The sequence below is a fragment of the Brugia malayi genome (genome assembly GCF_000002995.4).
Source record: "Brugia malayi strain FR3 genome assembly, contig: Bm_v4_ChrX_scaffold_001, whole genome shotgun sequence".
NCBI lineage: Eukaryota > Metazoa > Nematoda > Chromadorea > Rhabditida > Onchocercidae > Brugia > Brugia malayi.
Window position 1 is genome coordinate 2,111,422 of NW_025062479.1, and position 141,420 is coordinate 2,252,841.

Sequence of the window (141,420 nt, forward strand, 5' to 3'; positions counted from 1 at the left end):
CTTTAAGTGATCGTTTTTCGATAAAACCGTTTTGTGCCACATTTGTTGATTTATTATTATCACTAACTTTATTAGGTGATAACTGTATTGATGCACCATCCTTTAACAATTTGAACATTTCGACCTGAGTTTGATAGTATGGCTTGCAAATACCGCATTGGCAAGATGGCACATGAAGAGCATTCAATAAAAGTGTAACCTGAAATAAACTGATAAAAATTTGCACAATGAAATAATTCATTTAATTCCTCAATCTCAATATTTTTTAAAGTTACAATCGGTCGTCTACATTAATTAATTAGAAAATAAAAAAAAAAGAACTGAAATAGCTGAAGAGATAGACCTCACCTGATGAGAGAGATATGTCATTTGTATAGCTAAATCGCTGACTTGTTGTTTTAATAAATCTTGACTTTGGTTATTTTTCTTATCTTGCCCTGATCGACCTTTAAAGCTTCGTTTTGTCATTTCTTCATCATCCATTTGTTCATCCTCATTCCCTCTGCAAATAAATTTATTGTAGTTGCAGAATAATTTGTGAATACAAATTGATTTTGATTATAACAATATTAAAATCTATTATTTATTACAAGAAAAAGAAAAAAAAACTCTTACTCTTACCAAATGTATTAATTTATGAAGTTCCGCCATCAAATTTGGTATAGTATTCGAGAAATGAAATTTCAACATTTCCCGCCTTTCCCTCCTCTATTATTATAATGCTTTTAATAACTACCTCAATTTTAAATAAGTACACTTCCTAATTTTATTAATGTTGCACTATTACTGAAAATATAATATAATTGGATACAGTACTTGTTTTAAATTGAAATAATTAGCAATAAATAGCTCAAAAACACAATCATTTCTTATCTCAAAATGATGTCTTTCTCAGAAGTCCATAAATTGTTATAGGAGGAAAAAAATTACAAAAAAAAAAAAAGAAAAAAAAAAACGAGTACAATAATCATGTCATACGAAAGAAACGAGGATTCGAATTTTTAACATTCATTTTATTAATTTTTCTTTTTTTTTTTTAAATTTTAAATTACATTTTTCAAAGAAAACAAAAGCAAAGAAAAAAAAAAGAACGAAAATTCAAATTGTCTTAAAAAATAATGATTGAAATATAATCTAGAAATAAATTTAAAGGATTTGTTTAATTTTTAATAGGATAAATAAATAAATTTAAAAATTAAACGAACGAGCATGATTGCATCGGTGATCCATTCCGTTGTTGAATTAGTAATGAATGAGTAACATCCTCACCGGAACAATCCTCATTCATCATCATCATTCCGCCACCATTACTCAATTCACCCATCAATATCACGCTTTATTGTATCGTTGTCGATCTATCTCTGTTGACTTATTGCTCCAACTAATGCAACAAATAAAATAATACTTGTATTGTGTACCACTTTGTCGTATGATTGTTTTTACGTAATTTACGCTTTCTCACTTTATAGAACTAAAAATATCATTAATTATAATTCGTTATATTTTAACATTTTGTATTATATCTGACGCTGCTAAATACATATATATATATATATATGATAAAATGTAAACATTCAGAAAATTTTATTAAAATTTTGAAGTTCATCTAACAATTTCTGGAAAACCAACACTTCCTAAATGCATTTTATGAATGGAATTAAAAAAAAAAAAAAGAAACCCCACTAGCATTAAATAAAATGATCCATTCATATATTCACATTTGATGCTGATGAAACAACAGAAGAGAAGAACATCAATTATCGTTATCCAAAAAGAATAGGTCAAATTTTCGAGTAAAAAAAAAAAAAAAAACAATTACCTGTCACAATATATTTACCTCCTTATGCAATAACTAAATTCTACATTCATTTAATATAAGTGCAAAATCTTAGTTTTTTTTCTCCTTTTTCTCTTATTTCATTTTAAAAAATTTCGCTTATTTGAAAAAATGAAAACGTTTTTTTTTTTTTTTTTTTTTTTCTTTTTCTTCCTTTGTTAATACTTTGGATTACTTTAGTGAGACGAAAGTTTGATTCAGAAAGGAAAAATTTTATTCGAAAATTTCTTTTCTTTGTCTAAATGAAAAATGGCGTAAATATTAGAAAAAAAGAAAAAATTTTTTTAAATAATGCAAAAATTCCGCTTAAAAATGAGTACTTTAATGGAAAAATAAAAGGAATTTTCTTTTTTTTTTTCACTTTAGAGGAAATGATTAACCAAAATATACATATAACATACACATACACACACACATACACACACTAAACTGAAGAATAAAAAAGATAAAACAATAATATTTCGTCTAGAGTTTTTAGATATATTTTAAATTAATCGAGTAAAAAAAAAATTCTCTCTTCTTTTTTGCTTTTTTTTTTCAATTTATAACTAGGGATTGTGATACGGTTGCTTGTTGAAAAATTATTTTTTTTTTCTTTTTTAAAGAATTGATATAAAGGAATTTAATAAAGAACTAAAAAATTTATAACGTTAAAAAAAATTAGATGACATAAATATGGTATCAATTTTTAGTGAAATAAAATGAAAAAATTTATAATAAAAATTATAAGATACTTTAAGTTACATTCATATTAGATTATTTTGTTAAAAGAGAAAAAAAGAGATTGAATATTGTATGTTGAATATATATATATATTTGTCGTAAAATTTTCAATTTTACATTTAACAGTAATGAAGCATTAGAAATTTGATGAAGAACATTTACAAAAATATTGATATGTTTTAGAAATGAGAAAAGAAGGTCGCTCACTAGTCATTATTCGGGAAAATTGATTTGTCACATTTAGTGACAAGAGAATCAATAAATGACAGGCATCATTTTATAATTTATCAATGACAATATTTTTCATTGATAAACTATTACAAATGTCATAAAATTTAAGCGATAATGGTAAAATCTTAAAATTATTAAAATAAATTAAAGAAAGAATTTTTGTTTGATAAATAAAAATTTTGATTAATAAAGAATTACACAATAAAAGAAAGAGAAAGAGAAAGACGAGAGGAGAGAGAGAGAGAGAGAAAAGATGTAGAAGAAGAGAGATTATGATTGGTATATGATAGATTGCATTTTGGTATAACATTGACAACATCGTGTTGAAAAGCCCAAATGATCCGGATAATTTGGCTTTTATACCAAATGGACTTTACGATGAACTTGACAAGAAGTTCCGCGAAATGAAAATCTTTTTGAATGTTTTCTCTAATCTCATCATCTTCTTTATCTTCTTTTCATTTCATTTCTTTCCTTTTTTTTTTCTTCCTCTCTCTCTCCCTTTCTGTAATTCTTTTTTGTATTTAAATTGAAATGAAAACGTTAGTGTAAAAAATAAAACTGATAAACAAAAATGAAAAGTTGGACTTAACAATTTTATTAAAATTGAAATTTTAGACGGCAAATATATTTTGTTGTAAAATGTAAATATTAGGCAAAAAATAAATAAAAAAAACAGGAATGGAATAATATTATATATATATATATATATATATATATATATATGTATATGTATATACACTTACTTGTTTATTTATTCATTAAAAAGAAATGGAAAAATGGCTTTGTGGAGAAGAGAGGAAAGAAATATATTCCTTAATAAGAAGAAGCAAAAAGAGGAAATGGACAAGTAGGAGGACTTAAAGGAGGTAGAGACAAAGAGAGAGAGAGAGACAGACAGGCAGACAAATGGAGAGACATCAAAAAAGGGGGTGTGGGTTAAAAGCGTATTTGATTTAAAGTATAATTGAAAATTGTTTGCATTCTCAACCAAAAAGGAATTAATATAAAAGGTACAATAAGTGTGGGCTTCGGAAACTTATTGATATATGATTAGATGAAGGAAGAGTGAATTATTTGTCGTTTCTATTTATTAATAAATCATTATAAATTCCGAGATGAATGGACAGTTGCACTGTTATCGATTTCAGCTCAAATAATCAACCATTGTTAATTTATTCTCAAACCACATTTGCATATTTATAATGCTTAATATATAAATTTAATTACTGATGATGGTAGTAGCATTTGGCTTAAAAGAGATAAACGTAATCGCTAGTTAATATCCGATTCTTTCGTCTTTTATTTAATATTTCCAACTCAATACTTATATATATATATATAAATCATTAAGTAATATATTTGCATACTTATTTTAATCTTATGTAAATTCTTACACAGTTTGTATAATCGTAAATTATGCAAAAAAAAAAAAAAAAAAAAAAAAAAATTGGAAAATGTTATCGATGATACGATCATTAATTACTTCACTTATAGCTGGATAATTTTTCTGATAATATTGACCAATTTACTGGTGAAAAACTAAAAAACTGAGAAGAAAACATTTCATAAAATTTTGATATAAATAAATTAAAAGTAATACAATATTCTATTGCATAATTTGACAATTGAAATCACAATAAATTTTAAATCAAAAGGATAAATGATTAAAATAAGTACTATATCATCATATATCATTTGCCGAATTTGCTATTGCCGAATCAAACATAACCACTCATTTAATCCATTTGACAAAGATCTGTTGCAATTGAAAATAAAAAGCATAACTAAACAATGAACTTCATTAAATCTTAGCAACAGAATGAAATAAATTGTAAATGAAAAAGTGAAAATTTTGGAGAAAAAGAAAAAAGGAAAAATCGACAGAAGGCAATAAAGAAGTTAGAAAAATTGAATGCTGGCGACTGGCAAAAATATAATATAATAGCTTTAGAAATATGACTTTTATTATCACTTTTACTCTTCGACAAAGGAAGAAAAAAATGATAAATATCTAATTAACATTTTAATCAAAATTAAACGGCTCACTCGTTGTATGTTCGCTTGACTAAAACGCAATCATTACATAGTTTTTTTTTTTATTTTTTTATTTTTTTCATTTTTTTAGATAGAAAAATCTCTTTTTTTTTGGTATGAAAAAAAAAAGAAAAAAAAAATTATGCCCGTTTATAAATAAAATAAAATGTATAGGAAGAGAAAGGAGAAAGAATTTAAAGAGAATTATTCCTTTTTTTTTTCCTATTTCTTTATGGCATAAAGAAAAAAGGAAGAGAGAAATATACTTGTATTTATAATATATATATAATTTAAATAAATAAATTACAAGATTGTTAAATAAACAAACTTGCAAATGATGAGAGATATAAATACGAAATGTAACGAGGAAGAAGAGAAAAAAAAAATCTTTAATCATTTTAGTATTCTTTTCCTTTTACTAGATTTTAATGGTAAATAAAAGATGAGAAGAAACAAAATGAGTAAATAAAATTTTTCTATAAAATTTAATTTCAAAAATTTCAAACTAATAACTTTGATATGATAACATCTACAGCAAATATTTCCTATCTTATCTATCTATTACATTCATTTAATTCATTCATTCCTCTAAAAATGCTCACTTTTAATAATATGAAAAGAAAAAAAAAACAGAAAAAAGGAAACGAAACGAAAAAAAAAAACCAGCAGAAATTTGCAATAAAATTAATAAACAAAATAAATTAGAAATTAAAAATAAATTTGATTGTTTGATTAATTTTTTTTTTTTTTTTAAATATATATAAACTTGTTTGTTTGGAATATATATATATATATATATGTATAAACTTGAAAATGATTCAAGAGAGGTGAAATAAAAAAAAAATACTTTCTAAAAATGAAAAAAAAAAGTTGATGTAATAAAATATGTTGCAATAATTTTAATCAATTTCTTTTTTTCTTTTCTTGTCCTCCCTTTTAATTCTATCTCAATCATAAAACGTATTTTCCTACTGCTATAATAATTAAATGTCGACAAATACACATGTTTATTATTTGTAATATTATAAAGCAACAACAAAAATTCATTTGTTTCTCGATTTTTGATTTCTGATGCAATTGACATTATAAAAGAAATCGATATTATATATATATAATATATAAACTAATATTATCGATATATGAAATGACTCATTTGCATCGTTAATAAATTAGAGGTAAAAGAAAATGGGAAAAAAGAGCTTTTCTAATTTTAATTACTAATAAAAGGTAACAGTTATTAAAAGAAATATTTTATTTTAAATATATTCAATAAAATAGGCCAAAAAAAAAAAAATTTATAAAGACTTTTTTCTTTTTCATCAAACATATGTATGTTTTTTTTTTTCTTTTTTCTCCTTCTTTTCTTTCTTTTGTACTTTTTTTTTTAAAATTTTATTTCTCCTGAAGTATTTCATTGTTAAATACATACATGGCGAAATGCTTTTAAAGAAAAAGAAAAACATCAAATCATTAAATAAAATTTTTTCGAGATAAGAACAGGGAAAAAAGGTTAATTGTGAAGTTGAAAGGTAATATTGAAAGTTGTTAATTTTGCAATAACAATTGTAACAAGGATGTGAAGAAAAACTAAAATATCTAAAGGAATAAATATATATATATATGTGAATGAAAATTTCATGAGTATTTGAGATATTTAAAGAGGAAAATAAATTAATTAATACCGGAAGGGTAATGCTTTAAAATTATATTGATTTTCCATCATATTGCAATAAACCTTTTCTTTTCTAATTTTTTCTCTTTTTTTTTTTTTTTATTTTATTTTGTTTTTATTTTTTCCTCTCTTCGTCTCCCTCTCTCCAACTTATTGACGACAATCATTCATTTATTAGTGACAATTTTTTGTTGCTGCGAAAATTTCTCCTCATTTATTAAAATAAAATAACATAAATATAAAATTTGTTCGCAATAATCAAAAAAAAAAAACAGAAATTTTTAGAATATTATCGGAAAATAAAAGAATTTGTCCAAATGAATGAAAATAAAATTTTTTAGAAAATCAACCGAAAAATATATTAATGTATCTATTTTATCTATCTATGTGTGCAGTTATATTATTTAGCTATTATGCACAACAATGATTGAATAAGTAAAGTATTTGATATATTTGATCGGATAGGTTAATGAATTGAAATATATAATAGAAATATTTTTCGTTTTCTGCATTTTTTCTTCCTTTATCTTTGTTTTTGTTTTTTTTTGTTTGGTTTTTTTAGTTTTTTTTTTTTTTTTTTTTTTTTTTTTTTTTTTTTTTTTTTTTTTTTTTTTACTATCGCTATGAAATTTGTGTATATATACAAAGAGGAAACTATTTACTGAAAGCGAAAAAAAAAAGCATCTTTTAAATATGGTAATACCTGTGGTACGATCATCTAAAACAACTCTTTTTACCCATTTTTGGTAAAATATCTTTTCATTTTAATATGAAAAAAAAGAGAAGAAAAAAATGAAAAAAGAGGAAAGGTAAAAGTACTTTGAGTTTTGTCGAATTATTATTACTTTCTCAAAACCAGTCATCCAAGAAAATCAAGGCTAGAAAGAAAAAGTAATCTAATGACATTAGGTCGTTTTTTTTTTAAAAAAAAAAAAGAAAAAAACTTAAAGAGTGATAAATGAAAATTTGTAAATAAATAACTAGTAAGTAAATAAATAAAATCAAATAAATAAATAAATTAGCTAAAAAAATAAATAAAATAAATGAAAAAAAAAAAAAAATTAACCTTATATTACAGTAACAACAATTACCAATCATTTCTTTCGTTTTTCGTTTTTCAAATTTTAATGGGATGAAAAATTACCAGAAGATTTCATCTAAAATAAAAACGAAAATTATCAAAATTAATTGAAATAATTTTGACCAAAAATTTCTTATTCTCAAATATCGTAACAAAAAATACAGCGACTATTTCTTTTCCTTCTTTTTTTTTTTCACCCTCCCTCTCTCTTTCTCTCTCCCTCCCTCTCCCTCTCTTTTTTTTTTTTTTTTTCATTCTTCTGTATTCCCGGAAGCAGACAAACATAAATGTAGAAAAATGTTTTCAAGGAAGTTTTTTTTTTCCTTTTTTTAATTTTAATTTTTTCTTTATTTTTTTCATTTTTTCCTTTCCAGGAAATATAATTTTCTGTAAAATGAAATATAAAACAGGCTGTAGTTTTAGCCTTGATGATGGCCTTGGGATGAACGGCCATATATACATATATATATATATCATACATCCTATTCGTATCCATCTCATACTATCATACTATATAGCATCATTAATAAAAGCACTTGCTATATAGCTTTTTGTAAAAAAAAAAAAAGAAATTATTTTGAATTAAAAAGACAGAAGCAGAAAAAAAAAAAAAAAGAAACAAAAAAACAAAAGAAAGAAAAAACCAGAAGGAACATGATGATGACCTCGCGTATAACTTCATATTTGATTTTTTTTTCTTTTTGAACTACCCATAATCAAGCATTTGTCGTAGTAGCAATTGTTGTTGTTGTAATAATAGCAAAAATAATAGTCAGTGATAGTAATGATAGTTAGAATGAATATAATATTATCAGTGGTATCAGTTAAAAAGTCAAAAGTGTAAATGAAAGTGATAAAGGAGGGAAAAAAAATTTTTTTTTTTTTTTTTGATAATAAACAAAGCAATATAATATTGTTAACGAATGATATATTTTCTACTCTCAACTATTCTGTTAATTAAAAATAAACCCATTCCATTTGTTGTCATTTGATAAATTGTTTTTCAAATATTATTTTCATCATATTTAAACTATTTCAAAGAATTTTTGGAAAAAAAAATTTTTGTTTTTTTTTCAATGACGAAATTAATTTAAATTAGTTGTAACAAAATTTTCAAAAATATATGACAGATGAAAATCATCGAAAAGAAGAAAAAATATGAAAAAAAAAGAGAGAGAGAGAGAGACAGAGAGAGAAGGTGCATTTATTTGACCGTATGAAGAAAGACATGTGATTGGAAAATGAATGGAATTTTCCAAAAGATATTAAATTTTTAAAATTTTAATAGAAAAAGAGAAAGGGAGAGAACAAAAAAAAAAATGAAGGGAGGAAAAAAAGGACGACTTCTTTCATTCTTTACCTTTTTGGCCTCAGTATAAGTCTTTTCATGCTATCAGTAACCTAATATTAGCATAATTTAATTGTTGATTTTAAAAAAATATTTAAGTATTTTTAAAGCTAACAGTAAAAACTCCCAAGTATTTCAAATATAAGCACAAAAAAACTAAAGTAAACAACACGATGAATATTGAAGGAAAAAAAGGACAAGCAAGCTAAATTTCTTTTCTTTGTTTCTTTACAATCTTGAAATTATTCCTACTTTCGTTATGCCAATCATAAACTTCCAATCTTCTAATTTTTTTTTCCATTTTTTTTTCTAAATTAGAAAGCAAAAATTATGATCAACAAACATTTCTTGCTAATTAATTATTTTAAATAGCTAAAATTTATTCATGTAAGATAAAGTAAAGAAGTGCTAAGATAAATTAATGATAACAAGATAAATTGAAAGTAATTAAGATAAAGAGGAGGTAAGAGAAATAAATGAAAGAAATTATGGAAAATTTTTTGGTGTTGAAACAAACATGTACTTTGGCTAATTTGAAAGAAAAAAATTGTATTTCTTGTCTTAAATTTTTTGAAGCAGTCAAAAATGTCACTCGTTTTTTTTTTTTTTCTTTTTTAAAATTGTAATATATAATTCTATTGAAATTTTTGCAAATAGTACGGAAACAATTAAATGCGTAAATCTCATCAATAATATAGGAAATGTATAAAATGACAATTATATGAATTTTAGGCATATTGTGACATTGTTAAAATTCGATGAGAATTTAAAGTAATTTGAAAGATTGCAAAATATTTTCGAAAATTACATATGATAAAGAAGAAAGTAAAAAGGAAGAAAAAATAGTCGATGGTTTTCAAAAATTTTTCTAAAAACTATAAATTTGTCAACTATTTAATTAGATAGCGCTTTCATTTGATCCAAGAATGATTAATAAAAAGTCTTTCGTTTCATTTGGTCATTTCTTATACAAACGGTCATAAATCCATTAATTCACATACATATAAATTAATCCAGAAATTTCAAAATTCATTAATCTAAGGAAATAAATGGACAAAAATAAAAATGGTAGAAAGAGGAGAGAGAAAGAGAAGATAAAGAGGGATGGTGAAATTAAAATGTTTATTAAAAGGGAAAATTTTTTTAGTAGTTAAAAGATTAAAAAAAAAAAAATCTCGTATATATAATTTTAAGAATATGAAAGAGTCAAGGGTCAGAGGAGAGGGGCAGAAGAGGGGAAAAATGGGGCGCTACAGGGTCAATAAGTTTAAAAAAGGAAAAAGACGAGGACAGGGGGTGGAGGAAGAGGGGAAAGAGGAGGAGGAGGAGGGGTAAGGGGAGGGGGCAGAGGGGGAAGAACGAATGAATAGATGGGTGGATAAAAGATAGAAGGGAGAAATGAGGGGGAGGTGTAGGTGTAGGTGGGGGTGGCGTGGGGGAGGGAAAGGAGGGGGGACAGTTGTCATCCAACAAACACTGCAACAAATATAATTGGTTAGTTAATAAGAGAAATTTTTGGGGAAAACTAGATCATCATTTTATTTGAGCAATCGATTTCATTTGTTGTTTCAAATAATTGGGTTGGCATGCATAAAACATACACATACACACAATACATATGGATATAAAATAAAAAAATGAACATTTTTACCAGTAAAAAAAAAAAAAACGAAAAAAGAAAAATAATTTTGAGAAACAGAGGAAAAAAAAACTTTATTGAAAAAAAGAGTGAAAAAAGTTTGCCGTAAAATTCAAAAAAACCAGTACTAATTTTTCTTTAGCTTCATTGTTTTTTTTTTTTTTTTTTTTTTTCTCTCTCCCTCTCTCCCTCTCTTTCCCTCTTTACCATAGAATGAAAAGAAAAGAAAATGAAAAAAAAAAAAAGAACGAAAAAGACAATTTATTCATTCAAAAAATTTTTTGTTGCATTTACAGGCAATATCAACTGATATATTTATATATAAGAGACTATTCCGTCTTCGATAAATTATTACCATTTCAAAAAAAAAAAGAAAAAAAGAGAAAAATGAAAACGAAAAATTTTTTTTTGCGCTTCTTCTTCTCCTCTTCATCTCTTCCTTTCCCGGTCTTTTTTTTTTCTTTTTTGTTTTTTCTCTTCTTAGTTAAAACTAAGAAAAGATAAAAATAAAATAAAAAGAAAAATCATTTAAGTGAGAATTTAAAAGAAATAGAAAAAAAATAAAAATTTCACAGAGTGATAAGGAAGGATCATTGACCATTTGAAGGGGTGCATTTTGAGAGAGAGAGTAATCATTGAGTGAGAGAAATATTTTCAAAAAAAAAAAAAAAAAATTGAATTTGAAAATGAATAGACAAAAAAAGGAAAAAATATTTCTGACAATTGTCAAAATATTAGCAATGCTTATATTGTTGATTCCTATAATTTTAGGCAGAAAACAAAAACAAAAAAAAAAAAAAAAAAACTAAAAATCATTTGGATATTGAAAAGTGTAGCAAAAATCATACATACACGTACATATATATTATAATAATATATATATATATATATATAATAATAATAATAAATATATATTTTCTCAATATTTGAATGTTAAATAAAATTGAAAGAAATAAAAACATTCAATTTTTTTTTTTCGTTATTAATAAAACTGAAAAAGAAGGAAATGAAATGAAAAAAAAAAAAAAAAAAGAATTAGGAAAGTACGATGAGAGTATCATCAAATAGATGAGAAGTAACGATAAAAATGAATGAATGGATATCAAATGACGATGACCTCAGTTAATAATTTTTCATTAAATACATATATATGAACCATCCAATATCTTTACCACTAATTACTAAATGACAAAAAAAAAAAAAAAAAAGAAAAGGAAAGAAAAAGACAAGAATAACTGTTTGTTAGATATACAAATCATTATAGGAATTATTATTAATGCAATAGTATATACATAGAATAACTTTAAAGGTCAACATTTCTCTTCAATAATTTAAAATATTTCGAGATTTTAATGACTTACTTTATTGTATAGTATGCAAAATCTCCTTTTATAACTCATATAAAGATATTATTTGTAATTTAACAGCATATCTTAGGAATTATATAATATATCTGTATAAATGTATCAATGAGTTACCCGTATATCTCGGGAATATCAGTTATGTTATAATCTTTATAAATTTATCAGTAACATAACTGTATGTCTTGGAAATTCTATATGATAATCTCATAAATATATCAATGATTTGATTGCATATTTCGAGAATCCCATAAATATTAATGCAAATGACACAAACATACACCCACATACACAAACACACACGCATATATATATGATATATACAGTTGTATGTTATTTATATATATTAAAATACACTGTTGATGTGGATGTGAAATTATTGTATGAAATGTATTTTCATTTTGTTTACAAAATTCGACGGAAAAAAAGCAAAGAAATAAAGACGTAGGAATGAAAAGCAAACGTCGAATATGAGATTTCTTTTTTTTTTTTTTTTTTCTTCTTTAAACTCAAATATTCATCGTCGCAAATAATAATAATAATGGAAAAATTTAAAACAATTTTTTTAAAAAAAAAAAATCAAGAATTTCGAAAGAAAAAAGTATGTGTATATATAATAATAGAAAAAAATGCCAATATCAAAACAAAGAGAAAGAATTTAGAAATACAGCGGTGTATATACCATTTTGGAGGGAGAGAGATGGAAAGGAGGGAAAAAGGGAGAGAGGAAGGAAGAGGAGAAAGGGGAGAAAGAGAGAAAGAGAGAGAGAGGTAATGAAGCAATGAGCAAAACGAGAAGTGACCAAATGTGAATTCAATAATTCGTTAGTGAGACAGAAATGAAATGAAATGAAAAAAAAAAAAGAAATGCCCTAATTTTAACGATTGTAAGAAGCATCAGGAAAGCAAAGAGAAGTAAAAATAAAAATTGGAAATAACTGAATAGAATTTATATGGCAAATTGTTATTTTTATGGACAGATTAACTGAGAATAAGGATAGAAATGTCTAAATGTGTTATCTGATATTGTTGTTGTTGTGACTGTTGTTCTTTTGTTATTGTTGTTGGTGGTCTTGTTGCTGCCGTTGTTGCTGTTGCTGTTGTTGTTGTTGCTGTTGTTGTTGTTGTTGTTGTTGTTGTTGTTGTTGTTGTTGTTGTTGTTGTTGTTGTTGTTGTTGTTGTTGTTGTTGTTGTTGCTGCTGCTGCTGCTGATGCTATTGCTACTGTTATTGTTGTCATTCTTGATTCGTTCCAATTCGTTTTTTGCAAAAACATCATCACCCGAGATAATTCTATTTTAAAAAAAGAAAAAAATATGAGTATGTCGGGAAATTTATGGGTTGATGGAGGTCCTTTTTTTTCAGTTCATCTTTCTTCATTCCTGTAAATTATATGCCGGGAAATGAAAGTGTTACTATTATCATCATAGCTATCGTTGTAGCTTTACGAGCATTTGTGTTTTTATTGTCATCGTTGTTGTTGTTATTGCTATTTTCACTATTTTTATTTGGTATCAAGACGAGGATGAGTATCAGGATGAGGACGGGGAAGTGGACAGAGATGAAGATGGGGACGAGGACGGGAACAGAGACAGGGACAGGGATAGGAACGGGGACGGGGACAGATAGGAGTGGAAGAAGAGGGAAGGACTATTATATATATAATAGTGTTAGATTGGTCCTTATATATATATGTAAATATATTGAAATGACCCCTTTGCTTAACCCTTCTATATTATTCTTTTCTTAACTAATCATAATCTCTAAATATATTTAATTATTACTTTCTTCTTTCTTTTTCCTTTTTCCTCTTTCTTTCTATTTTTTTACTCTTTTCTTTAATTCTTTTTTTTTTTTTTTTCATTTCTCTTCCTCCCATTCTTATTATCACTTATCATTTTCTTATATGTTTTTACCATTAACTTTAAAATTAATTACTTATTTATTATAATATAAATATCAAATTTTTATTTTCACTTCTGTTTCCATTCCATTCAAATGACTTTCCTTCACTAATAATTGCTCACTCATTATCTATTTATTTTAATTCTCAATGAAACATGTAGCATTTCAATTTATTTATCATCATTTACATTCCTCTTCAATTACTGTAATTGACCCATACACCTTCTACGCATGAGAGAGAGAGAAAAAAAAGAGGATATGAGAAACAGAGAGAGAGAGAAAGACACACGGATAGATAGACAGATGGACAGAGATAGGGAGAGAGAGAGAGAGAGAGAGAGATAGTGAACTACGGATAATAAAAAAGGCCGATATGATAGGTCGAAATGGCCAATATTAAATCAAAAGAGATAATTTAACAGGAAAAAAAAAAAAAAGAAAATATACTAAAAAGAATAAGAAGAATCTAAACATTGTAACGAATGTAAGACTACAAAGCAACAGAGAGTAAAGAATTCATCACAAATTTTATCTTTCATCCGAGGACATTCATTACTAGGCTTTATGAATTATGGTACATAATCGTCTACGTATCGCTTATTTTATTATATAGGTGTGTGTGTGTCTGTCTGTCTGTCTGTCTGTCCCTGTCTATGTGATTATTTGGTAAGGAAATAGTAATAATAAAAAAGGAAAAAAAAAGATTGACCTCGGAAAGCGCAATTAAAATTGGTACCCTTCCCTCATCAACCTCTTCTTTCATATCTTACCTCTCTCCATCCATATATGTCTATGCCTAACCTATTAGTTAGTCGAGAACATTGAATAGCTGATGCTGATGCTGTAGTAAATCGACACCACTACTATTTTATTGTTTCTTAAATTATTGATTAATATTTTTTGCATTATATATATTTATACAAATATATATATATATACACATACACATACACATACACATACACATACACAATACACACACACACACACATACATACACATATATATATTTATCAATTAATTCGTATATACATATGTATGTGGTACGTAAGTCATAGCCTCCTTAATCATTTCTTCATTGTATGAATCATAACTATAAGCATACTACAGTGTTATATAGTTGTGTGTGTGTATGTGTATTGTATTCATGCGTACCTGTATGTGTGTTTGTCAGTCTATGTGTAAGATATTAAATATTCCTATCTATCTATATATGTAAAGTAGCTTTTATTTAAATTTGACCTTTGAACCCTGACCTCTTATCGTTAATCATTATTTACATCCAATAATCCTTTTGTTATAAACATATGAATTTTCGTAATCCTTTTTTTTTTTTTTTTTTTTTTAATATTATCCTTTTCTTTCTCCTAAAAATGGCAAACAGCTTAATTAAGTATCCATAAATGAAATATTAGACGATAACATATGATTTGAAATTATATCATTATTTTATTATTTGCTAATCATTTCTTTTTGTGTGTGTGTGTGCGTGAATGGTGGGAAGGTGATGGATAAAAAATGAAAATTTAATTGGTTAAAAAATTCAGATGGTAGAAAAAAAAATATGAGATAGGAAGAGAAAAGAAAAAGGATGAACAGTATGAAATTATTGTATGGAAAATAATTTTAACATGAAAAAAAAAAAAAAAAATAAATAAAATTTCAAAAGGAGAAAATTAGCAAACTGATGGAATATATATTATTATTCATCAAAATGCATATATTTCAAAAGTTTCCGGATGATATAATATCTTTCCAAAAAATTAAACATTTTATCTTCAAGCTTATCAACATATCAATAAATTATATGTTAAAATATCACACTAACTGTAATAAAAATGTCAAGAATTTTAAAATTTACGTATGATTTATGAATTATTCAATGTTTAATGAATGGCGAAAAAAAAAAAGAAAAAGAAGGAATAGAAAAAGAAAATTTTGTAATTTTCAAAGTTAAACGAATTAAAAGTAAATTTTATTGTTATGATGAAACTTTTAGAAATTGCGTAACAAGTTTTAATCTTTAAAATATGATTAATGTATGCAACGATATATGCTATAAAAATTGAAGCAGTAACAAATATCTTTTACCAGTGATGTATTATATGATGTAAAAGGTCAGTTTAAAATAAAATAGTCCTTTCTTTCCATCATTTTTTTTTTTTTTTTTTTGAGTTTTTCTCAAAAGAGATTATCATTTTTCTAGAAATTGCGGTTAACTAATTTTTAATTTTCAATGTAAAATTCAATAACTTGTAAAAAATAATTTCTTTTTTTTTTTTTAAAAAAAAAGAAAAAAGTGCTAGGATACCATTCATTTTTTTCTATCAGTAACTTGAACTTTCTTCGTTTAAAGCTTATATTTAGATCATTTAGATCCTTATCATAATTTTCCCTTCCTTTTCCTCATTCTCCTATACCAGTTCTTGCTTTCAGATTTTTCTTCCTCTCTCTTTCTCTCTCTTTTTTCTTCTTTTTTGTTATTTTAAATCCTAAATTTCATTTCGTTGACATTTGTATTTGAATTTGAATTAGATAAATGTGAGAGAGAAAAGGAAATTTTTTGTAAATAAGTTCAATTTCTTTCATTCCGTTAAAAAGGTAATTTCTCATTGTGAGCTTTTCTCTTTTTCTTTCTTCCTCTAAAATCGATTGTAAATTAGGGAAAATATTTGTAAAAGTGATGAAATTTTGAAATAAAAGGAACTGTTTCACTTCATTGATGTTAAGGAAGAATAAATATTTCAAAATATTTCATAAAAAAAAAAAAAAAAAAAATAGAAAAGATACAAAGTGTTACAGTAAAAATTAATATTTCGCTTCATAATTTCACATAATTTATAAATCAAATCATATCAATATGCCATTCCTTTATCAGTCACTAATAAATGAAATGCTACAATTAAAAATTCAACAAATTCTAATTAATAGAAATGAAATAATTATTTAAGGTAGCAATATTTGATAATTATCAAATAATACCACAATATTTTCATTTATTCAAATTCTATCAATAAATTTTCAATCAACTTTAAAATAATAAAACTTTTTATGCAACAATAAAAAGCATTCTATTTAAGCTATTTTAAAACTTTCTAAATATTCCGCTTCATAGGACAAATAAATTATAACAAATTTTATAGTATCAAAATGATAAAACAATGCAGACTATTAATGATAAAAGTAGAAATGGTCCTGTAAAATGAGATGGATATGAGAGAAAGAGAAAAAGAAAGACACTCATACAAATTAATTTAATGCACTTATTTTAATTTTCATCTGCATGAAAATTAAAATTATAAATTGAAATTAAAGTGCTTGCTATTCTGTTCATTAGATTAATGAAAATAACACACTGATACAAACCGATAGATACACCGACATACATACACACACACACACACATACATATACATACACACATACATATGCATGGACATACCTACTTATATAACAAATATAAATGTGGAAATAAACATAAATACACAACGTAAATATAAATACGAATATAAATATAAATGTGAATATAAATATAAATATGAATACAAATATAAACATATAAATACAAATAATAAATATAAATATAAATATTAGATATAAACAATAATATAAACATAAATATAAATATATATGCAAAGATAGGATTTTCATATAAATACAGTGTTGATAAACTGGGAAAAAGGATAAATGTATACATAATAGAAAGGCAGCTGACTGCATTATAAATGCTGTCATTAAATAAATTTATGATGCTTCCTAAAATGTAAATAATATTAAATTCTCTCTCCTCAATGGCCAATAATAAACAACAAACATATGCCTGATGATATAATTTTTGGAATTCAATTTATTTCATTTATTTATTTATTTTTTTTTTTTTTGATTCAAATAAGAGTGTTAATTTAAGGCTTAATTTTTGCTAAAAAAGAAAAATATGATGATTTAATAAATGTTAGAAGGAGCAAAAAATGCTATTTACAACTTAAATTGTGTCATTATTTGTTGTTACTAAGATATTTAATCATGTAAATTACCTGTATAATGATGATAGCTTTTCAAATTCTATCAAAATGAAATGAAGAAAAAAAGAAAATGACGAGAAAAATTGAATGAATAATAATAGTACTTTCACCCATTACATGAATAAGATAAGGAGATGAATGAATAAATGAATGAATGAATGAATGAATGAATGAATGAATGAATGAATGAATGGTAGAGTGAATGTCCCAAATAACAATTATTGTTGTTAGTTTTAAATTTAGATTTAAATTTAAAATTTAAACATTTTCATGAATAATTTTGCATAAAATATGAGAAAATAATAGGAGAGAAGATCGAAAGAAAGAAAAAAAAGATATACAAACAGCACAGTTAGAATAACATTAGAAAAAGGAGGGTAAAATAGAAAGAACAAAAAAAGAGAGAGAGAGAGAGAAGAAAGAGATAAAGTAACAAATTTTAGTTTTTTTTTTTTCAAAAAAAAAACGAAATTATTTTATATCAATATCTTGTTCATTTTTAATAAAGCAAATTTAGAATTTAAACAATAATAGCACTAGTCGTAGTAGTGATAAATCAAAACTTATAATTTTTCTTTTTAAAGAACAATACTATAATGAATATTATAAGGAGGATTGTGTTGAAAATATAAAGTCCAATGTGCGCAACTGTTCAAAATGAAGGAGTAAAACTTGTTTTATAATTGCTAAAATATACATATGGATATATGTTCAAAGTCATAAACGATCATTTTAATTCATTCTAGATTATATTATATTATTAATAATATTTCATTTGAATAAATTGTAAAAGCGTATAATAAAAAGGATTTCAGAATTCTTAATGATAGTGTAATCAGTGTTTTTTTTTTTTTTTTTTTTTGTTTTTTTTATTTTTTTTTTTTTTTTTTTTTGAAAAAAAATAATGGAAAAGAAAAATGGAAACGAGAGGAAAAAAAAAATGTATTGCCTTTTTTGGATATTAAAAAAGATGAAAAAATGAAATATTTTCCTAGAATTCATCAATTTAAATTCTATCAAAATATTGACGGGTAATGAGTAAACCAAAACATTCATTTCAAAATTTTCGGGGATGTATTAAAATAAAAGAAAAAAAAATTTTTGAATAATAAATATTTCTTTGTAATTAAAATTTATAACAGAATGACTGGGAAAGAAGGGATGAGAAAGAAAAAATTAGAGGAGGAGAACGAGAAGAAAAAGGAAAACAAACTAAAACTTTAATTAAAATGATAAATTTGAACAAAATTAAAAAAAAAAGGTCATAATAATATCCATTCAGTATGAATATATATATATATATATATATATATATATATATATATATATATATTTGAAATAAACAATCTAAAATTAATCTTATCGGATGTGAAATATTAAATACATATTATTATCAGTAGGAAAGAAGAAACTGAAGAAGAAGAAGGAAAAAATCAATGAATTGCTAACTAAATTTTGAAAAAAAGTGGAAAACAGAAAGAAAAAAAAAGAGAAAGAAAACTGGAATAATTAAATAAAAAGGATAGGAAAAGAAAATAAATGAAAGAAAAAAAAAAAAATATATATATATATATATACATGCGATGAAATGCAACAAAAAAAAATTTTTTTTATTTTTATTTTTTGAACTAAATATGAAAAGGAAGAGGATGATGAAGGAGGAAGATAAAAGAAGGAGGAAAAAGAGAGGAAAAGATGAGAGAAGAGGAAAAAGAGAAGGATTGATTATAGGAAATTTCAGGAAAAATGAATGATTTATATGAAAAGTTTGGCAAAATGATGTATCCAATTTCATTTAACATATATATTAATGAAAGTCGTGTACGGTCTAATAAAAATATTTTTACATGAATAATTCCAGGTGTAGAAGCGGGGGAAAAAGGGGAGGGAGATGGGGAGGGGAGGGGAACAGGAGAGGAATAGGTGAAGGAGGGGTTTGGATAAATTGAGAGGTCTGAAAGGTGAGAAGAGCATGCGAAGCATCCAAGCATTCCTTCGTACATTCATTCCTCCTCCTCCTCTTCCTCTATTCCTAACCTATTCTCTTTAATTTCAGGTCAAAAATAAACAATACATTACTCATATTTGATATATATATATATATATATAATATCTATTTGTTTATTTATTTACACATATTTACATTCATATTTACACATAACATAAATATATAAATATGATTATATATAAATAATAACATGATGGAACATAGAAACACAAACATACTTTCTTTTCTCTTCAAATCTTTTAATCTTTTTTACTATTTTAGTTGTTTTGGAAATGCACATAAATAAAATATAGAAATCTCTTAGCACATCAAAATGTTTGATTTCACTGAAAAATAATCTCACGTGCATTCAATATTATAAATAAACATTTTAATTTTATCGTTTAGTTTGTTTATATTATTTCAGTGCATACCGATATATGCACAAAATAGTTCAAATAATATTTTAAAAAAAGAAGAAAAAAGAAAGAAAATGAATATAACACTTTTTTTTTGTTATTCATTCCAAGGATTATATATTTTTAATGATAGTTAATTAAAATTACAAAATGTTTAAATCATTGGTAAACCTAAAGAGATTATTTAGATATACATTTAAATATATATTATTGCTATAATAATATTGTTGATCATTTGCTGAAAGCTCATTTAACTAAGGATTAATGTAACTTGTTTGTTGTAATGATCGTATCAAGAAGTGTCATAGTCATAAACCAAAAATGGTGTATATTTCAATATCAAATATTTATAGATATCAATTTTCAAAATGTTATATCAACTTACAATTGAAAATTCCATTTAATTAATTTTTATGTGTGATGGGAATAGAAATACAATAAAAATGAATGATAATTGAAAATTTTACTACTGCTGAAGCATTAATTTTTATTCCAACTATTAATTAATGAGTTGATGAAAAAATTTTTAAAAAAAAAAAATTAAATGAAATATGGTCTAAATTCAAATATTTGACGAATTCTTCGTAAGAAAGCAAAAAAAAAAAAAAAAAAAGCCGTTCATGACATCCAGAAAAATGTTCATCTTAATTTTTCCTCCTCTTCCTCCTATCTCCTTTTCTTTTCCTTCCCTTTCTTTCCATCTCTATCTCTCTCCCTCCCTCCCTTTCTCTCTGTTCCTTTTTATTACTTTTTTTTTTTTAAACATCAATAAAGCAAACACTGAAAACTATGAAATGCATTTTTACAGAAATTAATTGAAAATGCCAACAAATGAGAAAAAAAAATTTTGCTATTTTTGCATTTAATTGAATATTTGAGAAAAATTTCCCGTTGCAATGGTTGGTACACTGTGAATAAAAATTTGAAAAAAAAAAAAAAAAAAAAGAGAGAGAGAGAGAGAGGGAAAAAAAAAAAGGAAAGAAAGAAATGAAAAGAAAAGCTAAGAAATTTACGATGAAAAATCACAAAATTAAATTAAATGAACAGCTGATCACTTTGGTGAATGACTGACATCCTGCGCGAATGAATAAAAATTCATAGCATTTAAATATGGTGGGGAATGATAGAAATTTGAAAATGGATTTATAGAAGAGGAAAAATTATGGAGAAAAAAAAAAAAAAAAAGAAGAAAAAGAGAAAGAAAGAAGAAGAGGAAAAAAGAAGGAATGGTTGACAGAATGGACTAGAAAGTTTGCAAGAAATCCACCTGATGAAGAAGCAATTGCTTAAAAGCTAATACAATCAACACATCGATAATGCAATTCACTATCATCCGATTTATTCAATCATTATTTTTGTTTTTTAATCAAAATAAATAAAAAAGCACGAGAGTAAAAGATCGATGAAGGTTATGAAGAATGGTAGAAAGGTCAATTTTACTACAATGATAACGAGAAAGGATGTTTTTTTTTTTTTTAAATAGTAAAACATTGTAACTTTTTAAATCTCAACCTTCTAATAACAATTAATATCTGTTTCAATCATATATTGGCAATTCATTGGCCTTATTATTATTGGTTGATGATGGTGGCGTTTTTTTTTTTCGTCGACATTTTAGGTTCCAATATATGTTGCACGATAAAATATTATTTGTAATTCTTAAAAAAAATTTTATTTCAACTTAATGATGTCAATCAGTATTAATTCTTAAAAGATTTATGAGAAAATTGGAATAAAAATATTGGTGTTGTTAAATTCAAGTAAAAATAGGCCGAATTATGCGATAAATATATCAAAATTGACAAGAGGATTGATTTTAAGTCAGTTTAAATTGATTTTAAAAATGATCCCCATTGGTCCACCCATGTTGGACTACTAAACGCTACATGATGATCACCACAGAAAGCTGCTGAATGAATCATCAATGTAATTAATTGAAGTTACAATAACAAATGTCGTTCCCTTATAGAATCAATTTTTTGTTGGAGAAATTAAACGGAGAAGGTGTGAAGAATCTTTGCGAAATCCAAACTAATACATTAGCAAATTTCATGGAAGTTAACTGTTATTCTGGATTTTCCGGCATCAACTGGTATAAATTGATAGAACAGCTAAAAGAGCTGATGGAAAAACTCACCGGATCCAACAAGAGAATTACTCTTCCAAATTTGAAATTCCCGAACATTCAATTAAACAAAACTTGTAACTTCAGATATTTCAAAGATTGAGGCTTTTATTCTTAACATTAACCCTCGACACTATTTCACCTTGGTATTCCTTGACATATTTACATAATTTATCGGATCATTTTCATTTTAATTATCATATTTCTCAACCCATACTTCTTTCATCTTATTTTTATCGTGCTAAATATTATCCCTTCCTTTCGTATATTTCCTGCTCGGAACTATTTAAAATTGAAAACTTAGAAGAAAACCATGACGCTACGACTCTTGAGCCATTTCGTTTAATCTGTCCCTTACAGACAATGCATGTTGCAAGACCACAAGTAAGGAGTTAGTTTAGCACATTTATTTCTTTTTTTTTTTCCAGCAATAAACAGTACATATTTATGTCTCCCCTACCGACAATTTGTAAAAAATTGAAAAAACATTCGCAGCAGTTGAAATTAGTAATTGTAAAGGAATATAAGTAATGCGATTTTGCATTGAAGCGCAAATCCTCCAACAAAACATTTCAAACTTTATTTACTTTTTTCTTGAAATTAGTAATTATGAATTTGCAAGGCAGCAGAAATCTCTTATTTACTAATCAATTTGGAGACCACGAAACCACAACCACAGAAAAAGTAATGTCACAATTCTTGCACCGGAATATGAATTCATATATAGAAATTATAAATTTATATAGAAATTCCAAATATATCAAATTTCTGAGAATGGTGCAATAATATCATACATTACAGCAATGTCAAAATACACACTTCTTCCTATTGAAAAAAGATGAAATACCATAAGAATTCCTAATACCCTGAAACGGAAAAAAAACCACATATCTAAGGAGATGAAAAATAACCTACTTTCTCAGAGAACCGACCATGTAACACAAATATCTAAAAAATAAAATAAAGACAAGAAAAAAAAAAAAAAACTTATCCTTACTTTAACAACTGTTTTTCTATGAAGTATATAGAACGACTTAGTTCTTGATTCCATCCTTGCTCTGTATTTCCATTCGTATAGTTTTTAAATCTTTGTATACATGAGGTAGATCTGTTAGAAAAGGAACCTGAAAATGATTTATTCTAGACAATGAAAGTTTCAGAATTTTCAAGCTTGGGTAGAATAACCAAATCGTTTGAGTCTTTCGGACCACACAATGAAGTCACTGCTGATGAGCAAAAATGTAGAAATGCATACTTGCAATGTATCGATCAAATAAAGCATTTGACGAGGATCATTAACCGTCCATGCAACCACCTGAATGTCCAAGTTCTTCATCCTATCTACCAGCCCGCTATAATTGTACGGATTTCTATTTATTTCGAAAAATTTGAGAAAAGAAAAAAAAAGACTTTATTCGTATGGTAAATCTCAAAGTGAACATCAGAAACTGCAAAATTTGGATGTAGAAAGGCAAATAAAAAATTTCATTAGCTAGTTAAATATATGCACACCACACCTAGATATTTCTTTCTCATAAAGGAGTAGCATTTCAACTCCCAGGAACTGTGGTAGAAAACTGTCCAATAGTTTCATGTTAATATAATCTAACAGCAATGCCAAAAAATGCTTCAGTCCAGAGAATCGTGGAATGCAACACTCCAAATCTTTATATGTTGCAAAATATGGACGCCATGTAACGCCTAAATATAAGCTGTAAAAGATATCATTATATGGTAACATTTTGGATAAAAATACAATTCCATCGTTAAACTAATAATTATAATTTATTTCAGCAATCATTACGATAAAACACAACGAACAGAATACTTATTTACTTTTCATATATATTCCTACAAAAGCAGCATCTTTTCAAATCATTTAAATAGTTAACAAAACCCACCAGTTAATATATTGGGATCAATTTTCTTGACAGCATATGGAACCCAAGGAAAAAACGAAGAAACGATCACATCACCGTACAAATTATTAGATGATATTATTGATACTATTTGAGAAACCATCTGAAATTAACTGGAAACTGAAACTGTTCATATGAAATTTATATGAAATACCATTCTGGATTACTGTGAACGATTTTTAAACTTTTTAAGTGCTTGAAACTAAGCAAATAACAAACTGTAAGTTATTTAACTGCAAATGACAAACAAAACTGTGAGTTAATTAGATCAGCAATCACAAAAACCAACGTATCCGAACATTAAAGACCTTTTATGTTGTGCCATTCCATGCTAAAAGATGGTTGGTATTTCAGTAAGCAAGTTACCTCGGAGCTGCTATCTTTCACATCGAATAGCATTTTTAAGTTGTTTTCTCGGCAATATTTCACGGTGGCCTCCAGAGTTGGTATATGATAAACTTTCGAAGCCGTTTGGCTATCAAATGAACTGCAAAAAATCATGCATAAAAGAAGTAGAAAGGAATAAAAAACAAGCACGAAAGAAGTCGAATCAACCCACTAAGCATTATGATTTCTGTCAACTTTTTAACGAAATACTGAAAGAGACTTGCGCGAAGGACAACGATAACCTTCTCATGTTTGCTAGGCAAAAATCCGACAGGATTACCCGTAAGTAATACCACTTACTATCAGTACAATCTGTTCCGTCAATCCGTCAATATAGCACTTAAACATCGAGTACGACTGTGCCCACCAACAGCAAAACCAGTCTACCTGCTTGTTGAACTGATGGTGTTGGGAATGAATTCTTAACTGACTTTCTAAATTGCTTCAAATTAATACTTGTTCTTCAAGTTAGCATGCATGACTAGATGTGAAAAGCCATTCATCAGCAGCAAGAAACAAAACAAATAACAAATTTCTTCTCTAACGAAGCAAACAAAAACACAAATCTATCAAAATATGGGCGACAAGGTATACCGATTTAAACTTACCCTAATGATTGGAACGTCTTCCCGGCATTTTTGTTTCCTAATTCTTCTAAAGTAAAGGATGCAATCAATCCTGGTTCACCACATGTCCTCATTAGATCGTCATCATGCATGATCACCACAATACCATTCTTCGTTAACGTTAAATCAAATTCTACCAAATCCATACCTGATAATTTTGCCTGAAATATTACTTATTAGAGGCATAGGAGCAGAGAAAAAAGGAAAATGGTCTGAAAGTAACAAAATTATGGTAATTATAAAAAAAATGGTGGTTGAACCTTTTCAAACGATTCAATCGTATTTTCAGGAGCAACTTTCGGTGCACCTCGATGTCCACCAACACGAAAACCTTTGAAGAACTCGCTAGCCTGAAAGTAAGGTGTATGATAAAAACACCATTAAGTTTTGAACAGACTTCAAAATCACTTAAATCACTTGCACTACTAGGAATTAAAATGAATTAACCAAAACTATGGATCATAATCTTCATGATTCATTGGCAGGGAAAGATAGGTAAAAAAAATCCCTATTAACACTTCAAATCTCAATTCCTAATTGTTTTAATTTTTACAATACATCGTCAACAACATACGGCAGGAACATTAGATGGAAGGCCAAACATACGTCGCAATACTTGGGCCATCAGTGTTAGTGTAATTAGTAGTAAGGATATTTTAAAAATTGGCTTCAACGATGGTACCAAAACCAATGCGCTAGCAATAGCTATAAATACAGCTAACACATAATGCTCAATATCCATACGTCATAGATGATCCTGGAAATTAATTTTTAAAAATTTTATTTCCAGCATGGCATATCCTTTTTCTTTTGTCAACCTACTCCCAATTGCTTTTCAAGCTAAATGAAATGAAAAATATGAACGATAAAAAAGAACTGATAATAGTACTATATAACAGAAGAGCTTAACCTTAGCGTTAACTTGAAACTGCAGGAAAAAATTAATATTAGAAAACTCCGTCTCTTTTTTCCCCCACCACCCAACTACTACAAACCACCTGTCATTGAATCCAAATCGCTCTATGCAGCAATGACAAGTCATATATGTGTCTGCAAGCGGAGCTACTATGAAAACTTACGTCGCGTCGTCTACATATTTTAGAGAAATTTATGCACACACGCATACACATACACATATACATATATACAACATACAAACATATATATGCACATACACGCATCCACATACACACGTATACATGCATACACACACACATACGCATAACAAACTACTCTCATTTCAATTGCTCTGTGCAAAAGACTTGAAAATATTTTAATAGGAATTAAATTCGTGTCATTTTCTTGTTTGGCGTAATGAATTTGCCACCTTTTTCTTATGGCAAAGAATTTCTTCTTTCCTCTTATAATTTTTACTTCTACTACTACTGTTACTAATTACTACTACTAGTAGTAGTAATTAGTAACACAAAATAGTAAATATAGCAGCTTTTCTCTCCCTCTCTCTCTCTTTCCTTCTCCGTCCCTTCTCTCTCTTTCTCTTTCACATAGTCAACAATATGAATTTATTTGATCACTTCAAAAAAAAAAAAAACGAAATGAACTTTTCTTTTTGTTCATCACAATTTTAATGTTTGGTGTGAGGGAGAAAAAGAAAAAAGCAGTGAAAGAGGAAAAAAGAAGAAAGAGTTAAATTTTAATGCAAAAAAATTAAATTCTTATTAGTTGGTGAAATGAAAAGAATTTATAAGTATAAGCTTATACTAAATATTTTTTGTTAGATCAGTTTTCAATACGGTCAGAAAACGGAGGAGAGAGAGAGAGAGAGAAAGATTATCGGGATGCAGAAGGAGTTTTTTCATCTTTTTTTTTCTCTTTTAAAATAGTTATGTTGAACCAGTAACTTTAAATATGAAATTATTATAACTTACCAGGTACAGTTATTTGGCATTGCAATCGGAATTAGTAAAATTTTAGAAATAGGCAAAGTTTATGTAAATTATAAATTTCCCTCTCTCAGTAGCCTTTGTTCCTAAGATGCTTTTATTTTGGGAACCAAATTTTGTGATAAGGACAGCATTATGATTTCTTTTTTTCTTTTTAAAGGTTCTGATTAAATGATTTTTATTCTTATCACTAATTGTTAGCACTTTAGATTTCGACATTTTATCCAAAAATTTCCTTATTTATGATTTGATGAGCAAGAAGCTATCAGTTTGATACGATTTCAGTATATCACATTAATTGTTCTATGTCTTTTCTTTCATGATAAAATTGCATATATGAGACCATGTTGTAAAAATTTTATTATTATTTTTTATTATTTATTATAATTAACTTAAATTTAGAAAGATTTTTTTTAGATTTGAAAAAGAAAATGAAGAGCTTTTTGAATTGTAGCATCCCGTAAAATATTATTTTAATGCTATAAAAATTATATTTGGTATAAATTATTATAGATGGCAAATGAAATGAATGAACATAAGGATAATGATCATTTGTTTGATTTGACAATTGTTGGATTAATAATGGTGATTGGGGTGGGTGAAAGGTTATTCGTAAGTGAAAGGTTATCAGTGACAGGTTGATACAATGATGATTACACTGCTACTGATGGATAATTATTGCTGTTTGCTGTAGGGTATGTGATTTACAATTTTTCAAACAGGCGGAATTCAATTATGCTGTAGTGGACATTGCTCCTCTTATCGTGGCATCATTCTTCTCTCTATATACCTTTCTCCATTCCATATCATAACGCATCAATGATTAAAGATATCAAAACATTCCTGTCCTTATCAGCATTTAATATCATTTCAGTATCTATTATAAAATTTTTATATTTATTAAAAAAAAAAAAGGAAAGAAAAAAAAATCGGCAAATCAGGAAGACGAATGTATTGAATATTTGGTCAGAAAAATGGATATAAAAGTTGAAAATGAAATGAGAATGATGAATGAATGATAGGATAAGAATGTTAAGAGTGTGACATTTTCATCGTTAAGGGTTTCAGAATTAATGGCTACTAAAACTATTATTTTTAACTTAAATTTCAGGAATAAATTTTAATATAGTCATATATTGCTGAATAAACTTTTGAATGAATTGTATACGATCAGAACTAGTCATGCATATAACCTGTTAAATCTTATGAAAATTTGTTATTTTGAAAGAAAAGAAGGAAAATACCAAAATAGAATGAAATGAGCGAAAGAGTTTTTCTTTTTTTTTTTCTTCTCCTTATTCTATTTCCTTAAAAAAAAAAAAAAAAGAGAAAAAAAAAACTCACTCAAAATGAAAGTAATGGTAAGAACAATTATGACATAATAGTTTTTTTAATGATAAATAAAAAAAAAAACACGTTAAATCATTCATTATAACTATGCTAGTGCTGTTAATACAGCTATCCATTAGGATCAAATGATTTAATTCTCGATGTTTCACACTTTATTTACTGAGCATTTTATGAATTTCAATAGATAATTTGATCAAATTATTTTCCATAAAAGTGACCAGAATAATCAATGTTTCATTAGAAATAAATGCATACTTAAGTGGCATTAAATTTAAAAAAAAAAATACTCCTTTAGATAAAATTTTTCAAAAAAAAAAAGCTAAAATAAAGATAATTCCCCCACCACTTCCTTTATTCTTCTCTTTCAATCTTTTATAAGTTAATTTCATATTTTTTTTTTCAGCAGCATTTATTCCAAATGTGCTTCTTAGCTAGTTCATTATTTACCTGCTTATTGATTTATTCCTCTAAATGGTTAATTATTATGATGAAAGGTTGAAAAATCAGGCTGGAAGTTTGTCGATCAATAAAGCAACACGATGCTATCCTTATTTAATATTTAAAGAATTGAAGAGAGAAATAGTTTAATCGGCGCAATAGCACTCCTCCATTTCACATCACCATCATCTTCTGTTTCTCTAAATTATCAAACTTTGAATGAAACGTTAATTTCAATGGTCAGTTATTTTGTCGCATGAATAGTTATTACTCATATTATCAATTATTTGTAAGAACAAAATTTGTTAGTGATATTATCAGTCAAATGAATAAAAATTTTTGTAATTCACCTGAATTCTTCTTATTGTATTGACAATTACAAAATTCGTTTTAAATAAAGGACAAGATAAATTTGATAAAAATTTTATCAATAAGAATAAAGAAAAAAGAAAATACTAAGCAGATGCTATGAATTTTCTTTTGTTTTTTATTAGTTGTTTTAACACAAAAAAAAGAAAGAAAGAAAAAAGTTTTATGCTTACTATTCGTTGAGGTGACATTAACATTTGCTCTACTGTTATGGCATGAAATTTCAGTGGTTAAAATGTTGGCTGCTTTTTTGTTTTTTTTCAAACTATTAATTCTCCGAATGCTTCTTGGATCATTCCTCATTAATCAATCAATGTTTCTCAAATAATTTGTCAATGAACATTTCATGGGAAAAAGGAGAAAAGTTTTTTTTTTTTTTTTTTTGTTTGACAAGCTTTATTGAATCCTTTCTAATGTATTCATTTTATTGTGTTGAAGCAAATGATCCAACTACAAATTACGACATATTTGCTTCCGAAAATTTTCTATCAAAAGTAAACAAAAAAAAAAAAAAAGAAAAAAAGAAAAAGAAAGGAGAAAGAAAGAGGACAAAAGAAAAAAGCTATTTCGATAAGCACCATAAAAATTTCCTGTTTTTTCCTTATGCTTTAAAAAAGAAAAAAAAAAAAAGAGAATTTTCAGACATTTGAAATAATAATCAATCTCCAATTGAAAAATTTTAAAAAAAAAACATAAAAAAAAAAGAACAAAAACAAAAGAAAATTCATAGTAACTTTATTAAATTAAGTTAAAGATATGAATTAAATGAAAAATTTTATGTAATTGTTTATTATCAATTCATATTTAAATTATCATCATTTTTTTTTTTAAAATATCATTCATTCATATATTATCCACTGCTATCATTTACATTTATATGAATTCAAATATATTTATTACTATTATTATATTGTGAAAAAATAATTCATTTCTTTTATTGTTTTTTATTTTTTGCTTGTTTTTTTTTTTCTTCTCTCCCTCTCTACTTTTTTTTTCTTTTTTATTTCATTTCTTTTATATCATTTTTAGCATTTATAATAAGCCAAAGGTTAGCTGTAGGGGAACAGCTACAACTATGTAAATTATCATTCATTCTGCTATCATCGATACAGTCATTTAGTGTTCCAACACGATACCAAATCATCGATATTATCATTCTTTCTACCAGAGAGATGGCATTTTGCACACATCACATCAGTAAACAAAGTTTTGAATAAAAATAACTTCTCTCTGTCTCTCTCTTTTCTTTTCATTCTTTCTTTCTCTCTCTCTCTCTTTTCTTCTCCTTCCGTTTCCCTCTGTATGTGTGTATTTCTTTCTTTCCTCGTTTTTTAAATGTAAAACGAAACGATAAATGTAAATTTTGTAAGAAATTCAATGAAGAGCGATAAGTGGAAAAAAAAAAAGGAGGGAGGAAGAGAGGAAGAAAAAAGAATGAAGAAGAGATGAATGATAGAAAAGTTTCCTTTTTGAAATTTAAAATTTTACAAATGAACATTTTTGTCCTTTTATTGATTTTATATAATTATGTTCTAACAGGTTTTTAATTTAATTTTTTTCTTTTTGTTTCAAAATTATGTAACTTCTTTTTTACTACTCTTACATTATCCTTATATTAATTTACAATAATTTCTAAATTGTTTTATTTTTATTATAAATTGAAATTATCAAACGTTCTGTTTCTGTTTTAATTGAGAAGAATTTTGTGTAATTAATATATCATTATAATTTTAGATATTTTTTTCATCTATAAATGAAATAATAATTATAGTTTATTTTTGCTTATTTTAATTTCTCTTCCTTTTCTTTTTTTCATTTCTTTTTTTTCATTTTTTTTTTTTGATGATTTTGTTTGGTATTTAATATTGATATAACTGGTTAACCTTTGTTAGATTCATTTCAAACATAAATGAAATCATTCAAACATCAATGTTAAATTTTGTTGTTGACCTCAGTGAATGATTTAACTAATAATAATTGTTTAGGAAATTTTTGATGAAATTTCATCTCATCAAATGATATTTCAATAGTTTGCATGATACGAAACATTTGCATGGCATTTCTGTTCAAATCATTTCATCAGTGGCAATCATAAATCGAGATGTGATCTTAAAATTTTTCCGCGGAAAATGTTTATGCAATCTGGTATTCAACTTCATTTCCCTGATTCTTGCTTGACAGATGAAATGATCGTCTGTAACAGGTTTCTTGATCGCCTAAATCCTTTATGACTGGATCATATTCATTTCCCTGCATTTACACTACTTTACGATTGCGGTAACTTCGTATGCGTCCTTGTTCTAACATAAAATTTAAAATAATAAGTAACTGAAATTAATAAGCAATGTAATATTTTTACCAGCTTAAACTTAATAAACAATAAAAATTCAACAAAAAGTTTTTTTTTTTTCTTTCTTTTCGTCATATTTTATAGGAATTTTTAATTTTTATTTTTAGATTTATGCTAATTGGGAAGATATTGCGCTAAACGTCTACTCGATACATCCAATGTATGCGTGTTACACGTATGTATGCGTTTATATACGTGTACAAAGAACGTAATGTATGCCTATACTTGCTGCACAATATGTAAGGCTAGCAATTTTAATTAGATAATTAAATGAAACGACCTTTTCGAAAATTTGTTCCCATCCTCTCAATACCAAAGGGATATGTCGTAAAACTTTCCCCTAATTCTATAAAATTTCAAATTAGATTTGATTAATTACAATTTCGTAAGCGATAAAAACATCGCCTCAAGTGCGACAGTTATTCATTTTGTTGCTGATCGATTAAGCTTTAATTTGAGATCGATTACATTTTGATCTAAGTACATTTAATGTTGCAACATTAATAATTTATATCCAATTGATTTTCCTCAGTTACTTTCTTTTTTTTTTTTTTTTTCTTCAATTTTCATGCATAATTTTCGAAAAGTTTTTTATCTTGGGAAAAAAAAAATTTTGTTTTTAGCAAATTATTTCATTTTCAGGTCATTTGACAATTTCCGTCCTACAGATTCGATGAATAAATCTTTCAAATCTTTCCATATAAGATATTTTAATAATTTAAACTAAAATTTCCAAAGAAAAAAGGGGAAAAAAATAGAAAATATCATAACTGTATTTAGCTTTCTCATATAAAAATTAAAAAAATGCCTCAAATTATCATTGCTTCAACTAAAAATTCAACATTTGGCCATTTTGAAATGACACAAGAATTCACAACAAATATGGTGGCTTTTAACTATGATACTTTGGGCGACTATATATTAATAAAATCAGAATACAGAATTCGGAAAAAATGATCAGTAAAAAAGTATTAATATCAGACAAAAAACAAAAAAAAAAAAAAAAATCGGAGTGAATAAGTGTGAAGACATTATGTGGGCAAAAAAAAAAAAAGTGAGATAAAGAGGGAAGCGTGAAGTTGGCTAAATTAGTGAAGCTGGGTAAATTAGTGAAGCCGGGTAAATTAGTATATATGCTAAAATTGAAAGAAATGAATAAAGCAAAAGCAGCAGCAGCACTTTACCCCACAAATTATTATTGTTATCTTTTCGTTGACCGAAATGTTTGGGTAAAAGCAAATCTATCGTGGCGTACATACATACAACTCACAGGCAACAACATACGCTCAGACAGACACTCACATATACTTCAACAGACACTTGGATCAGCCGATACACCACACATACACACACACACACACACACACACACACATACGTACATACATATATCTGGTTCTATTCAATTCTTCATTTCCAAACGTCTCTTATAACTTCATTTCTGCCTACCTCTATTCTTCCCTCTTTCAATACCCGCTTTTTCTCTTCCAATTTCTCCGATCGTTTTGCCTGCTTACTCATTCTAACCAACTAACCAATCAACTAATCAACCAAGCCAAACCGATCAACCAATATCAACCAAATCAACCGAAACCAATCAACCAACTAACTAACTAACTAAACGAAACGAAACGAAACTAACCACCAACCAATAGCAATAGCAGCAGCAATAAAGTCTAGCAATTTGAAAAGTTTTCGAATCTGCTAGAAATTCAACTCTCTTCTTATCGCCTTTTTTCTTTCTTCTTCCCCTCCCCTTCCCTCTTTTCCCCGCTTCCTCTTTTCAATATTCTCCGCCCTTCCTCTTGTTGAATTGCCTATGTTCCATTCATTTCTTGTTTTACCTTTCCTACACCTCTTCTTTCCATCTTCCAAATCAGCATCATTTTGTTCACGAATTCGGGTATACTTTGGTTTGTTTGGCAGTAGGAAAAGGATGAAGGAATTTATGGGTATTGGGTAGAAGACTGATGTTAGGTACTGCTAAGATTAGGTGGAAAAGAAATAATAATAATGGTAGATTAGAGTAGAGATGGGATAGGATAAGATGATAACAAAATGGAAGAATACGGGAAAAATGCCAGGTTAATTAAACACAATTTAGCTTCATTATTACGTCTACAATTTTTTTTTTCTCTCTTTTTTTTTTTTTTATCATTTATAAATTTAATTTCCGTAAACCCGTTACTTTGTTTCTTTTTTCTCTCTCTCTTCCTCTTTCAACCTTTCCTGAATTCACCAATTGAATGCATATGTTTATGGATTAGAGGAATGCGAAATTTACGAAGGTTACAACTTACGCATTTTCTATTATATATGTTACCTTTCTCTGTCAAAATTGTCAGATTTTGTTGAATTTGATGACATCAGAATAACCTGTATGATAGATACCTATTTTATATGATAATGCATAGGAAATATCAGCAATTGTTATTGAATAACATTGGTAAAATTTGTATTCTTAATAGATTGATCGATCGAGAATGTTAATCATTATTTGATTATTTTGTTAGCCTATTTTTCGTTTTTTTTTTTTTTTTTTTTTTTTTTTTTTTACATCCATCGATTGAAATTTTTAACATTTTTAGCAATCCATAAATTCATTGATTTATTTTATCTATCATTGTGAAATTATTGAATCTAATTTATAAAAATAAGTCGTACAATAAATCTATTTGTAATTTTTATCACTATAATATCATTAACAATAATTAGTTAAAATTCTACATTACGAGAGAGAGAGAGAGAGAGAAGAAGAAGAAAAAAAGCAAAAACTCCTATATTAGCATTCAAATGATCAGATATTTCTTGTATAATTAATAATTTCTTTTTCTATTAATTTTTCAAACTAAGCTAATGAATGGAATATTTTGATTAATTATCAAAATAAAAAAAAAAAAAGAGTGGTACCTTAACAAATTTAATAATTTTTAATACTTTTTGCATTATGGGGGATATATGTATGCGAATGAATGAATGAATGAATCAACATACTGATGACCAGTGGTGCTGGTAGTATGTTGTAAGCATGCAGTTTCACGGGATATATGTGTATGTGTGTGTGTGTGTGTATGTTGTGTGTGTGTGTGTATGTGTGTGTGTGTGTGTGTGTATGTGTGTGTGTGTGTGTGTGTGTGTGTGTGTATGTGTGTGTGTATGTGTGTGTATGTCTGTACATCACGTTTTATATGAGAAGAAACTTGAGCAAGTGAGAGGGAGAGAGAGAGGATATACAGCTGGTTAGGAGGAAAATTTTAAAGGAACTATTGAGGAGTTTGAGTGAAATAAATGCGGTATTGCAAGGATCACTTACAAACTAATTACCATTACTATTTGTATACGTATCCATCTATTTCGGTATGCATAATAAATTAGTTGGGATAAAGTATATATATATATAAAGTAATTAATTAATAAAATACAAATATAAATATTTACTTTGTTCATTATTTTTTATTTAATAATTTTAAAAGAAAAAAAAAGAAACTTATTATGTTTTGTTTTTTTTTTAAGTTGTCATTGTTTTCATTATCATTACATTATCATAATCAGAAATTACGATATTTTTTTTTTTTTACTTTTTTTATTTTTAGATTTCCCAGTCATTTTGTTTTAGTACTTGCAATCTTTCTTTTTTTCCTGTTCAATTTGTATTTTTTCTTACTAATGAAGTGATATTAAATTAACTGATAGTAATTTACAAGTATTACGATAATATGAATCCATTAATTTATCCACTGATTTTTTTCTTCCTTTTTTTTTTTCTTAAATTGTCATTTATGTACTTATTGATAATTTATAACATATAATTAGTAAAGATTAATTAAATCAAGAATAAGTATGCATTATTGTTATTTTTATTTATTTATTTTTTCTTTTTTTTTTTTTTTTTTTTTTTTGAGGTATTATTTCAGTTTGGTTACGATATGATAGCTATTAAATATTAATGTACGCCTGGAGGGGGCATATTTTCCGGAAGCTTCATCCTATTCAGTCAGCATAATTTTCTTTTCATATAATAAATGAAAATTTGAAAAATAGGTATTGTTTGATGTGTATGGGCAAGTATCGATCCATAGGGAAGGTTATTGAGGCGAAAAAGAGAGGAAATGGTGGTTTATGCCGGTCATTTGATGATTAAACATCATTCTTCCAAAATATTCGTAATTTTGCTGTTGATGTTATGCTATTGCTGCTATGCGCAGTTGAGTCATCGTCATTTGTCACTTTACGGAAAAATTGAATATCGATAAGATGGATTTTCATCTTGTAGCACGCTTTCTTAATATTTCGAATTTATTCATTTATAAGATTTTAGGCAAAAACCAGTTAAATTTTAATTTTCGCTCTCAAATCATTTAAATGTCGTTTGCTTTATCATTGTAGATGATTACTGGATTGTTGTTTAATATGATTGGTAATTTGTGAGAAAAAAAAAACTTTTCAGAATTGTAGGCTGAACATTACGTGATAAACAAGATAAATGTTATTTACTCTAGTTACCTTAAGTTGTATTTTTTTTTACAAACTTACCGGTTATTTGATCGCTCTATGACATCGTAAGTTGTCGTCAACATTACCACAACCAAAATCCCATGACGTGGTACTTCGGTATCCTACGGGGATCTTTGTAAAACTGCAAAATGGAGTAAATAACACAAGTAGATCAGTGGTGCTGTGGGTGTGACCATTATCAAAATCAACGACAATTCACCATCTGACCGATCAGAGTTGGCAGTTTAGTGTTTGAATCAGTGCACGTTATCGGTGATGCTGATCAGTGGGAGTTTAACAAGGAATCTTGTGCATGTTCCTTCTCTTCATTTTTGGTTATCTCCTGGTATGGGCATGTCTATCTGATTATCTTCTCAACTGTCATAATATTTTGAGTTTTGTGCTTTCAGTTTCTTGTCTTTTTATACTTAAAAAAAATTTTGGAATGTTTTTAAGACTTGTTTTATTTCACTTTTAATTGTTATTTACAATTTCCCTTCCTCATTTTTTTTTTCTTTTTTGTTTTTCGATACCATTCATATTTATAGCAGAGATATTGCACTGAAATAATAGACAATCATTTGTTTCCTCGTCATTATTATCACAATTGTTATGATCATAATTTATTGTAAACAATGATGTTCGTACAACTCTTTACCATATAGTAATCACTATGATAATGATGATCACGATGATGATGGTCGTCATCATCTTCATCATCATGATCGTTATCAACAGTTATCAGTGATTACTTAACAGCGGGATCATTTGAAGCATCAGAATTTGTGTTGAGGAGGAGATAGATATAGTGTTGATTAATGAATCTGAGATTTTTGCATTTCCATTTTCAAAATGTCTTCTCCTCCTTCCTCCTTTCCTCCCTTTTTCCTCCATTTGCCTTCATTTCATCCTTTCCCCTGTGTCCCTCTATCAACTGCAGCATTGAAAATGTAACAAACAGGCTGTGGTATCAGATCAAATTGTCGTTATAGATGATCGCTCTGATCGGTTTGTACAGAGAGAAGTGATACGAGGGAAGAGGGAATTATATGTAGACGGGGTAATAAGGGGACAGTAGGAAAAAGGGAGGTTTAGAATGGGATGGATGACAAGTAGATGAATGAATGAATGGATGGATGGTTGGATGGTTGGATGAATTTTGTACGATGATACATTGCAGTTAGTTATCTAGTACTAGTTATCATATCGTACCATATCATATCACATCACATCACATCACATATCGTATATGTACGATATTTCAACACTTTGCCTTTCTCAACATCTTTTACATTCTTATCTCATTTCGAAAAGTTTCATTTCACCTTATGCATTAAAGCAATATTAAGAAATTCAATTTCATTTCCACTCTATTTTCTTTCAGTTCTAAATTACATAATTGTCACCGTATTCAGTATGTATCACCATATTATTATCCTTAATCATCCAGCAGCTTATGGCATCATTTCATCCTTTATCACCCATTCATTTCATTTTTAAAATGATTGAACGATTGAGATTCTTTGTATTAACTTGCAAACGAATATTTTTCATTTTAAAATATGCTTTTATAATTTTATCACGATATCACGAGATAATATATGATATTACTCGTATTGCTACTTGCATTTTGATCACAAAAATGAAAAATCTATTAAATGAATATCGTGGTTTAATTTTTCATATTGCTAGCATTAAGTTAGTCTATTTAATTGATCATTTAAATTTGATGAAATCCATCAATTCTAACAAACAAATTTTCTTTTTTAACTGAGAAAAAAGTTTGTCGCTTTCATTAATTTTTACCTTAACAAAATGTGCTATAATTCACTGCTTTCAATGCACAATTTAATGAAATTATTCATGTCAAATTTAAATAAATTAACCTCAAAAAGATCGGTAAAATCCATTTCATAGTGACGGACAGACGGTATCGCAAATGTTTTATGAATGCTTTTTTTTTTTTCCTTTCCTATTGCAATGTGGTAGGAAAGAAAAGAAAAATAATCATTTTTTCTTTTTTTTTTTGAAGTAATTATTTTGAGCCGTAATTTGGTCATTTTTTCAAGTGATTGTTCTACAAAAATTTTTTTCCTCTAAAATTACTTTCAAGGTAATTCCTTCTAAAATTTATATCTCTTTAGGGAAGCACTTAATTAGAACTGAATCACTTCAGTTCGAAACTGTTGAAAATGATTCCACATCATTTTTATTTCAATTTCATTTGTTTTTTCAAAATAGCTGAAATATTAATGAAATTATAGCTGTAATTTTTGAGTTATCTATCTCTACTTCCAGCAATAAATTCATCATTTTTGTTATTCCTTTCCTAACGCATTTCAAATACTCTTGAGGGAACTGTTCAATTAAATTGATGTTACGAGATTCTTAATTCATATTCATTAAGCATTTAAATGCATGAATTTGCTTCATAATAGTATCTCATTAAAAAACTTCCTTCTTATAAGTTAAACCAAGATTTTTTTTTGCACTATCATTTCTACAAATTTAATGTAGTGAAAAATTTAGGAAAGAATTTTACAAAAAAAAAAAAAAAAAAAATCGGAATTATATTTTCAAATAATATTATGGCATTAATATGATAAGCATAATGAACCATAAATGTCCTGAAATGGCTTAAAATTTCATTGAATTACTTAAATTACTTACAATTACAATTAAGATTGATGAGACATCAATGCTACAAAAGGGAATTAATTACACACAAATAACAAGCGTATTTTTCAATTCCATAAAAAATTTTGGCAAGAAATACTAATAAGAAGCATAAATAAGAATGGAAAATGATGTTAAGATAAGTATTAAATATAAAAATGATAAAAAAAAAAGTTGCAGTTCTTAAGATTTGTTGTTATTGAAAATTTTCCATTTCTTTTTGTTTTAATGTTTAGAAACACTGATACATTAGCAAAACTAGGAATAGAAGGAGAGAAAAATTGTGATTTATAAAAAATTTGCAGGAATAATAAAAATTTTAATGAATATGATATAATATGAAGTATATTTGTATTATAAATATGATAAATAATGATATGTATTGTATTAATAATGAGTTGTGTTGTTGTTTAGGATAAAATTTGATATTAAAAAAAAAAAAAAAAAAAAAAAAAGTTTACTAAAAAAAACTTCAACATTAGATATTCAAGCTGTAACTTCAAAATTATTTCAAATTTTTAGGACCTATTAATAAATCACTATTATAAATATATGCATATGATATCGTAAAAGTTAATCTTGAAATTTTTCTTTTTTTTGTTTCAGTGCAAGGAAAAATAAAAATAATATTTCAGCTATCTTTTGTATTATTAAAGAAAAGAAAAAAAAAACTTATAAATGCTTCTTGTTGATTGGTTTAATTTTAATTAAAAGCTTATAAAAGCTTTTTTTTTTTCTTTTTTCAAGTGGAAGAGGAATATGAAAAAAGATGAGGGAAGCAATTTTATCTATTTTTTTACTTTTTTTTGCAAATTTTATTATTTATTTTACTTTATTCATAGCTAGCTAGTCCAGTATGTATCAAAAACATATATTTCTAGTTATCGGTCAATTACATTTCGTCTTTGGAATAGAAATTATTAATGAATATTCTCTTCCGTTCTTTTTTATTTATTTATTTTTTATTATCACCAATAGAGAAAAGATAAGGGATGTAAAAAAAGAAGGAGAGAGACAGAGGGAGAGGGAGAGAGAAGAAAAAAGTTTGCCAAATAAGCGAAAAGATGATTGAAAATTGATCATTGATCATTTCGATGATCATTTGACTAGGAACGAATCATCAATTTGGTTGATAATTTTGCATTAAATAATTCTTGTGATAGCATTTGATGAATTTTTTGCCCCACTAATCTTTAATAATACTTTAATTCTCTCAGAATTCTTACTTTTTACTTTTACCTTTGCCCTTTTTACCCTGCTGCTTCATCATATGCTGAAATGTTTGGGAAAGATAATCATCAGTATTAAAAAAGAAAATTTTAGGTATCTTGATAAATTAAGAAATTCAAGTACTGTTTTTTTTCATCCGATTATGCATTCTTTTTTAACTGCATTTACATAGATTTTTTCTTTCCTTTTTTTTTTTTTTTGTTAAATGCATTTTTCCGCTCCATTTTTTTTTTTCTTCAATTTGGCGCAAAGTTAAAATGAGGTAGAAAATGCTATATTAGATGCTGTAATAATTCTTCAACTTTCCCACTTATTTTTTGCTTTTGAAATGAATGTTGAATTTATATTGCAAAGAAAAGAAAAGAAAAAGAATAAAAAACATTTCAATTATATGAATTTGTGAGCTTTTGTAAACAACTAAAAAACCGAAATTAATTAAATCACTTTGTAAAATACATCTAAAAAAAATAATTCATGAAATATGATTGTCGTTTTTTTTCTCGTGTCATTTCTTAATTTCAGTCAAATAAATTACCTACAAAAAAAAAAAAAAAAAAAAAAAAAAAAAAAGAAAAAAAATTTGATAGGATGAAGTGAAAAAATTGCATTTTTTGATGATAATAATAGTAGTGATAAATAGAGATTGAATGTTTAATATTTAATTATCAAATTTAAATATCATTTATATATATATATATATATATAAACTCGGTATGTTCTAAATATTTGAGTTATTGGTTGAGGGTCGAGGGGCAGGCGCGTTTTAGCATAGAGTTATTGTGTTGACATTTCATCGGAATGGAGGAGCATAGCCCTACAATCATCATCATCATCATTATCATCATCATCTTCATCAGCTGAACCATCATCATCACTACCATCAGCAAATGCTACGATCATCACCAAACATTTACGAGAATTGAAGCGGCTGAAGTACACCAGCGTATCATCCTTCTTCTTCTACCACAAAGCTAACAAATGCCACCCCGGAAGAACGCCAGAAACATTAACGTCCATTCTTTACAAATGTACCTTTATGCGACAACACTTTTTTCAATTTTTTTGATTAGTTAAGATTTAATTAATAAACGATGATAGAAATGTGAAATATGTGAGTTAAGAAGGAGGGATATCAAGGTCATCTTGAATCATTTACATGATTTATTCATTCTACTAACTTATTTATTCATTTAATGTCATCTCTTTCTTTTTTTTTTTTTTTTTTTTTTTTTATCCATTTACTATCACTATTCACGAATATCATCTAATACTTACCTAAACTTCATCATATTGTATCTTTTTTTTTTTTTTTAAATTAATTTTCAAAAAAATATTGTTACTTTAAAAATAGCGAATTTTTTTTCATGATTTTTGATATTTCTACCAAATCACAAGTTATTTCATTTCATTTATTGTTAATTATGAAGAATTCTTGAGTTATTATGCTCTATTTTATAGCATGTAAACAAATTTTAATACTTGTTTGTAGCTGGTATTTATCAAAATGATTGCAGTGCTTGCAGTAACTAGCTTTTATCATTTTGTATTTATGCTACCGAATAGTATACCGCAAAAATTTTTTATTGTTAAATTCAATTTTAAATCGTCACAAAATGGATAATTTTTTTCTTTTGTCTTCCTCGTATACCACACACTTTTAAGATTGATTGATGGAAACTAATTAACTAATAGAATCAAACCTGATCATATTTTAAATTGTTTATATTTTAATAGGTTAATTTTGGAAATATTATGGAATCATTTTGGTAGCATACAACAGTTGGTATGAGAAAAAGGAATAAATGTGTTAACGTTTTAATAAGAGAAAAAAAAGATAAAATGAAAATTGAAAATTAGAACTTATTGTTTATAAAAGTGATGAAGAATTAATCTTTCTTTCTTTTTCTGTCTGTCTCTCTTTCTCTCTTTTTCAGAGAAAAATTCGTCGGTAGTTAATTTTAATTTGGCCATACCTATAATTGCTATTTTCTTCTTTTTTCTTGTTCTTATTTCTAGTTTCACTCTTATGTAATTTGAAATTTCTCGAAACGGATTTTTAAAAGTGTCCTCTATGTATAATGATTCATCGTTTGTCAGTTTAAAAACGTGCAAATGCAATGCATCAGTTTATGCAAATAAATTAGTGGACTTTTAAAAGCGAGCGGATAAAATTCGAATGCCTAGCACTACCATATAATTTTAAAAACCTAATATTCAAAGTTAAGTGATGTTAAGGGAATAGAAAAGTTCAATATTATAGCATCGTCAGTGTATGGTTAAAAAAATTTTGAATTTCAAATTAAATTTTTTTTGAAATTTGCAAAATAACCAAAAAATAATTGATTCATTCTATCAAATGGTAATGTATATTATACGTAATCTTTCTTTTCCTTTTTTTTTGGAATTTTACAAATTACAACCTTGAATTTTCTTTTTCATTTTTTTGTTCTTGAAAAATTCAAGGTTTGCGATTTGAGAAATTCAAAATTTTCTCCTCTTTTTTTCATCCTTCATTTTTTTTTTTTTCCTTTTGATTTTGATTTTTAATAAGTACTAAAAAAAGGCTGTTATTTTTATATTTTAAATTAACGCACAGTTTATTCATTATTAGTACTCAACTTGCCGTGAAGAAAAAAAAAAAAAAAAGATAAAAAGGGATGAAGAAAAAGTACTTTATTCGTTGCCACACTTTTTCTCGTGTTACTTCCTCGTAGTTCTTTTCATTTTAAATTATATTATCAACAGTTACTCTTCGTTCAATTTCATTCCTTTTTCCGTTTTCCTTGTTTTAAACATAACTTCCGTCTTTTCTTCCTTCTACAAACTGAAATGAATACTTCATTTTAATCTGTGCGATCGGTCCATTTTTTTTGTCCTGACAAAAATTCCCTTTTTTAAAGTATATGTACTGTGGTCTTTTTTCTCTTTTAAGAACGAACGAATATACATACATACTTGTTATTATACTAAATATATTAATATATTTCATATTTAAAATATAGGATATGTTAATATTTGCTATTCAAACATTTGAAAGAAAAATGAAAAAAAAGAAAGAAACTCAAAAATTAGCAAAAATATTTTAGCAAAAAAGAATATTTTTTAGAAGGGAAATTATCCTCTAACGAAATGATAAGTATTAATTGGTAGATTTGGAAACTGGAATGATAAATTGCTCTAATTACAGTAATTTTGGTATTAAATTTCGAATTGTTGTGACAGCGATAATTCAGAATTTTACACGGATATGCTAACGCGCATCATTGCTGGTGATTAAGCATTTATTAACCAAACATTTGAAATATTTAAGTATTAAGTATTAAAAATATAAAATTTCAAGTTTAAATAATTAGTAAATAATTATGCGAAGGTAGAATTTTGAGAAGTTAAAATTTTAGATGTTTTATAGTGGTAGCAACATTTTGTTCATTTTACTGTAACACTTATTTGTTGCTTCAAAAATTTTTTTAATATAAATTATGTGGCAAAGGAAGATTGGTTAGTACACTATTAAATGTTCCATATTTGAAATTACTTAGAATTACTTTACCATCAATAATGATAACACAACTATATAAACATTATTGATGTTTATTTGTTTAATTTCAATTGTTTTGTTACCCGAATATAAATTTTTCATACTATTTCCGGATACTGTTATTTCAGTACTAATAGTAATGATGTTGGTCCCTAAATGGGTAAGCAATCATAACATCGATTCTGATTAAAAGGGAAAGAAAGAAAAAAAAAAGTGCCAGAATCGATAGTGAAATGGGCCAAGGGATTTTGAAAACTACACCGGACAAAGATCAGTTGAGCGAAAAGTGTAAGTAGCACGACAAATTACGTCATAGGAATATCTTTTAAGTGAATTCAAAACATATTGTTTCTATAAAAATCATCAAATCAATCAATTGTTATCATTCGTTCATATATTTTTTTAAATTATCAAAAATATGTAAACTTCTTATCTTCGTATATATATATATCCTTGGTTTTAACAATAACTTTGTCAAATATGAATTATCAATGTTAATTTTTTTTTTTTAAAAGATGCATGGTATAGTTAAAATCAGACCTTGACAAATTAACTAATTTTAAATGTTAAGTGAAATTTAATCTTGTTAATTAAATTTATTTGTTCTTATCTCAATTTTAAGTGAAATATTAATTTTATCAAATTTAAAGTTTGATATATTAGCTTTTTTTTTTTTTTTTTTGTCTTTGATTAGAATTTGAATTAATTATTCATTTTGTGGATAAGTTTTTCGTCTTTTAAGAGTTTATTGATATGATTCTTTTATATTTTTCTTCTTCTCACTTATCATCATCATCATTATCATAAAATTGAGAATAATATGATAATTTTACTTTCAAAAAAAAAACTTTAAAATTCAATATTTGCAATTATTCGTTATAACATTTTTCTTCGTCTTCTTCTTCCTCCGCCTCCTTCTCCTCATTTCCCTGCTTCGTTTATACACGATTTTACCGATCATCATTTCTGTCTTATTCAAAAAAGAAAAAAAGTGGAAGATGTCATTGTAGTAAAATGAAAAAAATTGTGAAGAGGAAAAAGACAAAATAAAAAGCGAACATTTTTAGCTAACGAAATCCAAAAGAGAGTGGTAAATTTTATCTGCCACTAAAATGAAGGAAGTGAATAGAATGAAAGTGTTCGAAGAGAGAGGAATGACGTTTGTTTATGTTTGAACATTTTCATTTTCTTTTTTTGCTTTTTTTAATTCAAAAATTTTGTTATTATTATTTCACTTTTTCTTTATTTTTCTACAAATTCATTGAGAAATTGGTTTTTCATTTTCAATATTTGAATGATTGAAAACATTTGTTATTATATTTTAGATTTATCTCTTTATTTTATTTTAAATTATATTATGACATGTTTTTTTCCCCTTTTTTTTGCTTTGTTTTAATTTGTTTTTTCCTTTTTTTCCTTTTTTTTTTTTTTTTTTTTTTTTTTTTTTTTTTTTTTTTTTTTTTTACAATGCTATAAAACACGAGATTGATCATCACTTTCAACTTTAAATTATATAATTCAATTATTTTGATGCATTCATATTTAGATTACTAAATAGACTTTGTTGGATTTTTTTGATAATTTTATAAATTCAAAATGAAAGTTATTTTCATATTTGATGTAAACTTCTCCTACTTTTCCGTCCTGACTCTTTTGAACCACTTCAATGATACAGTAAGAATCATTTATTTAACTTCAACGATTACCTATTATTGTACCGAAATCCATGTAATAAACAAGTTCCCGTTGAATTGCGACCATATATGCGCATACGGCATTGAAGCGTTATCGCTTCATCGATGACCATCAATCAAATTAAGTGAAATGAACAAATCCAATGGTTTTCATTTCCATTCATGGCCAATGAATTTGACGGTGATGTCATGTGAAGAATGATGTGATTTCTGTGTTAGTATTGGTTGAACGAATCAAATAGCTGATTCGAATTATTAAGTACAGTTATTTTAGTATGCTATATTATCCCAATAGATTTAACTATTTCTGGTTTGTCACCTCGTTATTACCACCATTACCACAATAATGACTACCAACCCACCACTATCATTATTATTATTATTATTATTATCGCCAACAGCATGATCACTACCAGCACACTATCATCACCATTTATCAGTTCCACAATCATTAACGTTCACAGCAGGGAAAGAATATTGCTATTGCTTTCAAGAGTTTCCTCTATCCTGTTGTACTCACACCTGTCCACTATCATCCTAACTCCCATATATTTCGAAAATATTTGCCTCTTTCTCACCTTCATAATTTCTCTTCTCTTCTCCTTCTGTACTCTTCAATTCTTTTAATTCAATCGAAAACTTATTACATCCCACACATCACTCACTCCTTTACTATCAGGCAGCTGTATACTTCCGTGAATTTCCTTCCATTTATTTCCACAGAAATGGGCGTCATTTTATGCTTCAGCATTTCCGGTTCAGTACAAAAGAGATGAATAAATTAGAAATGAGATAATGGATTAATAATGAACGGATGGGTAACTAGTTATCATAACCAATTTAACGCTTGCTATTATCGCTCATTTCTGGCAATGAAGAAAGGATAGATTAAGTTATTACCTTGATAAATTTATCGATTAATTTACCATTTTCTGATGGATTAAATGAATGAAATTGTACATGCGACGGCATTCCATGAATTAAAAATATCATACTTACCCTCTATTTGTTATCACCGTTATCACTGTTGACAAATTCTTTTTGTCACTATTATCGTTAAAAATCAGCAACAACGTGCTATTTGTTAGTATTATCATCAGAGCTGATGAAAACAATGATACCATGATATCATGATATTAGGGAATATGATCACGACATTCCATTGATTACGTTAATCACATTCGTTTGATATTTGATATATTTCACTTAAATCTTTAAATGCTAAAAAAAAAAAAAAAAAAAAAAAATTAGCTATAATTTACGAATTTGAGATAATCCAGCGAATTACGTAACATTTCGTATAAATAAAAGCGTGTACGCAATAACAACAATTTAAATCCACATTCATACAAACAGAAAGTTTGAAATGGCTTACTCAAAACACGCTGAGGCTTTTTTGTTTATGCAATTAATAGTATGAGTTTCCATTTCACTGTTCATTTCTTTTTACTAATTTATAACTTAAATTTTACATTCATAAATTAGAAGTTACATTTATCTGAAATTAGAAAGCAGTGTTAGTTCTTAAGTAGTAGATGTGATTTCCTTGTAATTTATGTTACTTTTTTTCCTATGTTTTTCTAATAGTTAATTTCAAATTATAACATTTTTCTTTTTCCATTATAAAATAAAAAAAAAAAAATGTGAGTTCAGGTGATTAGATTGAAATGTAATTTGATGATTGATTAATTGATGACAGATGGTAACACAATAAAACATTAGTGTTAAGAATTGAATAATGAGACGGGTTGACGAAGCAATAGATATATGGAAGTGAATGAATGGATGGAATCGAAGAATGAAAGAAATAAAGCTGTATATAACCCGAAAAAAAAAAAAAAAGCTGTACATTTAGAGTCGAAATTGGTTTCAATATGAATATTTAATTAATTGTATTTCATTCCTCTGTTTTTACATTCATTCTAAAATTGTGCATTTTATATGATTCCTTCCTTGGCAATGTCCCTATCAACTTTTTCACTCAGTAAAATGTAATTCTTCCAATTTGACGTTACTCTGCTATTTAAGTTAAGAAGAGAGTGGGAAATGGTTAGAAAACTGATTTGAAGAGGAGTAGTAATGACGTAAAAGTAAGAGGAGTACTGGCTTGTGACATGTATTTCTTCTCCCTAATTTTGCAAAATTATCTTCCTAATAAAATGGCACCAGTCATCGTCATCAGCATCATTATTATTATTATTCTTGGGATAGTTCTAATTTATACCACTTATTTGCCATTAGCATTAGCGAATAGCAGTCATGATAGCTTATCAATGTACGCAAAGTGTGTAACATTTGCAGTTAAGTAATGTTGCAGTATTTACAAACAATAAGGTTTATTATTGTTGTTTGATTCAACAGATAATGTAAAATGTTGTGAAAGGAAGAGGAATACTTGCAGTATTTTTAAGTATTCAAATTATAATATTTCAATTTTAAATTCTAGATATTTAATGGAAGAACATATATTTATCATAATTGATCAAATTTAGAAAGTTTTATACACATGTTTTTCTCAAATGTGAATAAAATTCATTGTAATTAGATTATTGCGATTGCATATTGAAATGGTTTGCTGATAATTCATAACATTATAATTTGAAGGCTTAATTGTACTAGTATCCTAAGGTCACATTGTTGACAGCATATCGAGAACTGTCAATTTTAATTTTAACTTTTACCATTGATGACAAAATTGATCAGGAATACTTGCTACAATGTCCTTACTAGATTAGTGAAAGTTATTTTCATTCTTTTTTTTAAATAGATTTGAATTGTTTATCGTTATTACTAGGATTATAATCGTTTACAATTATAAATATACATACGTACCTGCGTTTAATTAGCTAATTTATAATTTATAATAAATTAAAAGATTTCAGGGAGGGAACGGTGCACCTGATTTTGGTGCCCTCAGATGTGTCTTCATCTAGTCAGAAATATCTCTGGAAATAAACTCTACTACTGCTACTTCTATTATTTGCTGGTACATATAGCAATTACTGCAAACTGTTGATATGTTTGACGCTTTAAAATCATATTTTTGAAATTTTATAAGAAATAAAAACGAGATGTCGGGTAGAGAAGTGGAATCTGCCCTTCATCTTGGTCTTGTCTTTCAACAAATCCCAGGTTTATTTTTTTTTCTACTTATATATTAACCTGTTGATTTATCTTTTACCTCCCCTGTAAAAACTGCCAATTAACTTGAAAAGCTGGAATTAAGCAAATTAGTACATGAAATATTTTAAAAAATTTGTGAGCTTTTCGTCATTATTTTTACTGAATGTATAATACGGGATGAATGAAATGCAGACATAAATTTAAAAATTTCACTTAGCACTCATGTTTTTGTTTTGCATTTTAAATTTAAAATTGGTCACTCTTATATATGTAGCTTTCTTTCTTTTTTTTTCTGTAAACTTTACACTTCCCAAAAAATTTCAAACATATAATGGTTAATTTGAAGTGCCACCTTCAATAAAATCATCCTTTGATGTGGCCGCTTTTATTGCTTCCATCGATGGATGAAAAATGAAGTACTAGTAAAAGTTATCGGCAAAATGAGCAAAAATAATGCATCAAAGAAATGTGGAAACTAGGATTGCATCAAAATATTTTGTTGCGGAAAAAAGCATCGAAAATTTTCTGCCAGAATTCTTTTCTGAATTTAGTACAAAAAAAAAGTTTCTATTCAATGATGAAAACTAAAATTTTATTAATTAGCATCATAGTTGACATTTATCATGATAATGAGATAATTAATCGTAATGTACTCATTAGTTGATAGATTTTAAATATAAAAGTTGAAGTTTTTTTTCGAAATTATCACTGCAAAAAGTTCTTCATTTGTTCCAAATTTGTAGAAACGTCAACGGTACCAGCAACATCTGGTGAGACATCACGTAAGCGTACGGCAGATGTGGAACCCGCTGCAGATGTTCCCTCGGCAAGTCGCCGTCGTCGTAATGCTAACACGGATGCATCGTCATATATTAGGCCAACATTTCCCAGTTGTTGCGTTAACGGTTCGCTATTCTATTATTATTTAACTTATTTTAATTATGTTTCTCGAAAAAAAAAAAAGTGAAATGATAAAAGAATTCAACATATCTAAATTATCTAACCTAAAATCATTAAATTATCTAACCTGAAATCATTATATATTTTTAGAAGAATTTTGAGTAAATCATAAAAATAGCTCAAAAGAAAAAAGAAAAAATTATTATATGAGTTCGATAATTTAGTGAAAATATAATATGATCTAAAAATTTCTAACCATTCACATGTTGAGGTTTATTTTTGCTAATAAATCACAAAACAAATAAGTATTAATTCAAATGAAATATTTGATAAATAATAAAGAAAAAGAAAAAGAAACGATGTGTTTTCGCAAAATAACCAACCAGAAAATTACCATATTTCTATGAGTTGTATTTAAATTTGCATATAATATATGCAAATATTGGTATTTGTACATGCATATATATACATATATATATTAGAATTTTCATTTTATTTTATTGATGTGGTTTGATCATTTTGGTAAACATATTTCTACATCTGTCTGCATTAATTGTGGTTTATTGCTGCTTTATTTATACATAGCGTTCATTAGAACCGGATTACGCTACCCTGTACATATGGAGAGGAGTTTGGATTCTTTCTTATTTTTCTCAACTATTATAACTTCTTTTTAATTCTTGATATCGTAGTGGAAATTAATAAAAATATTGATACCAATATCAATTTGAAATATTATTTCATAAAAAAAAAAAAGCAAATAGATGAACAAAAGTATTTCTTCATGAAATTAAAATTGAAATAAGAATTAACTTCGATATCTTCAACTATTTAAATGTTATCATTGTTTATTACATTAAAATAAAGCAGTTTATTATTTTTCCAGCTTAGAGAATTGATCATTTGTTGTTAGTGAAAATAATAATAATTTAACATCAAAGCATAATCATGAAAATAGTCTTTAATATCATATTTTTAGATCAAATTTAATATCAAAGCATAATCATGGAAATAATTATTAGAATATGTTTAGGAAAAGAAAAATTTTTTTTAATGAAATTTTAAAAATATTATTAGATAGAAAAAATTGTTAATTATAATTTTACCTATTATTTAGGTGTTGTTGAGCAAGCGTGCCTCATACCTTCATCTCCGGGTTATGATCCAATTGCTGCTGCTGCTCCACAAACACCTATAACGCCGATTTATGGACCTCAGGTAATCGCCCCTCAAATTCACGCTCAGCTGACTACTCTACCTAGCACTTCTATTGTACATAATGTGGTTTGTTTACTTTTTTTTTTCTCGATCTCCTTCTTTTTTTTCGTGTTTCTTATAGATGAACATGGAAAAGTCTTTTTTTTTTAATGTTACATCTAAGACAGTTACCGACCGCTTAGTATAATGTCTTAAGTATGAAATGTTCATAACTTGAGCTAATCGATATTAAATACGTCATAATTTGCAAATTTCCAGCAATTGTTTTACAGACTCCAATCGCTGTTCACCTTAACGGATCTCCATCCGTCACATCAAATTATGCATATTTTCTTCCGCATACGGTTGGTGATGTTTTTTTCTCCATTTCTTTCTACTTTTTTTTTTTTTTTTTTATGGATTAGAAATTTATTATGACATTTAGTTATGTTTAATATAGAATTATACTATATCATTATATAGCCATTGATGAATTTACGCTTGCCAACAGCACCAACACCATTACAATACGTGTCGCCGGATATTCCAATAGTGGAACAACCTTTCTTTCCAACAGTGATAGGTGATATGCCAGAGGAATATTCCAGCATTCAGCGTTCACTGGATGAACTACCTGTGTAAGTTAAAAAATTCTTCATTTTTCTTTTTGTGCACATTTTACTACAATTTACTTTAATAGTTCAATCCATTGGCTATTTTTTTTATAAGTTATAAGTGAGAAATGTTGTTTAATTAAATCAATTTATATTTATAAGAATGATCTCTTATCCAAGACTTTTATGATATAATGTTTTAGTTGGAAAATATTGATTATTCTTCTAGGAAGTACTGGTATAAGATGGATCATTTTTGCAGGTCACAACCTGCAATTTCATCTGTAGTGAATGGTGGCAACAGTTGGGATAACAGTGTAACAGTGAATTACCGTTCATATCCCACGTTTTCGTATTTTCCACGACCAATTAACACTCAAATGGATTCTGTAGTTTCCCGTGTTCGAATTGCTCAAGCAGCTGCTCAGGCTACCACTGATTCGGCTACCACGACACAGTTCCTTGCAAGTCGAGTTCGTAATCCTATTGATTTTTATACAGATGGCAACCATAATTCAATTCCTCTGGTATGTCTTTATTTTTATATCTTTTTTTTCATCTGTATATTCTTGTTCATATATAAGCAGTATTGCTGAATTTATGTTAAAATGGGAGATTAGATCATTAGCAATATAGAAATTAAGCAGGTATCCAGTGATATCAGAATATGTTGAATTCAGGTTGAGGGACCGGTTGCTGTTCCAACGTTGGCTGCGGAATGGATGCCACAACAAGCAGCATTTCAAAATACCATGGAAACTGTATCTGCAACCAATTACAATCAGCAACTGGAACGACTGGTGAATGGTGAGATTCCGTTCCGTGCATGGGAAGCAGCGGTCCTTCACATTTTTGATCGTATGGCACCTCAGATGAATGCCACCCGTTTACCACCTAAAGGAATGACAAAGTAAATTTTTATTTGTATGAGCTAAGATGTTTAAAAAAAATAATAATAATAATAATAATTTATGCTTTACTTTATTCAAAATTTGTGTTGAAAGTTTTTTTCTATCTTATTTTTTTTCTTTCTATATTTAATTGTTAATGTTGTTAGATGCTACAGTAAGTTGAATTATAATTCAAATTTGCAGGATTGAAATTGAGCAATTAAAATCATTCCGTATTTCTGATCCGGCGTTGTTAATGGAAAAAGTCTGTGTAATCTGTCAGTGTGATTTTGAAAAACGTGACATGGTTCGCATGTTACCGTGCGCACATCATTTTCATTTAAAATGCATTGATAAGTGGCTAAGAGGCAATCGTACATGTCCAATTTGTCGTCAGAATGTTGCATCGGATGATGATGATACTTTGGAAATGATACATACACGAGTTGGTCGAATGGCTGCTGCATCAGTTACGGGAACATCTGGAACATTTGGTGGAGTAGGAGCAGAAAATATTTCGGCAGATGAGAGTAGCGATCATGAAAATTCACGTGCAGCAACAGTACAGGTTATCGCACAAATGGATGCAACATTAGAATCGTCAGATGGACCACTTGATGATTAACGTTTTTAAAAATTGATCCAAGTGCCATTAATATTGTTCCCTTCTTTTCGGTCTAGGCATTTTACATGAACTAGAAATTTTTTTTTTTTTTTTTTTGAACTTAAATTGTAAAACAGACTTCTGTGATTTTAACATTGGTTTTGACTTTTTTTTTTTTTTGACAAATCAATTTTTTTTTCTTTGCACACTCCTATAGGTGGGTGGCTATCACAGAAGTTTCCTTTTAACTATACCTGCTTATTAGGCAACTTTTAGTGCTTAATTTCTTTCTGTTTTCTCTCATTTATATCAGGATCATCTTTTTTTTTTTTTTGTTTATCTCAATTATCGGGATAGTTTTAATGGAAACTCTTCTATATGCAGGCAAAATGGTTTCTCCGAGGTATTTTTTTTATTTCGACTTTTTCTTCCTTAGAAGATGCACAAACTTCATATTTTGACGAAACAATCTGAAGACAATCTTTTTTTTTTTTTTCTGAGGATTATCTTCAATTTTTAAAGTTAAATTCTCTTTAGAGAAGGTTGAATTTTTTATGTCTTTTTTTTCGGAAAGAAAAAACTCAGAATCTGGTTTTTCGTCTACTTTAATATTAATTTCCAATATTTTGATTCCAAAAATCAGAGAAAATTACTGCATGCAACAATTATTAATTAGGGAGGAATGAGAACATTTAAAAGCCCAGGTATAGAAGAGAAGGAAAATCGGTAAGGAGAGAGGGGAAGAAGGAGGAAAGGGGAGAAAGAAATTTGATTGAATTTGAATAATATAATAATTAGTGAAGCAGTTAAATGGGAGATTATAGGGTTTCTAAGGAATTTTGCTTAACAATATGCTAACTGAAATTATTTAGTGTTTTTCGCTTAAATTTCGAAAAATTCAAATAATTTCAGTCATTTTTGCCTTTCTCTCCACCCACGAGGATCTCAAATTCTCGGAGACGAGTGATAGCATTACCATATATTATTTTATTTCACATTTAAATTGTTTCACTGATATTCATTTTTTTCCCAGAAATTTTAATGGATCTGTTGATTTAATTGTCGTTCCTTTTTTTTCCTTTTTTAAGGAAAAAAGTATAAATTTACTGTGGATTTTTTCTAAATGGTAATTTGATATATGATTCTTTTTTTTTTTTTGTGCTGATAACAATACACTTTTCTATTATGGCTTAAACTGTGAATAATATTGCAGTATTTTTTTTTGTATTAATTCCTAGTCAACTATGACTTCATCGTGAATTTTTCCAACAAAATTGCAACAATGTAATATTGTTAGTTGATGTATCTTATCGAGTTGAGAATTGTTTAAATATAAAATAATGAGGCAAAAATTTTTAAAAAAAGAAAAAAAAATTAAATTGAAAAAAATAAATGAAAACTATAAAAATAAAAAAAAAAATTTTTTTAATAAAAAAAATATTTTCTTCATTAATTTCATTAAATCGTTTCTCACTCGGTGTCAAGCAAATTTTAATATAATTTCATTTTTAAGGACTGTTCTGTGTAAAATTGTGTTTTCTTTGATATTTCTTATCCTTGTGCTTCAACGTTACCGGTTTCTTTCCGTAACGCATTAATACTCATTTTTGCTTCAGTAATTCCTATAACCACTACCCGTCCGTCTTCCTTTTCCTATTCCTTTTCCCTTCCCGCTATTTTCCAAATGATGTAACTCATATACGATATTGCGGTAGATTCACATGACACTTTTTTACTGGTGGATTGCAAATGTTTCCTATCTCTTCATTTTCTTTCATCTCTTCTCGTATCTTCTGTATTCGTAATTATTAGTGAATTCCGTTAAATGCTCAAATGCCGGGGATTCCAATATCATTCTTTGTATCTTTTTCGTCAAATTGTAACTATGAATTCGGAATTATCAATGCATTAAAAGCGCTTATTATCAAATAGAGTAACTAACTGTAAAAAGACGATTACATTTATTTACACATATAATTTGAAAATTCTAGTGATTTACCGGCAAAGATTATTTTATTTTAACAACCGTTATGAAAATAATACATATGAAAATAATAGCAATTTTCATATAATGGGCTGATACTAACAGAATATATTTCAGAAAAATATTGGAAGAAAAGTATATTCATGTTTGACATACTATCATTTCAATAATTTGGAATTCTAAAATATATTTTTCTGAATGATTAAAAGAGAATCAAAAAGAAGAAAAAAAAGCAAAAGATATCATAATGTAAATAGTTGAAATAATAGTAATGTAATTTTCAAATACTAAAAGTGCTTATATAAAATTTTGTACAGTAACGTCGTTATCAAACGCACTTTTCAGAATATAATGAACAATCATTTCGAAACGTCATATTTCATCCATATTTACTTTTTTAATGAATATGGTTGCTTAAGTATATGTAAATGAACTGATAATCAACGAATTATCAATGCTAGTATAATAAATATCAAATCTCTAAACTTTAATTATTTATCAGTGGTAACATACATTATTAGCATGTAGATTAAATAATTTTTCATTCGTCAAAATTACGTTGTCTATGATACATAATAATAGTGTAATCAATGAATTTTACAAAAAAAAAAAAAAAGACTAAATATGTTGATGAAATTCCAGTTACAGACTCCAGTAATCCTTTTTTCCTTTTTCCTTTTTTTTTTTCTATTTTAAATGAAGTTATAATTGAAATAAAAAATTAGGATGACAACCGATAAACAGAAAAAGTTAATTAATCTTTCAATTTTAAAATTAATTACTTCGTTCAACATATGGAATGCATGTCATAATTATCATTTACCTATAGACGTCATCATTATTTCCCGTTTTTAAATTGTCTGTAATTGAAGTAATAAGAATTATGAAATTTAAAATAATTTAATAAAAATTTGACGTGTTGCTAAGAATTTAATACAATTTCAGTTTTACTGAAAAAAAAAAAAGAAAAAAAAAAGGTAAAATGAAATAAATAAAAAAATGAGAGGAAATAAATTTATAGTATTTCTAATTCTATCCGACTATACATTTTCAAAAAAGATCGGTCAGATCAAGTTCATAAAAACAGGTTTTTTTATCCGTTTATTTTAAATACCTTTTTTTCCTGTAACTTCTCAACACTAAATAAATAATCTCGTTTTTCTTTTTTTCTTTTTTGTTAACAAATACTGATTTTATCTATCTACTACTTTTTTCCCCAAAAATTTGTTTACAAAAAATTTTCATTTAAACTTTATTTATTTTATTGTAATTTAAAATTCTAATGTTAATGTTTTTTTTCGTTTCCTTTCTTCGTTGTATAAGTCGTATGTATAAAACAAAAGTAATAAAAACAAAGCAAAAGTTACATTCATTATTATTTTTTAAAGTCATTTATTGATTTTCTTTTTTGCTTTAATCTTCTTTTAATTTGGAAGTTGCAGTCTTATTCTTTTTAGTATTTGAATTTCGATATGACATGAATATCATAATATTGATTATTAAGTTAAAAAATAACATTCCTTTTGCAATCATTTTCCATCTTTACAGAAAATAATACAGGGAAGAGAATAAAATTGGATGGGATTAGTGTGTTTTTATCATCACCAATAAATGATTTATTTGTTAGATTAATCACTTTATTTATTTTTTATTCCTTTTTGATATTTTGAAAAATGAGTTCATTGAGTACCGGAAACGGAAACATCTGCAAATTTATCATTGTTAATTATAGTAACATCCGTATATGGGTACTGTTATTAACGAATGAATGGATTGTACTTGACAGTTTCATACATAAAATCAACAATGTTTAGAAAAATGGACCAATCTAAAATTTATAATTTTCTTTTTTCTAGTAGTAGCATATTTTTATCCAAATTAACTGATTTTTTTTTCTTATAAAAAATAAATTTTTAAAGTAATATGATCAAAAATTGATTATACTATTTTAAAAAACTTCATGCAAAGTTTGAATGAATAATACAACTAATACTATTATTACATAGCATATCATACAATGATAGCAAATATTTGTTGAAATGATATAAAAGATATTTTCATGTATATAAAATGTTTGAAATTGCTTTCAAAACAGCTAATAGTAAGGACATATATTTTTTGCTTAGAAATCATTTTAACAGTTTTGAGCATAAATAGCACAAGGTTTGATGTTTTTATTTTTACTTATATCGTAAAGATTACCGAAAGATAAAAAAAAAAACAAAGAAACAAACAAAAAAAAAAAAAAAAAAAGAAAACAGAAAAGAAAAAAGGTCATTTATTTGTTTCTTATGCTTATGAACCAGATTAATTTCCGCTTCAATAAAAACTCACAATAGAAAGTTATACTTGGAGTAATATAAAATCAGGAGAATGATGTTAGTGCAAATTTATATTTTATATGCATGCATCTCTGAATGCATAGAATTTAGTTGGTGTTTGCATGAATGATTAAATCTTGATAAAATATCTTGACAAAATCCATCATTAATTCTAAACAGAAAAATGGGGGCTTCATCACATAGATATCAGAATTTTTTTTTTTTTTTAGACAAAATTTAAAAAAGATTCGCATTAAAAACACTGCGATACCTACAAAATTCAAAAATAGACATATTTGTTTGTTGATATATCTGATATTCTTAGGATATGCGATTGCTCGGATGTCTTTAGAAAAGCATTATGTATTTTCAATGAAACGTTAAAAAACTACATAGCATCAACCAAATCAATAAATTTATATAATAAAAGCCATACAATAATCGTAAGCTACCATTGGATCAGCTAAGCCATCGTTTTTATAAAAAAACTCGATTATAGGAAATGCATAAAAGTTTCACTTGCCTACACAGAAGTTATTGAATATATCATCCAATACTTCTTCAACATTAATAATCAGCTATATGGTTTATCTAATTAACATTACGTTTCAAGTGAAACATAGTTGTAAATTTGTGAAACGAGAAAAAAATGACTTGAAAAAGAAGCAAAAATTCCAAATTCATATGGACAATAAAATGAAGAATTTCCTTTGCCTTTTGTTTTTTTTATTTGGTTTTTTTTTTTTTTTTGCATTTTAATCATCTTTCAATACCAATCTACCTGGAGCAATTAGCTAAATAAACCATCATTTGATAAATGATTAGATAAAACCAAAACAAATCAACTGATAATGAAATGGAACAATTAGCTAAACAAAATAAATCAACACTTCAATTACCCTTATGCTCTCAAAAATAGATTCAAGATTCAAAAAATGAAAAAATAAAATCACCAACAAAACCGTCGGATCATCTCAGTTTGAAAATGACCAGTAACTATTCTGTTGCTATTGTAATATCCTGCTAAAGTGATAAAACGAACTGCTTACTAATTTCGAACGTCTCATCATAAAAATTGAATGTATTCTCTGAATAGCAAATATAAACAATGCAAGCGAACTTCAATGGTGAGAATGGCTTGTGCAAAAGTAGCTATTAACAGGAATAGAAAGACAAGTTTCATTAGATGAACCAGAAAAAATGATCGCTGCTTGTGAGTACCACCGGGACCGGTTTAACTGATGAATACAAACACATACTTCATATCAGTGGAAAGAAGAAATTTTATGCGTTTTTTAATCTAGCTAGCATCTTATAGAAAGTCACTGTATTTTGTATTTCTCAATTCTTCTCTCATCATTCCAATCGACATTCTCTGAAGTTAACTAAATTAATTGAATGATTCCGTTATTCATCACCACAAAATGTGGCATTACTCCAATGTCAACAATGAGTAAAATGATTAAATTAAAATAACTGAGAATGAAAGAATTCGTTAAAATTTTCGAGTCACTGATGATGCAAGCAAGCAATTTTAGATCATCGGTTAGGAAGAATTTTATTTGTCTAAACATTATATGTGAGTGGTTTAGACTGCTGCACACTGGTAAATCATTCGGTACAAACCTGGAATTATCCCAATTATTTTTTATAACACCTTGAAATAAACCAAGTCTTTAAATTTCAATATAAAACAAAACGAACCGTTTTAAGTCACATACACTTTTTCTAAATAAACAGTAATGTTAAGCAAATATTTACAGTTCTTTTGCTAATATTTATGTAGGGCTTTTAAACACTTATCATATGGAAAAAAAATTATTCATCAACTTTGCAATTTTCTAACATAGACAAAAATAAGCAGTTGAAAAAACAAATAAACAACACGAAAATAATAACAAAGTCAGGTAATATTTGGTTCCATCTGTATGCATATAGCAAATGAATTCAAAAAAGCATTTTTTTTGCTTAAACGAAAGATACGAATATGCTAACCCTGTGAAGCGTAATACAATCTAAGAAACTTAATGAGCGGTTGAGAAACTGATAATGAATTGAGACTAAGGTGAATCAATATAAACTGCATAGATTTATGAATTAGAAGAACGTTGTATTAACCACGAGAAAAAAACACGGATATACAACAACCAAAGGTTGGATACTGACAAATTGATTTGTTGAGAATTGTAAATGATTCCCTTTTTTTTTTTTATATAATTTCAAAAAATTTCATCCATTGAAGTATTTCGAAGCTACAACGGCATGAAACTCTATAAAATTAAATGTTGCAAGTCACACAAATCATAAAGCCTAGTGCAATCATCTAAAATTTGTAAACCCCATTAATAAAATGAAATCCAGTGGAATGGAAACAAATAATTTATAGCAATTTCTGAAAGCTTCTCCTAAGTTTCAAAATCCGGTTGTATAGTTATCGGCGTAATACATTAAAATACTGACAGAAAATAAAGAGTTGCTCACTAAGTAAATCAGATACTAATTGCTTGAAGAGTATCCAAATTAAAACTTTTAATTTTCTCATAAATATCTGCTTCGCGACATTCCTTTCTTCGATTTCGATTTTCATAATCATTCCTAAAATTGCAAATTTCCCACACATGCAAAAAATTTGTGTTATTTCAAGTCTTGGAAAAGATGAGAAATACAAAATAAGAGAATTATACTCTAAAAATTAGTGCAGAATCATTACTGTTTACTTTCATAAAATACTTCATGGAACATTACTATAATTGATCACTTACAAAGTCTAACAAAAAAAAGTCATGATCGATCTTGAAGATATGCGGCTAAAAGAAGAGACACTAAAATCCAGCGTTCTTACATTTTTTTTTTTTTCAAAATTAATTTATATTTTACTACATGAAAATATAAAGAAGTGTTATGCTGATGCTTATACCTGTGATCGATGATCCTCGTAATGATTTGATCAGTGGACATATTACTACCCGAATCAATCAGTCGTAGCATATTCCTTTCCCTGGGCAATTTAAAAGGATCCGGTTCACCTGGCATTTGATGATCGGGAAGTCGTACCCCTTTCGCAACAATCTGAAATAACAATACATGAGACTACCTGAATATTGTTTTTCCTACAGCAAGGTCAGAGCAAAAAAAAAAGTGAAAAAAAAATGGATTTAAAAACTTGGATTCATTTTCAAGTCAGAAAACTTCTTATATATATATCTAAAGAAACACACCTGTATCTTGAACCGCTTTATTAAATCTTCAGTGACCAAATATGGTGCGCCGATCACTACCTCGGAAACAGGCTGAAAAATGTCATACAGCATATAAAACGACTTAGTCCACTTCTCAAATGTATATAATTTTCTCATATGGTTTATTTTCATGTAAATTACAAAGATTGTTAGTATTAAAATTTTCAGAGTGTCTTCCTTGTCAAATGGAAGCTCATTATCCGTTGCTTAATGGCTTTAATTTTTGTAATAATTCTGCACAAAATCTAAAGAATTTGATTATAGTGATCTAGGAATATATCAAATAAATAAGTATGCACGACTCAACCAATAAGAGTTAAGGATTAATTTCGCGCTTAAAGAAAATGCAAAATACATTTCATCTGGTTATATCTTATTACAAAAAATAACTAGTTTAAAATATGTAAAATATGCTAACTTTATAGGCTAGAACACTTAGCACACGTTCATGCAGCGACATTATTGGATGATTTCCACCTTTATAAGCATTCACCACCTAAAATAATGGCTTACATTAATCCTCTAGTTGTAAGAACAGTTTTTTCTACTATTCGAAGATTCATTTTTGAGACGCATAAACCTCGCTATTGAAAAGACTTTCTTTTCTTTACCTGATCATTGTGAATCCCGACAACGAGATAATCACCCAATTTCCGTGCTTCTTCCAAAAAGCATAAATGACCGATGTGAAATAAATCAAATGCGCCGGAAACATATACAACAACGTCGTCTTTTCCGGGCGAACGACCCTCTGCAAATTGCATGATTGTTCGAGTTGATGGCAAAAAACGAGACACTCTTGTCCAAGGCGATACAGCTTTTCGATCCTTGAAAAATAAAAACGTGAGTTTAGAGTAAATTTGAGCATAAGAAAACTACAAAATAAAACTTTTTGCAAAAATTACAAAACTTTTTAATTTAAGCAATTAAAAAGTCACGGATAGCAATTAGCTAAATTAATAATTTGTACAATAAAATGAAGAAGTGGACTGTGAATAGATGACTACATTTCTAACATATAACGTTCTTTAACAGAAAGAATGAATGGTGGAAACAAAAACAGTATCACAAGAATTACAACATTTGTGATAATCGATAGCTAAAGGATGTTCAAAAACCAACACAAACCATGGAGAGAAATCGAGCTCTCTCTTCATGCTTAGCAATATCATCTGCAAATGAATGATGAGTTTTTGTTAATAGTAACATACGTCCAACCAAATCCTGAAAATTCTCACTTATACATTTCCAACTTTTAGAGACAGATACATGTGGATAACAATTACATACTATAAGGGTACATATTTCTCTTACCGTTGTCGAAATTCCAGACGTCCGCATGCACTCACGATAACGTCCGCACTTTTTGACATCTGCATATGTATCAGTACCATCTGCAGATAACGTGATGTCGTCTGGAATACTATTATAAAAATAATACTCTTCTACTATTGGAATCGAAACAATAAACAATTCCCAACTATTAGCTATGAATGAGCAATGCGCTACTTTGATATTTCACACCTAAAAGCCTTCCCTACCACTCATTAAAATAATAAACACGGATAAACTGCTCTTTTATAATAAATCGTTAATTGAAATTAAATTTCGAAATCATAAATTATATTGTTCTTCAGATTATAGAGTTTTGGCAATAGAACCATTACACGATGCTTACCACCGTGAACACAAAAATCGCAGTTGTACTTATCGAGTGTTTCAACTGTCGTCACATAAGGTGCACCTTCAACGACCTGGAAATTACATCCAAATTATCGGAAGGAAAAATGTGTGACGAAACGTAAATAATGCACTGGAGTAAAACGAAATAAATTTAGGAAATTAATTAGAAGTGTAGCAAACCCACCTCATCAACCCATTTTATACCACGAACCATGCGATATCGTTCTTGTTCACTGAACACTGGTGGACCTTTATGCATTTCAATTTCTTCATCAGTGTGTACACCGACAATCAAATAACCACCAAGCTGTTTAGCCTGTCGTAACTGATTTGCATGTCCAAAATGCACCATATCATAGCTGCAAATAATGAATGATTTATTCAAATATCTCTGCTGCTTACTTATTTAATCACTTCTTTTTCTATTTATTTATATTCATTTATTATATTTAAATAAGAAAGTGAAACAAAAAGGATAAGTACCAACCATCCATCGCACCACACTCTTACACCTTTCGATGGATCACTACCAGCAGCTTTTGGAACTTCTTGATGAGACAAACTTTCTGCGGAATCACCATTTCCAACATTTCCACAGTCATTGGTCATTTAGATGAACTTATTTGCTGTAGTAGAAGTATTACACCTGCAAGAAGAAAGAAGTAAATTGCTTCTATTAACATTAAAATAGAAAACTTAATAAAACGATGGTTAATTCAAACAAAAATTAAAGCTTCATTGAAGCGTTTTACGCGCCCAACATATGACTTAGCAATAAAACAGATATAAAAGCAACACACATGATCTTTTAAAAAGATCAAATTAAAGCTTACATAATAGTTACTAGAATAAAATTAACCGGATTAAGAGCCTACTAATCCGCATTTGAAACTATAGAAGGCTATATTGGCATGAGAAAAAAAAGTAATATAAACAAGATACGACAGTTTTACAAATATTAAAGGCCTATGTAGTTCACGGAGATGAAGCACTCAGAAAAGACAAAATTAAATAATAAATGAGATAAGGTATTCTATTTAACGGTGTTAAAAAAGTTAAATAGATTTAAAATTTACAGAAATAAATAGCATGTTCAACATGTTAGGTAAGAAGTAAAATGTTAGTGTCGGTTGTTGAGGAAAAAAAACCGATTGAACGGCAACAAAAGAAATGATTACGAATGCTGAAGCAATTAAAATGAGCACATCTGGAGGTAAACATGCTGGTGTTTGCCTTCTTTTCATTTTTTTTTTGATTTTGCAAAAAAAGAAAAAAAATACATTGAATATTGGAAATTATAAATAGATACAAAAAAAAGGGAAAATATGAGTGATTAATCAAAATGATTACATCTTTTGAGGGTGAAATGCAATGCAATAATGAGGAGATTTGATAGGAGAAATGAGAGCTATGTCTGTCCGAAAAGAAGGACGCGAGGTTGACGAACTGTGACATAGTAATGATAATGGCAATAAAAGCCCAAACATTAATCCAATGTTTAATCAATGGCCACCACTCAAATACTTCAAGTTCTAGGAGTTTCCAGTGTAAGAAAGAAAGAATGGAATGTTTAAACAAATGATCGACACGATAACCAAAAAATGCTTATAACTCTTCCAATAATGCAAAAATTGTTTGCTATACTATCGCCTATCTCATTAATTCTTTCTCTTCACAGTCAATGCAAAATTCGTACTTTTTCTGGATACAAAAAAATTCTAACTTCCTCATTGTTGTAAAATTAAAAGTCATTCAAATCACATTTCGGGAAGTGCTTAATTTTGAACGTACCAGGAAGTAATAAATAGGTAGTAAAAAATGCAAGTGCAAAAATGATCAGTTTAGTTTTAAAATTAGGAAAAGGAGTTCCTGGTAGGTTATAACAAACAAACGTTTTGCGTGGAAGACACGTGAAAACACGCAAACGTAAATAATGCAAGCGAACTTCAATGGTGAGAATGGCTTGTGCAAAAGTAGCTATTAACAGGAATAGAAAGACAAGTTTCATTAGATGAACCAGAAAAAATGATCGCTGCTTGTGAGTACCACCGGGACCGGTTTAACTGATGAATACAAACACATACTTCATATCAGTGGAAAGAAGAAATTTTATGCGTTTTTTAATCTAGCTAGCATCTTACTATAGAAAGTCACTGTATTTTGTATTTCTCAATTCTTCTCTCATCATTCCAATCGACATTTCTCTGAAGTTAACTAAATTAATTGAATGATTCCGTTATTCATCACCACAAAATGTGGCATTACTCCAATGTCAACAATGAGTAAAATGATTAAATTAAAATAACTGAGAATGAAAGAATTCGTTAAAATTTTCGAGTCACTGATGATGCAAGCAAGCAATTTTAGATCATCGGTTAGGAAGAATTTTATTTGTCTAAACATTATATGTGAGTGGTTTAGACTGCTGCACACTGGTAAATCATTCGGTACAAACCTGGAATTATCCCAATTATTTTTTATAACACCTTGAAATAAACCAAGTCTTTAAATTTCAATATAAAACAAAACGAACCGTTTTAAGTCACATACACTTTTTCTAAATAAACAGTAATGTTAAGCAAATATTTACAGTTCTTTTGCTAATATTTATGTAGGGCTTTTAAACACTTATCATATGGAAAAAAAATTATTCATCAACTTTGCAAGTTTCTAACATAGACAAAAATAAGCAGTTGAAAAAACAAATAAACAACACGAAAATAATAACAAAGTCAGGTAATATTTGGTTCCATCTGTATGCATACAGCAAATAAATTCAAAAAAGCGTTTTTTTTTTTGCTTAAACGAAAGATACGAATATGCACTTATTGTCAGCAGAAAAAAAAGCGAACCATCGAAAAACTTTTAGTAGAAATCGTAAAATGCTTGTTTTAGCATACAGACAGACTGTCAAAGACAGAAAAGCTTTACAATTTGGTAGTGAAAAAAAAAAAGGCCATCTGAATCGTAATGATTCTTTCAAATGGCAAATCGGATGACAAATAAACTAGCCAACTAGTAAGGGGACCACATCCCATGAACATAAATATTTTTAGTTTAGCCTTATCACATTTTTTCCTTTTTCTTTCGTTTCTTTTTTTTAGATTTTACTGTTCTGAAATTTTTTTCCAACTTGTTTCTTTCTGCACAAAAGGGACTAACTCGTTTTCTTAAACTGAAATAATTTCCAAGAACGGAAATTACTTCAAAATTATTGATTAACCCTTTGTCCTCTGAAATGGTCCCATAAAATTAACAAAGAATGAGATAAAGATGTTTTATAGGCAATTCAAAAGAGATAATGAATTAATTAAGTAAATTACAATTATACTTTCATCTTTTTTTTTTTTTATTCGAAATGTGAAAATTTTTCAACCAAATTTCTTCTGCATTCCAACTCCCTCTGTTACACTATAATTGATGCACGTTTGCTCTCTGATTCTCAACATCACATGAAGAAAGTGCAATTAATAGCTAGAAAAAAAATTGAATTAATTAATTAATTCAACGTGAATACGGACGGTTACTGCATTTCAGATTTATTTTCATGCTATTTCATAACAGAAGTACGGATAATATAATACTTTAACTTCTATATTTCAAAACACATAAACACAACCACACAGGATCTCCATCCCCAAGTCACGTAACGCACGCACCACATAAGCGCCACACAATCTCAGCAAAGCGTCCCCCTGACCGTCTAACTGCTAGTATAACGCGACAAGTCGCACCACCTGAATACACGTATCTCGCAGTTCCCTCGTTGTCTAATTTATTGCATTCATTATTTCTTTGAAACTTGAAGGTACCAGTTGGACATTAATTGTCGAGAGTTCATTCAGGTCAAGTCACTTTGTGTCAGGGCAAGTTTTTCACTCAGTTATGCGTCAGTTCGTGGAAGTACTTTAGAGTAATGAGTACTGAAGTTCGAACAGACAATACAATTTCGTTTTGATGCGCGATAGTTGGTGTAACGGATTCACGTAGATTTGCGGAGAACTTGTTGTAACATTCTTTTTTTCTGAAGCCTAAACAAGACGAGCATTATCTGATCTGTTTGCCTTGGCATGATGTCCTTAGTGGAAACTGGTTGGCGACAGTTTACTTTTTTTGAAAAGCACAATGTTTATGATCCGAATAATCCAAAATGCAGGTTTAATGGATTAAAGGTTTCTTTTCAATTTCTGTTTTTTCTTTTTTTTTTTTGCAATGTATGGAAATATATGATGACCGGTTTCATGAAAAACTCGTCTAAGTTCCATTATGAAGATACAGATAGACGTGTTGCTGATTATTAGATTTTGGATGTATTTGCAGAATCTTAAAGCATTTCGTTCTGTATCTGGTGTTGGATTCACGGTATTTGGAGAACCATGTGGTGCAATATTCAAATTATCGCGCAGTTTGGAAGAATACTGTTGGATTGCTCACAAACATTCACTGGCCGATATAGCTCTTGCTGGTCTTATTCTTGCGACGGTTGGAGTAAGTTGTTGAAATTTAATTGTTTAAATTTGAAAAATTAAGTTAACTTTCCGCGGATTAACGCATTTCATTTTGCAGATGTTCTTAGTTTCTGTCATTCAGATTGATTAATTGCAGTGTTTTAGTTACACTGAGCGCTGTTTAGAAAAATATACAATTGATGACACTTAAGGTTTCAAAAACTGAAAAGAAATTAGAGATGACAAACTTGCAAGGTGTATGATGCTAAAAGCTAGAAAATATTCAAAAATGAACTGCAAATAAGGATAAACTTGCACAGTTTATCGAAATAGTAACAAATAATAAAGATGTGAAATCATAAAGTTAATACAGAATGAAAAAACGACTGATTTGCAGGAAGATGAAGAAGGGATTAATTCATTAGTTAAATTATGGCAATTAGATCGAATTGAGAAAGACGCGCCATTTTGTATACGCGTAATACGTGTATGTCCTCTGTTAGGTGTTGGACGTAGTACGCGAGCATGTGCCATAGCGTTAGACTCATCTTTACAACATATTGCTGTTGGCTTTGTTGATTCCTCCGTTGTTTATTCTGCAAGTAATATCAAAGAAAAGTGAATTTTAGCTCTTTTATAACTTATGCATTTGTTTATAAATTTTTAATGGAGAAATTTACGTTCCAGCGTTATTGTCAAGCATGAACCGCTTAAAAAGTTAGGTCATTTTTCGTACAAAAGTACGCGTCAGGAAGAATAATAACATAATTTAACAAATATATCCTGCTGTACTATCTTGAAATCATAGGATGGCATGCACGATCACTGTGGGAATTAGACAGATACATCGAAAATATTCAGCACATATTTCATATATTTCATGACTTTTGAAGGATCATTTTTTAATAGAATTTTAGATCTGGCAAATGGCTTACTGTGGTTAATGGTTCAAGTTCAGGACCAGGCGACGAAATAACAGGTGTTTTCCTTACGTGGACTGCTACTCAAGATCTGTGTATCTTATATTGTTTAACGCCGACATCTGTATTGTCTTTTTCAATTGCTAATAAAACTGTTACAAATAAGGTGTGTTTTAACCATTTTTCTTGTTTTTTCTTAGGATTATGTAAATTTTCTACACATATAAAGTAGTACCAAACGCTTTTTTAATTTTTTATTTTCTGAATAGTAAATGACTCTCTTTGAAGGTTGTACACGATGCTAAAGGTTGTTTGCGTGACTGCTGGAGTTTTAATGAAACGCGAAATCAACTTATTGTGGGTAGTACTGAGGTTTCTTAATGCATTTGATTTCTACTTGTCTAACAAAATTATATTGTAAATGAATATTAGTTGCATATGTTTCATATTCTGCTACTTTTAAGTACAGATTACATTTCTTTAATAGAAATGTTTTAGCAAGGTCTGCATAATGTATTTTATAGATGGTACACTTCTATGAAGCAGAACGGAGTTTGACAGCTGATCCTGACAGCGGTAAAGGTCGTTGCCATGCTCTTGGTCGAAGCAATGAAAAAATTCAATTAATTGCATTTGACTACCACGTTGCATTACTTACACGACAGCCAACTGCTATACCGTTAGTTTTCGAATTTAATTCGTAAAATAAGAGAAGAAAATTTTGAATTCATGGTGATCCTTGTGCTTTTTTTCAATAGTTTCTGAATCTTTTCTAAGTTATTTCAATGCTTTTACTACTGAACACATTACAAAGAATTTTAACATTTATTTCAGATCGTCAAATGAAATATGGACATATGTTGTCTCAATATATGATACTGAAGGGCAGTGTGTTGCATTTTCGTGTGCTATTCCAGCTGTTTCAAGGATGTTTTTGTTGGATAATGTGTTAATGGTGCTTAGTCAAGATGGAACACTTTCAGCTCTTACAGAAAAAAGCATTAGTTCAAAATTGGATATTTTGTTCAAGAAAAATTTGTATGACCTCGCTGTTGGGTCAGTTATTCTTCGATGTTCTACATTATTTCTTTAATCTTTCCCTTTTGTTTCACTTTATATTTTGGAATTTTGTGTTCTGCAAATTACAGGGTTGCCAAGAGAAGTTCAGTTTCTTCGGAACATCTTCCTGAAATTTATAAGAAATATGGTGATTATTTGTACAGGTATGTGAATGATTACCCATATGCTATGTTATGTAATTTAACTTATCTTTATTTGCTTAAATGATTTATTCTAGAAGTGGAGATTTTGAAAATGCAGTACAGCAGTACACGGAAACTGTCGGATACCTAGAACCATCATATGTTATTAAAAAGGTTTTGGTTCAGATAATTTCCCAGTTTCACAATTTACGTATCATATTGCTTACTACGTGCATTTATTTGTTTGTACTGAGGTAATAGTTTTATTAATCAGTGTTTTCAAGCATAATAATTTTCAGTTCCTGGATGGTTCTCATATAAAAGAATTGTGTATGTATTTAGAAGTACTTCACGCTAAAGGTAAGGCAAACAGTCATCACACGACCATATTATTGAACTGTTATACTCGTTTGACAGCACATGATAAAATTCGTGATTTTATTGACCGTAATTTTGAATGCAATATTGAAACAGCTGTTCAGGTATTATTTGAAATTTTAAAAACTAGTTAAAAAAAAAAAATTTTCTGTCGTTAACACATTGCAGTACGTAAAATGTATAACCGGTATTCACCTGCAAGAGTTTAAGTGTTTTTTTTTTAAAACCAAGAAAGTGTTTGATCATTAAATCACACAGATTAAATAATAATTACACTTTTTATTTTGAATCGTTCTTTTGCATTACATTGTCTTTCTTGATTGTTAACTTTAAGTTTAATGATCCAAAAAAAAGTTTTGAATAACTGGAACATAGGTGCTGCGTGCAGCAAATTTTACAACTGAAGCATGTCATCTCTGCGCGAAGCATAAGCATCATGATGCGCTATTAAGTATCTTGATTGAAGATCGAGCCGATTATAAATCTGCGCTTAAATACATTGCTAAACTAGAAACTCCGCAGGTCTTTTCTTTTTTATTAAAGTAAGAACATTTTGTATCAGTTGTTTCATAAGTATTCTGGGAAAGAGGAGTGAAATTCACTCACAGTTTTTCAAATTCAGATTGAGGAATGCTTGGAAAAATTCGGAAAATGCTTATTGATAAACAGCCCTGAAGAGACGATGAAGTTGTTGTCAGATAAAGCATGTTTCAGTTGGTAGTTTGATTATTTATTATGAAGGTATAAAATAACATAATAGTACAAAATAACACTGTTGCGCTTTCCTGGTTTATTGTTTTCTAATTGCAACGGTTTATCATAATTGAGTGAAAGTTATGGGATCGCTATCTTAAAAGTTTGGTGATTGACGTTTTTTACGGGTACGTTGATGATATTTGCCTCCAAGAAAAGGGAATCGAAGTGGTGAAATTTCAGGTCAAATTAATTCTCTTGCTCTGATGAAGGTTTTCATTGGATTACCTACACAATGTACCAGATTCATAGAGACAGCACTAAAGAAGGTATTCAGTTTTTGAATCTTATGCTTTGAGTTCAAAATAACTGAAATTTATTGGACAATATTTCAAGATTTTAACATTATGCACAAACAGTGAAGGACTGTCATGTCTAACAGATAGTTTAGGTGTGATGTCGCCTGTTATGTAGCACGCACTTTTTGTGTTCTTTTATCTATTCAGTTTATTCTATTTTCAGGATAAGAAAAATAATGAAAAGTTGCGTAATTTACTATTGGAGCTTCGCCTTCGTCAGTGGGCACTACGTGACGAGGTTTTTCTTTATTGGGTTTGGGTTGTATTGCGGGAATATGGTTTTAATTGATGATTGTTGCTAATACTTTTATTATTCAGCATGGCTATCTTTCATTTTCTTTTATTTGTTAGTCAAAAATTTCTGATTACTACGTTTCATGATACGCCTAATCATGATGAGGAAATTATGGAATTAATCACAGACGAAAATTTGGAAGAATCCTTGGAATTATGTCAACTATTCAATTATATCCCTGGAATCATTTATATATATAAGAAGATGAAAAGGTAGAATTGTAAAGATTACTAGAGGTAAACTGCACAATAATTTTCGGTATTTTAATCTATTAGTTTAAATTTTTTAGATATGATAAACTTATCGAATACTACATGCGACAAAATAAGCTCAGAGAAATTGTTGAATTTTGTGAAGAAAAAAAGTTTGTTTTAAATTCTTTTCTCTCATTTCAGACCTTTATAGCTTCATGAGTTAAGCAAACTTGTGCAATCTTTTTTGGCTTTTGCAACAACTTCAAGTTGAGCAAGTAACAATAACTGTTATCTTCAGCAGTCGTGACCTATGGATCGACACAGTAGTATTCGCTTCTCGTGGAAAGGATGTAGATCCCGACGCAATAAAATTTTTACTTGAACGGTTAGATTGTTGGGTGTAATTTTTCGGACTGAAATTTAATTTCTTTTTTCATCAAGTTTGTTTATTTGCTTGCAGAATTGAGGCGACGAATAGCATCCATCCACTCGTTGTTCTCGAAATTCTTTCTAAAAGTGACAAAATTTGTGTTGGTCACGTGAGAGATTATATTGTCAATTGGATGGAGAAACAAAATGCTCAGGTACTCAGATATTTTTCATAAATGATAATATCTACAGTGTTTCCATATCTTAATTTGAATTTGAAGTAACATATTAATTCTAATTGTATTCAATTTCGGTAACTGATGTAGTTTGTATTTTCTTTTTTTCCTGTAATTATTAGTATTAAGCCATCCATTTGTTTAGCCAGTGCCGTTTTTTTTTTTTTTTTTGTGGTGGTAGTGTGGCTCTTCGTGGAAAAGGATACATATTATTTTGGGGATCGTTCATTGTTAAACTGCTGTTAAAAAATGAATAAACAATTTTGTTTCTTAATCATTAGTAAGTGAATATTTGAGGTTGAGAAGGATGAAGAAGCCATTCTCGAAGAGGAGACGAAAATGGCCGAAATTGAGGAACAAATTGACAGTATTACTTACAAGTTCGTATTTTAAAAGCTTTATATCTTTACCGACTGTAGATCTAAATAATTGATTACGTCATTTGACTCGAAAATTTTGTTTAGTTTTGCAGAGTGCAAATTTTTCAAATGAACAAATGTTCTGCATGTGACACCTCTCTTCAACTACCTGCTGTACATTTCCTATGCAAACATTCCTACCATGCTCACTGCCTGGAATCATATAGTGAAAAGGCTGACTATTGCCCAGCTTGTATACGAAACAGCTTTAATGAAAGGTTTAATAACAATTACTTGATTCTTCAGTGGTAGAAAGACTACAGAGCATTTTATATCATTTCATAAATTTATGCATGATTTTACGTAATATGACTTCATTGATAAAGTTGTATTGATTAACTTTATGGATTTTTAGGATGCAAAGTGATAATGGGAAAGATTTCTCCACACGTAGCGCTTATATTCAATTTCAGAATGAGGTATATGTTTTATGATCTAACATTGTTTGTTAAATGAGTCAAAAAAAAAAAAAAAAAAGACGAAAGTTAAATGAGTCAAAACAAAAAAAAAAAAAAGGATGATCGAGTAGTGTTATATTGATTGTCTAATACATGACACTTAATTTTAGGTAAACGAATCAGTCGATTGTATGACCCTCATTTCTTCGTATATTGGTGACGGACTTTTCGATCCGTGGTCAAAGGGTCCTCAGTCGGATACTAGTGCAATGAACAAAATAAATGTAAATCAGTTCGAGGATCAGTCATCCGAAAAAACAATTTCAATGAGCACAACAATATATAATCCTTTTCTTACTCCAAAAACGATGAATTCAGATACAGCAAAATCTGTGCAATCTACCAATCCTTTTGATGTTCATGATGATTCCAAGAATCCCTTCGAAGAGGACTTATGATTATTGCTGTGCAAAATTTTGAAATTGTAGAAAATGAGAGATATATTCTTGGATATTTTTCTCCTTACTAGTCGACAGGAATGCATATAAAAATATGCCTTATAATTTCTGCGTTTTACTAACTACATTATAGCTAGTCTTGTATATCATCTGATAAAATTTTCTTACGCAAGCAGTGAAAGTCTAATTGTGGTGCTAAAAATAAGTTTTACAGTTGAATGGGTAACTTATGTTACTTTTGTTGTATGAATATAGAGATTCTATATAACATAAGTGATTCATAAACATGTTGATGTGAAGATTTCAAGGATGGCTTCCATAAATTGACACCTTTACTCTGTCGAACAATTGTTCGTGTTGCTGACTTACCGAATTTGACGGATCGAATCTATTCAAGAAACACCAAATAAAATCTATTCAAATTGAAATCTTCCTACTGATGCACTCTTTTTTAAATCCTTCGAGGCCTCCTCACCTTCCGCCGGTATGAATTTTTGTTTTAAGATTGCTTCTGTTTAGTACAGCCGAATATTTGGTGCAGGTTGATTTCTTTAGGAGAGGTTTTATACTTGGACGTTATAGGATAGTTGTGGTTTACCATAATAGATTCAATTATTCTGTGGTGTTTCTTTTCAATGATCCAGATGATATTCGCTTAGGTAAGGATGTCAACAGTGTAGAATAACACAAAGGATTTGAGACAAGTTTTATTTGGCAAATAAAATAAAACAAGAAACAATTGTTGAAGTAGTAAAAAAGAAATGAGTACAATGGACTTCAATTTTTATATAGTGAGCATTAACATGCATCTTTACAGAAAAAAAAAAGACAACAAACAAGTCAGTAGAATACAGCTAACAACCTCTTAAACAACAAGCAAATATTAGTTTGGCTACTAGCCTGGAAGATATTCACAATGAAATTAACACTTAGATTGCAGCCGTAATTTTACAATTGATCAATCCTATTCGTTTGCGTATGGACCAAAGCATGATGACATCCGGTGAAGCAGCAAGAACACTAATTTTTGTCCTCGATTTCCTAAAATTGAATTAAATTAGACCAATTAGATTCGCAAAATTTTAGAATGAGATTGTCAAACAATTGCATGCTAATTTTACTTCCTTACATAAATGAGAACTTCCAACCCTCCTTCGCTCTTCTACATACAGATCCATTTGAAAAATAACAATGATTGCTGCATTATTCATATATTACTTTAAAATTTAGGGAACTTAAAATTTTAGATAACCTTGAAATTTAAAAAACTCTTCACCCTCCTGTCGACGTTTACCTGAACAGAAAAGAAAAGAAACAAACCAATCATCGACTTGAGACACCAGTGTCCATTTGATCCCACTTATTACCACTCGCCTGTTCCTCCTTCCTGTCCACCCATCCACTTGCTTTTTTTTTTACTTTTTAAGTTTTTGTTTTTTTCAAATTCTTTTCAAATTTTTTTAATTTTTTTTTAATTTTATCTTCTTTAATTATTTTTTTTTTCATTTTTCTTTTTAGATCTTTATCTTATCATTTTTTTATAACTTTTTATTTATTTCTTTTTTTTTTTTTCATTTTCCTTTTTATATTTTTATTTCCTCTATTTTTCTTATCTTTTAATTTTTTTGAATTTTCATTTTATTTTTTAAAATCCGCCAACCTCCACTCCACCTTCCTTGAACATGTACAACCGGTCCACCTGAAAAACAACAATAACTCATGTTTCACTCCCTCTCAGAGAACATTAAATTCCGGAACTTTAACAGGCTCTACTTCAACGTTCTTAATGTCATTTAAAGGATTTTCTGCTTTTTCGCTCATGTTTACCTAACAAAAACTCAGAAACCATTATAGAACAAAGAAATTATAGTAATAGTGAAAGAAAAGAAACTCACCCACTTCCATACCATATTTGCGTCGGGCTGCGAAAACTTCTGTTCAGTCGTTCTTTTCCACTCGCCCATTTCGTTCTTCCCGTCCATCTTTTTTATTTTTTAAATTTGTTTTAAATTTATTTATTTTTTTTTCTTGATTCCTCCACCTCCTCTCCACTTTCCCTCGGCCAAAGGTTGTTCTAAAATGTATATTTTATAAAATTATTGAAGTCCAGGTATTCAAAAAATACATGCAACAGAAACCGTTACGAAAAACAGGTCTAATCAACAAATGACAAAAATTTTAATCTATTAGATTACATCATTACATCGTTTTCCTTATATTAACTGACCACTTTGCATGCTGTTTAATCTTATGAAGATAACATCAGATTTAAGAAAGAAGATAATAGAAAAATCAAAGAGGTACAGACCTAAACGAAATATGGGGCTCAGCTTTCAATTAGAAACTACGAGCAAGGAAAAATTAAACATCAACATGAACAATAAACACCAATACGGAATATGGACTGATGATTTCTTTCGTTGCAATTACGAAACATTTCTTTTAAATATGAAACACCTTTAAGGCCCGGCCTTGCAGTCGCTACAACAAACAATTCACCATTTTTTTTTTCTCAACTAAATTCACTTGAACTCAATAAAGAATTATAAAATAATCAGACCAGAATTGAAATCATCAAATTCTTTCCTGAGACTACTGCCCACCTACCGGGATATTCCTTACAGCACTGTGTTAAATGCTGCACTTCAAGCTCCCACATCTATTAAATTCTGCAGTGAAACTTATTACAGTGTAACGTGAATCCCGAAAAAAGAGAATCTTTCCAGTACAGGACACTGAAAGCTCACTGCACGTGAGGGTGAGCACGTAAATCACTACCCAACAAGTCTACCTTACCAACACTGACTTCCGGAAAAACACATCCAGCCCTTACCCACAAACACTTGCGTCCCACTTTTCCCTCACATCAAACGTAGCTCTCTTCTCCCCAACCACTGCATAACCCAACCCACTGTGCAACTTTTTTTTTCCTGCCAATTAAAATAGAATGCACCTGATCCCGGTCAAAGGAGTATTTTTAGTGGAACACAGTGGATGTCATGAAAGATTTGGAAATTTAATTTTTGTTTTGGGAGAGATTGTTGATTTCGGGCAGATTCGTTGGATGTAGATGTATGTGGGATAACAGAGGAATATAAATCCTTTATTAGCAGAAGCAATAGTACAATAACTTGATAGAGAATTGAACTTTCCTCGTTCTTGGTAAGACACACAGTGCCCTCTCTCAACAAAGATGACCTCCTTGTGTAGCAAGCAACAAGCGTAAACAAAATAATATGATTTACAATAAAATGATTAAATAAAGAGCTGTTGACTTGGGTTACAATCAATCTATTTACTAATTGATAAGCCACAAAGGACATCAGTTAAGCAAAAGTTGTTGACCTCGTAAATTCAAGGATAATTTACAATTAGTGGCGACACAACAATGAGGTGGACTAAATTAGGAGCTGATAACATGTAAACAATATATAAAATATTTACAGTCTAAACATAAGATTGAAAACAAAGAGTTCAAGGTATAAATATTATTTGCAAAATTTCGTATAATATTTCTTGGTCATATTTTCAACGTTCATGTAGTAATTTAGAGTTTCGTGATATTAAAATCCGCGACAGTGGGAGAGTGCAGCGGAAAGTTAGCTTTATATATGGGGAAGTGCACCCGCCATGAGAGAATTTGTTAAATTACAATTTCTGATTTCTAATTTCTTTAGCTCCAAACTTTAGCATTTTATGCAAAATTTTTTATATGATTAGCACAGTTCTTCATGTATAGTTGTTTTTCACTTATTAAAATCTGGGATCAAACGAGGATTGGCAATATTACATCTAATTTGTGGCATCTAATTCCGCTTTAATATATTTCCATGAATCTTTTAGACATCTTTTTTTAAAGAGAAATTTATAAATTTCATCTTGTCGTACAATTTCACCTCTTCTTCTATTGCTGAACAGTGATGTTGATATGATATAACAAGCAATATTTTTCATTTGAACTCTCGTCGCATAATAACCTACCTTGTATTTCACAATTAAATTAGGTTTGATAAGGTATTTACTCGAGACTCTCATAAGAACTTTCTACGACATGAATTAGACGTCAGAATGTCTGTGTTTTTCCGCTGAAAAGAAAACCTGCATTAAATGTTAAGTCATGTAAGGAACAAGAATGTTACCGCACTCAGTCAGAAATGATGTTTAGTATTCATAAGAGATATCCAGATGTTAATTTGCTTGGTTTTTACAAGTCGAGTTGCTTTGTATGAAACTTTGTACAATACTGCAAACATTAGCATAAATATATTTATGAGAATTAAAAAATTCTTTATAATACATATAAAATCTAGACGATATCATCGTTCTGGCATTAAGATTACTTCATATAAGCAATGGACGAATCCTAATAGTTTAGTGACATCAAGCGTAGAATAAATACGATGCACTCAAGAAACAATCGTCAAAAGTAATAGACGAAATAAGTAGCTTAGACAAAATGGCCGAAATATCGTCATTTTTCTTACTTTTGTTCTGTAAGAAGAATAAATTCTGAACTATCGATAAATTGTGCATTTTCCATTAGTTGCAAGTACTTCGTATGAAAGTTGAAGGCTGGTATAGCATCCATGCACTCCTTTCCCAAACATTTGTTTGTTTTACACTTAAAAAAGCATTGTCATTATATTCACTGTGAATATACTCAATACAAATATATTATCATAACAAATTATGTATACAATTAATCAATAATCCAACCATTCAAGCATTCAATCATTGGTGCAATTATGGATCTAGTGATCAAAATTGCGAGATTTCGTTAGAATTCTAAATTCTAAAGAAAGAAAAAATCAGTTGTTAGTTTGCTTTTGACTGCTTATCTAATAAAGTCAAAGGAAGCTAAGCGTAAGTGAAGTAATCGTCGATATTTACAACAATACAAGTACATAACGTGCTCTGAAGATAGGAAATCATCGTTATGTTCAAATACAAATTCACCTGGAAATGTGCTAAATACATTAATCAGAAATTTTGGCGCCTTTCATTTCTTTTGGCATTGATATGATATTCTTTATCTTTTACTTAAATTAAAATGTTCTTAAATTAAAGTGTGTCAAATTTCAAATTTAATATATCAAAAGAGAGTAATATAATTCTTTGCTATTACACATATGCCGGGAAATAGCATAGCTGCATATTCAAATTTTGTTTCAAATTTTGCGTTCTATTTTTTTTAAAAAATATATTAAGTTATATTTTTAAGCATACTGGTTCCATCCACCTGAAAGCTGTTATGAATTCCAAATTACAAAGTTGACTTGTTTTCTCAGGAGCCCGCATAAAATCTGTGAATGTTTATTCAAAAATTGAAATCTGGCAGATTCTGATGGTGTGACAAACCGATTTGAGTTTGTGTTTGATTTTTATTTTCAAATTTGATAAATGTAGAGTCAATTTGATAAAAAAAGTAATGAGAGAAAATCGAAGTGCTTTATTTCTTAGAAGTGACATAACATGTTTTACTTCAAAAGAAAGGTAATTTTCAGCGAAAGTGATGGGAACAGAAAGTCATATCGATTAGAAATTTAAATAGTTCTCATTAGTAATTTAGATTGGACAAAACATTAAAATAACCGAAAAGAAAATTTATAAAGACAAATCATTTATAGATTAAATTTGTAAGCTCTCTATTTTTTATGCAATGAAACAAGTGCTTTAAAAGTGTCATTTATGAAATGTAGAAGAAAAAAATTCGAGATGAAATGCACCAAATGTGCAGACAAATTTCTCCATCCCAAAGCAAATATGAAGTTTTGTGGCACACTGAATTTGATTTGATAAATGAACATTGTCAACAAGAAAAAAAAGGAAAAAAAAAACACTGTGAATATATTCATTTAATATCCCAAATGTACTCTATACAAACATATTTTCATAACCAATTATGCATACAATTAATCAATACTCCAACTATTCAGGCATTCAGTCATTGCTGCAATTATGAATTTCCTGATCAAAATTGCGAGATTTCATTAGAATTCTAAATCCTAAAGAAAGAAAAAGTCAGTTGTCAATTTGCTTTTGATTGTTTATTGCATAAAATCAAATGAAGCTTAGCATAATTGAAGTAATCATAGACGACTGTAAAGTTGGATAGAGTACAACAAGTATTGGTCCTAAAAAGTGATCACAGGAAGACTAACTGCTAGATGAATAATGAGCTAAAATTTGTTTAAGCAGACCTAGTTGGATTAATGTGCATATTTTGTACTTCCTCACATGGCACTGCAGGTAACATACGCCTTCTTGTTCGTGATGTTGTTTGAATATCTAAAATATGTTCACTCGTTTCAATTTTTGTTCATTCCAATCATTACTGATAATGAGGCAATAAGCTTGCACGTAAACAAATAGTGCACGTGAAGAAAAAAAAAAAACGGATCAGTTAGCATTGAGAGAAAATGTTAATCTAATCCTTGGAATTTCCTCCTTGAATAGCATAGGATTATCTTAAAAGAGGTGACCGACCAATCATTAGCAATTGCAAATAGTTTGATTTAAATTTCTAATCAAAACCTTCATTCAGGTACTTCACTCTTTTACACATTATCTCAGTAGATTTTATCATTTTCAACTTTCGTACTCTTTTCTACAAATTTTATTATTCTTATAGCTCTTCGTTTCTTTCTTTTTTCCTCCAATTCCTTTTTTTAGCATTTCTTGATTAGTGGTATAACATGTCATTCTTTCGAAAAAAATAATGCGTTAGTTAGTTAAAAATTCAAGCTTAATTTCAAAAGAAAAATGCCATACTTGGATATCCTCGTTCTACTACGGACAATTTTCGATCATCATCACATGAAATGGGACAAATCTGTTTCGGGAATATTCCTTTTGATTTCATATAACTTGTTAATTGTGCAGGTACCTGAAAAAATGGACATTTAAGCATAGAAACAGTGAGTTGCATTATTTTTTTTTTAGAAAAAGCATAAACTTCATGGTTAACAAAGTAAGAAAAATTAATACCTAATTAAATGTTAATTTTCGTTCAAAACTACATTTAGTAAAGAAAAATCAGTGTTGATGGTACAGTTTCCTTATTGTTTTAGTAATTTATTTCTCCATGAAAATTTTAATGGATGCATAAAATTTGGACCATAGTATTGATAATTTCCGAAAGTAAATAAACGCAAAAGTTATGTTTTGATCATGTTTTGAATCATCTTACTTCTTGTAAAACTTCTTTAGCTAAACGATACTTAGCTTCGATCAAATCATCATCCGTTAAGATACGATGAGGTGGTAAGAATTCCCGAAGCTGCACAAACTGAAAAGAAAAGTAAATTCAAACTTGTGTCTATTACAGCCGAAGTCGAAATATAACAAATGAAAGAGAAGGAAGAATCTGCAAATTACCTGAACAATGTCACGCTTTGCATATTTGCCATTCACTTGTAACATTTGTCGATCAGAGTCTAGAACCTTCATTTCACCAAAACTGTCATAACCAACACCAACAATTATTATAGATAATGGCAGTGATGACGCCTTAAATGAGTGCTTAAATTATCAAAACAAAAAATTAGAAAATGAATTTAATGAGTTTTGGCAATTTCACTAATTCATTTACCATTGCTCGTCTCAGGAATTTTGTGACCAGAAGAAGTAATCATTGCAAATAAATTTATCACAATCCTTTTTTGATGCTTACAGTAAAAAAAAAAAAAATTAAGTGATACCTTTACAATTTCTTCCTTTGCTCTATTCATATCGTTGATAACACCGTCAGTGATTATTAAAAGAACGGAATATCTACTACCATCCGGAGGTAACGAAGCTGCATGTCGTGCTGCATGCCGTAATGTTGGCCCAAATTCTGTTGGCCCTGCCAATTCTATTCTATTTAACGCATCACGATAGGCATTTAATAGACCATCCATTCCAATGCATTCTGGACTATTTGTTGTCAAATTCTGAACTTGATATTTATTTATATGTTCTCATCATGAATCCATTTCTTTCATTTTATTATTTTCTAAAAATCAACATATATTATTCATATATCCTATATTCATCATATCCTATTGTCGTTACCAATTTGATGATTACTCTAACAAAATATTTTCATATAATTAAATTTCTTAGACTGAAATTCAATCGTTAATTTAACCTATTATTATTAGTTTTTAATATTTGTTCAATTTCTTTTAACTAAATCAAAAAAAGAAAAATTTTCTCAATAAGAACATTATTGCTAGGAAAATTCATAGATTATCCTTTATTCAAAATGAATGAAATTCAAGCTGAAAATAAAAATGCCTAATTTAAATGGAGACAAATAAGTGGTAATCAAAAAATCATATTTCTTTAAGTTTTTCCTTTTCATTTTTAAGGTTTAAGAAAAAAGCATGAAGTAAACGCAATTTTCACTGATAATAAAAGCATTTTGTGAAATTCAATTTTTTCAAAATTTTATAATACCAAGGCAACTTTTGCTATCTAACACACAAATACTGCTTATGCTTTTCTTAAGAAAAAAAAACCTTAAATTTTGATTTAGTTAGAAAATAATTCAAAGATTTAACAAACTTTTATAGATGATAAAACACAATATATAATTATATACATAAAAAAAAAAAGTACCAAGGGAAAATGAAAATTGACGCGATTATCGCCGGGTAAACGGGCACCAAAACCGTAAGCATAAAACAATTGACTGTTATTGTAGTACTGGCAAATTTCGGCAATCGCTTGAATAGCAATTTCGTACTGACTGGCACTTTCATCATCAACATGGTGTAGTGATGCCATATTACCGGAAGGTAAATTTGACTTCGTAAAATCAATTGCCACTGTAAATTCGAGCTCAGTTCTGAAAGTTAAATGTCTAATTTGAAGTCTTTTTTTTTTTTTAAATTTGAAAATTTTTTTTTTTTTAAATCTGTTTTTGTATTAATTATACTGTTTATACATCCAAATTCAACTTTAAATCCGAGAAATTTTAACACTTCATCGAAAACAATTTGTCAACGATTTTTTCATTATCAGCTTTAAACTATATTATTTCAACCTTTACAGCTAAGATTTGAACACTTTCTGTCCGATATTTACACTCAAAGTGCAAAAAACCAGATAAAATTAGTTTTCAAAAGATTTACAATTTCATTACCCGCCAGTTATGAAGTCGAGAAAGGTGTAATCCATCCAACAATACACCCTATGAAAGTGAAGTTGTCCAGAATCAACATATTTTTTGTTTTTCTTCATCTTTTTCTGATTGATTAGCTGAAAATCAATTACAGAATAAGCAACAATTTTCGAGTATCATCTCACATTTTTTCCAACCAAATCATCTAGTTCCCAGACAACTCTCAGGTTGATTAATCATTTAAACATAAAATTTCTCTTTCCACATCAAATTCTACGTCAAAAGGCTTATTTAAGCATGGAAACTGTTTGAGAATATTTTCGAAGTTAAGTGCTTCAACACATATCAGTTAATTCTCAGTACAGTTATCGCTTAACAACAACAGCAGCAACAACAAAGTATAATAACAAGTTATAAAAAATACCTGTTAGCAGTGCTAAATTTGCATCTTTCTAAATTTGATTAAAAACTGGAGACTAAACCAGTATTTGAAAGTCTCATCAAAATATTTCAAATGATCATGCAAGTAATGCAAATAACTTTGTCATGATTTAGATGGATGAAGAAGAGCAAATAAAATGAGAATACAATAGAGTAACAATATATTTCAAACTAACCGGTAAAGTGACATCTTCTTTGTTAAGTAACCTGTTAACTGTAGTACGACAATTACCAACCAAATCATGGCTAAAATTGTTGAAAGTTGATTTGAAATTTTTGAAATTGAAATTTTATTAAAAGCTATTTAAAAGCGAAATAATCAATAACATTAGCAACGATGAAACTTACTTCCCATCTTTGTCCCAGTCAAAGCATTCGACAAGAAATTCCCTAAAATTAAAAAATGCAAATCTTTTGTCCTTTTTCTCTTCTTTTCTCTAAATTCATTATATAAATGATTGCAGGAAAAAATTGCGTAGTTAAAAATTTGAAATATTTACCGATCTTTATCACCGTAACAAAGTTGATCAATATGTATTTCGAAGGGTTTCCATTTTGGATTCAAATTTTGTTCATGATAACGTGTACGGTATGCCAGCTGATATCTAAATGTTCACTCAATTTAATTGAAATTATCCCAAAATGGAAATATGCATTATTAAAAATTCAGCAACATTATTCTCTTCTTTTCAAATTTGACTGAATTTTTTCTTTGAAAAACGAAGAAAGCTTATTTTGAAATTTCAATAGAAACTATTCACGTATTATCAATCTCACATCTCTCTCTCTCTCTCTCCGCTTTATATTAATCTGATAAAGAATCTCTCTAGTTTCAGACAACTTTGTTTACTAAAAACAGTAGAAATATTTCATTATTTAAAATAAAACAAAAAGAATCGAAATCGTGCAAAAATTTATTTTCCCTTTTTTGGAAATTATTTATAAATTAAAGTTAATGCCAAAAAAAAAAACAGTTTAACCAGAGAATAACATTTTCACATATTCTCAGAACTTTATACAACGGTGTGAGTGATGGAAGGAAATTTCTTTTGTTTTTTTTTTTTTAATATCTCAAAGGTCATTTTTTCCAATATTTCAAGGATCTCACAAAAATCTTTTAAACAAAAATCGAATAATACATTGAATTGATTTTTTTTTTTAAATAAAAAATTGCTTAACAGAAGGAAATTAATGTGTTATTATTAATTGAATGTTATTAAAATGATTCACATAAAACATCGCTTAGTAAAAAAGTTGTTGAATTGTTGAAGCTTATTGCGTTATATTGAGATATTATTCTTAAATAAGCTGGCTATATTATATATCATTTTAATGAGCATTCCTTCCTTCATACTTTTTTTATTGATAATTTATTACTGTTATTTCTTTCATATTTATTTATTTAAAATTAAAAATATGCTATTAAACAAAAAAGCAAATTGAAGTAATTTTGTGTTTGTTTTTTTAACTTAAAATAGGTCATAAAAAAATAGATGCAACTTCTAATATTAAAAATACTCCTCTGTGGACAGCCGCTTTTCATGGGAAAGGAACTTGAATGCCCTAGTCAAGTTGTGAATCATCCCATCCGATAAGCCTTTCTAAACAAAACAGATCTCAACTAAAAGATAAGAGGAAGTGTGTCAATGGATAGGATAGGTTCATTAGTCTTAGGGGACCATCCTAAGAAAAGGACAACTTCTAGACTCAATTATAAAGATATTTGGTCCAAGAGTTGTTAAAAAATTTTGGGGGGTGAAAATTCATAACGGACATACTTGGCTAACTTGAAGAAGTTATGAATAATCACTGAAGCTCAGCTTTGAGCTGGCTATGGGCTACACAAGAAATAGTTGTTGAATTCATTGTTCACCAAATTATAATTATTTATCATCGTAAATTGAAAAATTTAATGAATGATTTTCTCATGTGCTGATGACAATTTAAAAAAAGTTATCTTGTAACAAAAAATTTTTAGATTGGACATTTACGCATGATAAACAGGTAATAATCAACTTATTGAATGAAGGAACAAGAAACTTCAATCACCAAATTTTAATTCATATCAAGAGAGATCATTACTACTAATTGATAATCCGTTTTTACGGTAGCTCTTTGAATTTTCACAGTTAAAAGCTACAACACCTTAAGCTAGTTAAAGCATGGGCCAAAGTCAGATTTTTTACGATAAAATCTGCTGATATTTATCAGATAATTAATGTTTCGAAATTGAAAAATGCATTTGGGTTATAAAATTTTGTCTTATCCTCTTTATTTATTACACCTTTCATTACATAACTATTCAGCTTTGCAATATTTTCCAGGTAATGTGCTTGAGTAATTATCGGAAGAAAATACATTCAATGAGTTCACCGAATTTCAAAGTAGTGATTTCTATGCTACGGAAATAAACAAATTTATTTCTCGTAATCTATTCATTGTCATGGTTACTACTTTGATGAAAAAGATGTGCTTAAGCTTATTCATAAGAACTGAAATTCACGCACCGAAAGTGCAGTTTCTTGTGCATAAGCGTAATGCATATTACATCTAAATTTGAAATTTAATTCTTACGTTTTATCCTTATTGATTCGGGAAATTTTTAGAAACGGATCACATTTGCCCAGAAAATCTTTCCTATCCAATTTTGTTGCGCTACATACAAAATAAACTGATTCTTGCCTTCCTTTACTCATTTCTTCAGCTGTCACTGTTATCGTACCATAATTTTTTCCATCTTTGCTGCAAAAAAATAACAAATTTGTAGTAAGAATAAATATGTAATTAAAAAAGTAATAAATTGTAAAAAATAGCAAAAATCTTTTGGAACAAAAAATTCAAACACAAAAATTGGTGTAAAATATCAATACTTGAAATGAAGTGAATGTGAAATTTGCATTTTAATTTTGCTTTAAAAATTTTTTTTTAAAAAAAAAGCTCTTTAAAAACTTGAAATAATAATAGATGTGGAAAATTTGCAAATATCTTACAACAATTTGACCGTCTTCCTGTTACACTTTGATCCCAGTATTTCATGTAACAAAAGAGAAGCCGAACCAATCTGTGTCTTCTCTTTTCCAGGTCCTTTATCAAATCTGAAAATTTACTTCGTTTTATTTCCAGATAGTTGATAAACATTAAATAAATCAGAGATTAAAATTGAAATCCGATATCTTCCAATAATTTTTCTTTCCTAAATATAAGTTGCTATAGCCTTCTTTTTAAAATTTTCTCAATTTGTATTTTCAATATACGCTTGTATTATTCCCTGAATGTAGACATAAGTATGGATATTCGGCTTACTGATTACGAGAATAACTAAAGATAGCTAGTTTGTTCGCTTGATCAAACAAATCTTTGTATCATCTCAAAAAAAAGAAAAGACAAAACAAAACAAAACAAAAAAAAGGAAGGGGAAAAAACAGAAAAATTAAATATTATATTATTTGCAAAAGTAATTATAACATTTTCAAAATAATCATGCTATTATCAGAAGTACTTGAAATAATTCTTTCTCATACAATTCAAAAAGTATCCGTTGTTGTTCCTCAAAAAAATATGCAATACGTATTTTTGTTGCCCAATCAGGATTCAAACAGTTATTTATCACCTAAAAATATATATTAAACTTTAGGCATATATGATTAGATCGTGGAGAATAATTTCATATGCATAAAATGCAATTTTAGTATTTTGTTAGATTTGTATGATTAATTTTGACAATATAATTGCTAATTATTGAAAATTTTTGAATAATTCTATGCTACAAATAAAATATAAAAATTGATGTTTACTTCTGTTCGCCCAATTTCTTTCCATGTTCTACATCTGACTAATCCAGCACTTGCTTCGCTTACAATACAAAAAGGATCAGTGTAGGAATCTGTATCAACATCTTTGATATCACTAAACAATTATTTTTAATGTATTTTAAAATCAAAAAGTTTTTTAAATTTAAAAATTTCCGTATAAAATAATAGTTCTTTCTTTTTCACCTTTTAATATTCTATTCTAAATTTCAGAATGCTAAATCATTTTCACATCTACAAATTTAGAAATATTAAAATAATGAAATAAGGAAACCGTGCTGATATAGTTAGTACGACATCAGAATACGGTCGTCCCTGATCTTCAACTTCCATCACACGGCCACTTTGTTGCCTTTCACTGAAAGTTCGTTATTATTCATCACATTATTGATTTCACTTTTTCCCTTTTTTTTTTCCTTTTTTTTTTAAACATATTTTTACAAATTGTTGTAGCTAATAAACATTTGGTACAAACAACTTACTCTCTTTTTTTCGCTTTTTTTTTATTTTTTGGGATTGAAACATTTTGATTAGTCTCAAATTACACTTTTCTAAAACAAAAAAAAAAAAAAAAAGTTGATAGCTAAAACGTCATTTTTATGCTTTATGCTAATGATCACTGTTCAGAAGATTTAAATTTTGATTTCTTTAATAGCTATAAAAATGAAATCTCCTTTGACATTTAAGCTTTGAAATTTTATAAATTAAAATTAAACATAATCCATATTAGACGACAATACTCTGAAAGCGTATTGAATCATGAAAACAAATCTTTTAAAAAAAAAATTATTTTCGCTTTTTTTTTTTTTTTTTTGTTAAAGAATATGTCTAGCTATTTTGTGATTTAAATGGACGAAAAATGCATCAAGAGCATTATGAATAGATCATACAAACACAATTTTGGACAATTTAACTTTATTTTGTTTTCTTTTTTTTTAAGAAAAAAATGCAATTAAATTGTGATTTACAACTATACAAAGTTTGAAGATAATATATTGCATTTTCAAATATGCTTAAAAACTTTGCTTGACTTTTCACTTTTCATTTTTTTTTTTTTTTTTATTTCTCAGATGATTTGAAAAAGTTTCGCAAATCTGTATGTTTACGTCATCAAATTGATCAAATACATAAGTGTTCACAAATACATAATTACAACTTCACTAAAAGCAGACGTTAATTGAAGTTTCGTTAATGGAACAAAATGCTCTTTCATGTTTAAAAAATTAAAGATCTGAAAGGAAAAAAAAAAACGAGAAAATCATTATTTTTCTATTTTGCTTACATTCTTGTTTGTTAGATCAAGTGATGGGCAAGTTAAAAAGTCAAAACAGAGTGAAATAAAAACATAGAAGAATTAATTCGTTCTCAAGTCAGTATTTTAAATATTTTAAACAAATTAAACGAAAAAAAAAATTCCAGAATTCATTATTCATTGGTTGTTTTTCACCATGTCTTTTTTGGATGAAAATTGTGTTAAATTTATAATATTTGCTTTTTATAAATTCGTGTTGTATTAACTTCAAAATAATTGTTCAACTTGATAAGCTTATTCAGGCAGCCTATTATATGGATGATCAATAATATCCATTTGAAACTAAAAATGCTAAAGCATTGTGAATTTATTCATAGCATCAAGAAGAAATTTGAAAATAGAAAATGTCATTGCAGAATATTAACTATTTCTCATCGCACTAGGCGAGTTGATTTTCATTAAGTGAAGTGGTGATATAGTTAAATTAGTGATATAAGATTGGACCATTTTAATGCAATGCTTCAACTCATAAAACTTAACTTTTGCATAATCATAGGAATACATAATCTTACAGTGTTATTCGCCAAGCTATTTCAATTAATTTCTGAATTTTTAGCCTTTTCTATTTCTCGTAAAAATTGATATCGAATATATTTTCTGAAATAACTAGACAGAACGATTTTGAATCATTTTGATGAAGCAACATGCCAATTATTATTATCATAATCATTATCATTGCCATTAATTGTTATTATTACATAACACTATTATTGTTAACATTAGTTATTAAAAGTCCAAATTATTCCTTTCCTTACACCTAATCATTTCATTTTTTCATCAAATAAAAATTAAGTATTCTGAGTTTTAAAAATAACAGTTATTTGATGCAAAATTTGGAGAGTAAACAAAATAAGAAAAATGACAAAAAAGTATATCCTATAGAAAAAAAAAAAAATTAAAATTTTAACAATTAACAAGCAATCGGAATGCAATATTTTAAACAACAATAATAATAATACTTATTTACTTCACTGTTAATTGAGATTAAAATGCCACATGTTAAAAAATTTCCTGCTCTAATTAATTAATAACAATACATCATGCTTGCTATATCAATAATCTATTATAATATATCCTGGAATGGAGAAAAAAAGGTTATTTGCCATAAAGCGTTCCAATTTACTTCATCTAAAATTCCGGCCAAATACTAGGCTATCCTTTCTACTGTCATTGAAAGAGTTAAAAAAAAAAGAAAACAAGACACAAAAAGTACTCTCGAACAACTTTTGCTCATCCCAGATCCACCCCTTCGTCACTTTGTTAAAAAAAAAAAAAAAAAAAGAGCAAAGAAAAAACGACTCAAGAGAGGGAGGGAGAAACAAGTAAATGGATCAACAAACAATGTTAAACATTTTTTAAAAATTTCATTTTGTTTATCACCACTACATCAATTAATATCTGATTATTATTATTACTGTTATCAAATAACTTATCATCAAACAATTTTTATTCATTTTTTATCATTAAATGAATTACATGTGATAATAGTGCTATTCACTCATTTTTTTTCTTCTCTCCTAAAACAAAGATTAGAAATAAAAGTAATAGTTTCTGGAAAAGTTTTTTTTTTTTTTTTAATATATGAAAATGACAGAATGAGAAGAAACTGAAGAAAGGAAAAGAGAAAATAGTAACAAAAAAAAAAGGGAACAAATTATATTACAATAAATGCCAACTTACTTTATCATGACGATTTGATCCAATGTTTGTGGATCCATAATCAATGGTGTCATTAAAATATAAAATATGAACTGATACTAGCAATACATGTTTCACCATTCGACAACCATTAAAAGCATACTTATAAGAAAGAAATTAGAAAAATAGGGCGTTGCTAAGAGCGCTAACTGTTTAGACCTGGAATGTGTATATTCATATCCACGTCGACCTATGCATATATATTTATATATTATATACATTTGCATATTTAATATGTATTTATATATAAGTCAAATATATATTATATATTACTTATTATATATAGGTATAGATATAGCCCACAGATCATACGGGAACATTTATATGCCTACAAAGTATACGCCATTTGTATGTCTAATTAATAAACTAATGATAAATATTTGGTTAAAGTAAAATATTCAACTTGATTTAATCAAAAGAAAAAGAAAGCAAAAAAAAAAAAAGAAAGAGAAAAAAAAATTACTCCAACTACTTTTATTATGATAACTATTGAATTTATTATTCTATATCTATAGAACAATAAATTTTAAACAATTTTTGGAATTATTTGTTATTTCATTTAAAATTTTATGTTACATAATAACATTAATAAGTTAAAAGGATAAAAAAAGTGTAATATAATTAGGAATGCTAAAACTACCTAAAAATTTTATATGCTAAATTAATGAAACAGTCTAAAACGAGAATGCAATCGAATAATACTACTATTTTTCCTAAATGAAAGAAGCTCAGAATGTTAGCCATTTAATCAATCCTTTCCATCATATCTACTTGTTGATTTAGGTGTGTCGATGGTGAGTCTAATTTACTATCACTCTTACACTGCAACAAAATGATACAGCATTGAAAATCTGGAACTACTACAACTGCATCCTCATAAAATATTAGCATCTCACCTGAAGTAGATTAATTATACAGAAACAGAAAACATTTCACTAGAAAATTATTCTATTTTGCTATTACATATGAAATGCTTCAATAGTATCAAAAGAAAGAAGATAAAGTGATAAAATAAACTTTTTTTTTTTTAAATTTTAAATTCAAAGCAAAAAGGAAAAAAAAAACACACAAAAAATGCTTAAAATATTCTTAATTCAAAAAAAAAAAAAAAAAGAAGACAATATACATTATAAGATTATTCTTTTTGCTTCGTTTTTTTTTTTTTTTTTGTTTAAAAAAAGGAAAAAAAAAATGAAGAATGAAGTATATAAACTTACATAGTTTATATATATTTTAATATCTAAATTAAGCATAAAATTAAAAACGATTTTTTTATGGAAAAAAAAATGCAATAATTTTTGGATCGAATAACTAAAATATAATATTTACAGTCATATTTGAAGCTCATGAATGTTAGGCAAAATGCACTTCTGGGAAATCGCTTCTAAATAACTTGGCTTTACATAAATTGCTGTGTTTTTTTTCCGTTTTATCCCTGTTTCCGTCTCTCTCTCCTTTTTTTTTCCCTTTTTGATAAATACTATAACATTTACCAAAAAAATATTTATAGCTCTTTAACAGTTGTGAATAAAATTTTGTATTTGTCTTTTTTTTTTTTTTTTCTTTAAATCAGTTTGAATCTCTTAAATATTAAAAATTTGAAGTAGTTGCAAATGTTATCATCATTTTATCATTTGCTTCTTAAAGTTGTATGTGGAAAACTTCAATAATATCTTTTATTTATTAATTCATATAGGCATGGAAAAAAAAGGATATGAGAAATATAGTTGATCTAAATAATTTTCATTTTCTTTTTACTTAATATATGGATTTTTTTTTTTTTTAATTTTTCAAAGACAATTTTCATATTTTACTAAATTACTAGTAAAATAATTTATTTTTGCATTGTGAAAAACTTGCTTTAAGTGCTGTATTTCTACAGAAAAAAGAACGGGAACAATCAATAAAAGTTTTAGAAAAGAAAACAACGCGGAAATGATGAAAGGATATGCTAACATTTTTTTTACTGATAAAAAAAGGAAAAGATAAAAAATAGTAAAATCACTTTTTTTTTTGTTTTTTAAATTTTCCGAAAGAAAAAATAAGGTTAGCAATGAAGTGAAAATACGATATGTGATTTTAAGCATAATTTTCTTTTTATTTTCCTCACTTCACAATTAAATGTTACTTTTGATTTCTTAAAAAAACTTCTTATCGAATCATTCTCATTTTACTAAACTGTTTCATGTTGTTTATTTATTTATTTATTAATTTATTTCTTGATATTAAAACATGGAATTCTTACTTTTTATCAAATATCATCATCAGATGATTTGTTTTGTATGAGTGAGAAGGATCAAATGTTCCATTATTTTTTAACATGTTGTATGAGTAAATAAAGAGGAAGAAATTGAAATCAAACAATATGACAGAAAAAGGTTTTTAAATTTAAAAATTTCTACAGATTTTCATCAAACATCTAAATCGATCATTTCCTCAATATCATATTTAATCTTTTCTCTTATAACAAGATGCCGCTTCTACATTCTCAAGCACATATTTATTTTTTATTTTATTTTATTTTTTTTAGGAAAAGAAGGATATAGCAATAGAGGAAGAGAGAGAGAGAGAGAGGGAGAGAAAAAGAAAAACGAAATTGAAATAAATTTTTAACGATTCGTTTGCAGCTGTTCAATATCAAATCATAGTTCATTTTTGGTTTATCTCAAATAAGCGCTAGTAAATAATTTTTTGCAATTAACAATGAACCCGATGTTATCAGGACATTTGCACTATGGTAAAATTAAAGGTAAAATTAAACTTTCATGACATTTTTTGAAAGTATTTGAATTTTAACGATTATGTAATTGCTATATTATTATTACTTATTATTAACAATAATAATATTATTATTATCATTATTATTTTCATTTTTTTTTTTTTGTATTATTATTATTATAAAAATTTTATGAAACATCATATTTGCATAATCAATCAAATTCATTTCTTTTTTTCCAGAATATCAAACAACAATGAGATTATTTCTCAATTATTCTTCTATCTTTTCGTAACTTTTCAAATGATATTTCATTTGCTTTCCTTCCCCCTCATAAATGCAAGATTTTAAACTGACTATTTGATTTTTTCGCTTCTTTTTTTTTCTTTCCCTTTTTTTTTTGTCTTTTATTTTTTTCCTTTTTTCGTATTCAACTGATCACCACTTATGATAATGAGAATTCAGTTGCTTTCCCAATTACCATAGTGAAGTTTTTGTTTTTTCCCTCCCTCAACCTCCTCTTTCCTCATCAATTCATACCATAAAATTCCCAGAAGATTTTAAATTCATTATTCTCATCGTTCATAATTTTTCTATTTTTTTTTTTATTCCAATTTATGCTGTCACCACTATAAAATATTTTTAAAGCAAAAGAAAAAAAAAAAAAACAGAAACAATCCTAACATTATTGCCATCAGATTAAAAAACTAATTGAATAGAAAGAGCCATTTGATTGATGATAAGTGAAATAATAAACTCTTTCTTTGTTTCCTTTTAAGACATTCTGTTGTTTTTTATTTCTGTTTCACATTTATTTCAAAAACATTAATAAAAAATGCAAATTTTGTCATATCATATATTTTTATTGATGATCTCATTTTCAATATCATAGCCATAATTTATAATTTCCTTTTATCAATTTTATTTTTAATGATTTTTTAATTTAGACATAATTTGAAATTAACAGTTAAAATTTTTTTGCTATTAAAAGAATTTCTTTAGTTTTTTAATGATCATCCAGATATTACTTTGTCGAATTTGTCTTTTGTCCTCAATCAAGTTTTTCCTTTTTCTTTTTGTTTTTTGAACAATCCCAAATGGGTATTAATTCTATATTTGCGTGTATAACAAATATTTATTTGCTGAACTCAACATTTCCATTTGTTAGACTTATTTTAGCATATTTGGTTCATTTTCCAGAACAAACATAGAAATTTGATCCTATCGAAGGATAATCCAACTATCATTATCAAGTTGTAAATATTATCAACCATATTATCAGTCAACATATTGTGAAATAAAAGTATGATAAAATACTCATACAAACTGCACACTCATACAAACTAATTTTATTGTTGATTGCAATAATTTGCTGCCTAAAGTAGTAAAAAAGAATCTGAAGTCGGAAAATAAGAAAAGCAATTTGAGAATGTTTGAAACCATCATCATTTTATTTAATTTGATTAATAATTTTACATTTGTTAATATGTTTAATTAAAATATTTTGTTAATATTCCTAACTGATTAATAGAAAAAGAAGTTTATTAATATAATATTTTTGGAAGTTGCAAATATTTGTTGCTACTTATTACTAAAAAAAAAAACGAGTTTGATTTATTTTATTTAAATTCAAACGATTAATATTGTCATTGAAGTGAAAAAAAAGTTATAAAAATGATAAAAATTTAAAAATTCAGCTGAAAATTTTTGCATGAAAAAACAATGTGAAATAATTTAATTTGATCATTAATCATTAAATTATAGGGAAGAAAGATATGCAACGAAATATGATGAACAAATAAAAGTTGTTGGAAATGTTTAATTTTGCAACATAAGAAGCGGATTTATCTCTGCTTAATCCTGAATTTAAGTCAGAGGAAGCTTTTTGGGACAAAAGCAAAATTTTAATTCATATATATTTGAACTATCGAATATAAATAAACCATAAGCAGGTAGCAGTTATTTCATTTATATAATGCTTATCTTATCAAAATAGATATCATTAAAAAAATTTTTCACCTTATGTTTCTTTTCTTCACAAAAAATTACTTTATTTAAAAAAATTTTTTTTTCAAAAGTTTTATTTTTTCTACCTCGTGATTTTTAATTTTCAAGAAATATTTTTTATACAAATATTTACTTTTTTTTTAAAAAAAAGGTAAAATAAAAAAGCAGCGATAATCGAAAGTGATATTATTTTAATGTACTGATATAATGAAATATTTGGCAATTATCAGTAGCAATAATAGATAATACTTACAATAATCATATTAATAAAGCTTAGAATAACGATGATAACATCTAATGTGATATTAATCTGATACTAATTTAAAACTACTAAGTGAAAATAATACTGTAATTACATCATAGAACATTAATTAAATGAAAATTTTATTTCTTTGTTTTTTCGCTGAAACATTCTTATTACATCAACGATAATTTTCTCTTAAAGTTGTAATTAAAATAGTTCTAATATTTCTATAAAATCAATGATAAAATTTCATCATTTAACATGTTTTCTCAATTTAAAAAAAAAATAAATAAATAAATAAATGAATAAAAAGGATTATAACTAAATTGATATTATAACGTACACAAAAACGAATCAAAGAATTGAAAAGTATTACAACTATTTTACAAAATAATTTTGTAGCTTATAAAAGAAACGATGCTCAATGTAGTTAAAGCGAGGAGAATTTATGATTCAGAATTTGTTATTTGATTAAATTTGCTTCAATTATAGCTACTGGAAGTAATTTACAACGGTTATCGTCATAAGTAGATTTAAGCATTTTTGATTTTTATTTATGTACTTCCTCCTCAAATGCTGATTTCTCTTTTTTCTTTTTTTTTTCTTTCTCTCTTCATAAATTTCTAAAGAACTTATAAATTTATCGTCATTTCATTCATTTTCATCTATTTTCTTTTGCATTTGCTTCGTTTATCAAAAACGAAAAAAATGAAAAGAATAAGAAGTACTGAAACATCATTGTTATGACATAACAAATAAATATTTAAATGCTATCATAAGCATAAACTGGGAAAGTTTTCCAATAATTACTATTCTTGAAAATAAAAATGACTCTATAGAAATAATAATAACAATAATTGAAAAAAAAAAAAAAAAAAAAAGAAATTTGCGATATTGAAATATTTTTAATTTAATTATACCATACAAATTAATTGATGCTAATTTTATTTACAATATATTTTCTGAATCAAAACTTTAAAAATTCCATGAAATTAGTTGCATGTGATTTCATTCTATTTCAGTTCTTAATTTTTATTCCTAAACGGACTGTAATTTCTATTTCTTCATAATATTACAATATGTATTATATCAGATTATCAAAAGTAGTCAAATTTAGATACCTCATTAGGTGTAATAAATTATTTATTATATAAATTTTATAATATATGCAGAAGGTACTAATTTATTAGCCAGATGAAAAAGCTGAATGATTAATCGTATCGATTAATTTATTGAGTAAAACAATGATAATTTTAACAATTCATATTGCTTGTTTACTCCTCTTTTTCTTTTCTTTTCTTTTTTGAACAAATTTACAGTTTCACCTTGATGAATTTTTATCGTCCATAAGAGCTAATTTAATTGCAATTACAGTAATAAACAATTTACTAATAATTTATTTTCAAAACATATAACATTAACTTTCAGTCGTAGCAAATATGCGTAGTATTTCTGCAATAAACATTGAAAAGTGGTTTGAAGTATTCATCATTTATTTCTAATGTAAATTTTGAAATTTAGTGATGGCTTAGGAAATAAAACTGATGAGTTAAAAAAATTATCATTTCTAATGAAACAATGATCATTTTAAATATTATATAAAAGTGAAGTAAGAAAGAAGAAAATGTTTGAATTTTTTTAAAATAAAATATTCATGGATTGCAATTACTTGCAAATTAATTAAAAAATAAACATTATTGGAAAAATAAAGAATTTTAAAAATCAAAAAATTAAATTTGTGTAAAAATACAAAATAAAAGATGTGTTTATGAAGAAAAAAAAAAAAACGGAAAAAAGAAAAGAGTACTTTCAGAAGAAATATTCAATATTGTCATCTTTTCTGTAATAATATTAGGAAGTTCAATTTAAAAGAAAAAGAAGGGTAAATAAACAATATGAAAAACGTTTCTGATGAAACGATTGGTAAACAAAATTATTGCTCATCCTCTTCTACAACTTAAACTTAATTATGGTATTTTAAACGAAAAATTTTCGTACTATTCGTTTATGCAAATCATTAAACTTTCTTATTCATCAAGTATTTTGCTTTTTCCTCAATTTTCAGATTGCAAATTCACAACCATTATGAAAAGTTCCAGCAATCTAATATATATATATATATATATATATATATATATATATATTCTCAACCATATTAACAACAGAAATTATTTTTTCTTAATAAGTCAGTAAAATTTAAATTTTCAAGATCATTTTTTTACCTATGAAGAACAAAAAATATATTTCGTGATTTAAATCAAGTTTTTAATACTCATTGATTAAACTGAAGGATAAAATTCAAAAATTTATTTGTAATTTCAGTTTTTTTCTAAAAAAAAATATAAACTAAACTCGAAGCATTCATGTTATAGTAATTGAGTGATTTTAACATCTTTCTATTATTTAAATAAACGATTTCACTAATACATGGAAAAATGCTATAAATGTCAATTTAATGCATAAAGAAGGCAAAATAAATACTACCAATCATATTATGTAAATTTTTAAATTACTTTTATTAGTTTCGGAATAAGTTTAGGCTAATTTCGAATGAAATTTAGGAAATATTATTATTAAATTAATGCAGAAATATTATTTAAACAATAGTTGAAAATTTGACATACAAATAACTATACTAAATTTATTATTGTATATTGAAATTTGATACTATTCCAAGTGTTCAAATTTCATCTACTGTTTAAATGAATGCTTAATATCTGGAAAGTACGGAGGTAATTTATAGATTGTAGGATTTATAATTAATATTGATCTAATGTGAAACAAAAAAAAAAAAAAAGTGAAAGGAATTCAAAATCATATGAAATAGCATAAAATCGATGAAATATATAATAGCAAGTAAAACAAGATATAATTTTAATAAATTTAATTTAATATCAATGTATCACTTGCAGAATAACATTGATGTAATTGATTATACTAGATTGAATACATATAAAAATAGTACTAATAATAATACTAATTTTCTTACATTGCTTTCTATTTTTTCTTCAAAATATTAATTACTAAATATGTAAATTGTCTTGAAATTAAATAATTCTGCAAAAAACAACAAACAGAAAAAAAATTTATTTGATTTAATTGATCATAAAATAGTATAAAGTTATTTAGAAATATATTCCTTGATCAATGAATGAATGAAAAAGAAATGATAAAGGAAAGTTAGCAATTGATAAAGTAAAAAAAAAAAAAAAAAAGTTGGCAATTGACGAAATGAAAGCAAAAAGTATAATAGAATTTTATTTTTGCTAACTTTTTCAAGTTGCCTTTTATAGTTTTCATTTCTACTTAATGAAAAGGAAACATTATGACGAAAAATACGGCTAAATAATAAAGGTAATTTATTTGCTTTCTTTTTTTTTTTTTTTTCCTTTCCCTCTCCATTTGTTCCTCTTTTTAAAGTTAAAACTTTCAAAGAAATAATGAGAGAACTATATTTGCAATGGGATATAAATGCAAATTCATGAAATTAAGCTTTATTGAGATCTAAGAATTGATCAATCTTTAGAATTATCAAAAGAAAATGCAAATTTAGATCGAAAAATTTCCAACTGTTTTAAGTTTCATTTTTAATCATTTTATCTAAGTTTGTTTTTTTTTTTTCTTTTTTTTTGCTCAATAAGTTGCATAAATGAACATTTAGAAAAATGAAAAGAGTCTAAAAATAAAAATAAAACAATTTTACTGGAAGGTTTCGATTAAATTATTTCTTAAGCATCATTTTAATTCTGTAGGGATGAAGTCTATAGTTAGTTAATGATTATGAGAGCATTTTTAGGTCTGAATTTAAAAAAAAAAAAAAATCCATTGCTTTTAAGCAGATGGTAGGATGACGAAATTAAGATCATTAAATATAATTAGAGTTTATTCACAAACAATATTAGATGAGCAGAAAACAGAAAACAAAATAATCTAGAATGATAGTTTAAATGATAACAGATAAGGTTTATTTATTTGTCATCTTTATCACAAATTATGCTATTTATTATTTGTTACTATTCAAATATGCAACATCATCATTATCATTATGATAAATAATCAGGTTTTTTTTTTTTTTTTTTTTGACATTTATTTCAAATGATATGATTACACTATCATAGGAGACATTTATTTCAAATGATATGATTACACTATGTCCTATGATTGCATTAAAATTATGGTCTTCAAAAAAAAAAACATTCTATACTATTTAACTTAGCTCTATGCCATCAACTTATGAGTTGAAATAATTGTTAATAATAAGTCCATTAGCTAAAAATTATTAAATAATAGCTATTGTTTAATGAATTCTATATTTTGTAATAATAAGTTCGTTAGCTTAAAAAATTCTATACTATTTATATCATAAACATTGTTTTTGAAATAAAAAATTGAATCCTTTGAAATGAAAGATGTTTTTTCTATTTCTCCGTATATATTTTTGTGCAAAAAAAAGTCAATGAAAAATTAATATAAATAATAGAGAAGAGATCATTTAATTTAAGTAGAATTTATCATTAATAACAATATCATTTTAAGAGCTAATTTAATGAAAATTTCTTTTTAAAATCTAAAATTTCAAAGAAGCGAAAATTAATTTTTGTCAAATTTAAGTGAAAAAAAAAAGTATGTTTGCATCCTTAGTTAATAATGTTAACAGAAAAGATTTGTTTAATTTAAAGCATCGTTACATTTTCAATTTTTTAGTGCTACCATTATAATTTATTAATTTATTCATCTGAATTACTTAAAAACCACAACAATTGTTACAAATAATTTTTATTTTTGCTTTTCGTTTTTTTTTTTTCCTTTTTTTTTGTGTGTGTCTTCTAATCGTTATAATTAAATGTTAGAAAGATGATCAAATCATTTTTTATTTTTGAATTCCAATGTACCGCAGCTAATTTTTACATCTGTGATGAAAATTTCAAATCATTGTTAAATAAAGATTAATTCATGAAAAATCAATAATTTTAGTTTAATTTTGAAAATTCAATAGAACAAGGAAGTAGTAGTCAGTTGCTCAGGTTCAAGTAAATTTATCCATATTTTACTGATTTAAAAAGAGAGAAAAAAAAGTCCTACTAGCATTGTTTTCTTTTAACTAACAAAGTTGGCTTAAAAGTTAGCACTGGTTTTCTCAATCATTTTTCATTGATGGATCAACATGTCGACTAGAACAAAATTAATATTTTCAAATAACAATTGTTAGTTTTTTCATTTTTAACTTTAACTAACAACATTTGAAATTGTTAGATAAAAAGAAACAGGTGCTAAAGTGAAATTAAAAATCAGTAATTTAATAAAAATCATTGCAAAAATGTTTTTTCTTTTAATATGACTTATTTTCTAGTGCTGCTATATAATATGATAAAAACATTGGTAGTATTAATTGGCATTCTCGAGAATGCTTGTAGAATCTTCGTTCTTCGTTTTTATTTTTTATTTCTTTGTTTCTGCTAAAAAGTGTAATTAATAGATCTGAGAGATACGATTTAAACCATTTCTTTTTTCTTAATTTTTCCAATTTTTGGCGAAATTTGCAGATATTTAAAATGGGTAATTTTAGTGGATTTATTAAAAATGTTTGTCATATTTTTTCATACCAAAGAAAAAAAAGGACTTTTCAACCATATCAACGATATTATTATGTTGCAATAATGCTAAAATAATCATTGTATTTGTATAAATTAAATAAATTAAATCATTAAAATTAGTGATTAGAAAAAAATTAATTCAAGAAAAAATTAGTTATTTTTAACAAATAAATTTTTGTAATTAAAATATGATAGAAGTGAAATTTTTAATGATAAAATATGCTATTTAAAAATATTAATGAAGCAAAATTTGATCTGAAAAAAACAATAAAAACAAATACATTATATTAATTCTCATAATGGAGAATGGTTCTTAGTTCTCAGTAGGAAATATGATTAAAAATTTAAATTATATTCATAAATCTTAATTATAACAATGAATTGAAGCCAAAAGTGTAAATTAAATATGAAAAATTCCATGCAAAATAGATTGATGTTAAAGTGTACCAAAAAAAAAAAAAAAAAGAAAAAAAAAAAACCACAAAAAAAGAAGAAAAAAACAATTTAATTTTAATGAGACTTCAATTAATGAGCAATTTTTTGCTTCTTTTCTTTTTTGACGATCATTAAGAGGCTTTTGAAAAATCAAACTTACTTCAAATTGAGCATAAATTTCATACTTTTCAAACTTATTACGAAAGTTAGAAATAATAAATAAGCAGAAAAAAATAATTGATCAATTTTTATTTTTAAATAGATTTCATATTTTTGATATAGTCCACTCAATATAGCTTTGCTTTACTACTAGCAAACAACTAATGATTATTCCATTTCAGATTGATGATTTTACTTTTACAAAGTAAAATTTTCGTTTTTTTTTTTCATTTGGTTGAAAAGAAAAAGTGAATAAAATAGTAAAGACAGTTTTTTTGTTTTTCTTTTCTCTGAAACAAAGCTATAAATTATTTGTAAAAAATATTGAAAACAAAAAATTGATTTCAATTATTTGAAAACTATTTGTGTAATTTTGGTGTAAACGTGAAAGATATTTTATAGTTGAATTTATCATTTTCAAATTTCTTCAACCAAAATTTTTCAAAAATTTTTGCGCAAATACCTAGAATAACAGCAAAAAAAAGCGTATTCCAAAATTATTTATATTTTTTTGTGATTGTAAGAGGTTATGAATAATTTTGAAATTCACTCTTTTTTCTTCAGGAAATTTTGCTATAAATCATTCGTTATTGGAAATAAATTTAAAATTCTAAAATTTTGCTTCATGTTGCTTAATATTACTATAAATTAGAAAATGAAAGAGAAAAATAGTTAAAGAAAAGAAAATGAGGAATAAAATTGTGGAAATTGAGTAATTTAACTATAATTAAACAATTAATTTCGTCCTTATTAAGCATTTATTAAATGATTGATAACTGCATGAAAAATTTTTTAATTCATACCTTCATTTTGTGCATTTTGTGATTTTGACACCAACAAAAATTAATAATTAAAAAAGAAAAATGAAACAAAATTAGATTTCAAGAAATGATAATTCAATCTCAATATTGCGCCTGATTTACTAGAAAGTAATAACTAAGCATTAATAAGTTCGTTTTTTTTTTTTTTTTTTTTTTTTTGAGAAACAACAACATTGGAAGATACTGGAAAATCATGATAAATGAGTTGTCAATTTTAAGTTTTTACATTGACAAGTAACTAGGTAGTGCAAAATGTTATCTAAATGGTTGTGACATGAATATTTTGCAGTGCGATTTACTTTTTGTATTATATATGCAATTAATTTAACTGTAATTTCTATTTAAATTTCAATTTATTGTATACAATAAATTGATGCTAAACTCTTTGGTCTTTTTTTTTTCCTTCAACTTTTTTAAAATTTAAAAATTTATCAGTTGCAAAAAATTTTCTCAAATACTTAGAGCTAATTTCATCATAATTAATCTTACAAAATTAATAATTCCTTCTCATGTATTAGAAGAGTGCGAAATCGTTTTGTAAGACATATTATTATGTGATAAAAGAAAATAATTTTGCTTTGATAACTTTTTTTAACATTTCAACAAATCAATTTTTAAGTGAAAAAGTATCAAAATAATTAAATTTTGAATAAAATAGCAGTAATGATAGTTTTTTTTTAATGCTTAAAGCTTTTACACTATCACAGATTGATATTTCACTGGTACAAAAGTACTGCTAATTAATTAATTAGATAAATCAATATGATACAAAAGTACTGTTAATTAATTAGGTGTAGATAATTCAATATGATAAGCTTAATTTAAACAATTAAGCTAAAATATCACACTTCTACGATATTCAATGCAATCCATTTTTATTTATAATGGATAATTATAAATTATATTTTTCTTCTAAAATGCATGCTAAGAAAAGCATCAGTTGGAGCACAACTGGAACACTGCAATGCTGATATTATCAATCAATTTCTATTAAAAATTAAATTATTTGATAAATTAATAAAAGATACAATTTCATATTTCGAAATGATTTTTGCAAAAATAAAAAATAAAAAGGAAAAAAGAATGACAAATCAGCTGATTGTGATTTTTCTTCTTTGTCCTTTTAAAATTGAAATATCAATCTGTGTTGGTGTAATTGAAATGTCATTTGTGATATTTGATGTGAAACATCTAATCAGTGTATGTGTGTGAAATATGTCTGGATGTGAAGTTCAGAAAAATAATAAAAATTAAGTTAAAATTTTACAACTAATGAAAAGAATTGATCATAAAAAATAAAAGCAAAAAGTAAAAATTATTTTAATGAAAAATTTTAGTCACAATTTTGCAGTATTATTGTGGATGGAAACAAATGGAAAATTATTTTACAGTGTTAACACTAAAAAATTCGGAAAATCTTTTTTTTTTTTTTTTGTATTTTGTTTACTTTTTTAAAGAAAAAGAAAAAGAAAAAATGATGTATTTTGCAATCAAATTTTAATTTAGATTTTGATAATCAAATTCAAAATTCCTGCTAAGATATTGAAACACTTGAAGTTGCACCAATTTTGATGATTGAATAAAAAGATATGATGAATCAATGTAATCATTTACAAATGATATCACATCTTGCATTAAACTTTTTCGTTCTGTTCTTTTGTTTTAAGAATTTTCTATAAAACTTTAGAAGAACATAGTTTTTAATGCAAATCATAATCATGACATTGTCGTTTCGATTATTAGTATTTCAAATAATCTTTCTTCCTTTCTTTTTTATATATATATAAACGTAATGTAATTTGGCATACAATTTAGTTGAAATCTTTTATAGTTTTGAATGATTTGCTTAAATTTTATTATATCATATTAGAAATACTCTAACTTTGATGATGAATGAAAATCATAAGGAAGGAAGAGGAGGAGATAAAAATGATTGAAAAACATGAGGAAAATTATTTCAGTCAACAGAGATTTAAAATTTACATGTAATTCTGGATAAAAAAAAAAAAAAAAAAAAAAGCTGAAATCATATTAAAATTCAATACTGTGAATAAAAGATGAAAAATTTAAATAAGAACATTTAAAAATGTTAATAGTAATATCAAATTTCTATTTCATTTTTCTCTTTTGTTTCATCAGTAACATTCTCGTAGTAGAAAATGCAAAAATTAAACACAAAAAGTTATTTCAATAAATTCGTTTTTTTAAGAAAAGTGAAAATGAAAAGTTTTATCATTTCCTTGTAGAAGATTAAGCATGACATCACGTTGATTTAATTATTTAATAATCACAAACTGAAGAGAATTTCCATTTTTTTTTTTCTTTTTTGTTGCAGTAGTTTTGCATATTTGAATTCAATTTAAATATCTGGTAGAAGTCATATTTCCTTGGTTATTTATTCAGCATTACCAAAAAAAATATATATATTTTTGTTTATTAATAAATCATTTCTTCAGTATTTTTAAACTTTTCATTGTGAAATTTCCATTTATTTTTTTCTAAATTCATTTTTTTTTTTTTTTTTTGTTTTGTTTCTATAAAAATTAAAAACTTACGTTGCAACCGGTGGTCGAGGTAACGATCGTTTTCGAGCTAACATTTCTCGTATTGTACTAAAATCCTCCGTAATATTAGAACCCATTTGTGGCTGTGAATGTTGTCGCCAGGATATTTGCTTTAGACCGGAATTTTTTGGAGAAATAGTTTTGGGATTGACATATCCACTCTTCATGAAATTATCCATTATTTGTTGTCAAATGAATTTCTTATAGCTGTGATTGAAAATATAATGAATTATTTTCATAAAATCTGAAATAAAGCAAAAAATATTATTGTATGTTTAATAACTTTAAAATAAATAATCAAAATTAAACTCGAGAGATTATTTGAAATAAAAATTTTTTATCAATTTATCTTTTACAATATGTAAAGTTAGAAATATATGGGTTAAAGTTATACGTATCGTTCCTTTTTTTTTTTTTTGATCAGAAATAGTTTTAGATTAGATGTCAAGCGTTACAATCAGAATTATAGCTTTTGAGAGAAAATAAATCAATGTTATAAAAGTTAAGAATATATAAATTAAAATTATTTAATATGAAAAGTTTTTTTTTTAAAATGAAGAAAACCCGTCAACAAAACTATACACAATTCTTCATCGGATAGCAACAAAATATTCAAATTAAATTTGCAACAAAAGAATAAAAGTACGAGAAGAGTGGTATATCACCAAAATTGATTATCCATTCTATTTATTTCTCGACATCGCTTATGTCTTTAAATTATATTTTTCGCTTGATCATAGGTCATTATTGATTATTCTTAAATTTAAAATTTAAAACATGGATTTTACATTACTCTGAGATAAAATTATTGAAAAAAAAAATTGAAAAAACTTTTTTCTGTTTTTTTTTTAAAAAATTTTTCTTTTAAATAAAGAAAAGCATTTGTTTACATAATACTCTTCAAAAAGATAAAATGAAATAAAAGAGCAAACGATAAATACAAAAAGCAATTTTAAAATAAAGCATTATATTAGTAAAAAAGAAGAAACAAAAGATAAAGTTAGCATTTTTACTTGAATTTTATTGAACATATAGAAAAATAATTAATCAGTTAAAAAATATATATTTCTGTAAGAATGTGATTATCAGTAATAATAGAAAATTATGTTTTTGATATTAAACTATTTATAATTACACAATAATTTTTATTTACAATTTATTCTTATTGAAACTTTTTTTTCTTCTTCCGTTTTTATTAATTTTACAACATCGAATACAATGATAATTTCAATATAAAAAAAAATTTCAGCACGAGAGTAAAATTATTATTGTTATTACTACTATTAATATCATTATCATTATTACTATTATTATTATTATTATCATTGTCATTATTATTATTATTAATTTTATTATCATTATTTCTATTATTGTTACCATTATTATTATGATTATTATCACTATTACTACTGTTTTTATTATTGTTGTTACTTGTGATAATACAGCTGAGAATAGCAAAAATTTGATAGAGTATGAAAATTTAAGACAGAGATTTTATTTTGAATTATAGAGGGAAAGCTTGAAGTTAACTTGGTTAGATCAGCGTGCGAAAAGTGGAAGTTTATTTCGATAAAGCATAATGACGATTCTTCAGACTCTTATGTTAGCTTCTGACAATTCTTCATTTCCAAAATATTCGAAAAACAAAGATAACGTTGGATAAAGACAGCTATTAAACAAAAAAAGAAAAAAGAAAGAGGAATAAAAAATTATTAAAAATGTTGAGTCTAAGTTAATTTAAGTTTTTTTCTTCGTCTTCTTCATCCTTTTCTACTTTTATATTTTTAAATAGGAAAATATCTCAGAGGAATTTATTGATTGTTAAAGAGTTGCTTGAAAAAAGTTTAATTTAGTCATTTAGCAATGACATTGATGTGTATTTCGCAATGCTATAAACAAAAATAAACACAAATTCCAAAACATTTAAATGACTTCTTGACAATATAATAGTCAAAAATAACATAAACAATGATAAAAGAAGTAAAATTTCAACTTAAAAACTTTTAACAAAATGATATTTGAAAAAAACTTATTGATGATTTACAAAAGCAAAAAGAAGAAACAGAAAAAAAAGAAATCAAATTTTAAACTTTTTTTTTCAAATTTTCTTCTTTTTTTTTTTCATTCTAGCATAAATTCTGTTTGTGCTTTTTTTTTTCTCCCCAAAATTTTTTATTACAATCACATTTGCATAATTAATTAAAGCAATCTTTTAAGTTTTAAAATTTTCAAATTTATGTTTACGAAATATTTTACTAATTGGAAAAAAAAGCAATTCTGAAATAGCAAAAGCAACTTTTCGTTTTTTTTTTTTTTTTGTTTGAAGTACTATTTTAATATTACTAATGATTTCCGACAAAAAACCGAGAAATGATATATATTCCGACAACAAACCGCATTTCAGTCATACTTCAGGAAATTTAAAATCGTTTAATCAGTAATAAAACAATCATTATGTGTTCATGACACCTGAGATATATCAAAACAATTAATTATAGTATTTGAGTATCGCCTAAATTACTGCTACATGTAAGCTCCAATAAAAAAAAAAAAATTAGAAAATAAAACAAATGGAAATTTTCATATCGTAATCAAAAAAAAAAAAAGAAAAAATGAAATAAAAAAGAATATATATATAAAGCTGTAAAATAAGAAAAAAATTCTTTTTCCTACTAAAAAAGTAATCATCGCTGTTAATGTTGCAAAAGAAAGGAAAAAATTTCCTTATTTAAAAAATGTTAAATTTCTACTTTGCAAATAAACATTCATTATTCAATACCTAATAATAGATAAGCTAATCTTTCTCTAAGCTTAGAATGATTCATATTTACTTTTATATAAATATATATATATATATATATATATATAATTATATATAAATTTAATAAGATAAATTGAATAAGACAAAAGCAAAATCGTCGAGAATTTTTACATCCTACAGCACTAGAAAAACTTTTCATCATACAAGACAAGATAAATAAATTTTTATAAAAATTTTTGCAAAGTTTAACAAGTTGATAGAATTTTTAAACCTTTTCTTTTTTTTTTTTCAGAAAAAAGAGGACAAATGAAACATAATATCAAATTACTTATCACATATTAAATTTAGCAAAAAGCAAAAATTTTTGCATGTAAATAAATCCGTTTCCATAAATTATTTGTTGAAATGTGAAACTGCAATATGCAAACAAAAAGTTTTCAAACAAACATTTGTGTAAAAAAAAGTGGTTTGTAACATTTAAATGAATATCTTAGGATACATTTTCTAATTTGAAACTTTCACCAATGTAAATAATGTAATACTTTAAAATTCAAGATAAAAAAAAAAAAATAGAGTTAATAAGAAAAGGAGAAAAACAAAAAATTTTTTTTTCTTTTAAAGCACTGATTATATAAGTTTTGAAATTTAAATAAATTTTGCACGCTTTACACATACCAAAATAACGTTAAAGTAAACAATTTTTCTAGTGTATAAAAGCAAAAGCTTTATAAATAATAATTACAAATTTTAAATAAAAACATAACTGTTAAAATTTAACGTATCATATTCTGAAAAATTTTGGAAATGATTTCAAATTAATTTAGCAAAATTGCATATGTAACAGAAGTTAGCGAAATTTTTGTAAATAATACTACGTTACATAATTATTCATAAAAAAAAATATGGATCAATTCAACTTTAAATTCTAGCCATCTCAAAAGGATTTATATTATATCAAAGACAACCCATGTAAATTATAATTGTATGAGATATTCGATATAAATTTGAATAAAACTTCATTAAATCTTTTATTTATTGCCAAAATATATGTGAAATGAAAGTGATGGAATTGTAAAATGAAAACGAAAATTAATTAAACAAAAAATTGAGTAAAACGTTTTTGTTTCATCTTAAAATTTCTCATTTTTTTCCCAAAAATTTTAGTGCTTATTTATGAATCTAATAATTCTATTAGTAATTTAAAATTATTTATACAATTTTATAATAACAAATAAAAGCTTTTATATATTAAGTAGAGTGAAAAAAAAAAATAAATAAATAAATAAAATTAATACAATTAGCAACAACAATTGTTCACCGCAACGATTAACAGTTGTTGTTTCTCTTTTTTCTCTTTTCTACTTTTGTTAAAATGATATCTGTTTTTGCATTTCAAGCTTTTTTTTTTCCTAAATTCACCACTAGTATTATCACTCAAGAAGAAAAAAAAAAAAAGGAATGGATAAACTCCGCCAATTTTTATTATTTAGAAAAAATTTTTAGAAAGAACAAAATATTCATTAAAATTTTTGAAAAATTACGATTATTTTAATTAGTTATCGCTAGTATGGTTTGTTTATAAAATTAATCATTTTATAATTGAAAATGAAGTTTTTGTCAGAGAGTAAACAAATTGGATGTACAAACCATTGAGCAGAAACTAACCGCCTAATGTAATTGAATTAAATTTTCTTTTTCTAATAGATTTTTTAAAAAAGAATTTTAAAAAGAAGAAAAAAGAAAAGATGAAGTTCAAAAATGATTTCATTTTAAAGATTCATTTTTTTTAAATAGAAGAGGAAAATAAAATATTTTTCGACATATGACATAATTCTAAAAACGACAGTCAAAAATTAGTTACTATCGAAAAGTATATGATATGATGTTAAAATTTAATGTTATTACGATATGATATTAAAATATAATGTCAAGAGATTTTTTGGTTATAAAAAAAAGGAAAAAAAAAAACTTGGTGCTGTATATAACTTTACATAAATTATTTAAATGTTACTGATAAAATTGATGAAACCATAAGATTTCATAAAAATATGTTTACAGAAAATACAAGCTATTGTTATTAACATATCGTTATCCTTATTTGAATTTCTTTTCTTCCTTTTTTTTTTTTTTTTGTTTGTTTATAGTAAATAACATAATAAAAAGAAAATTAATGTCTGTTCATAATTCTTGTGTTTATGATGAAATGCACGTTGTTTACAAAATTTAAATATAAATTTGAATCTTATATTATTAAGGAAAGATTATTTTGTGAATATGATAGGAAGTATCAGCTTGGTAACAAAAGCTTATCATCATTTACTGCTTTTTTACTAGCCAAAAAAAAAAGAGAAAGAAATGATAATTAATGATAATAGTTCATAAAACGAAAAAAAGTGGAGAAAAAGAAAAGTATAAAAAAAAATGAAAGAATTGAAATAGGAAAATTAATAGTCAAAGTTAAAAATGATATTAGTGCAATAGTAAGTATTATTAATTGCAATTGCTTACGCCACAAAAAATTAATTAGCATTTATAATATGCTTGAAAATGCATATAAAGCATGATTTTCTTAATGAATGATACTTATCCACTACTAATTTGCATTTGATTTGTTATCAATTATTGCAACATTTAATTTCAATTAAGCTATTATTCGTTGCTTACAAAATTAAATTTTTCTTTTCATTATAATTCTTTTCTAAATGTTATTTCCGATTATTGGAAAATTCAATTTGCACGTTATTTGTTTCCTTCAAATTCATTGATACTAAAATAAAAAAAAAAAAAAAAAAATTTAATTTTATACAGCTTTAGCACAATTATTTGATAGAAGGAATGAATTTTTTATTATTTTATATTTTCTTCAATTAAAAATAATTTAAACAATACTGAAAAGATAGATGAGAATATTTGTAAGAAAGCAAACAACAGTTAATTTAAATAATTAGAAAATTTGATATTCATTACCAGTGTGATTGATATTTCCTTTCACATATTCTTTTTCATATTAAACAATTTACACAAATGAAACAAACAAATTTATATTAAGAAGAAATACTTTAAACGAGCATTCAAATTGAAATTCAAATTGAAATAACTTAGATAATCAGACGAAAAAAAAAGTTATTTTTTTCTTTTTTTATAATAAGCCATGAATCTAAAATAATATTTTCAAATTTAAGTAATTCCAATCATTGAAACAAGACTATATCTACACTAAAAATAAGAAAAAAAAAAACAATTCATAAAAATAAATAATCTCAGCATAGTCTCAATGAGTTACTTAAATTTAAAAACATTATTTTAGATTCGCACGGTGTAAAAAAATGATTGACGATCCATGAGTATGTGTGATTTGTCTCGTTTCAAATCACCACTGTTAACTTGATCATTGGTTCAAAAATATTAGATAAAATAGCTTATTTGTTATTTGATTAATTGTTGTCATTACAACAATTAAGCGAGAATTTTTTTTTTTGAAAAAAAAAAAAAAAAAAAGGAAAAATTGCGACAAAAACCATTATGATTATTTAAAAAACTTTTTTTTCACATAATTACGGTGAAAAAAAATTTAAATATTTTGATGCATAAAAAAAAAAAAAACAAAATTACTCTCTCTTTTTTTTTTCTCTCTTTTTTTTTTTATTATATCATTAAAATTAATGGTTAATATATTCATAGTAAATAATTAGGAAACGATAATCTTAGCATAATAATTATTAATGCTATTAATGAAATGAAATATTATTGAATGATGAAATGCATCATTTGATAAACTGATAATTAAATGAGTTTTGTTGACAATAATTTTGTTTTTGATAATAATTCTACCATTTCCAATAATTTAATTGAATGGATTAATAATTGAAAAGAAAAAATTTCCTCGTTTTTTTTTTTTTTTAAAAGAAGGGAAACGGAAAAAATATTATTTAGCTATTATAAATGATAAATAAATTATAATGAAATAATGGCAGATGGAATAAATACATTAAAAAGAAAATATTTCTAATCAATAAAAGTAGTTATAGCAATAATATCTACATTAATTTCCATAATAATGTTTGTATATATAAATGTTGAGCCCGTGAGAATTAAAAAATAAATAACCAAAAAAAAAAAAATTGTAAACAATAAATCAAATAATCAATATTAGCTAATGTATTCAGTTGATTTACTCAATATTTTTAATATTATTTGCTAAAAATCATTCTATCATATTTGTCATATTTGATTAGTTTGTTATCACATCCATACTAAGTTTATTATTTTATTAAAAATAGACTTTTTTTTTTTATTAAATAAATTTTTCATATAACTTTCAATAACTGAATAAACAAATAAGAAAAAATGACAGAAATTTTTTCTCTTTTTTCTGAATGAATTATTTTAAAATTTATTGTATTACAGATAATAATATCAACATGAAAAAATTTTCAAAACAGATCACTTCTTTATTTTATTTTTTTACTTTGAATTTATTTAATTTTCTATTGCAAATTTTTGAGAAAAAAAGGACGAAAAAATCTATTATTAATTATTAATGATTGTTGCAAAAAAAAGAAAAGAAAAAAAAAGATGAGATATGAAAAAAAAAAAGACTTTGATCAAATTTGTATTTTATAACTTAAAATTTTTGGTTATGTGTGAGAGAAAATAAATAACCATTAAAACAATTTTTTGTTTATTTATTTATTATTTCTTTTAAATTTATTTTTTTGTTATCCCTTATTATATTTTTTAACTTCATTTTTTTTGTTTTTTGTCTTTTAAAAATTTTTTTCTCTATATTTCTCTCATTTTTTTTTTTTTCATCGTATTTCATTTGAGAAATGACTGAAACAAAATTATGACACATTTTCCAGTTAAATTAATGGGGTAACAAATTATGAAATATTTTGATAGTTCAAATTTATAATATCTAACAAATGATGAAATTCAAAACTAAAAGCGAAAAAAAAAAAAAACTTACGTTGAAATAAGAAAGTTATAGAGTCAATTAATTAGCTACCTTAGCTTTTCCTAGGCTTATTCTCCTCAATAACATGAATAAATTGAATAGCTGCTTTTAGATAATTCAATAATAGTAATAGCTGCTTTTAGATAATTCAATAATAGTAATTTATTTTATGCATACCTGTTTTTCTTTTTTCTCTCTTTAATAGCTTTAAAATCATTTATAATAATTCTAATGTCAGAAAAACTCTTTCTCTTTTCTTTTTTCTTTTCACAACTTAAAGTTTTAAACTGATAAATCAATCAAAAATTGATATGCAAAAGAAAATGTTAATTCATTAAATACTTTCTTTTTTTTATCCTTCATCTAATTTTCTCTTAGCCATTGTGCTTAATTTTTTACCTAAACATTTTTCAGTTTGCTTTTTCGTCTTTCCTTTTTCTTTTTTTTTTCCACATGAATACCTCATTTTTCATATCATCGTTTTTATTGTCATTTTAGAGATATTGAATGACAATGCTCAAATACTGATTGACACCTGATTTCTTTAAGATGTCAAGCTATGAAAAAAATATATATATGGCTGTTTCCAGCAAATGAACAAAGGAAAAAAATTTTTCACTTAGTTTTTTTAGTTCAATTCATAAACCAGATATTGCATTTTTTGGTATATTTTTAGGGAAGCAAAAATAGGAGGATAAAATAAATGTTTATCGTAAATTTAATTCTTGTTTATTACTTGTTTATTTCTTTTTTTATTAATATGTCTAATGATCATTTGTTAAACATTTAAATGATAAATAAGCAAAATGATACAAAGAAATTAACAAATTAATATAATTACAGGAATTCATAATTTTAAAACACATTGATTCCTCGTTTTTTCTTTTTTTTTTTCTTGAAAAGAAGAATTAATTAGAAAATTTGTCTACAGTATTCAACATTTTCAAATTATCATAGCCAATTAATTCGATCAATTCAATGGCAAATAATTTAGTATGTTAAAGAAAAAAAATGAAAAAAAAAGACGATTAAAGAATTACGGTGTTTTCAAGCATTTTGAAATAATTTTTGGTTAGCTGTCAGGTAATCTAAAATGACAGCTGCGTCTACCTCTTCAAGTAAAAACATACAAACAAACTAAAAGGTAAAAATGAAAATAAAAAAAAAAAGAGTTATTCCTAGTTAACTTGGCAAAAAGAGGAAATCAGTTACTTTTTTTTTGTTCATTTATTTACAATTCAAAAAAAAAACAATTTAAAAAAAGAAACCACACAATCATCAAACAAATAAGAAATTTACAAATAATTATCAGATAATCAAGTTGATCTATCATGCAATATAGCTTTATGTAATTATTTACCAACAATGAATATGTTTTTGCAGTTTTATGCATGCAGAAAAATTAAAATTGCAAGAAATGAGTCATCAATTCAATCAAAAAGTAGAAAGACTATAAAATCGAAAAGAATGAATGCACAAAATTACTTGCGAAAATTTCAAATTTTATTGTGTGCAAAATAAATAGTTAGCACGATTCAATGGAAAATGTTAGATTTATTAATTTTGTAGGTCGATATTCTCAGCCCTTGGGAAATACATTTTATTTACTTTTAAATACAATTTTCCGGATTTTTTTTTCTTTTCATTTTTTTTTTTTTTTTGAGTGCAGCTTGAAAATGATTGCTTCGAAAAATTGCTTATTGATTGCAGAAGTATATTATTTATTATTGCTAGAAAATCTTCATTATTACTACTATTATTATTATTATTATTATTATTATTATTATTATTATTATTATTATTATTAATGTTATTATTATTAATGAAATTGAGAAAATTTACAGGAAACAAATTAATGAACAATAATTACATTATTAGCAGATTAAAATGATGATCAGTGATTTCATCTTTTTTGCGCTTTATTTTTGTTTCTCATTTTTTCTCAATGTTGCATTCCTTATCATCATTCTTACCTTTTTTATAATTGCTTATCATTCTTACCTGTTTGTTTCCTTGTTTTTTCTTCTGTTTTAAATATTATCGCACTATCATTATTATTAAAATAGTGAAAATTGTTGAATATGAAGCAAATTAATGACAATTAATAATAACATGCATATTTACACAAAATTAATATGCGAAATATTGGAATTATTGTATCAAATGATGATCATTCAACATTAATAGTTAAATTTGATGGCTTAAAAAGGTTTGAGACAGGTAAAGATACCAAATGTTATAAATTCCAACCTTAAAGATAATATATTTATACTATTATCTGAAAAGTTTATTTGGGTCATGGTGTTAGACTTGTTATTATGAATAAACTTCAATTTATTGGAAGTATTCTTTAAATAAGAATCATATAAATTCCTTGGGTTTTTTCCTAAAAAATGTTTATATTTGGTTCTGTAATTCTAAAATTTCGAGAAATCATTAATTAGAATATAATATTGGGTGAAACGAATTTCCATATGTTTTATATATTAAAATTCTGGGACATAAAAAGGAAAAAAAAGTGAAATAATAATTTCTGTTAAAGATGAAATCATGACATTGTTTAATTATTCAGCCAGCTTTAAAAGTTAAAGATTATTTTGGCCATATTCGTTTACAGTGATGTCTAGCGTCTTTTAAAAATCTCAACCATCTGATATTGTTTTAGAGGATTTCCAACCATTAAAATCTGAGTGAAAAGATCAAAAAAAAAAAAAAAAAAATCAAATCTAAAAAATGATTAAATTTATTTGTACTCTTTTTTCGCAAAAGAGCATTTTCCAAGATGCATTTTTAAAAATTATAAAACAAATGAGCATTAAATTGATGAATTTATTTCTATTAATATTGAAATCTTTGTTTTCAAATCAAATGATGAAAATAAATTCATATTTTAAATAATTTAGTGCAAGAATGTTACGATTAATAATAGCCTATTTATCGAACAATAGTTACATTTCATTCTTGATTGTACTACAAAACAAAAAGAAAGAAAATGAAAATGTTGTAGAAGCGATCTGATTTAAAAAGCCAATTTGACATCGTTGATGTTGCAAAATTTATTTTCTAGAAATTCACCAAAAAAAAAAAAAGGATTGAAAGGAAAAGGATACGGTGATGAATAAATTATTTGTCATCGAGTGCAGCAAAAGCTGTTATCCGGCAATATCCATTTAAATTTTTTTTCTTTTCATTTTTTTCTTTTTTAAAAAAAAAGAAAAAGAAAAGAAGAAAAGAGAAAATTACATCACATCCGTCATTTAAATTTAGTAAACACGACTGAAAACCATTTTTATTTACCACAATTGGGTTTCATCTTAAAATTACCCAAATTAATTATAAAATAGTTTTCCTTCTCTTTTTTTTTTCATCGAAAATCTTCATAATTTTATGGAAACTGACTACTTAAATAATTCAAAACTGATAAAAAAAAACCTTATCATACTTTCAAGACTCTATTTTAGGAATGATAATCCTATTGACCCACAAAAAAGAAAAGCAAAAAAAAAAGATCTAAAATATTTCAGCAAATCTTTTCGATTTCCTATCTAATCGTTTTTTTTTTTTTTCTCTTTTTACTGCTAAAAATTCCCATTATTTTTCAGTGGGAACTTCAAAGAAAAGAAAAAATGTGGTGACACAGGTATAAGTAAGTTATTTATTAAATTTTGCAGACAACAAATGGAAAAAATAAAGGAAAAAAAAAAGGAGAAAAAAAAAAACATACATCTTCAAACGAAAATTGAATTAAACGAATTGAAATGAGAAGGAAAAAGATGACGAATAAGTAAGTATATGATGATGACTGAATAGAAGAAAAAGAAAAGTCCTAAAAGAAAGAAGAAAAAAAAAATTGCTATTTAAATTGATCAAATAATATCGTCATCATCTGTAAGTACTAATATCGTATTTTCAGTATTAAAGAAAAATTATGATAATAATATAAATTTTCTTTTTTGTTGTTATTATTATTATTATTACGTAATATATTAATCAAATAATGAAATAAAGCAGAGAAATTTGTGCAAAAATTCCTATTCAGTATTATTAATAAAAGCATTTATGTTGTCAATTAGCAAAAGGGTACAGAGAAATAATTCAATTTTAAATTTGAAGATAGCTTTTTAACATTTTCATCAACAAAAAAATTATTATGCATATTTTAAGATATTATAATAAATAATGGTAAAAAAAAAAAAAAAAAAAAAAAAAAGTTGTAGTAAAAAATAAAGAAAAAGAACAAAAAGTGTAAACAAAGTAATCAAAATGAATGAAATAAATAAACATAAGAAAAGATGATGCATAAGAGAAAAAAGGAATGAATGAGAGAGAATAAATGAAAATTGAGTTTTAATCAAAAAACTAAAAAAGAGAAATGTTTCATTGATCATTAAAAATTATAATAGAGGAAAAAAAAAAGAAGCAAATATAAAAGACAAAATTTCAATTAAATTCTCGCAAATGGACATGGCTCTTTTTCACCATGAATTTTAGTGCATTCATAAACTCTCTGTTGAATATTTGTATCCCATTGCTCTGTATCTGTTTCACAAAGATCGGCTAATGTACACGGTAACTTATCTAGATGATGAAATTGATAAAGTAAACCACGAGCCTAAAATTAATAAAAATTTATAACAATTATTTTTTTTTCTTTTTCCATCTTACATAAAATATGCATGTATAGATGAATAATATGTAGAAATTTTATCATTAAATTACATATTGCAAAAATAATTAGTTATAATAGTATGAAATAAATTATAATTTAATTTATGCTAATGTATAATTTAAAAAAAAAAAACGAAAAAAGAAAAAGAGGGAAGAATGTTTTATGTGTGGAAAATTTTTTTTTTTTTTTTCAATAACATTGTTCTTTTTTTTTCTTTGTTTCAATTTCGACTTTTTTTTCAATTTTAAATTTCAAATAAAAAATAATTCATTCATTCATTTAAATTACAATGAGTTGTAATAATTATTATTTAATGAGAAAATTATTAAATTACATTTACAACACAAATGAATATCTCATTTTATTTCAAAATTTTTCATCAAAAAAAAAAAAAAAAAAAAAAAAAAAAGAAAATATTTTACTTTTTTTAAGATAATAGTACCATCTAAATGCATAGCAAGTGAACTGAAATATAATAAAATTTCATCATTTGGAAGACATTGCTCAATAACATCTTTTCCATATATGGAAATGATAGCAACTGCAATGAATAAATGAAAATATGATGTTCGATAATGAGACCAGCATGCTTCCCAAATATGCATCGTAATAGTTTCAGGAAATTCACGCTGCAAATAATTGAATTAGCTAGTTAATCAGTTAATTAATATATTATATTATCAATTAATTAATAATAAATAAATAAAAAATTTATTAAAAAATATATAAATTAAACCTTATAACATAATAGTATCCATCGATGAACAAACATTAATTCCAATGCATCTGAACCTAAACTAGCAATATGCATAAAAAAATCTGGTACAAATAATTTCAATAATTCGCGTAAATAATTCTGCAAAATAAATTATATTATGAGAGAGAGAGAGGCAGAGGGAGAGAGAGGGAAAAAAAAAGAGCTCATCATAATTAATTATATTTGAAAATTATTATTTGCATTAATTAATTGTACGGTATATGTAATGTTGTGGATACTCTGCAAAGAATCGGCAAAAAATATTGAATTATCAAAAAAAAAAGTTAGAATTTATTACTTTAACAAATGGATTTTACAGTAATAAAATAAAATAATACTCAATTAGGAAACATTATTATTATTTTTAAAAAACCTAGGAAATTATACTTTTATTTACAATGCTATAAATCATTGCAAATATTTAACTATTGATTGCAAAAATTTTTTAGCATCTTACTAAATTAATTTCCATAAGATTTCTTCCATCAATTGGAGTACATACAAATAATGTTTGCTGCTGCATAAGTCCAACAAAACACCAATATGTATCAGATTCATCATGAATGGTACTCAAAAGAGGTGCTAATAAATCTGACATACCCTGTATGTAACTGATTTCAGGATATGCAAATGCATAATTTAATAAAATATTCCTGAAAAAAAAAAAATGTTCAATAATTATAAATTTTAAATGATAAAGTTTTTTGTATGAATGAATGCAAAATTATAAAGATTATATTTATAATTGTAATCAATCCTTACTTCATTGTATCAATATTTGGATTATTATCACCGGCAAAATATGGTTTACAACGATCTGTACGAATAACATCTTTAATTATAGCATTTTCTATATTAGTCCATGATGTTTTCAGTGCATTTTTCATTCTAGAAAAACTTTAATGAGTTAATCATTAGCAAATAATTATCATATAAAAATTATAAGTTTAAGAAATGTTATCTTTTCATTCGTTTTACATTTTACAAATTAAGTTTTTCAAAATTATATTTGTAAATTTTTCCACTCATAACCTTAGATTTTTTACTTTAAAACAAATTTACATTTAAAAATTTAAAACAAAAATATTTCGGATGCGATTTTTGATCTTTTACAAGAATTTATCCTGCATCATATATCAAAATTTTTTCCTTTTAAACTTAATTAAAAAAAAATATTTCTAAACTTCTAAAAGTTGAAATTTTTACCTTTGCTTTTTTATCTTTTGATATTCAATGAAGATATCATTTCGTATAATTTCACGTTGTTCGACCGTTGAAGCCCACGGATATACACGTAATAAAAATGGCCAAATTTCTCTACGAAGTGTAGGATCTATGGTGGCAAAATAAATGGCCTAAAAATCATACTCAGCTTATAATCTCCAATTTTTTAGAAATAAAAAATATTAAAAAAAGAAAAAATAAAAAGACAAAAAAAAAAAAAAAACCTATTACAACCTTTCTCATGGTGAAATTATCATCGATGCTACCATCTTGATTTTTGTATGATTTCCAGAAATCCCAGCTAACTCGTTCATATAAATCTTCTTCTGGATCAAGTTCCATTTTACTTACTTTTGGTTGACATACCAAAAACTGACGATCCGGAATCGGTGATGGTGAACCCTAAGTAATAAGACATTTGAATCCATCTTTTTTGCTTGAACAGAATTTTCTTCAATGAAATACACATTGCGCTTTTTAACTATTTCAAAGTTAGAAAATTATTGATGAAAAAAACTAAATTATGCAATTATTTTTTTCAGTACTTTTTCTCATTTTCAACCAATTTTTAAAAAATATTTAAAACTTTTACTACAAACTTTTTTTTTTAGTAATTTTTTTTTTCTTACAACTTAGTGTAAAATCAAGAAATTTACATCTTTAACAGCTTTTGTTTTAATAACACTCCACTGTTCTAGTAATTGCGCTAATTTATCCAATCCGCCATGATGGAAATGTAAAATTTTGTAATGTGAATCCCATGTAGCAATAACAAATTGTCCAGAAGTTAAATCATCTGCTGTGAAAAACAATCGCATTGATCTCATTTTACCTAAAAATTTTGTATCATATTTATTATTTCTCTAGCTTATATTAAAGTTGTTTTACCTAACAAAATAGTAATTGCATTTAATAGTTTATTTCAAATTCATTTTACCTAAAAAAAAAAAAAAAAAAGAAAATGCATTTATTAGTTTGTCTTAAATTCGTTTAATCTAAAAATTTTAACTGCATATAGTTAGTTAATTCTAATGATATTCAAATATTATTTTATTCAATTATTATACCTAAATTAACAGAGAAAAGTGAAGCAGACAGTGTCTTCTGATGAAAAATTACACTTCTACCATTAACTGATACAGTTCCATTATCATCAAATTGGCTATCATTTTTCAACATCAAATTATGCGTTATTGCAAATTGTTCCGGTGTTATTTTGCATAAATGTTCACATTTATTACGATATTGCTGTAGCATATTTAAATGCAATGCTGCAAAATGTTGAACAGATATTATTGAGAAAATAAACTTTGGAAAAAAATGGATTAAAGAAAAAGTAAAGTATGATAAATTGAACATTTTTCAATTAGCATGTTACTACTTTTTGGACTTGATTCCTTTCGACATTGATTTACATTTTGAAATTCAAAATCATCGGATGATGAACTGCCGTGAATGAATTCTTCATCCTAAATTTACATAAACTTTTAATATGTAGGAAATTTTTGAAAAAACACTAATACTACTTATAAATTAAATTGTGAAAAATTTTCTACTTTTTACTTTCGTAATTGACATTTCGAAATTTTCAAAAAAAGAAAAAAAATTGTTATCTTCAAAATTTTCTTAAATATGAAAAAATAGATGTAATTTAAATAATGAAAAATAGATGTAATTTTCAGTAATCTTAGCCACTATTATTAGTAGCATACCCTATCGGAAAATTCATCAGCACCAGATGTTGTTGCTGAACTGCTGTCTGTGTCCTAGAAAATTTTTACTTAAATTTTGATTGAAAATTGTGATCTAACTAAAATTTAATCAACAAAATATTCATAAAATAGCAAATAATAGAGCAGTTCAAGTTCTTTCCTGATAAGAAAAATGATGTAGAACTAAATTAGAGAACTAAACAACAATAACATTGGAGATTGGATAAATTATTATTAATAAAGAAAAAAAAAAGAAAAGGAATGTGTAATTTAGAAATCTCGAGAATAAATTGCTATTGTCTTAAATACTAATATGTGTATACTTTATTTGCTCACCTTTTCATCAATTGAAGAAGAATCAACCGGTGTATTTGGTATCACATTGATTGTTGGAACATTTAAATTTTCCGAATTTTCCTTAATTCATGAAATGTTTCAGAAAAAGAAAAAAAAAATATTAAATGAAAAAAAAAAAAGAACAATTTTAGAAATAGTTTGAGAAGAAAAAAAATAAATGATGAGTTATTTTTAGCAATAAATTTTATTAAGAACAAGAAAATTGATTATGTACAAAATTATTCGATAGAATTTATATCATACTTTTCATGTTATTAAATGGAAGCAAATTGAGAAATTTCTTATTTATACGATAGATCAATCATTAAGCAAAAGTTGGAAAGTTAATAAAATGAAATCAAAAAAAAAAAAAAAATTGGAAAATAGAATTAAATGATAAAAAAAAATTTATTACAGAATATGATCAACAGTTTATCGATTTTGAAAGCATTCAATATATGACATTTTTTTTTCGACAAAAAAATAGATATGAAAATTGATTCAGAAACCACTAAATTGCTAATTCGCCTTTTTTTTTTGTCCTAAGTCTAAGAAAATAAAAAATTAGTATGAAAATGGAGAAAATAAATTATTGATGAATGAACGAAAGTATATCCAAATTTCTTTCCCCTATAATTATGGAAAAGGCTAATGAAGAATGCATAAAATAATGAAACTTCAGTTGAGAACGATGACATCATTGTGTCAGTATATTTCGAGTGTTTTTGAAAAGTTAAAATTTACAAATTTAGAAAATACCGATGACATGAATAAATCTGGCCTTCGTTTCATAGAAGTTACTGTTATCATATCACCATTCATTTCAACGTTAATATCATTTTCACTTGTTGGACTCTAGAACAAAATAGATCATAAAATTGCTTCTCTTAAAAATTGTTTCAATCAATTTAGTTTCTTTTTTAAAACAAAAAAATGAAACTGAGCATGAAAACCATTGACAGGTAGCAAATAAAGGAAATTTAAAATTTTTAATGGTTAAATATTTCAAAAATTACTTATTATGCTTTTCAGTTTTTAATGAGAAAAACAAAAAATAATTGATGATAAGGAAAACAAAAAAAAAGTATCAAAAATTTACACGCTCATCATTTGTATCAGTCTCCGTTTTATCATCATTATCATCTTCATCGTCATTATCATCGTTCTTATTATCAGTATCATCGTTATCATCGCTATCATCATCATCATCTTCATCTTTACCATTACTAACACTCTGTACATACATTCGTAGCTCAAAATTTTCTCCATTTAAAATATGAAAAGTAACACTTCAAAAAATATTATAATTTAGATATGCTTTAAACAATTCATTATTAAATTAATAAAATTATCTTAACTATTAAATTTATTACAAATTTTTAAGAAATACAAAAGTTTTTTAAAAATTTGTACAACTTTTTTCAAATGTTACTTAATAAAATTGAAATAATATCTGAGCAATACTTTTTGACAAACCTGTTTATTGATATTTCGAAATTTTGTTTGCTTATCAACAACAGTTTGGTTTTTTTGTGATACGCTTCGAATACTGTAATTAAGCATAGCTAATATTAATTTTTCAGTTATGAAAGGAAGAAATTTTTAAAGTCAATCACAAATGTTACCTTCTCGGATTTTTTTCAAGAGTTGCATTAGGTAACCATTGTAAGATAAGTGTTACTCCTAGTATATCATCACTTTGACATTGTAAAGTTAGGTAACCAGGAATGTGCTCTATGGAATCATCGGTATCCTACAATTTGTCAACAGTTATTAGCACTGTATTGAAAATATTGTAAATATAAATATATCAAATTTATCATAAATAAATACCTTATGATCACTTTTACTAACATCATGAATGCAAACATTATTTTTTGAATAAACAATATCACCATCTTGACCAATAAATGTATTATTTAGACCTAAAAATTGTTGAATAAATTTTTATCATAAAAATTCCTTTATTTGTAATAAATTTATTAATTTCATCAAATTTTAAAAATTTTTGAGTTTTTAATAAAATGACGTATAGTTTTGATAAAAATATTAAATGACGTCAATTTACCCAGCTTAAATTTAATATCCGATAATATTTTTTAAGAAGATAATTAATACTTACATATTCTAGAAATATTACAACACTAATTAGGGATAATTATTCGCTCTACACAGAATTAAATCATATATTTGACATGCAAAATTATATTACACAAATGTTATTCATGTTTTTAATTAATTTTAAGTTTTTGCATTGTAATTCAATAATAGATTAGTAGAATAATATTATAATTTCAAAATCACAATAATTGATAAATTTTAATTTTTCATACATTTTCCTGAAAAATTACACCCTATTTTTTGGCAGAATTTTAATTAGATAGAAATGATGAAAGAAACCTCGGAAGCTATTCAATGCTCCATGTGCTTTTCTAAGAAATTCACTTAAAGTTGGCATAATTTTAAATTATATTTTCAAGCAAATCATTGAGAAATATGTAACATATCTGTAAAATAGCACAAAGATCAATAAAACAATAACAACAAAAACAATAACAACAATATAATATGGAAAAAATTCTTCAACATTCAATTCATATCATACAATTTTTAAGCATTTAAAATAAAACAACACAAATTTATAATTGTTATATGAAAGAAGAGAGGAAACGATAGATATTTTAAGCATATTCGATAGTCCTAAGTGATATGATGACGGTGGCAGTGGTTTTAAGTCATTCATTACTCATTGATATGATTGAAGAAATTTATGAAAGCGAACGATTAGTGTGGATAATAAAGATGTAACAATTGTTGAGTTGAAATTTCAATTAATAATTAAAGGAAAACAAAATTTGTTATTTTTGTATCTAATTCAAATAATCTTGAAATATTCTCCTCTTACTAGTATTTTGAATAAAGTTTCAAAAATTTTTCCTCGTTTTTTCTTTTCTGTGAAGAATTATTAAAAATTATTGATTATATTAATCAATTTAAAATTGTTTGAAATTAACAATTTAAAACATGAAAAATATTGAAATAAAATACTAAAAAATATATATAATGCCAAATATAAAATATTTAAAATCAAAAAAAAAAAAAAGTATAATGTTAAGCAAAAGTTAAAATAAAATATATGTAAATTTGAAATTACCAATTTAAAATACAATCAAAGATTGATTAAAAAGAAAAGATTAAAAAAGAAAAAGGAAAACATTTTGCTTTCATTTATTTATTCGTTCGTTTTTCTTTTTTTACATAAATACAAGAAAGAGAGAGGGAGAGAGAGAGAGAGACTAGAAGAATTTAAAAAATGGAAAGTTTAAAATATATATGTACCCAAATCTTCATATATACTACAACAACGACGAATACATTCGAAACATTTCATGAGAATGCATTTTCTTTCAAAATCAATATTCAAAATGGATGGCAGTTATTTACAACATCTGTTTAAATGAAGGGAAAAAAGAGAGAAAGGGGAAGAGAGAGGGAGAAAGAACGAGAGAGAGAGAGAGAGAGAGAGAGAGAGGGATTTATAAAGATGAAAAGAAGAAAATGACATATGAATGGTCAATATCGAAAATATACTGAACGCTACTAGCTTTTCATTTCTGCGTATTTTTATTTTCAAGCGAAAGAAATACTTTTTTAATATTTTTATTTTTAAATTATATATATATATATATATATATATATCATCAAATTCAGTACTACTATAATAATAATAATGACAATAATAATAATAATATCATAAAATAAATGATATGAAAAAATGTAGTTGAACTTCAAACGAATGAAAAATTTGTAAATTATTGTTAAAATGATTAGAACAAAATGATGAAGAAAAAAAAAAGAAAGTAAACGCTCTTTTATTATGCATTTGCAATTTAATTTAAATTATATATTATTCTTACCTATAATATTACTACATAAAAAAAGGAAAGAAATTGATTTGAAATTTCAAAATATTTCAATTCAATGAGAAATGAATAATTTATTTTTTATTCTGTTGTCTTTTCATTTTGTGCATTGTAAAAGAGAATATTTCACTGTACAAAGTTTAATTAAAAATTAATAAAAAAAAGTGATGGAGAAAGAATTTTCCTTTTCCAGTAAAATTTTATTTGACGCACCAAAATATATTATTTGAAAATGGCAAACGACAAATTCATTGTTGACATATTGCACTTTTGTCATGTTACACTTTTTTTTTTTTTTTTTGTTGTCATTGAATAAATGAATGAATAAGTGTCATCAAAATGATATCATAGAGAAAATGATGTTCAATTCAATTGCACATTGATAAATGATAAGTTTACATTTATCAGATAATCCATATTTATAATTTCAATAATAATAATAATAATAAATAAAAATAAAAGACGCCAGCAAGAAGAATTCAACACCATCATGGATATTTTCATAAAGATACTATAAATTAAATTGAATTATGTTTGATTAAGCAATTTTATCAGTGGCTTTGAAGCAGATTAATTAAACATTCCAAATTATTACTTATCATTTTATGTAAAATTTTTTTATCCATAAAAATGAAAATTTTTTATGTTCCATTTAAAATTAAAAAAAAAAAATTCTTTTAACATCAATCATTAAGCTATTTTTTTTTCTATTATCACAATATATTGTTATTTCAGTTTGATATATTCATAAATTAATTGTTCATTTTAAAAAAGGATACATAAAAAAAAAATTAAAATATATACAAAAAAAAAGAAAAAAAAAACAAATGAAAATAAAGGTAATAATCAATCAATAAATAATCATTTTAAAGAAAGAGGAACATTTAATTGAATTGCAAAAATATATAATGTTATGTAATGAACACTGCTATAATTATTATCATTACTATCACTACTATCACCACTTCAATAATATTTATTAGTATTTCATCGTTTCCAGTAATTGTAATCATTTTCATAAAATTTCAATAAAATTATAATACTGAATGAAGGCCTATATACTCGTTCAATATAAACGCCTCTTTTCAGTATTATAATTTAATAATATAAATAAAAATATTTGAAAAAGGTAAAGAATAAAAAAAAAAAGGAAGCAACTATAACAAAAAAAAACAGATATTTTGGTCTAAATAAAACATAACTTTGCATTTCTAATATATGTGTTAATAGAAAAATAATACCAATGCTTCAAATGTTATCGAAGGATTTTTTTTTCTTTCAATTATAGCTTTTAGATAATAAATTATTAAAAAAATTTTTTTCTTCATCAATTAATATCTTTCTTTTTTTTCTTTTAATTATATCTTTCCTTTCTTTTTTAAATTAATTGAAAGAAGTATTTCTATAAATGTTGGAAATAAAAATGCATTCTTTAAAAAAAAGAAAAAACAAATGTTAAATTATAGTAATACATGAAACTATGTGATGTATGCATATATTGAGAGATATACAAATTCATTCTACAAGCAAATTAAAATGTTTGCTGCTATTTCTCCTTATATTAGTTCGTTTAATTTTATTTTTATTAAAAATCAAAAAACAAAATTCTTTCATATATAAAAATTTAGTAAGTTTTTTTTATTTGAATTAATTTTATTCCTATTAACAATGTATGTTTGAAGCAAAATACTTGTTTATAATATTAAAAATATGAGAAACTTTATTTAAATTTCTACATTTTAAATAATAACATCTGTTTTAATTAAATTTCTGGAAATAACGAAGTAAATAGAAATTGAAGATGATAAATTGAATAGAAGGAAGTATGATCTAATTTAAAATATACTGCAATAAAGCTATAAGTTTTACTTTCTTATCTTTCCACTTAGAATTTTTTTTTTGAATCTAGTAATAATGAGTGAATTTAATAATATTAATATTAATTTAACAATATTGAAAAATTTAATAATATATTTACTAAAAGCTTGATTGTTTAGCAGTTATTGCATTATCAGAGATACTAATTAGTTATAAAGGTTTCTATAGTAATGCCATTTTATTGTTCAATAATTTAGTTGTTATATCGAATTAATCTTATGTTTGATTTTTTTACAAAATTTTCATGAAAGCATCAAATGAAAGAGAAAAGAGGAAGTTTAAATGTGTAATTGTTTAAATATCTGCACTAAATAAAATAAAATTGAGAAGATGAAGGCAGAAATGATAAAACAAAAAAAAAAAAAAAAAAAAGAAAGAAATGGTCTATTAGTTGTCTTAAAATTTAAAATTGTATTTTATCACTTTAAATACGAATTATATTCATCTTTTTTGAAGTTTTCATTGTATCTCATACTTTTCAAATAATCTTTTCAGATCTTTTAACGCGAAAAATCATTTTTATTAAACTACTTTCTCTTTAATTTAATTAATTTTTAATCATTTTATTTATTTAAATCAGAAAAAAGAAACAAAATTTTAGTACATTTTTGCCTTTATTTGTTAAAAAATAATATTATGCTCTATTGGTTAAATATATATATCATTTCATTTCTTTTTTTTTGTTATCTTATTATCATATTATGATTTCTCTCACTTAGAATAATAATAGTGAAATTTCTCATTCAAATTGTAGGGCATTCAACTTTCCGAAAGTCATTCCTTTTATGAAATGTTATTTATATATTTTAGCGAATTAATTTTTGATTTTGCTAATAGATGACGTAGGTAAGACAAAGACAAATAAATCTTTTTTCCTATTTAAATATAGGGAAAAATGATTTTGATATACAAACAATCAGTTAAGATGTTAAAATCATAAGGTAATAATTGATGCTAATTATAGAAAAGCATACTAATTAATCGAACTTTCCTTTGCAGTTATTCGAAAACAAAAAATTAAATTTAAAATCTTTCTTATTACTACTGTTACTATTGTTATTGTCATAATTGTCTCATTTGTATTGTTTACTTTCAGTTTATTGGTGTTGACTTTTACTTTTAACTTTTTTTTTTTTGAAGATGAAAAGTAACTCATGAAAAAGAGCTTGGAATTGACTAATGAAGCTATCAAAGAAAAAGAAAGTTTAAGAAATGTAACAATTGAAATTTAAATTCAAAAAATTGCAACTTTTTTTTCAATTTCTTAAAGAAAAATTTTAACACTAATGCTATAATAGTACTTCATTCATAAAACTGTCTGACATAATCATAATTAGATGTATAATAATGAATTATTTTTTGTTTACTTATTTGATAACTTTTGAATGAAGAGTAACATTTTCTATATTACCAATATTTGTGACACTATTTATTATTATTATTATTATTATTATTAACTTAAAAACAACTAAATGTAATCATGTATTCAATGGTAAGATATCAAATGCAAAATTCGGGAAAATTTTCTTATGAAACATTATGAAATTTCATTTGAATGTAATTATGTTTTATAGATAATTTAAATAATTAAAAAAAAATATTTTGCACAACAAAAACTTTCTTGTAAGCAATTAGAAATTAAAAAATAATAATAATAAGGAACTTTGAAATTAAATAAAATTAAATCGAAACTATTTGCAATATAGCAACTCATGTCATTCATGATATAAGCAATAATGGAAAAGTTATTTGCTTTCTCCGAAAAATATTGAATAGGCTTCTTTTTTCAAATTACTGAATTGAGTTTTTTTTTTTTTTTTTTTTTTCAAATTACTGATTTTATTGTTTTCTCATTTGCTTGTTATTACTATAAATTTATATAGCATAAAAATTAAATTGGAATGCAAATTACCAAGCTAATTAATGGTATTTTCACTCAAATGATGTCATTTGTTATAAAGGAGCAAAATGTACACAGAAGAAAGATATATGACTACAAACAAGTACATTTGAAGCGTATAAAATTTTTGTAAGATTTAAAAATTTTTCGTGAAAAAAAACCTTTTTTTGCGAACCATAAAAAAATTCTAAAGAAATTAATTGATTTCTACAACGGAAAAAAATTTTTTTTTTAAAATTTCAGAAATTTTAAAAAGTTTTTGTAAAATTTTCCTCCGATTTTTGACAAATTTCAGTATTACTTAAGTGGTAATAATTAATTTTCGCAATGGAAAAGAAATCAAACGATAATCCAAAGCAGAAAAAAAAAAACCAAAAAACAAAACCAAACTGGAGGAAAAAAAATAAAAAAATATTAAACTTTTATAGGATTAAATTTTGAATTATATTGTTACAAATGAGATACATAAAGAATATATCATTTCCAATATGAGTATCGAATTATAAATAAACGATTAAATTTCCAATTCTGTGCCAAAATAATGAGTTTTATAAAATTAGCATTTTGCTATATTTAACTGGCAACTAAATCAATTTGAAAATTTTTTCTCGTTTACTCAATGCTTTTGTTGACTTTTTTAGATTATAGAATTAATAATTAAAAGAATTCATTTAATCATTTATGTCTCAAACTTTTGATAATATTATTGCAGTTATAGTAATAGTATTATATGTGCTAAAAAAATTTTTTTTTTAATTCCCAAGATTTATGTAAGTTTTTCGAATTTTTTAATGAAAATTCTCTAATATATATTAAATTTTGTTTTACCAAAAATAAGTGTAACAATTCTATTGCATACAATTTTCCTCCATTATAAAAATAAAAAGAAAGAAAAATTAAAAGGAAACGTATTTCAGCTTTATGTTATTGATCAAAATACTAAATTTGTAAATTTTAAATTTATTTAGGTTTTATATTTTTATCTTTCAAATACAGTCATTAGTACGTTGCATTGGGCAAACGTTACACTTGTTTTTGCGTAGAATGGAGTTCTTGAAGTTTTATTTATTTATTTATTTATTATTATTATTATTATTACTATTATCATCTATTGTTATTATTCATTATTTTTGTTATCTATCATTTTTATTAATTATTCAATATTATTTTTACTGTCATTGTTATTGTTTATCATTATGTTGGTATTACTATTGTTGTTGATGGTATAAACAGCAGAAGCATGAACAAAATAGAAAAAAAATGTCAAGAATGTTATCAATTATGTTTTTTAAATTTGCTTTCAAATATTTATTTAAGTGAATTAAAACCTTTCGTATAAAACAAAAGACTGCAAAAGTTAAGCATATATGTAAGGTATATTTTTGTAGCATTTTTTTGAATTTAAACTTTCAAATTATTGAGTGATCGAAATACGACGAATAATTTGGCATCATAGCAAGCAAAAATAGATATAGCACAATAGTATCATCCTGGGGACATTGATATGCAAAAGTTGAGAATGACTGGTACTAAAGATTAAAATTTTAATAATCTAAAAAGGTTTTCATAAAATAGTGCAGTTTTTTTTTACACATCTTTGTTTGAATTTCTTTCTTTTTCTTATCATTTTATTTAAAATCGTTTTTTTATGAAACAAAAAAAAAAAAAATCACAAAAAAATATAGATTTCATTAATTGACAAAATCAATTATTTGCATTAATCATTTTGCTCATTTTGATTTTATCTTGCATCATTTGAGATCAAGTCAATAAATCTCGTTTGAGCAAATGTTCTTGTCTGAAAAAAAAAGATTTTCTTTCTTTTTCTTCAAATTTTAAATAATCAGTTTATCAGTTAAATGGATGGATAAGGACTGATTAGAAGTAAAATGAGTAAACATCATCTATCCACACATAAATACAAATATATATGTATGTATACAAAGTTCATCGAACCTTATTTGATTCTGTTTAAAATTATTTTTTGTTTAAAATGATTGAGCGTTAAATAAACAGCGTTCATTCTGCCTTTTTTCATTCTTTATGCTTGCCACATTTAATCAAATTTCGCTGAAATCAGAATATATTTTTTTTTTTTCTTATTTCTTTGAATTCTCCAAATAGCGACCAGTAGTGAAACTTACTTTATTTAAACTATATGTTAAGATTTATCATTTCAAGAGTTTTTTTTTTTTGTTTTAAATTCAATAATGAACGATAATGTTAAAAGCTCAATAGCTCAAGATTTATATTTTGAGCTTTTCCATATAAATTGTTAACTAAATAGATTTACTTTCGTTCTCTTTCTTCTTTCACTGTAAAAAACAGGCAAATATTTTTTTCTCAGTCATTAAAATTATAATTGACATTTTTCGATTAAAACTATTATCCAGTGTAACGATATCACAACAATTTAGAATGAAACTTTGATATGCATCAATCAATCAATCAATTAATCAATCATATCGATGATTTAAAATTATATTAAGGAAATTTAAAAAATCTAATTAACAAGGAATAATAGTAGATGAATCATTCATTTTCATCATATAACTAGCTAAATATAAACATTGTTGTGTTATTAAAAGTTAATTTAGTGATTATTGATAATGAATGATCAGTAAATGGACTGGAATTTCATACTTTATGAAAAGTGAAAAAGGAAAGAGAACGAAAAAAAAGTAAGTAAAAATCATTTCTAATGGATGGTAATTAGTTGTGTATAATAGTAGTAGTAGTAGGATAAAATTGTATATTTGATTGTTTGAAAATTGTCGTTTTTTTTTTATTATACACTTTTCGCTTCTTTTTTCTTTTTCCTTCTTCCCCTCTCCCTTTCTCCCTCCCTCTCGCCTTTCCCTTTCATTTTTTTTTTTTTGTCAGAGAAATTTATTTTTAGCTGCTTTATGTACAAAATTCCCGATCACATTTCTCTCATTTGGAAACCACTGGAAACAAACTTTTTCTTCTCTTATTTTTCTCTTTCCCTCTCTTGTCCTCTTTCTCTCTCCCTCCCTCTTTCATTCTTTCTCACTTCAAAATTTCACTATTGAATTTTTCAAGAAAAAGAAAAAATTTCATCTCAAACAAATCACATTACCATTAATTGCATTCATTTATTGCTGTTGCTATCATCAACCGAAATTGTTTGTAAAATTTACTTTTTGTTTTTTCCTTGTTTTCAGTTTTTCATAAAATTTGTTGAAATATTAGTTTTGTTTTTAAAATTTACAATAATATTTTTGAATAATACAATAATATAGATAAGTGAAGGACTAGTAATAATTATTAATAATAATAACAATGGTAAAAATACTAATAATAATAATAATAAATAATAAAAGTAATGATCATAATCATAAAATAATTAGATTATTTTTATGCTATATATATAGTTGATTGAAAGATATTTGCAAAAATGTAGAAAAATCAAAAATAAATAAAAAAAAAAAATTTAATAAATTTTTTTTAAAAGAATAGTTAGCAGAAAAATTATCATTCATTAATGAAACACATTACTGATTACTTTATTCAATAACATTTGACTTTTTTTTTTCCATATTACGTCCATTTGTTAATAACATTTATTTCATCAGGTAATTTAATTAATATCTACAATTTACAAATGACAAAACTTACGAATAATTAATTTATAACAAATTAGCAATGAATTCTCGATTATATTTTCGCAAAAATTTCCATACAATCAAACGAATAATGTATACAATTTCTGTAAAACTAATTATTAATTAGATATTAATTATTAACTGTTATTTACCACGTCATAAATCTTTTTAACTACGTTATTGTTACAAAATGCTAAAATAATTTTGAACAAAAAATTTTGATAAATTTTTAAAATTTAATGAAATTAAATATACTCTTCCTTTTAATAAATTTAGAATTAAAATTATTATTTCTTATCATATTTATATTCTATCTGCATTCGCTTTCTCCTTTCCTCCCTTAATATCATCTGCATAAGGAAGTATATTTTTAACAGATGATATCATTATCATTTCGAATGATAATATCAGTAATGAATTAATTTTACTGAAACATGTCTTCTGATAAAACACATATAAAAATTAATTAATTAAAAAAGAACGAGTAGAATGAAGAGGTGAGATAAGAAAAAAATTCAGGTCCAAGCATTGTTTTTTCTGAATCTAAAAATCAGATTTTTTTTTGCACTGTCGGATGAATATTATTTTATGCAATAATGCAAAGTTGAATAATTCATTGTTTACAAACATTTCATTCATTTCAATTATCATACATGAGAATTGTAATAATATCATATTTCCTCTCAAAAACTCTGCCATTTTTCTTCCTTTTTTTTTGGTTTTTATTTTTCCATTTCTATCTTCTTTTCCATATTTTTCTTTCTAATAATCATCATAAATGGAATGCTTATCAAATAAAAAGCACAAATTCTTATTCATAACAAAATATCTATGAAGTTGTGATTTCTTTTTCTTTTTCTCTCTCTCTCTCTCTCTTTCATTTTCTTTTGCATTAAAAATCACTAATTAATTAACTAATTTTGTATTTTATATGAAGTGTAATCATTATAGTTTTCTTTTTTAATTAGGTATTTTTATATAAGTGATAAAGTTATTATTGTTTATCAATTTCACTGACAAAAAAAAAGCAAAAAATTTCTCGTGCTATTTGAAATATTCTTCGCGAATATTAAAACATTTTATAAATTTTATATAAACAAATCTACTTTGCAACTGAATTACAAATCAGAATATACAATATAAAATTTCAAATTGTTCCCATTTCAGAATGATTTTGTTAAAATTTTATGGATTATGCATTTCTTGAATGTTACTCATTCGAACTGCAAAAATTACAAAAACAAGAAAAAAAAAGTTTATACATTTTGGACATTTGGTCAATTTAAAGGATGAATGCAAGTAACATTTTACTACATTCAGCAAATGTAGAGACAAATACAAAAAAAAAAAAAAAAAAAAAGATATTAAAATTATGAATTTTGTTGAAATTTCATGTAATCTAATTAAATTTTACCTTGTTTTTCTCACTTTTACTAAATTATTTAATTGCTTGAAGTAAATATTTCATTTTTTATATTATTATATTTTATATTTTAATTCTTTTTTGAAACAGATACTGATCAATGTGATATCATTTGTTACGGACGAAATAATAAGATTAAGGATGATAAATAAAAAAAAAAATTAATTAAATGATTAATTTAATGAAATAAATTTTTCTTATATATGTATAATAAATAAGTAAAATTAAAATAAGTAAACAAATAAATAAATATATATATAGAGAGAGAGAGGGAGAAAGAGAGAAAGGTTTTTACTTTTCCATTCTCGACCATTTGAATTTTAATCTTAAAATGCTTCTATTTACTAAAATCATGAATAAAAAGGCAACAACCAAATCTACCATAATGTCATCTCTCTCTCTCTTCTTCTCTCTCTGTCCCTCTCTCTCCCTTCTACGTCTTTCCCTTCCTTTCAATATTGTCCCATCATCAAACAATCATCCATCAACAATTTGATAATGGTTCACCGACGCTTCTGTGTCACATTCACCGCCAAATACTATATTCCAACCACACAAAACATTCACATCCAAAATTATCCGTACCAGTGTGTTTCTCAGCTTTACATAGCAAACTCTTAGAGAGAGGGAGAGAGGGAGCTCTTATGCATTAAATGTATTTGCTACTATTCTCCTTAAATCTCGTAACATTTATCAAGCAAGCATCATTACTCATCATTTACCATTTAGCTTACTCATTCATTTACATCTTAGCTTATTGACTGACTCATTTTCTACATCATTTCTTCATGTATCATTAAACAAATTATCAATTGAGAAAAATAATCTATCATTTCATTTCAATTCTATTTCAATTTCATCCTTAATTGTAAATTTTCATTATTATTTCTAATTTTTAATTTTTTTTTTTGTTCGTTTCAAAATCATTTTTTTCCTTTCTTTTTTTTTTTTTTTTTTTTTTTTTTGTTTCTTGAATTAATTTAAAAAAAGTATGAAATTTGATGAGAATTATTGATCATTTTTGAAAATTAAAAATTATCTTAAATGTTTTATGATTGTAATATATTTCATCAAACTGGTATGGTTGTCTGTTTGTTCTGTTCATTCAAACAATCTCTATGGAATATAACCACCCGTATATACACACACGCACACAAACACACACATACGAACAGTAGTATATTCGATCCTCAAATGGCCTTCAGGCATTCGAATGTCACCAAATTATTAGTTGGCAATGGTTTATTTGTGGTTTTTTTTTTTTCCATTTTTATTTTAATCATATTTACAATTTTCAACTAATTTTCGTGTGAATTACAAATTTATAAATTCATTAACTTATTTTCTTGTTTGTTTGTTTATATAACGTATACTTTTTGTTATTTATATATACGTATACTTACAAATTAATTGTTTATTAATTTATTTAAATCTGTTAAATACTTTTATTTTAAACAAATGACATTTGTTTATTTCTTTAGATAACAAATTTATTTATTTCTTTTTTTTTTTTTTTTTTTTTTTTTTTCAAGCCTAATTTATTTTATACGAATTGTCCGACTTTTTCTTTTTTCTTTCACGTTAATTTCTCTTCCTTTTTCACATTTTTTTTTTTTTGCTTTTTGCTTTTTGTTTTTGTAAGGATGAAAAATTTAAATGAAATTTAATTATTAGTATCCTCTTCATTTCTTTCATCATAATGAATGTTAATCAGCTTCCTCTAAATTTTACTCAGTGACAAACGAAGGAAATAATTTTTTTTTTTTTTTTAATTTTAAAAATATGCATAAATTGTTCATTGAACTTCAAAAATAACAATGACATATCCGTTCTTCTTTTTTTTCCTCGTTCTTCTCCTGTCCTTCCGTTTGTTCTATTCTTCTCAAAATCTTCCCGCTATTCACCAAAATTTTCGCCATTCCTTTCTCTCTCCACAAATTATTTCACATTCGTCCCTTTTCGTTATTGCAATAAACTAACTTATTTTATAGTTGTAACTTATTAAACTTATTGCTGTAATTATTCTTGATTTGTAATAAATTTATCAATAATTATGATATGCTAAACAATATTTACAACGAGAAGGAGAGGGGAAGAGAAGCAAAGAAGAGAGAAAAAGAAGAAAAATCATAATAAAATTAAAATTAGCCATGATATATTTATTGTCTATGTAGTGATGCTTATTTAAAATTCATATGTAAAATCTCTATGAAATATTATCAAAATGCTACCTTACATTTGATAAATTTCATTATTGCATCAATCAAATCAGAAATGTATGACATGTCATCTAAGATGAAAGATTAAGCTAAGAAAAAAAGAAGTTAATTTCTATCTTATTAATTAATCAATTATCGGACAACATGTACAAATGAGGGAAAAACAAAATAATAATAAAATAAACGAACATTAACACTGATGAAAATTAACAATGGAAAATCAAATAAAATGGTGATATATATATTTTTTCATTTTCAGTTTAACCCCGTTTTCCTCTTTAATTAATCCCACTTCTCCTCTTTTCTTTTTCTCGTCTCATCTTACCATATCATTAGTTTCAATTTCCGATATGAGGAAAATCCATTTGCGCTTTATTCATTGCCTTGAAATGATAATAATATTTTTGTATCCTCCAACAATTTAATATAATTTCTAATATTAACGTAATACCAATGGTTTTCTTTTCATCTCCTTCCCTTCTCTCTCTCTCCCTCTCTCTCTCTCTGTCTCTGTCCCTTTTCTTCATTTTATTTGTATCAGTTTTGATAATCAAAGGTATTTGAAAATTTTTCTTCAATGTTGTATCAATGAAATAGTAATGGCAATAAAGAGAATATGTTTTTATACGTGTATGCATGTATACGTGTGCGTGTATACGTGTATGCGTGTATGTATGCGTATGTGAGAAGAACTAACATGTAATTTTGAAAAAGAAAAAGAAAAAAAAAAATGAAAACTATGAAAAAAATACCGCATAATATGTAACATTAATGTGATTGAGGAAGACAAGCAGTAATGGATAATTTCAAAAACGACTAATGAAGAGAATGGGAATTAATTCTTTTTAAAAAAAGTTATTTCACTTAATAGAAAATAATTTCTTGAATTTATTGTAATAATGTAAAAAAGAATATTTTTATTTTTTTCTTCTCATCTACCATTATAAAATTAGTAGAAAGTATAAGTTTAATTCAATGATTTTCCTCTTTTTTTTTTTTTTCTTCCAAATTTTTTAACTTATTAATTGTATGTAGTAAGTTCATCTTTTGTTTTTGAAATTTATTCATTTAAATTGCTAATAAGTTAATTTATTCATTAAGTTATTAATTATCTACTAATTAATTTATTCAATGATTAATTTTGATAATTTCTTTGTTTTGTTTCATCTATTTCTTTGCTAATGCATATTTTTTCTTGTTTGCTTATATACATATTTGTAACTAAAATTAAATAAACTGAATTTGCATGTGAAATAAATTTTCAGCTATGTTTATTTATTGAAAAGTGAGAAAGAGAAATGCATTTTAAACTATTTTGTCAAAAATCAAAAATGCATTTATTTTTATTTTTAACTGTTTTGTATAATTTACTGCAATATCTTTTCCTCTTTTTTTTTTTTTAAATGCTAAAATTAAATTTTGCTTCAATATTTTGATAAATATTTCATTTAAGATCTAAAAAAAACTAATGAAAGTTACATAATTAAAAAATTTTATTTTTGATTTCGAATTAAAAAATTTTATTTGGTAGCGAGTTGTTTTACAGAAGCATAAAAGTAGTAGCACTTATTTATTTTTTTAACAATATATTGCATTCCGATTCTACTTGAAAGTATTTTTTTTTTTTTTTTTTAATATAAACTATAATAAACATTATTTTATTAATCAAAATTTTTTTGTTGTAATAAAAATATAACTAATCATTTATTCAATTCCATTTAATCTATTATTATTATTTCATGATGCTATATATAATATTTCCCGTTTTTCCATCTACATTTTCCATATAATTCATTTAAATTATCCTCTTATTTTTGAACTTGTTAATTTTTATTTTTAAAAAAGCAGCAATTTTTCTGAAGTTATGAAAATTTATTTTTAAAGTTATAGTTAAAGTAAAAAAAGAGGAAGTTTAATAGATTATTAATGATATTGTTGAATTGCTAATTATGTCAGATATAATCATTGTAAGTAATTTGACATAATTTTCACAGATTTTTAAATCACCATTTTATATTTCAACAATAATAAAAGATCTTTGCTTCATCAAAATAATGAATAAAATTTTTTATATGCAAATGAAATTGTGAAATGACAATAATATTATTAAGGATTATTCTCATTTCGTATTTTAATTCTTATATTTTACTAAAGTTTAATTTACCTTTCCCATCATTTTCATTACGTTACAAATATTTGAATATATTTTTCACATATGCATGGACGAGAATCACAATTTATAATTTTTAGGTCAGTAATTAAAAAAAAAAAAATCTTTTGAATTATTTTCAATCTTTATGCCATTGAGTATTTCATGATAATATTGGAAGCAAGAATGACCTAATTTAAATCGAACAAACGAAAAACTTTCTTTGCATATTTCTTTCAGCACTTTTTTCTTCGTCGTTCAAAAATACTTTTTTAAAGCATTTCCTTAATTTATTAAAGAATAGAAAGTAAAAGAATTAATTAAATTAAATTAATCTTGTAGTATAAGTTAGAGCTTAACAAATCCTAATCATATATGATTCAAAAAAAAAAAAAGAAAAGATACTGATAACTTATAATAAATAAGGACTTAAATTAGTCGAAATAAATTTAATAATTAAATATAAACATGTTGTTATAAAAATGTTTTAAATTGAAACAGTAATTATTACACAGTAAATATATTTTTCTTTTTCTACTTTAAAAAAACAAACAACCAAAAAAAAAGAAAAAATGAGGAAACATTGGTCTAAAAAAAAAAAGAGAAGCAGAAAGAATAATTTTCCATATGATTCATTTCAGTTTTTTTTCTTCTCTTTTACAAATTTATTTCAATAAATTAGGATGAAATCATGTAAAAATTAATGCTCATACATATGGATATATTTATATACATTTATTAAATTAATAAAAAAAAACTTTTTTTCTTTTTTTTTTGGTGAAGCGGAGAATTTTAAAGAAATCTCATTTCTTTTCTTTTTTTTTTTTGAGGTATAATTTCAACAATTGTTGCATATCAAAAAATTGCTGTATGTATTTTTTGCTGAAAACATTATTTTAGATTGCATATTTTTGATTGCAAATTTAGGATAGAAATGTGTCCTAAAATTATTTTTTAGCAAAACATAGAGAAATTTTAATTGGTTATATTATTGAAGACTAGTTGAAATTGTAAAATGCTTTTTGACAAATAATGGATTACATTTTTTCACTTGATGCTATGACTAATAGAATGATGTGAAAAATATATCAAATTTAATTTTTAAGAAGAAATTAGAATCGGAAATCATAACTTGAACTTAAATTTAGAATTAAAAATTATCATATCTAAGTAATATGAAATACTTATGGATTTGTATCTCATTTATGATTATTAGTTTCAAGTACCATTCATATTTCATCCTTTTTTCTTCTTTTTCTTTTCATTGTTAGTAAACTGAAATTTAATTTAAGTTTTTATTCTCTATTCATGTATTTAAAATTTTCTATTCATATATGTCATATGCAACTGGACAATTTATCACTTTCCTATCTTTTTCTCTTCCCCTTTCCCTCTTTCTCTCTCTCTCTCTCTCTCTCATTATTGTCATTTTTTAATACTACAATGTCCATTGTCTTAATTTTTTCAAAAATGCAGGAAAAGAAGTCTTTTTTCTGTTTTGAACAAAAAATAAAAATAGAAAGAGTTATAAGTTAATTAATAAGTAAATATCACATATAGTTTTGTAATTATTTGTTTTATAGATTCATGAAAAAAAAAAAAGCAAAAAATGCTTAATTATTTTAGCAAAAATGAAGATAGGAATTATTTTGAAGTGAATTGTTTGAATGAAATAAAAAGTAAAAAGTATCGTAACCAAATTTTTTTTTTTTTGTATTCATCTCCAGAGAATTTAAAAGTACGATGCTTGAAACATGAAAATTTTTTGATATTCATCAAATTTCTTCATTTTTCTTTTTTTTTTTTATCCAAATGACAACAGTGAAGTTGCAATGTTAACGCATGTTGCAATGCAAAGGAATGATGCTTAAAAATTTTTGAAAAATTTTTTTTTTTAATTCTCTCCAAAATTCATTTTTGAAAACAATTTCTATTGAATTTTCACTTGAACTTTCATTTTTAACAGTGAATTATCAAATAATTCATTGATTTAAGAAAAGAAAAAATTTTCTGAACAGTTATAGTTAAAATTTTTAAAATAAAGAAAAAAAAAACGATAACCAATAATTTTTCTTTGCATTTTATTTTTAACTAAAATTTTCTTTTTTTTTTTTCATGGGTTTTTAAATTAATAATATGAATGAATAATTCTTTTTTTTTTTTTCATTTAATCAAAAATAAATGAAAATATTTTCAAATCAATTATCATTCACATTTCACAGCATATTGGATAATGCAAATAAAAAATAAAATAAGTATTTATATTAATATAATAAATTTTATTGATATTTTCCGTTAGTTAAATCTATCAAAATTGATCAATCATATATAATTCTTTTTTTTTTAACGTTTATTTAATGATTATATTGATAATCTATTCATATATGCTAGCAAAATGATGATTGATAAATATTCTTATCAATATTTTTGCAAATAACTATGATATGATTTTTTTTTATCACTCAATTATGACCTTGGTGACACTTTTTTTTTTTACAGTTTTATTATAACCCACATTTTACTGATTGATTTATGCCATCTCTCAAAATGAAATATTGGCCTATCGATATGCATAATTTCAATAAGGTCATTATCAATTTGATCATCATTTTATTCGAGAGAGAGAGAGAGAGAGAGAGGGAGAGAGAGAGAAAAGGATGATTATAAGCGGAAGAATAGAAGGTCACACACACACATATAAATATAAATATAAATTATATCCATTCATACATACAAACAGATTCGATAGATAATTTCACTTCAATCTCTTTCATCCCTATTTCATTTCCATTTATTATTTTCCACACTATCAAACTAGGCCATTTCATTTTCTTTCATTTTTTTTACAATCTTCAAATTACTTCAAATCATTCTTCATTTATTTATTAAATTATATTTTTTCATCTATTACTTTACAGCATCTATTCTCATTTCATCCCACCCACCCACACACACAAAAAAAAAAAAAAAAAATCATTTAAAAAAAAATTTAAATAGGAAAGAGGAAGAAGAAATAAAAAAAAAAAAAAAGAACGAACAATAATATGACTTTCATTGATTAATCTAAGTATTTAAATATTTGATATAACAAAAAAAAGAAAAAAAAAGCTCAATTTTACATTTTACATTGACAATGATTAGACTAATTAGGAAATTTGTAATGGATTTTAGTTTGTGGAAACTAATTTAAATAAGCAATTTCAAAGAAAAAAAAAAAGTGAAGCAAGAATTTTTTCCTAAAAAAAATGAAATGAAAAAAAAAAAAAAAAAAACAACGATAAAATTTGATGGGTTGATTGGAAAAAATTGTCATAGATTATGGCATTTATGAAAAGAAAAATAAATAAATAAATAACAATATTTGAAAATGTTTAATATGAAATTGAGTTACTTTTTTTTTTTTTTTTTTTTGAAAGAAATGTTCACATGCAGTTAAAAGTTTATGAAATTAGGCTTTGCATTTAAAATTTTTATTGATTGATTTTTCATTGATTTTTCGATGGAATACCCGCAATCATGTTTGATTATATTTTGTTAAAGATGGAAATTTCTGAGAATTAATTACCACATTTAATTGCTTATGCTTACTTTCGTTATTCTTCAATTTTTTATGGGTTTTCTTTTTTGTTCGTTTTTTTTTCCTGTTTTTTTCAAATAACCGGTTGTTCGAAATCTATCAAAATGAATTTTAAGTGAAATTTTAGTGCATATAAATAAATAGTCGTATCGAAATTTGTTGATTGATTGAAAGACATTTAAAATTAATGATTTCAGTGTTTTAAAAAAGAAATATTGAAAATTCAATAAATTCTTAATTTAAGTGTAAAATTTCATTATTAACATATACTCAAAAGGTACAATTCATGAAGAAAAAAATTATAAAAATATTGTTTTTTTTTTCGAAAAATAAGGCAAGAAAGAAAAAAAAAAAAATCAGATTAATTCCAAACATTTTTAAATTTAATTGCTATTTTAATAGCAATTTAATAACTGAATAAACCTTTTTAAATTACTTCACTCACTTGAAATTTACGGCTAAAATTTAGAAATGATCAATGATAATCTGTCTTACATCTAAAACTTTCATTACCTGAAATTTTCGATCATTTCAATCAATTTCAATCGGGATACTTTATCTCTGCGTGTGTGACCGAAATTTTTCATCCTAAAATTACAAACAAAAAAGGAAAGAAAACAAAAAAAAATTCTGCTTCCCCCTCTTCTTTCTTGCTTTCCAATTGTTCTAAAAAAGCTTGTCAATTTATCAGTTGGACAAATTGTTTAGATGTATTATCTTCCACATGCTTTTACATATGTTTTCAACATTTCTAAAATTAAAAAATTTTAATTTGTTGTTTTGTTATGCAAGGAACCATCGGCAAAATTTTGCTCATCAGCTATAACACATTGAATTTTTATCACTTCAAAATTTCATTCTATTATAATTTTTAAATTCTTTGATAGTAAATAGTTTCTCAATGACTTACTTTTTCACCGCAATTGTTTTATATTGCACATATAAATTAAAAAAAAAAAAAAAAAAAAAGGTAAAACAAATGTTTGTACGTTGCAATATAACATGAATGTATAATTTCCCTTGATTTACATAAATTTTAAGATGTATTCTATTTAAAAAAGCTGAAAAACTTCATCCAAAATAAAAAATTGGATGAAATTTTTTTTTTTTCGCTTT

At 25.8% G+C, this 141,420-nt stretch overlaps 8 protein-coding genes and 1 further gene across 13 annotated transcripts in view; 3 read left to right on the forward strand and 6 right to left on the reverse strand.

Annotated features, from left to right (window-relative positions):
- Bma-attf-4 overlaps positions 1 to 1,324 on the reverse strand; it is a gene marked incomplete at both ends in the record, with an annotated part of 3,966 nt that extends 2,642 nt beyond the window's left edge. For all 4 annotated transcript variants that reach the window (XM_043073308.1, XM_043073306.1, XM_043073307.1 and 1 more), the window contains 3 exons: positions 1 to 199; positions 349 to 502; positions 1,206 to 1,324. The exon at positions 1 to 199 is cut by the window's left edge and continues 5 nt beyond it. In XM_043073308.1, the coding sequence (XP_042929242.1) occupies positions 1 to 199; positions 349 to 502; positions 1,206 to 1,324 (472 nt within the window). The remainder of the gene's footprint in view (positions 200 to 348; positions 503 to 1,205) is intronic.
- Positions 1,325 to 23,420: 22,096 nt separating this feature from the next.
- Positions 23,421 to 26,060, reverse strand: Bm5739 (Glycerophosphoryl diester phosphodiesterase family protein; the record flags this gene model as incomplete). Its single annotated transcript, XM_001891846.1, has 8 exons — positions 23,421 to 23,510; positions 23,642 to 23,738; positions 23,904 to 24,087; positions 24,288 to 24,408; positions 24,672 to 24,792; positions 25,301 to 25,479; positions 25,579 to 25,668; positions 25,893 to 26,060. The coding sequence occupies 8 exons, from the start codon at positions 26,058 to 26,060 to the stop codon at positions 23,421 to 23,423; spliced, it is 1,050 nt and encodes a 349-aa protein (XP_001891881.1).
- A 10,830-nt stretch (positions 26,061 to 36,890) lies between these two features.
- Bm15587 lies at positions 36,891 to 36,962 on the forward strand. The gene has a single exon (XR_006227972.1). The product of XR_006227972.1 is annotated as a pre-microRNA Bm15587 (primary transcript).
- Positions 36,963 to 48,431: 11,469 nt separating this feature from the next.
- On the forward strand, positions 48,432 to 52,709 carry Bma-toe-4 (hypotetical protein, conserved; the record flags this gene model as incomplete). Its single annotated transcript, XM_001891844.2, has 8 exons — positions 48,432 to 48,492; positions 49,227 to 49,388; positions 50,501 to 50,667; positions 50,874 to 50,945; positions 51,064 to 51,218; positions 51,457 to 51,721; positions 51,875 to 52,104; positions 52,289 to 52,709. 8 exons carry the CDS (start codon positions 48,432 to 48,434, stop codon positions 52,707 to 52,709), a joined length of 1,533 nt encoding a protein of 510 aa, XP_001891879.1.
- A 6,773-nt stretch (positions 52,710 to 59,482) lies between these two features.
- On the reverse strand, positions 59,483 to 62,524 carry Bma-pcyt-2.1 (ethanolamine-phosphate cytidylyltransferase, putative; the record flags this gene model as incomplete). Its single annotated transcript, XM_001891843.1, has 10 exons — positions 59,483 to 59,588; positions 59,911 to 60,062; positions 60,212 to 60,283; positions 60,651 to 60,728; positions 60,844 to 61,059; positions 61,361 to 61,456; positions 61,547 to 61,647; positions 61,911 to 61,986; positions 62,100 to 62,274; positions 62,403 to 62,524. The coding sequence occupies 10 exons, from the start codon at positions 62,522 to 62,524 to the stop codon at positions 59,483 to 59,485; spliced, it is 1,194 nt and encodes a 397-aa protein (XP_001891878.1).
- Positions 62,525 to 65,985: 3,461 nt separating this feature from the next.
- Positions 65,986 to 72,284, forward strand: Bma-vps-11 (putative RING finger protein R06F6.2 in chromosome II, putative; the record flags this gene model as incomplete). Its single annotated transcript, XM_043073309.1, has 22 exons — positions 65,986 to 66,087; positions 66,236 to 66,403; positions 66,761 to 66,981; positions 67,281 to 67,449; positions 67,572 to 67,655; positions 67,808 to 67,962; positions 68,118 to 68,339; positions 68,432 to 68,506; positions 68,581 to 68,659; positions 68,785 to 68,967; positions 69,239 to 69,385; positions 69,486 to 69,576; positions 69,800 to 69,885; positions 70,079 to 70,153; positions 70,316 to 70,422; positions 70,500 to 70,574; positions 70,703 to 70,789; positions 70,865 to 70,988; positions 71,307 to 71,389; positions 71,482 to 71,646; positions 71,784 to 71,847; positions 71,997 to 72,284. The coding sequence occupies 22 exons, from the start codon at positions 65,986 to 65,988 to the stop codon at positions 72,282 to 72,284; spliced, it is 2,850 nt and encodes a 949-aa protein (XP_042929243.1).
- Positions 72,285 to 73,213: 929 nt separating this feature from the next.
- Bm238 (Uncharacterized protein) lies at positions 73,214 to 74,248 on the reverse strand (the record flags this gene model as incomplete). The annotated part of the gene is made up of 4 exons (XM_043073310.1): positions 73,214 to 73,325; positions 73,605 to 73,690; positions 73,945 to 73,983; positions 74,180 to 74,248. 4 exons carry the CDS (start codon positions 74,246 to 74,248, stop codon positions 73,214 to 73,216), a joined length of 306 nt encoding a protein of 101 aa, XP_042929244.1.
- Positions 74,249 to 78,474: 4,226 nt separating this feature from the next.
- Bm5736 (Copine family protein) lies at positions 78,475 to 88,688 on the reverse strand (the record flags this gene model as incomplete). Its single annotated transcript, XM_043073311.1, has 16 exons — positions 78,475 to 78,572; positions 79,056 to 79,170; positions 79,474 to 79,572; positions 79,662 to 79,793; positions 79,985 to 80,218; positions 80,889 to 81,117; positions 81,415 to 81,530; positions 82,011 to 82,080; positions 82,183 to 82,224; positions 82,335 to 82,439; positions 84,409 to 84,576; positions 84,825 to 84,929; positions 85,356 to 85,444; positions 85,629 to 85,740; positions 85,918 to 86,001; positions 88,636 to 88,688. The coding sequence occupies 16 exons, from the start codon at positions 88,686 to 88,688 to the stop codon at positions 78,475 to 78,477; spliced, it is 1,851 nt and encodes a 616-aa protein (XP_042929245.1).
- A 26,667-nt stretch (positions 88,689 to 115,355) lies between these two features.
- Positions 115,356 to 122,067, reverse strand: Bma-tbc-16 (Uncharacterized protein; the record flags this gene model as incomplete). Of its 2 annotated transcripts, none has more annotated exons than XM_043073312.1 (18): positions 115,356 to 115,523; positions 116,003 to 116,209; positions 116,317 to 116,436; positions 116,795 to 116,990; positions 117,100 to 117,225; positions 117,544 to 117,692; positions 117,796 to 117,963; positions 118,218 to 118,393; positions 118,629 to 118,832; positions 118,943 to 119,030; positions 119,274 to 119,327; positions 119,610 to 119,690; positions 120,369 to 120,464; positions 120,709 to 120,843; positions 121,086 to 121,158; positions 121,235 to 121,362; positions 121,443 to 121,534; positions 122,010 to 122,067. In XM_043073312.1, the coding sequence occupies 18 exons, from the start codon at positions 122,065 to 122,067 to the stop codon at positions 115,356 to 115,358; spliced, it is 2,319 nt and encodes a 772-aa protein (XP_042929246.1). The 2 variants fall into 2 exon arrangements, with proteins under 2 accessions (XP_042929246.1, XP_042929247.1); XM_043073313.1 differs by having other exon boundaries at positions 120,709 to 120,861.
- Between the last annotated feature and the right edge of the window lie 19,353 nt (positions 122,068 to 141,420).